This window comes from Cervus canadensis, chromosome 17, assembly GCF_019320065.1.
Source record: "Cervus canadensis isolate Bull #8, Minnesota chromosome 17, ASM1932006v1, whole genome shotgun sequence".
NCBI lineage: Eukaryota > Metazoa > Chordata > Mammalia > Artiodactyla > Cervidae > Cervus > Cervus canadensis.
Window position 1 is genome coordinate 61,658,314 of NC_057402.1, and position 123,670 is coordinate 61,781,983.

Consider the following 123,670-nt stretch of genomic DNA (forward strand, 5'->3'; position numbering starts at 1 on the left):
ATGGCTCTCAAAACTATTTGGGTATCAGAGTCATGAAGGGGAAGTGAGTGCTAGACCTACACTCCCCCAGAGCGTCTCACTCAATTTCAAAATATGAGGAAGGGGTAGGTTCTAGCTGACTGTTTAGTTCAATTCCTCTCATTTTTACAGTATCATCAGCTAGTTAGTCACAAATCCAAGACCAGGATATCACTTTGGCACATGCTGGTAAAGTGGAACCGTAAAATAAAATACCTGACATTATTCTCTTTTGAGTCCAAGATTACAGGCCTTCTGGTAACAGAAATAACTACGCACCATAAGAGGGCGCCATTGTCACAAAGTTCTAGCGCTGCTCTAGGCTTTCTTGTGTGTACTGCTGAGTTTTGAAAGATGGATTTTTTTTTTTAAGTAGGGGGGAAAAGATGTGGCAAGAGCTCCTAAAATTATGGGAGATCCAAAAACTAAGTCCAAGGATGAGCCAGTACAAAACAAATGGAGAAAGAGATTCTGAAATGAGTACAGGCATGTCCATTTTGATGGTTTGAGAAGGCTCTTAGTATTTCCACAGCTGGAAGAACACTTATAATGATATGCTAAGGAAACTGGAAAGTAAAAGTAATTAGACCTCATAAATTAGACTTCATTTTAACCAGTTCCTAAGGGGCAAGAGACAAAGCTTGAAAGAAGATATTTGGGGGATTCGGTCTGAGGCATTCCGGCCCAGAAGGCAGGCTGGTTTGGGGGCAGCTCTCACCGTGCGGCCAACTGGCTCCAGTTTTCCCGTCTATTAAACTAGAGCAGTTGAAGCAAACACGTCATCAGCGAGAATCTGTGGTCTTAATGGTCAATGCTCTGCGAATAGCATTTTAGGGCTTCACCTTGTAGGAAATGGGTACTCTTTTTGGAGAGGTGGATAGATAATACAGTCACACACTAAAAAATCAGAAGGGTATTTAAAAATATCCATTAGGAACTCCTGGCTTATATCTCTCCTTTCAACCAGCCCCACCACCCACCCCAGGTTTCATTTTTATTTCTTGTGTATTCTTCTCGTGTTTCGTTGTAAAGATACAAGCAAAATTCTTATTCTCTCTGCTTTTTGTCCTGATGGAATGGCAGTCTCTCACTCTAAGAAGGGTGAGGGTTTCATCGCCCTGTTTTACATCTGCAGAATATCTCATTCTCTGATGGGTACAGTGTGGTTTACTTCCTCAATCCCCTCTAAATGGACACAGGTCTAATCGTTTACTATCACACACAGATGACAGAGAATAATCCAGTACAAGTGTCATTCTGTACTGGTATGACTGGAGGAAAAATTCTCAGAAGTGAGGGTGCTGAGTCAAAAGTAAATTCATTAGTAATTTGCCACTGTGATGAAATTGCCGTCCAAACGGGTTGCAGGACTTGGCTCTCCCAGCTGGTTTCAGAGCCTCTTTCTCCAGATTCCCCAGCAGAATGTCTCATCCCACTGTGTTTATTTTAAACTCTGGTAGAGGCCTTACCACCATGATTGATAACAATCTTATCACCCATCACTGGGTGATAGAAGTCTTTATGACCCTAGCCTGAGCAGAGCATGATAGCATGACAACAACGTGTACAAATAAATGAGCAATGCAGTGAGGTCATTTATCGAGTTTTATGGTGTTACAGTTTTCTTATCCTTTCATTGCCCTTTATGTGTTTGTGGATCTGAATTTCTGCTGCCTCAGTTGAAGCTTAAACCTTCTTCTGCAGCCTGAATTCCACCACCCGCCGCCCCGACCCCCAGGCAATTTTATGCTTCATTAGGCCTCGAGTAAAGCGAAGAGAGTTTGAGTTGCACATCTGGAACATTTCCACGAGACTCCCAGGCCTGACCACCACTGTGTGCAGCCTCAGGTGGCAAGACGGCAGACCAGCTGACCAGTGTCTGGGGGTGGGGAGGCTCTCCTTCCCTCTTGAGAAATGGAAGCTTTGTCTGTGCAAACTCTCCAGCTGTGAAAACTCCAGCACGGCTTTAAAGATTAATGGCATTACTTGCAATGAATGGGAAAGGCAAACTGCTCTGCTCCACAAGGATTAAGTCTGAGACTAGGAGCAAACTGTCGCCAGCCTCTGCAGTGAAGTTATCTCCCGGAGAACACTCAGGCAGTTTCCTGGTGCTGGCGGCCGCCAACGTTTTCTAGTTAGTAAGATTACATCCCATCCGGACAGCACACAGAGGGGTGCTCAGTTCCTTGTCTCTCTCTCCTATATACACAAACACTTGCACTTGTGTGAGACACACACACTGACTCAGAGTCTGACAGAGGAACAGACAGAGCTGATAAGCAGAACAGGGAAGTGTAAAGTACATTCTAGCACAACCAGCATCACAACCACTAGTGTGTGGAAGCCAGAACATAAGGCATATCACTTGCCCTTTCCTGCATCTGGCTGGAAATGCTGCAAATACAAGGGAAACAGGGAGCAAAATTCATTAGCTAATGAGGACCTTAAATGTCAGTTTAATAGCAGCATTAATAATAAAGCAAAGTTTTATTGGGTTAATAGAGGTTAAGTGGTAATATTAGTAAAATGGTCATTATAGATTTTCTTCTTTGCAGGCCATGAACAGAGCTTTCTGAAAGCACAGATTATAACTCCCTTCTCTGCATTTGCTGTTTCTTAAAAGAGGCATTTCTAAAGGTTTTAAAAATTATGACCACTTTTTGCATTGCCCCCTGTTTGAGGCAGGAGTCTAGTAGCTGTGTCTTTAAAGAAGCCCTTACAGGGAACTCTGTCAGTTGTTCAAGGCTTGCTGCCAACAAACAATTGAGGTATTTACCAAGGGTTTCCAAGAAATTGCTGCAAATTATATGAAATATTATACCTGTAACAGGCATTCAATATATTAGGAACAGGAAAAAAATGTAACATGTGTGGGAACAGTGTTGCAATTTGTGAGAAAGTATTCAGTAATGTAGGTAGAGATGAATCACACTGATGAAAACAGAAAGGAAGTTGGATGATGTGGCACTTTTGAACAAATTTTTCATCATCTGTCTAGAATCACTGAGGAGAAACTTCTAACATGAACTAGTGGAAAGGCTCACAAGGAAACGAAGACCCTGAGGGGTCTGCAGATGCTGGTCCAGGGGGTACCCTCTGTGCAGAAGGAAACCGAGGCCCCACACTCGACCGGAGGCCCTGATTCAGCCCAGGCCACCTCATGGGTGGGGTGTGCCTTTAGGAGTCTTCATCATTGAATACCTCTATCTGATTATGGTTAACGCCATTTCTTTTTTAAATGAGAAGGACGGTTAGTGACTTCAACTTAACAGAGAGGGCTCCCAGTACAGCTCCTAGGAGGAACATTTTTTCCTCAGTTTCCTGAAGTGAAACGCCTAGGAAATCTGATGAACCGACTTCCTCAACTTTGCAAATAAATAAAGGAAAAGAAGACACGGGGAGTGAGGACCTGCCCTGGCCTTGAGGGAGTTCCGGGGCGAGGCCATGTGTGTGCAGGGCAGGGGTCTCAAGAGGCGTGCCCTGCCCCAGGTCCCTGCTGGCGTCAGCTGCGTCTGCGGTGGGGCCAGTCTCTGGATGGACCTCCGTGCTGGGCTTATTTGTCTGGCTCTTGGGGCCTCTGGCTGTTCCTGAAGTCCTTGGTTCTGGGCACTTGCCTCCAGCTGTGAAATCCTCCCACACAAGAGAGTTCTGCCTCTTGATGCAGACCTCTGCGGAGGCCCTTGCCTCCTCACTCCTGGGTCCCTCCCCAGAACTGCCTTAGCCAGACCAGCTGCACAGGCGCTTCCTCTTCACTTCCCCAGGAAGCTGCCCCAACCCCAACGTGCAGACTCTTGGAGACCCTGGCCGACACCTTCACGACCCCGCCCTCCCTAGTCTTCTCCTGCTTGCTTCTAGCCTAGCATCACCCCCAGCTTGTCCAGAGGACTTGACCTGTGTAGCATTTCCCTTGACCCAGGTGTGTAAACCTTCAGGCCCAATCTTTATGGAAAACAGGTTATTCTCTCTACTTTAAGAAATACGCACTCCCATTGAGTCTACAGGTGTGCAGCTAAGGCTGCTGACCTGGGAACTGATGGGGACCTAGGAGCCAGGAAATGGAGGAGGACAAAACATAATTTAAAAAACTAGGACCATGGCGTCCAGTCCCATCACTTCATGGCAAACAGACAAGGAAAAAATGGAAACATTGACAGACTATTTTCTTGGGCTCCAAAATCACTGTGGAGAGTGACTGGAGCCATGAAATTAAAAGATGCTTGCTCCTTGGAAGAAAAGCTATGATGAATTTTGATGGTGTATAAAAAAGCAGAGACATCACTTTGCCAACAAAGGTCAGTTCAGTCAAAGCTATGGTTTTTTCGATAGTCACGTATATGGATGTTAGAATTGAACCATAAAGAAAGCTGAGCACCGAAGAATTGATGCTTTTGAATTGTGGTGCTGGGGAAGAAGACTCTTGAGAAGTTGGGTCTCAAAACCTGTCTTAAGAAATCTGCAGCACTTTTATGGATGTGAAGAGCCAACTCATTGGAAAAGATCCTGATGCTGGGAAAATTTGAAGGTAGGAGGAGAAGGGGATGGTAGAGGATGAGGTGGTTGGATGGCATCATTAACTCAATGGATATGAGTCTGAGCAAGCTCCAGGAGCTAGTGAAGGACAGGGAAGCCTGGCGTGCTGCAGTCCACAGGGTCACAAAGAATTGAACGTCATGACTGAGTGACTGAACACACCACTTATGTGCTTTTAAATCAGATTTTAGTCTAGATGAGGAAACAGAGAAGTTTAAAGTAAGTCAGAAAATACTGAAATCACTCTGTCAAAAAATTGAACATCTGTACCTAGCTAGATTTGCACTTTATGGACATCATTGTGAATTATGAGGCTGTTGCTGAATTTGGGGGAACTTGGCATTTGCGGCTTATGGTCTTACTGGAAAGCCCTTTGACTGATTTTTGAGTCTGTGATTCATGATTATGAGTTTTGCATTTTTCTCAAAACCACTGTTGGAATCCTGTGTTCACTGTATAATGAGTATTTTATTTTTAGATGTGGATCACCTACCCAGGGAGCCTGTGGGAAGGTGGGTAATGAACTATATCTGGCACAAATCACAAGTGCCAAAGAAAGTACTGATATCCAAAGAATACCAAGAGTGACCACTATTTAACTGCAGAGATGATATCTCTCCTGTAAGATGGCACTTTAAATTGTGTAATATTTCATCATTTGGTCATCTTAGCAATGAAGAAAGATCCAAGGTTTACCCAAGCATGCTTATTTTCTATCCCTAATTCTTGGGTTCATTTGTTTAAATGAAGGCCTGAAGTTCCCTGTCAGGCCGAGGGAACTACTGTGCTGACTGGGAGTTTCATTAAAAAAAAAAACCCCAACACACTGGTGACTAAATAAAAATACCGTTTACACAAGTATTTGTTGTGTGGTCATTTCATCAGCTTTCTTTACCTTAGCTGTTTTAAGAAGAAGTGCATAAAATTCAAAATCCATCATAGAGAGACCGGTTCTCAAAAACTGTCTTTAGAAATCCACGGCACTTTTATGGATGGATTATGTTACAAAAAAAAAAAAACAACAGACTCAGATTAGAGACACTAACTGATGAGTTTCCACATAGAATGTAAATAAAAGCGTATTAACATCGTCTACCATTTCTTCAACATCCTTTAAATGCTGCCAGTGTTAGAAGGCTGGACACTTGAGTAAAGCTTTTTTTTCTTCTTTCTTTTTTTAGCTTAGAAACTAGCAGCAGAGAACAAGGTAGCTGAATTCACGGTTCATTCTGCAGTCATGCACGTTTCAAACGGCTCCTGAGCTGTTTACGCTATACATGCTCGCTCGTACCCACAGAGCTGCGGGAACAAAGATACAGTGTGAATCGGCAGAACGCAGGGAAGGTGGCCGGAGAGGTCCGCCCGGCTGGAGGGCTGGGCGTGGGGAGGCGGGTGTGTCTGAGGACAGTGTGTGCAGGAGGAACGTGCGGCTCGTCCTCCACGAGTGCAGTGTTCGAGGACCAAGAAGCCCCTTCTTAGAAATCCCTGCTAAGATCCACGCTGGCGCGGCATCTCGCGGCAGCCAGAGGCCGGGCGGGACGGCCTCGGGCCAGCGCCGCGCGCCGCGGCAGGGATGCCCAGAGCGGGCTGGCGGGGCGAGCCGCCGGGCGGGTAACGGGCGGCCGGGCGCCTAGCTCCGGGCCCCAGGCGGCGCCGAGCCCGGCCCGCGCCCCCTCCGCCCCGGGCCGCCGCAGACCGCGCGGGCGGGGCTCCGAGGTGGGCTTTCTTTTTCGGGCAAACTTTCGCCACGTGAACCGCCCCCCATTCACCGCTGCGCCAATCGCGCTGCGCGGACGGGTCCCGAGCGGGGCCACAGCGCGCCGCCCCCTGCGCGCCGTGCGTGACGTGCGGCGCCCCCGCGGCGATAGCGCGCGGAGCCGGACGATGAGCAGCGGCCGCGCCGGCGCCGGCCAGGGACAGCAGCGCGCCGCGCGCAGCGCCAGCGGAGCTGAGCGCCCGGGGGGCGCAGCGCGGGGAGCCGAGCCGGCCGGGGGGCGCGGGGCGCGGGGCGCGGGCGGGGGGCCGCGGCCGGCGCGCGCCGGGCATGCTGCGCCCCTGAAGGCGGGGGCGCGCGAGCGGGACCGAGCGCCGGCGCGGGGCCTGCGGGCGGCCCGCGCTCCACGATGGGCACGACGGGCCCGCCGCAGCCGCGGCGCTGCCCGGGCGGGGCCGTGTAGGGCGGGCTGGCCTCGGCGGGCGGGCTGAGGGCGCGCGGGGCGGCGGCGGCGGCGGCGGCCCGGCGGGCGGAGCGGCGCGGGCATGGCCGTGCGCGGCCGGCGCGCCTGGCTCAGCGTGCTGCTCGGGCTGGTGCTGGGTTTCGTGCTTGCCTCGCGGCTCGTGCTGCCCCGCGCCTCCGAGTTGAAGCGGGCGGGCCCGCGGCGCCGCGCCAGCCCCGAGGCTTGCCGGCCCGGGCAGGCGGCCGCGGTGCCCCTGGCCGGCGGGGCGCGCGGGGATGCGCGCGGGCAGCGGCTCTGGCCCCACGGCGAGGCCCAGGATGGCATCCCGCGCGACAGGAACTTTCTCTTCGTGGGAGTCATGACCGCTCAGAAGTACCTGCAGACCCGCGCGGTGGCGGCCTTCAGGTGAGCCCCCGCTCCCGGGCGGCGTCCTGCATCCGCGCGCGCTGCCCCGCGGCCCGCCGGCGGCGCGCGCCTTTGCCTGCTTCCCAGACCCGGTGCTCGCTGGGCTTCCGTGGGGCCGCTGTGCCCCGCGGGGCGTGCCCGGCGTTGGCAGCGGGCTCAGGGGCTGTATAGTGAGCGCAGCGCTCAAAAGCAGGGGCTTTGGGGTCCAGCGGACAAGCTTGGCCCCTCTGGATGTAGTCTTCTCGCGGACTTTCAGCTCCGCACTTCATCTTTTCTTCTCCAAGTCCTTTCCTTTGTTGAATGAGCACGACTGAACATTTCCAAACACTCCTAAGAGTGTTTGGAACACTCAGCACAATACTGGTGATAGTGGCGGCAGCGGGGGTTATTATTTGAGTCTCTGAAACCTGCACTTTTAGCCTTGCAGAACTAGAGCCTGTGTAAATTAATTTGGTTAGAGGCCTTCCACTTGCAGTTTTCACTGTTGGAACCATTCTGGTAAATGGAAGGGATACACGCTGCACACTCAACCCCACCAGACTGTTTTGTAATTGGAAAGAGAACCTTTGGGAAAAGCAATTCTTGGCTTATGTTAGATTTGTTGTTAACTAGCCCAATTTAGTGACGTGTGAGTTATCTGGTATCTGGGTCTTAGTTGGCCATATGAGTCAGAAAAGTGGCTGGAATCATGTTCAGGATTAACAAAGGGATTAGCCAAAGTAATCTTTAGAAGAGTGAAAGAGAGATGATATTGGAATGAATTTGAGGTAGAAGAAGGATGTATTAATAGATTCAGTAAAGAGATTTAATGGAAACCTTATATGTGTGAAGTACAGAAATGCTTACCCTACAGATAAGATTTGGTATTCATGCAACCACAGAGCAAACCAACCTGAGAGGTCTGCTGGGAATGGACTCTTAGAGCAGTCATTACTGAGCGAGGCCAAGCTGGTTGTTGTTCTTAGTTTATAACCATCACCTTTATAATTTCAGCTTTTAACTGTAGTCCTGGTCTAAATTTTCAGGCATTAGATGTTGTGAGGAGAAAAGCATCTTTGGATCTGTGTTCCTCTAAAGGAGGAAATAAAGGGTTGAAAAGGAAGGTGAAAGAGCAATAGAGAATGTCTGCCTTTTCAGTGCATTGATTCCCCATTCCTGTGTGTTTCCACTGGGATCTAGTTTAAGTCCATAACCTAGGTTCTGCCAGAAGGGGACTGAGTGCCTAAAAGGGTTAGAAAAGGTAGCATAAATTTGACTAAGATCATGACTTGGGAACAAACATGCAGATCATGGTTTTCTCTCAGATCTGTTGAATTAGGTGGAGTTATGCTTTTGTGGGTTGTTGTTTTTTTTTCCCCCCACTGAAGTATAGTTGATTTACCGTGTTTCAGGTGTATATCAAAAAAGCATTTGATTTTTGGAAAAAAAAGAATATATAATCAGAAATTGAGGATGAGCTGTATACATTGTTTACAGCATGGTTTTTAAAGTAAATCTATATGACTCCAATTTGGTGACAAGTTCTTTGAAATCACAAGTTTGGGACAGTTACCAAAGTGGTTTGTTCAAATAGTGGACATGTAACTACCTGCCCCGCAAGCAAATACTTTTTCGTAGATACAAAATCACAAACTAGAAGGGGTCTGGTAACACCAGCAATACTCAGAAAATGGTTTGCAAACTGGATACTATTTAACACTTGGAAATGATCTTTCCCTAAAACCCATGCTTGAGGCTCTATGCTTGGCCTCCTTTCCAAATCTCCTACCTCATCTTTTTTGGATGTAGGATTTTATCTCATTGTTTATTTTCTTTAAGGCAGCTAGGGAAAAGTAGAAACATAATTTGTCCTTTGGCCCTTCTTTGTGGAAGTTCTGCCTTTTTGATAAATCCCTTACTAGGAAATGGTATATTCTATTCAGTCCTTCTGTCAGCTTTCCTGCATACTTTTTCTTGTATCGCTCTGATCTTAAGTAGTCACATTAGTTGGAGCCTGGGGGTGGACCTGCCTTTCTGGTTAAGGTCCTCTGCTTCTCAGCCTGTCGACATTGTGATTAGCCTGGCTGCAGGAGATGACACAAGACGATTTTAGCCTTAAGGAACTTTTGGGGAAAGCCAAAATTGGGATGGAGGTTATAGGATGTAACTTATAATTATGGCTTTGCTGTGCTTTGCAGCCTGGGCCAAAAGTCCACACTCAGCTCTTAAACTGGAAATTTCACGCAGTATAAAAGTTGGCTTGAATCTTCTAGCACAGGGTAGAACTCTAGTTTGGCACTGAGTTCTACATTTCCGCTGAAAGGTGAATACATTCTTTACCTTAGGGAAAAAGTCAATGTTTTTGTTTATTAAAGTAAAATTTTTGTTCGGCTTCTAGGTCGAAGGAGATGGCAGTGTTTTTAAAAGATGGCACTGTGATGTACTTTTATGCTAGGACATTGACGATGTCGGAATTCAGATTTAGGGACTACTAGCTGTCTTAGATTCAGAAAGGAGCTAAAAAAGCCTTTGAAAAATTCAAGGAGATACACTTGTCTGCACTAAAGTTGGTGCACTTAAGTGATGGGAGAGCACCATCATTACAGACTTTTCAGTTCTGCTGTATGCTTCCAATGAGGAGAGGGAGCACCAATAGATGTTAGCAGTGCATCGATAGCTGAAAGCAGGCGAAGCAAAACTCAAAGTGTGACCTTCAGACAGGCCAGCAGTAGCGCTCCTTCACAGGCACCGAGCAGATACCATAGCTCTTATGTTCAGGGGAGTGATCTGGGTTCATCAGAATGATCCCATACACTTAGGTTTCATCCCTTCGTTCAACAAATACGTGCATGGTGCCTTGGGTCTGGACTCTGAATGTTTGGGAACCCCAAAGTGAAGATGCTTGTTCTCATGGAGCTTCTGTTCTAGTGAGAGGGACAGATACTTAAAAAGAGGGTTTCAGCTAGTGATGGGTACTGTGGAACAAATAGAGCAGGGTGAAGCCAGGGTGAGGTGATATCCTCTCTCCGTTAGATGTCTGGGGAACACCTCCGAGAATGTGGTGTTTGCTGAGATCTGGGAATGTCATTGATGAGCATGCTTGGCAGAGGGAAGAGCTGGTAAATTATAAGACAGGAATCAGTTTGGAACTTGAAGATGATCAATAAAAGAAAGAAGATGCGTGTCTGGTGTCATGGAATTTCCCTCTAAGTGAATTAGAAAGCCTTTGGAGGTTTTGGGCTTCCCTGGTAGCTCCGTTGGTAGGGATTCTGCCTGCAATGCAGGAGACCCTGGTTCGATTCCCAGGTCGGGAAGATCCTCTGGAGAAGGGATAGACTACCCACTCCAGTGTTCTTGGGCATCTCTTGCGGCTCAGCTGGTAAAGAAGCCGCCTGCAATGCAGGAGACCTGGGCTCAATCCCTGGGTTGCGAAGATCCCCTGGAGGAGGGAAAGGCTACCCACTCCAGTATTCTGGCCTGGAGAATTCCATGGACTGTATGGTCCATGGGATTCCAAAGAGTAGGACACAACTGAGCGACTTTCACTTGGACGGTTTAGATGGGAAAGGGATTATATGCATTATATTCTGAAAAGTTAATTCATGCTATTGTGTGAATAGGTTATGGCGGAGCAAGCAGCTGTAGGAGGTGGTCTAGGTGAAGATGGTTGGGATGGAGAGAGGAGCGTGGCCCCAAGATATATGCAGGAGCCAGAGTTGGAGACATGTTGACAAAATGCCTCAGAGGCCATGAAGCAGAGAGAAATTCAGGATAATTTCTAGGATTTTGCCTTGAAAGAAAGGGCGGGTGGCGGTGTCATTTATTGAGATGGGGAAAACTAGAGGAGGAATGAATTTAGGGGGAAGGAGGTAAGTCAGCAGAGATCTGGTTTTGTACAGGAGCGGGTAGATGTATCCTTAGTTTTATAAATGTAATGAATTTTAAAAGGAATTGAGAAAAGATTTATATCTGAAGTGATTACAGTGTTGGAACTCTGAAGCTGTCTTAAACTAAAATTCCTTTATGGTTCTGGATAGGGTGGTGTTCTACAAGTCAATATGTAAGATTTTTTTTTTTAACTCATCTGCAAAATATTTGTATTCTAGGTAATTTCACTTTAAAATGGGTCTGTGATTTTTCCAAAGTAATTTAGTGTGCTGGTTAGTGACAGTTCATTGGAGCCTCTGGCTGGGTTCATTATGTCTTACTGTTACTAACCGCAATTTTTTTTTTTTTCATATTTTTCTTAGTTACATCATTTGATATACAGAAGTTAGATGTCCATGTAGTTCAGTCTCTTCCTTTCAGGAAGTGCAGAAAGTTTATTGCCCTGGAGAGGTTTTTTTTTTTTTTGACTGTGCTTCTCAGCTTGTGGGATCTTAGTTCCCCAACCAGGGATTGCAGCTACTCCCTCTGCATTGGAAGTGTGCGGTCTTAACTGGTGGACAACCAGTAAAGTCCCAAGATTTTTTTAAAGAAACAATTTTCTCATTTTAGAAGGGGTACAAATCATCTCACCATCATTTTCACCCCCAATGATACATTGTCTCAGCACCACCTGTTAAATAAGCTTCCATTTCCCTACTAGTTTGAAATGCCATCTTCATCATACTCAAGATTCTTGGGTATGTGTTTGGACTTCCTGTTTTGTTTCATTGATCTTTCTGTCTGTTCTTGTTCCAGTACCACCCACTGAAATTATTGAAGATTGAATAATATTTTAATATCCGGTAGACAAGTCCCCTTTGTTACTCTTCTGTTTCAAGCATTACTTGGCTACACTTACCTGTTCTTGCTGAGAATTTTGGTGCTGTTTGGATTTTTTTTTTAATTAATGGTTTGATTTTTTTAAAAAATTGTATTTAGATTTCAGTCTGTTTTTATGCCCTGAACACTAAACTAATACAATACTATCTATTTATCTTGACTCTTGCTTCCCCTGGGCTGAAGATGGGGAACTGATTTGTTCTTTTTCTCAGAATAGAGAGGTGGATGGTTTCCCTTCTTTGGCCCAGGAGTGATAAAGGGTGCTCCTAAATATTAGCATTAGTTTATAGGGAATTATGGGAAGAAAGTTCGAGAAACAGTAGCTTTAGATACAAGAATCTTATTGCAAGATGTTTTATCAATTAGTAGCCTCTTCCTAATGTTTTAAGTGAAGGCAAACTGTTGTTTTTACCAGTCTCCATGAGCAGATCTCATGGACTTCCCTGGGGGCTCAGACGGTAAAAGCGTCTGCCTACAACGCGGGAGACCTGGTTTCAATCCCTGGGTTGGGAAGATCCCCTGGGGAAGGAAATGGCAACCCACTCCAGTATTCTTGCCTGGAAAATCCCATGGACAGAGGAGCCTGGTAGGGTACAGTCCTTGGGGTCACAAAGAGTCAGACACGACTGAGTGACTTCACTTTCACGTGAGCAGATCTCAGAGTTCCTTCTTTCTTGAATGCTGTAAACCATGTTTATTTTGAAACAGTTTAGAGTAGTGCTTGCTCTCTCAGAATTCAGTTTGGCAAAAAGTTACTGAAAGCCTTCTATAGTCAAAATAATTAACATGTAAATGAACTTTTCGGGGCACAACCCATTTCACATTATAAATTACCTATATAAGAAAACTGGTGAAAATTGCAGTCCTGAAAATGAGTTTAATGTTCTTTATCATGGTTCCAGATCTGGATGTCTTCAAATAGAATATTCCAAGGATAGTTGTGGTTGCCAATAGAAGATATACACGATTATGTTTTTGTTGCATTGGCAATTTCATTTTCCCCCATTCATTAGTTAAGCTGCAGTTTTTGAAAGTAGATTAATAATTCCATTCTTGTGGAATTAATTGTCTAGGGAAGGAAGCAAATGATATTGTTGAATGATAGGGCTCGAGAGGTACCTGGACTTTGTTACTGTGTGGGTGCAGAAGAGAGAGGTCTGCACTGACTTATGAAGGGGATTGAGGAAGGTCTCACTCACAATCTTACCCCTCTTCCCTTGCATAGTCTTGAAGGCTGAGCTGGAGTTTCTGGGGCAGACACAACAGCTTCCTGGAAATGTGAACTAGCAGGAGGTAGTGAAGGGATGATGAGAAAGAACAATTCATTGGGACTGGGAGCTGCGATCTAGCAATTCCACTAGAGATGTTTCCAAAAGAATTTGAACATGTGCTCAGGTATGTATTCTATGAAGTGGGAATTGCAAGAGCCTTTGGTGTCCTGCATTAGGAACTATGGACCATGATTGATTTCTCTAGTTTGTCCATTTTGTGATCTGCTTCTCTAATCGTAAAAAATGGTGTGGCTGAAATATGTTTATTGGAATGAAGAAAAGTTCATAATATATCTAAATGTGAGTAGACTTTAAGTAATTGTATGCCAAGTATGAGACCATTTTTAAAATCAAATGAAATGTTTCTTTTTGTGTGATATAGAAAAGAAAGTATAAAGAAAAAGAAAAGAAAGTATAAAAGATATACTTACCATGATGCTGAATGATTTTTCATATTCTTGGCACTTTTTGTATTTTTGAGTTTTTCTGCAGTGAGAACTTATTTTATAATAAAGCTACATAACTACAGTTTTTTAAAAAACAGAGAGATGACAGCTCTTGGGAGGAAATGTGAATGCAGTTTTTTGTGTGTTAATTGCAGATACTTGCAGGACTCCTGGGCACAGAGGGCGTGTTGGCCCTGGGTTCCCTGGGGTTTGAAGTCAAGGTCATTCTTGTTTCAGTAAATGACAATTATTCCTGCCCCCAAATGTAGGGATAACACATGTATGTGGTGTTACTGTAATTCTTTTCATCAGTTACTATATCTGTGCCCTTCCAGATGATACTGAGGAGAGGCGGGTGACAGCGTTTTTACCGTGAGGGCTTTTGTGTATTCATAGTAAGTATTCTCTGCCTCCATCTTCTGTCAGTGTCTTTCTGGCTTCTGGTTCTGGATGAAATTGGAGGAATGAGAAACAGTTACAGTGTAAAAGGAGCAAAGCTGGGGCTTGGCTGGTGGTTCAGTGGTAAAGACTCCACATTACAATGCAGGGGACGCCGGTTTGATCCCTTTTCTGGAAAGACCCTCCATACAGAGGAGTCTGGCACAACGGCTGAGCCTGTGAGCCTGGACTCCACGCCCCGCAGTAGAAGCCCGGGCAGTGAGAAGCCTGTGCCTCGCAACAGCGGCCCCTGCTCGCCATAGCTGGAGAAAGCCTCTGTGTAGCAACAAAGACCCACCACAGCCAAAAGATAAAATAAATAAATCTCTTTAGAACAAGGTAGTGAAACTGTTCATCTCACCTTAATCGTGTCATGAACTATATTTGTTCTGTAGTTAAGTACATTTTTCTATGGATGATTAAAAATGAGGTGGTCTGCTCTGATTTGATGTCAACTCTGGACTTGCAAAGCCTAAGGATGATTGAAAATTTAGCTATTAATGCCATTAAAATGATTGCTTTGTAAATTGAACCTAGATGTAACCTAATACCAGAAGATAATTGGGCAGGATTTGGAGTGACAGAGGGACCTAAAGACAGAATGAAAGTTTCAGGAAGTTAGTTTTGAATGAAGTCTTCTGGCCTTTGAAATCAGCCCAAACTATGAAGCTATCCTTCGATGGGCAGGTCTTAGCCAGGCAGACGGACAACGTGGGAGGCGGTGACTGAAACGGGTGTAAGGCTGCTCTCCGTGTCTGTGACGACTAAAGTTTTCTCAGCTGGGGCTTCCCTGGTGGCTCAGATGGTAAAGAACCCACCTGCAGTGCGGGAGACCTGGGTTCGATCCCTGGGTGGGGAAGATCCCCTGGAGGAGGGCATGGCAACCCACTCCAGGATTCTTGCCTGGAGAATCCCCATGGACAGAGGAGCCTGGCGGGTTGGAGTCCATGGGGTTGCAGAGAGTTGGGCACAACTGAGGGACTGAGTGCACACACACAACAGTGGAGGAGTGGGGCGTGTGGGTGATGGCCAGGGAGAGCGGTGTGAGACGGACAAGCCCATGGGCTGGCCAGTGCACGTGTTAGAGTCAGACCTCACTGGTGGCCTGGCTTCCACAGTTTTGGCTCTGTGATCTCAGGCAAGTTACTTACCTGGCTCTGAGCCTCAGTCTCCTCCTCTGTAAAAGGTGGGTCTCGGTACCTCCCACATCTCGTGGCGTTGTCCTAAGGTTGAGTGTCCGATGCGCCCAGCACGCACTGCCCTGCACGCCGTAACTGCTGTTGAGTTGGTGACTGTGAAGCAGGCTTGATGCCAGGGGGCACTCCAGCAGAGGGAGAAGACTGGCTTCGCAGGAGTTGGCTGTGGGTTCAGGGTGGTTTCAAACAACACTGATTTTTTTTTTTTTTTCTTAAAATTACATTTGTAAACTTAATTTTGTTCATGCATGGTTAAGAATTAGTTCTGTGTTCACACTTTTTAAGTGTAAGCAGCAAAATATAAACTTACAGCTTTCTAAAAGTAGCTAAGACTTGAAGCTTGGAAGTGGACCACAGGATCAGAATTTATCTTCTGCTGTTAACACTCCAAATTTTCATTCTCGTGTTTCATGGATGGCATATTTGTGGTCTCTGTTGATAAGTGTTTCTGCTGTTTGCTGTGAATCTAGGCTCAAAGGGCAGGTTGCTCTTAATACCTTGGTACTGCCTCCTGGGCTTGTGCCCAGGCCATTGTTGAGGTGGGAAGCTGTCATCTACCCTCCAACAGCTTTGTTGGGGTGGGGGGCGGCTCATTAATGTTTGCTTTTAGCTTGAGTGAAGTTTTCAGGATTAATGGTAAGTGGTCTAATTTGATTTTTCCTTTAAAAATTTTTCCCAACCTTTGTGATCCCTGTTATATACTTCCCCACCTGCTTCCAAAAAGATTTTGAGATTGCTCATGTTATACGGTCATAGCAGCGAGGCAGTTAAACATTTAAAAAGAGGAAGCCGTGTATCCGGAAACCACATGCGTAGAAGAGGGAACCTGCGGCTGAGTACTCTGACTGCAGTGCTCCTGGAGGTAGTAGGCTGAATAAGGCTTCTGGTGTCCTGCCAGGGACATGCCTTCTGTTCCAGGAGAGGCTGTGAGTGCTCACTGGGTAGCCTGCCTGGGAAGCCCTCCGAGTTTCCCAGGCCCGTGGCTGCTCTACCTGGCAGTCCAGGACTGTCCTTCATGCACTTTTTCGGGAGGTTGAGCTGAGACCGCTGCTCCATCGCGTTGAGCCTCCTGTGAGAGCGCTCCGTGCCTTGGCTCCATCTCTTTGCCGTAGACGCGGGGGAGAAACTTCCTTGAGGTCTTAGTATCTAGAATCACTATTTCACTTCACCCTGAGCAACGGTGCACAGTCTGTGACTCCTCTTGGTTGCCGGCTGGAAGGCTTACAACTAAATTTGGCGCCGTGTTAGCAGACATAGAGGACGTGTGACGACTGGGCTCTCACCCCGGGAGCTCACTGGGTAATCATGGTCGGGTACTGAGGTGGGCAGGCAGACCCTACCCTGATTTTGTCCTCTCTGCTACAGGTACCACCTTCATGCCTTGCTCTAACTTTCCTACTTTTGTTTTTTTTTGCCTAATTTTCTTGATTATTCTTTTCATCTTGTATGCATTTTGGTTGTCTTAAATCCTTTCTGTAATAGGGAAGAATATAAATGTGTACATTTAATAATACAAACATAATTACAGGAGTCAAACATCCTGGAATGTAAAGTCAAGTGGGCCTTAGGAAGCATTACTACGAACAAAAAACTAGTGGAGGTGATGAAATTTCAGCTGAGCTATTTCAAATCCTGAAGGATGATGCCGTTAAAGTGCTATACTCAGTATGCCAGCTAATTTGCAAAACTCAGCAGGGGCCACGGGACTGGAAAAGGCCAGTTTTCATCCTAGTTCCAAAGAAGGGCAATGCCAAAGAATGTTCAAACTACTGCACAGTTGCGCTTATTTCACGTGCTAGCAAGGTAATGCTCAAAAATCCTTTAAGCTAGGCTTCAGCAGTATATGAACTGAGAACTTCCAGATGTCCAAGCTAGATTTAGTAAAGGCAGAGGAACCAGAGATCAAATTTCCAACATATGTTGGATCATAGAAAAAGCAAGGGAATTCCAGAAAAACATCTGCTACTGCTTCCTCGATTAGAATACCTTACCTGCCTCCTGTGAAACCTGTATGCAGATCAAGAAGCAACAGTTAGAACCAGGCATGGAATAACAAGCTGCTTCAAAATCGAGAAAGGAGTATAGGCTGTATATTGTCAAGGCTGTATATTGTCCCCCTGCTTATTTAACTTCTATGCAGAGTACATCATGTGAAATGCCAAGCTAGATGAATCACAGGCTGGAATCAAGATTGCCGGGAGAAATATCAATAACCTCAGATATGCAGATGACATCACCCTTATGGTAGAAAGTGAAGAGGAACTGAAGAGCCTCTTGATGAAAGTGAAAGAGGAGAGTGAAAAAGCTGGCTTAAAACTCAACATTCAAAAAACTAAGATCATGGCATCTGGTCCCATCACTTCATGGCAGATAGATGAGAAAACGATAGAAGCAGTGACAGGCTTTATTTTTGGGTCTCGAAAATCACTGCAGATGGTGATTGCAGCCATGAAATTAAAAGACTATTGCTCCTTGGAAGACAAGCCATGACCAACTAGACAAACAGCATATTAAAAAGCAGAAGCATCACTTTGCCAACAAAGGTCCGTCTAGTCAAGGCTATGGTTTTTCCAGTAGTCATGTGTGAATATGAGAGTTGGACTGTAAAGAAGGCTGAGCGCTGAAGAACTGATGCTTTTGAACTGTGATGCTGGAGAAGACCTGAGAGTCCCTTGGATTGAAAGGAGCTCCAACCAGTCCATCCTAAAGGAAATCAACCCTGAATATTCATTGGAAGGACTGATGCTGAACTTCCAATACTTTGGCCACCTAATGCAAAAAGCCAGCTCATTGGAGAAGACTTTGATGCTAGGAAAGATTGAGGGCCGGAGGAGAAGGGGACTACAGAGGGTGATATGGTTGGATGGCATCACTGACTTAGTGAACATGAATTTGAAGAAACTCAAGGAGATAGTGAAGGGCAGGGAAGCCTGGCATGCTGCAGTCCATGGGGTCACAAAGAATCGGACGTGACTGAACAAACCAACCAACCTATCAGTTGGTAGGGGAAAACTATATTCTCCCTTCCTTCCTTGACTAGAAATTGCAAAGTGATTTGAATCATATGAGTCCTTTCAAACTTACACTGTAACCATCAGACCACATATGTAATAGTGATTCGGGGCAACTCACAGAAAATCTCCCCTTACTTATAAAACTGAAAAAGCTTAGAAAATGTGAAAGAAAAGCACTCAATCTTACTCCATTCTTCTCTTTGTTTTTTTCCTGGTGAATAGAGTAAAAAGTGTTACATGAGTAAAATTATCTCCTGTCAAGTTCTATTTCTTTGAATGCTTTCTAGTTTGAAGCTTTCCCTAAGACTTAAATTTTTTTTTTTCCCATAACTGTATTTGTTGTAGAAAACATGAAGAAAAGTAAATCCCTTTCTGATCCTCTATCCAAAAATAACTATAGTAAACACTTTGGGGTAGAGTTGTACATTATTTTACTTAGTGTGTGTACTTTTGTTGCCCTGTTAATCCGTATCATGAGTATTCTATTGCTTGCTTTTAAAATTTACCTACATGAATGTGTACCCAGGATGGTACGCATGCTGTAGATGTGTTTTTGTACAGAAATGTATTTCATATAGTTTTTCTTAAAGTGACATAAATAGAGATGGAGACTGTTATTAAATCCCAGTTCAGCAAAGGCGTTCCTCAGCGAAGCTAATATTGTCCAGCTGCGTGACTTCACTGTGACTTAACTCGGTATAGGGGCAGGGTTTGGAAGCCTGGAGGAAAGGAAGATTATTGGCTTGGCATTCGCAGATTTCAATTATCTTGTCTGCTTTAGCAAGAGTTGGTTATCAGCTCATTGAAAAGTGAGCTTTCTGGCAGGGACCCATTCAAATGTTGAGTGGTTTCAATTAAGTGAGAGCTCTTTCCCCCCAGTTACATGTGTGTTGATGGCAAAGTTGACGTTTGCTTATGAAAATTAAGGATGCTAGCCTGTTTCTGTCTCAGAAAGGGGAGGGCAGTGTGCTTCTTCAGTAGCATTTATTTCATTTCTTTGGAATTATCAATGCCCTCACCTTGGTTCCCCCAGGGTGGTGAATCGTGATTTGTGTTCCAGAACTCTTTAACTTTATGGAGCTAGTTAAGCTAAAGGTATCCTAAGTTTAAAGATTGTAATTTATCGAGATTAAAGGATTTACAACAACTCCATATTGAGAGATTTCCCTCAAATCACCAGCCATCTAAGCAAAAGGGCAGCATGAGATTTTTCCTTGGGTTACCTGAGGAAAAGATAATAATGGCTGGCGTTACCTTAAAACTGCAGAGAGGCTTTCAAGGATGGTTTGAAGTTAGATTGTCTGTTTTTAAAATTAGTTACTTGCTGTTCCTGGACAAATTAATGCCATTTCAGGTTACAGTTCAAGTATTAATCCCCTCACTGATGGGTGTACTGCTAGTGCTTCCATCTCTGCATTTTCTTTGGGGCAGCCTTGGGAAGCAGAGCCAGACCAAATGGGCTTTTATCCTCAGTTTAGTATGAAGGATTCCGGTGTTTTAAGTGAGAGCACTTTTAAAGTCTTTTTAGACTTGCACCCTGATGTTGTCTTGAGGTTCATAATATGATAGAACTTGTCATATGGCTTAAGCGTCAGGTTTTCAGCCAGAAATAAGAGAAGCAGCATTTATGTCCATGCTTTCACTTTGGTGTGTCATCTTGAGACTGACTATTCTTCAGCCCGCAGTTTCCTATCTCTCTCATTTTTATTTCAGTACCTTATTTTATTTGCAAACGCTTGTCTTCCCTAATGAGTCACACCTGTGTACTTGCTTATCTCGTGCCAGGCTGGTGTTTTTAGATATAAGAATCCACTTCCCCCTCACCCTAACCCTATAAAGCAGATATTTTTTATTATCCCCAGTTCACATAGGCACAGAATATTTTGCCCAAAGTGAAGGCAGGATTCTCACCCCAACAGCCTGATTCCTGAGTCCATTGCTTTTATTTATTTATTTATTTTTGAGTCCATTGCTTTTAGCCATCACACACTGTATTGTGTCTTGAGAGCAGGTTTTTCCTCTGAAGGTAGATGTTGTCTTAGAGCCCCTGTATTCCAGATAATCCCATGATGCTTTAGTATTTTAATGGCTTCTGGGATTGACTACTTTAGTACTGCTTTGAACTTGGTCTGTGTTGTTAATCACAGAGGCAGTTGGATGGAAGCTAAAACTAAATTGATTTTATTCATTACCCTTTGAAAATCAGTTGTGCGACACAGCAGACTATTCAGCTTTAAATTGCATTTCAAGTAGCATGAACGGTGGTACATTTCAGCCCACGTGTGCCTGTGGGCTTTACCTCTTAATAACTGTGTTCTGGTTGTGTTTTGGTAAAACTGGTTTCTTTGTGCTCATAGGAATATGAATGTGGCCCTCTTGGAAATTTTTCAAAGATAAGAAACAAGGGTTTCTTCCCTTTCGCATGCCCACGCATGTACAAAGGTATCTTTCAGTCACTTCACACGGGTGAGCAGTATTTACTGAACATTACTACATGCCAGGGACTGATATATAAATTATTATATTTTGTGTAGGTTGGGGCTCATTCCCATTTTAAAATGGACTTTCTCTTTACGGGAGGGGTTGATTTCTCTTTAATTGCCTCATTCCTGCTATGTTTGCATACTTCTTTTCAGGAGCATATCATTTGTAAAAATGTAGTAACCCGGTATGTTTTCTGTAGTCCAGTCAGGTTTCATTTATGCCGAATTCTTTGTTAAGGATTCTGTAAATGCATAAGACCTATAGGTCCATTTTAAATCCATAGGCATTAAGGGAAAAATATTATCAGGTGGCGCTAGTGGCAAAGAGCACACCAGTGCAGGAGACAGAAGAGGTGCAAGTTCGGTCCCTGGGTTGGAAAGATCATCCCTGGAGGAGGGCATGGCAGCCCACTCCAGCATTCTTTCCTGGAGAGTCCCATGGACAGGAGCCTGGTGGGTACAGTCCATAGGGTGGAAAAGAGCTGGACACAGCTGAAGCGACTTAGCACTCATTACAACTACTATACTATATACATTCTAAGATGTGCATTGTTTTCACATTTTAGCATCTCTGAAGTGAAGATCATTTTACAGTTGCTGGCATTATGTGATTACAACTGGCAATACAGGCATATCTCATAGTACACTGGAAATTCGTAGCTGCTGCAGGAAAACAAGTATCACAAGAATGCAACTCACACAGTTGTTCTGACTTCCCACTGCATATAAAATTTATATTTATCTAAACTGTGGTCTTTTAAGTGTGCAGTATCATTATGTTTAAAAACCAATGTACATATGCTAATTTTAAAATATTGCTAAAAATGCTAACCATCATCTGAGTCTACAGAGAACATACATGTTTTTCATTGATCTCTGAGTCGCTTTTCACCATAATAAATACAGTTGTAACAGTTACATACAATAAGACTATATTGGAAAGAACATCATTTGGAAACTATGCTTTTTGACTGTATTAAGGCTAAATGTATGGTTTCATTTATTCTCTATGATATGTTTTTTCTAAAAGTCGTTTGTATATAAATGTATTTTTGCAGCTAGACTACTTCAACTCTTAATACATAGCATAAAGAAAGCATAAGGAAAAATGTAATCTGATGGCCTTAAATCTGTTGTTTGGCAGCAGAATTCGTCACTGTTTTCTCTTAATTGACCCCTAATGTGTCCTCTGGCAGTGGGATGAGCAGTCTCCTACGAAATGCTTATGTTCCAGAACTCAGGGCCCTTCACCTTGATTCCCGTGTCTTCCTGATGTTTTAAAGCATAAAGGCCCCGTCACTGGGGGGCTGTGAGGCCCTGCAGTTTTCCCCTGCTCCCTCCGAGACTGCCCCTGGGCTCTGGGTCTGCTTCTCCCCCTTGAAGTCCCCCGCCTCAGGAAGCAGTCCCTCTTCCACTCTAGTTCGCATCCTTTCTCTTGGAGAGAGATGTATCTCTGCCCTCTTGTTGACTGCACTTCAGCTGGAGGGTCTGTGTTTTGCCCACCACTGCATCCCTGTGGCCTAGCGCATACTTGGCACTTGATGAGCGTTCCAAGAAAATGTGTTGAATGAACAATTTTATTTTTTAATCTTTTGTTTTATAGAGCAGATGGTTTTATAGGTAGGGAGTCGGTAGTATCAGAAAATTAACCTAAATATCTAGACTTGGTGCCCTGGTGATTTTTCAGCCTTAGCCAAAACATAGTTATCTGGGAAATATTTTAATATTCATCATTCTTTTTTATTGGGATTCCTTTGAAAACAAGTTAGAACTTTGCAATACCCGGTAGTGTGGGCTTCTGTTAAGGAGAAGCATATCAAGTAGCTTTTTATCATCCTTTTGAATGTACAGTGATTCAACATGAGTCAATATGGGAATTTATAGAAATGGGAAGCTTGGAATAAACTGTTCTCTCACTGATGTTTATTTTAATTCCAGGACGTGGTCCAAGACAATTCCTGGGAAAGTTGAATTCTTCTCTAGTGAGGGTTCAGACACATCGATCTCAATTCCAGTAGTGCCACTACGGGGCGTGGATGACTCCTACCCACCCCAGAAGAAGTCTTTTATGATGCTCAAGTACATGCATGACCACTACTTGGACAAATACGAATGGTTTATGAGAGCAGATGATGATGTTTACATCAAAGGAGACCGTCTGGAGAGTTTTCTGAGGAGTTTGAATAGTAGTGAACCCCTCTTTCTTGGGCAGACAGGACTGGGCACCACGGAAGAAATGGGAAAGCTTGCTCTGGAACCTGGCGAGAACTTCTGTATGGGGGGGCCTGGTGTGATCATGAGCCGGGAGGTTCTCCGGAGAATGGTCCCACACATCGGCAAGTGCCTCCGGGAAATGTACACGACCCATGAGGACGTCGAGGTGGGAAGATGTGTCCGAAGGTTTGCGGGCGTGCAGTGCGTCTGGTCTTACGAGGTAAGAGGAAGAAGAAAATCTGTTGATTTTGTCATTAGTTCTGGACCAGTCATAGGAAACTATGATAATGTCCTCCTTAACGCTTAACAATTGGTACTAAGTTATTATATATTTTTACATTAGTTCTTTTGAGTTCTCTTTTATTACCTTTTCTCTTAGCTTTTAAATTTACCCTCTGTACTTTGGTCCTAAAATTTTAGTTAATGATGGCTTTTGGGACCCAATGAAAAGGGTTAATACAGGTCACAGTGATACTTTCATGATTTTCCCGAAGATTCATTTAGTCTGACTTCTGATTCTGCAGATGTGATTTGCGAGAGTGTCCTTTTTCTTCCAAAGGCCTGACCCCTTTCATCTGGTCATGCTGACCTGCACAGTTTAGAGACTTACATGTTTTGAATTCATAAAATGAGTAATGTAAAACAACCAATAGTATTTGGGTTTGCATTTATTTTAAACCTTGACTTTTTTACAGTTACTAAGATCTGGAAGTTTGCAATATAGTTTTCCTTTCAGAATAGGCAGTTTATGAGTTATATTGATACATAAGTGCAATATTTTGAAGGAAACCTACTTGGAGATGTTTTCTTTTTAATAGTTCTGGAGAATATGAGTTAGCTTTTGATTTTTCTGTGTTTATTGGCAGATGTTCACCTCTTGCCTGCAGTTGCAGGATGTGATATTAGTCAGAATGGAAAAAATTATTTAGGTTGTGTTGTGTTTAGATGGATAAAATGCTGATAGTTGTGAGGCACAGAGGGAATCACTAGACCTCTGCCCAAGAAAAAGAAACGCAGCTTCAGATGTAAACTGTTAGCCTGTCTTCAGTTAATTTTCTAAAGTGCTTATGTGAAGAAATGGTGTTCTTGCCTGTACTTGTCTTTTCCCTGGCCTCCTTTTGAAATGTCTCCTAATCATACTGTTTCTTTTGTTTGAACTTTTAGGGAAGTGGACACTTGCAAGTATACAGGAAGTAGTCTTCCTACAGTTTCCAATTGTAAAAGATGCCTCTTAAATCAGAATGCCATCTGAGTGAGCCCTGTGGTCTCTGTCTCCTCCCCTGATCCCCGTCCACCAGCTGTTGCTCCTTGGATCTAGGGGGGATTCTGTTTTCATGGATTTTTGCTGCCAGGAAAGCTATTTGAGAATTTCGTGGAGTTTTAAACAAAATACAGCTGACGGTATTCTTGCATTTTCTTCATCCTTAATTAAGTAGTTATAACTTTAACATGTTTCATTATTCTCAAAATGTGTAATGCCCTCTGTATTTTGGAGTGCTTTATACTGCCCCTGAACTCTGAGGAGCTAGCTTTCTAGGTAGAAATGGAGAGGACAGGCCTCCCTTTGAGATGTGCCATGTGTGTGCTAAGTTGCTTCCACCGTGTATGATTCTTTGTGACCCTACGGAGTGTAGCACACCAGGCTTCTCTCTTCATGAGGTTCTCCAGGCAAGCGTACTGGAGTGGGTGGCCATGCCATCCTCCAGGGGACCTTCCCCACCCAGGGATGGAACCCGTGTCTCTTCTGTCTCCTGCCTCGGTGGGCGGGTTCTGGCCGCTCACACCACCTGTTATGCAAGTCTGTCTCAGCGTGGTCACACCGTTAGATCTTACACGCTGCTAGATAGACAGCAACACTCGGTGTCCTCACTTATCAAGAACTTAGACCTAACGTTAATGCCAAGATGGAGGGAGAAAGAAGTATCCTGAGGTTGTAGGGGTCGGGAGCCAGTTTGAGGGGCTATTTCTCTTTTTACCATGTGATCGCCAAAGTTTTGTAAGGCCTGAAGTGAGGATGCTGGAATCATCCCATCTGTGTACTTGGAACTGCTGGTTAGACTTGATGGGTCTGGTAAATGACCTTATTAAAAAAAGGGCCTGGTGGAGGAGGAAGCCCCCTTCACTGCTTGTGTGACGCAACACTGCTTGTCCCTGCCCAGGATCTCCTGAGTCACCTTGGATGCTGGCCCCACTTCTCTGCATTTCTCTAAAGCCTGATGACAGTTTTTTCTAGATCCTGCTGGCTTGGCCTCCACAGGGCTTATACCAGATGACTCTCCTTTTGTGGGAGAATATCTTTTACCTGGGCCTTCCCTGCTGGCTCAGAGGTAGGGAATCTACCTGCCATTGCAGGAGACTCGAGTTCGATCCCTGGGTTGGGAAGATCCCCTGGAGGAGGAAACGGCAGCCCGCTCCAGTATCCTTGCCTGGGAAATCCCACTGACAGAGGAGCCTGGGGGGTCCAAAGAGTCGGGCCTGACAGCAACTCAACAACAGCAGCAATCTTTCACTGGAGTGTAGCTTGTCTTTTCACTTTAAATATGGTATTTTTAATATATGCAAGTTATGAATTTAAGTGTAGTCTAACTCATCATTCTTTCCCTGTGTGGTTTGTGCTTTTCATGTCTTAAGAAATTCTTCCCTTCCTTGGGCCACAGGAACTTTATATATATTTTTCTGTAAATTTAATTTTGCCTTTCACATAGAGTTTATCACTCTCATTTTTAAGAATTCTACTGAGGCATTTACCACTTTGTTAGACTTTTGATTTCTTTTCTCTTTCCCCTTATGTAGGGCTTTAAGCAGTTCTAACCTGAGAAGTTATTAGAATTTATTGTTGTATTCACCATAATCCCTCACATGGATGAGGAACTTTTATTAAACTTCCTGTAAAATCTAGATTCTCTGTTAAGGCTCACATTATGAGAAATTATTGAGGTGGAGTCTTATATTAAAGACAGTTACGTTAAGCTTTGGATCTTGGAAGGTACTATTATAAACCTAGCCAGAAGGTATAGTTGTTTTTTTTTTTTCCTTTTTGCAAGTCCCAAATAATGCCTTGGGATTACACTTATATAATTAAAGTGGCTTCTCAGGAGCAACTGTCAATCAAAATTCAGATTCATTTCTACACTTGTTTTGACTTTTTTTTTAGTTCCCTGACTGTAGATTGAACTCATGACCCCCTGCATTTGCAGTGTGAAGTCTTAACCACTGTACCACCAGAGAAGTCCCTGTTTTGTCTATTATTAGTGGCTGATTCTTAATACATGACTTTAAAAACTTTATTTGGCAGTCATTTTAATTTTATAGGAACATTACAGGAATTAAAAAAAAAATGCAAGCCTACACTCAGAGTAACCTGTTAGTGTTTTATCCATTTGTGCTGTCATTTGCTTGTATTCCCACTTGCCCCCCATTCCTTCCGGTGCAGAGACACAGACACACTCAGCCACCGTTTAAGGGGAGCTTTCTTTGTGGCCCTTTAAACAGTGTTAGTGTATTTTGACTACAAATACAGAAATTCTCTTATACCACCACAGTACAGCTTAAGTAAATTAAACATGATGTCTGTAGACTCAGTAAAGTCGCAGCAACATCTCTTCCTTCTCCATTACAGCCTCCCTCCTGGGGTCAGGCATTACCTTTGGTTGTCATGTCTGTTTAATCTGGGATGTTTGCACAGCCTCTTTCTTTGTTTTTCATGACCTTGGCATTTTCAAAACATGATTTTCATAATGAAAAAATGTGACTTAAGTATAGTAAACCATTAAGTAGTTTTTAGTAATGCCCTTCAAGGTTCGTTAAAACCTCCCACTGAGAGGACCTCACAGCAGAGTGTGGGCCTTGAGACTGTTAACGCCAGGAGAAAAGTCAGGAGGAGCTTGCAAGCCTGGTTCTCCCTTGTCACACAGGGTCGGTATCACTAACCCACATTCTTTTCTTAAGAAACATTATTGAACAGTTTGAAGTGTTGAACAGTTTGAAACAATTATTTAGGCAAATATATGACATATTATACCACGCAGTACTTTCTTAATAGGAGGGACAAAAAGAAAGTTGAGCCAAGTAACTCATTCATCTTCATTTCTTTGATAAGAATATTTTTATTGTATTATTAAATACCATCTTTTTTCCACTGTTACAAATTTGTATTGAAGTATATGTTATGCCTCTGGAAAAGTACACAGATCATATCTAAGTGCAGAGCTCAGTGGGTTTTGGTGAACTGGGCACAGCTGGTTAACCAGCATCGAGATCTTTCGTGTATTATTTTAACTCAGTGTTTGACTAGTAATGAATGTGTTTGGGGTAGAAAATAATCATTACCAATGAAAGTAACAGGAACAGATAGATATAGCAACTTAAAGTGAAAGTCAAAGTCACTCAGTTGTGTCCGACTCTTTGCAACCCCATGGACTATAAAGTCCATGCAATTCTCCAGGCCAGAATACTGGAGTGGGTAGCCTTTCCCTTCTCCAGGGGATCTTCCCACCCCAGGGATTGAACCCAGGTCTCCCACATTGTAGGCGGATTCTTTACCAGCTGAGCCACAAGGGAAGCCCATTTTTAGCAAGTTAAAGATCTTTTTAATAGTTAATGCTGTCACGTGGTTCAAAATTCATACGTGCAAAGGGCTTACAAAGAGAAGTCCTCACACCTTTATCTCGAACCACCGGGTTCCCCCAAAAGCCAGTCACCGTAGCACACCTTTACGGTTATACCCCAGGCATTGTTTCTTGTTGTTGAGGCTCGGAGTCATTCCTGACTCCGCGACCCCATGGACTGCAGCACGCCAGGCTCCTCTGTCCTGTATATTAGCAGATGAGTTTGTCTCTCTTACCCCTTTTATACAATGGTAGCATGCTTTACTTACTATGCACATCTTGCTACTCTGCCCTTACATGTCTTGGAAGGTTTTCAATTTGGTACATAAAGAGTGTTACCTTTTTTATGGCATTCAGGCTATTTTTCGTTTTTTCCAGTAGTGTTTCTAACCAGTCATGTATCCTAATGTTTCCCAGTCTTTTTCACATCATGGCACATGTACTGAGGCAACTGCCTCTAGAAGGCTCCTGCTACCCCAGCCCCTAATGCTCTACCCGCCCGCTCCAGACCCAAAGGGGTTGTTGTTTAGCACATCCTGAACTGTTTGGGGATACATCAGTATACCAAGACTATCAGTTGTGATGTCTGAGTTAACTGGTAAGTGTTTGTTAAGGGAAACTGGAAGGAAATTGCCAAAGAAGGATGAAAGATGAATGGCCTTTTTCTCTCTCAGAGACTTTAGTTAAGGAGATAAAAATATATATGTTCATGAAATAGTTGAGAAAAACTTAGAAGTGTAAAACCTTGTGATGCTGATTTTAAAAATATAAAACAGGGAAAGGCAAGATCTGTGACGTTCTTATTTTAGAAAGGCGTATCACCAAGGGAGATTGGAGTTTAGAGTAAAATATGTCAAAAGAGTTCTTCTGTGTTAGTCTGACTGGTTTTTAAAGGAATATTGAACAGCCTTACATCAGAAGCTTGAGGTTTTTTCCTTTCATCACAGAAGAAATAATATTTCTTAATGTTGATTGTCATAGGGCTGGTTTGTGTTATATTGGGATGCCTTCCTCATTCCTTTAGGCTGCCCCTTAACCTTACCTGCTCAGGAACCAGGCAAGCTTCTACATGGCTAGAGGCTCAAATACTGAGCACTGCTGCTGCCTGCTTCTTCACGGCAGAACCCCTTGAGGTCTTATACTGAGTCTTCTTTTGTTCTGGCAGTTTGCTGGTTCATTTTCCAAGCCCTAATAGATTACCTTCTAATCTGTTAGCACCCCCAGAAGAGGGCTACTGTATAAGGACTGTGTCAGTTGTGAGTGGGAAGGGCATGAAAGGAAGTGAAAAAATAAGAGAAAATGCAGCTGTGACCTGCACAGTAGTCTGAGACCAAATATTATGTACTGGTTTCTTTCTAGTTTCATTCAATATGGTTGGAAAACATACTTTGTATTTCCAGTTTTAAAAAATTGCTGAATCCTTTTTATGGCGTCACATGTGATGTACCCTGGAGAATGTTCCACATGCACTGGAGAAAAGTGTGTACTCTGCTCTTCTTGTGTGGGCTGTTGTCTGTTAAATCTGGTTGGTTTTTATGTTGATCAAGTCTATTTCATTCTTTGGCTAGTTTTTCTATCCATAACTAAAAGTCAGATATTGAAATCTTCAATACTGTTGTTAAATTGTCTATATTTCTCCCTTTTATTATGTCAATTTTTGCCTAATACATTTTAGGCCTCTCTTGTAATGTGCATTTATGTTTATAACTGTTATATTTTCATGATGAATGACTCCTTTTATCATTATAAAATTTCTTCTTTTATCTCTAGTAACAATTTTTGTCTTAGTGCAGTCACTCAGTTGGGTCCAACTCTTTTCGAACCCATGGGCTGCAGCAGGTGAGGCTTCCCTGTCCATCACCAACTCCTGGAATTTGCTCAAACTCAAGTCCATCCAGTCAGTCATGTCATCCAGCCATCTCATCATTTGCTGTCCCCTTCTCCTCCTGCCTCCAATCTTTCCCAGCATCAGGGTCTTTTCAAATGAGTCCGGTCTTCATATCACGTGGCCAAAGTTTTGGACCTTCACCATCAGTCCTTCCAATGAATATTCAGGACTGATCTCCTTTAGGATGGACTGCTTGGATCTCCTTGCAGTCCAAGGGACTCTCAAGAGTCTTCTCCAATACCACAGTTCAAAAGCACCAATTCTTCAGTGCTCAGCTTTCTTTATAGTCCAACTCTCACATCCATACATGACTACTGGAAAAACCATAGCTTTGACTAGACGGACCTCTGTCGGCAAAGTATTGTCTCTGCTTTTTAATATGCTGTCTAGGTTGGTCATAGGTTTTCTTCCAAGGAGCAAGCATCTTTTAATTTCATGGCTGCAGTCACTGTCTGCACTGATTTTGGAGCCCCCCCAAAATAAAGTCTCTCGCTGTTTCCACTGTTTCCCCATCTATTTGCCATGAAGTGATGGGACCAGATGCCATAATCTTAGTTTTCTGAATGTTACCAACTTTTTCACTCTCCTCTTTTCACTTTCATCAAGAGGCTCCTTAGTTCTTCTTCGCTTCCTGCCATAAGGATGACATCATCTGTGTTTCAGAGGTTATTGATATTTCTTCCGGCAATCTTGATTCCAGCTTGTGCTTCATCCAGCCTGGCATTTTGCATGTTGTACTCTGCATAGAAGTCAAATAAGCAGGGTGACCATATACAGCCTTGATGTATTCCTTTCCCAATTTGGAACGAGTCATGTTCCATGTCCGGTTCTAACTGTTGTTTCTTGACCGGCATGCAGATTTCTCAGGAGGCAAGTAAGGTGGTCTAGTATTCCCATCTTTTGAAGAATAATCCACAGTTTGTTGTGATCCACAATGAAGAAGTAGATGTTTTTCTGGAACTCTTGTTTTTTCAGTGATCCAGTGGATGTTGGCAGTTTGATCTCTGGTTCCTCTGCCTTTTCTAAATCCAGTTTGAACATTTGGAAGTTCACGATTCACATACTGTTGAAGCCTGGTTTGGAGAATTTTGAGCATTATTTTGCTAGTGTGTAAAATGAGTGCAATTGTGCAGTAGTTGGAACATTCTTTGGCATTGCCTTTCTTTGGGATTGGAATGAAAACTGACCTTTGCCTGTCTACCAGGCTACTGCTGACTTTTCCAAATTTGCTGGCATATTGAGTGCAGCACTTTCACAGCATCATTTTTTATCATTGGAGATAGTTCAACTGGAATTCTATCACTGCCGCTAGCTTTGTTTGTAGTGATGCTTCCTAAGGCCCACTTGACTTCACATTCCAGGATGTCTGGCTCTAGGTGAGTGATCACACCATCATGATTATCTGGGTCATGAAGATCTTTCTTGTACAGTTCTTTGTGTATTCTTGCCACCTCTTAATATCTTCTGCTTCTGTTAGGTCCATACCATTTCTGTCCTTTATTGTGCCCATCTTTGAATAAAATGTTCCCTTGGTATTTCTAATTTTCTTGAAGAGATCTCTAGTGTTTCCCATTCTATTGTTTTTCTGTATTTCTTTGCTTTGATCACTGAGGAAGGCATCCTTATCTCTCCTTGCTGTTCTTTCAAAATCTGCATTCAAATGGGTATATCTTTCCTTTTCTCCTTTGCCTTTCACTTCTCTTCTTTTCTCAGCTATTTGTAAGGCCTCCTCAGACAACCATTTTGCCTTTTGGCACTTCTTTTTCTTGGGGATGGTCTTGATCACTGCCTCCTGTACAGTGTCACGAACCTCCGTCCATAGTTCTTCAGGCACTCTGTCTATCAGATCTAATCTCTTGAACCTATTTCTCACTTCTGCTATATAATCACAAGGGGTTTGATTTAGGTCATACCTGAATGGTCTAGTGGTTTTTCCTACTTTCTTCAATTTAAGTCTGAATTTGGCAATAAGGAGTTCATGATCTGAGCCACAGTCAGCTCCTGGTCTTGTTTTTGCTGACTGTATAGAGCTTCTTCATCTTTGGCTGCAAAAAACATATCAGTCTGATTTCGGTGTTGGTCACCTGGTGATGTCCATGTGTAGAGTCTTCTCTTGTGTTGTTGGAAGAGGGTGTTTGCTATGACCAGTGCGTTCTCTTGGCAAAACTATTAGTCTTTGCCCTGCTTCATTTTGTACTCCAAGGTCAAACTTGCCTGTTACTCCAGGTATCTCTTGATTTCCTACTTTCGGATTACAGTCCCCTGTGATGAAAAGGACATCTTTTTTGAGTGTTAGTTGTAGTTCTTCATAGAACCATTCAACTGCAGCTTCTTCAGCGTTGCTGGTTGGGGCATAGACTTGGATTACTGTGATATTGAATGGTTTGCCTTGGAAACGAACAGAGATCGTTCTGTTGTTTTTGAAGTTGCATCCAAGTAGTGCATTTTGGACTCTTTCGTTGACTTTGAGGGCTACTCCATTTATTCTAAGGGATTCCTGCCCACAATAGTAGATATAATGGTCATCTAAATTAAATTCACCCATTCCAGTGCATTTTAATTCACTGATTCCTAAAATGTCGATGTTCACTCTAGCCATCTCCTGTTTGACCATTTCCAATTTACCTCAATTCATGGACCTAACATTCCAGGTTCCTAAGCAATATTGCTCTTTACAGCATCGGACCTTGCTTCTGTCACCAATCACATCCACAGCTGGGCATTGTTTTTGCTTTGGCTCTGCCTCTTCATTTTTCCTAGAGTTATTTCTCTACTCTTCTCCAGTAGCATATTTGACACCTACCAACCTGGGAAGTTCATCTTTCAGAGTCATATATTTTTGCCTTTTCATACTGTTCATGGGGTTCTCAAAGCAAGAGTACTGAAGTGGTTTACCATTCCCTTCTCCTGTGGACCACATTTTGTCAGAATGCTCCACCATGACCCATGGTCTTGCGTGGCCCTACACAGCATGGCTCATAGTTTCATTGAGTTAGACAAGGCTGTGATCCATGTGATCAGTTTGATAAGTTTTCTGTGGTTGTGGTTTTCATTCTGTCTGCTCTCTGATGGAGAAGGATAAGAGGCTTATGGAAGCTTCCTGATGGGAGAGACTGACTGAGGGGGAAACAGTCTTGTTCTGATGGGTGGGGCCATGCTCAGTAAATCTGTAATCCAGTTTTCTGTTGATGGATGGGGCTGTGTTCCCTCCCTGTTGTTTGACCTGAGACCAAACTATGGTGGAGGTAATGAAGATAATGGCGACCTCCTTCAGAAGGTCCCATGCAGGCAGGCACTGCCCCAGTCAGTGCCCCTAACCCTGCAGCAGGCCACCGCTGACCCAGGCCTCTGCCGGAGACTCCTGGACACTCACAGGCAAGTCTGGGTCAGTCTCTTATGAGGTCACTGCTCCTTTCTCCTGGGTCCTGGTGTATACAAGGTTTGTGCCCTCCAAGAGTCTACTTCCCCAGTCCTATGGAAGTTCTGTAATCAAAACCCATTGGCCTCCAAAGTCAAATTCCCTGGGGGTTCTCGGTCCCTTTGCCAGAGCCCCAGGTTGGGCAATCTGTTGTGGGTCCTCGAATTTATTTGGTATAATTCTGCAGTTTGTGGGTCATCTGCTCGGCGGCTCTATGGTCGCGTTAATGGCAACCTCCTCCAAAAGGGCTTCTGCCACAGGCTTTGTGACCCAGGTCTGCTGCACCCAGAGCCCCTGCCCCTGCGGCAAGCCCCTGTTGACCTGTGCCTCCGCAGGAGACTCAAACACTTAAAGACAAGTCTGGCTCAGTCTCTGTGGAGTCTCTGGGTCCTGGTGTGCACAAGGTTTTGTTTGAGTCCTCCGAGCATCTCTGGTGGGTATGGGGTTTGATTCTAAATGAGATTTCGCCCTTCCTACCATCTTGCAGGGGCTTCTCCATTGCCCTTGGGTGTGGGGTATCTTTTTTTGGTGGGATCCAACATTCTCCTGTCAAAGGTTGTTCAGCAGCGACTTGTAATTTTGGAGCTCTTGCAGGAGATGAGCGGAGGTCGTTCTACTCCACCATCTTATCTAAAAGTCTGTCTTGTCTGATATGAGTATAACCACTCCGTCTCTTTTGCATGGTACCTTTTGTTCCATCCTTGCTCTTCCATCCTGTTTGCGTCTTTGAATCTAAAGTCCATCTCCTCTATGGTTGGCCAGCGGAAGGATGGGGGAGGGGTGGCCAGGGAGTTTGGGACTGGCGTGTGCACACGGCTCTATTTACAGTGGATGACGACAGGGCCTGCTGCGCAGCACTCAGAACTCTGCCCGGTGTCACGTGGCAGCCTGGGTGGGAGGGGAGTTTTCCGGGAGGGTGAATACTTACGTGTGTGTGTGGCTGAGTCCCTTTGCTGTACTCCTGAAGCTGTCAACAGTGTTAGATGGCTGTACCCCAGTACAAATAAAAGTTTTAAAAAATACAGTGTATCTAGTAGAAACCATATAGTTGGGTCATTTTTTAACCCATTTTGCCATTCTGCTTTCTGATTGGAGTGTTTAACCTATTTATATTTAATATTACTGATAAAGTGAACTACCACACAGTTGCACTCATCTCACACATTAGCAAAGTAATGCTCAAAATTCTCCAAGCCAGGCTTCAACAGTACATGAACTGTGAACTTCCAGATGTTCAAACTGGATTTAGAAAAGGCAGAGGAACCAGAAATCAGATTGCCAACATCCGTTGGATCATCGAAAAAGCAAGAGAGTTCAGAAAAACATCTACTTCTGTTATATTGACTATGCCAAAGCTTTTGACTGTGTGAATCACAAAAAACTGTGGGAAATTCTTAAAGAAATGGGAATACTAGACCATCTGACCTGCCTCCTGAGAAGTCTGTATGCAGGTCAAGAAGCAACAGTTAGAACCGGACATGGAACAACAAACTGGTTCCAAATCAGGAAAGGAGTACATGAAGGCTGTATATGGTCACCCTGCTTATTTAACTTCTATGCAGAGTACATCATGCAAAATGCCGGGCTGGATGAAGCACAAGCTGGAATCAAGATTGCCAAGAGAAATATCAGTAACCTTAGAGGTACAGATGACACCACCCTTATGGCAGAAAGTGAAAAAGAATAAAGAACCTTTTGATGAAAGTGAAAGAGGAGAGTGAAAAAGTTGGCTTAAAGCTCAACATTCAGAAAACTAAGATCATGGCATCTGGTCCCATCACTTCATGGCAAATAGATGGGGAAACAGTGGAAACAGTGGCTGGCTTTATTTTTTTGGGCTCCAAAATCACTGCAGATGGTGATTGCAGCCATGAAATTAAAAGATGCTTACTCCTTGGAAGGAAAGTTATGACCAACCTAGACAGCATATTAAAAAGCAGAGACATTACTTTGCCAACAAAGGTCCATCCAGTCAAGGCTATGGTTTTTCCAGTGGTCATGTATGGATGTGAGAGTTGGACTGTGAAGAAAGCTGAGCACTGAAAAATGATGCTTTTGAACTGTGGTATTGGAGAAGACTCTTGAGAGTCCCTTGGACTGCAAGGAGATCCAACTAGTCCATCCTAAAGGAAGTCAGTCCTGAATATTGATTGGAAGGACTGATGCTGAAGGTGAAACTCCAATACTTTGGCCACCTGATGCGAAGAGTTGACTCATTGGAAAAGACCCTGATGCTGGGAGGGATTGGGGGCAGGAGGAGAAGGGGATGACAGAGGATGAGATGGCTGGATGGCATCAGCGACTCAATGGACATGAGTCTGAGTGAACTCCGGGAGTTGGTGACGAACAGGGAGGCCTGGCGTGCTGTGGTCCATGGGGTCGCGCAAAGTCTGACACGACTGAGTGACTGAACTGAGGATTTATGTCTCTCATTTCGCTTTGTGTTTTCTATGTCATGTCTTTTTTTGTTCTCCATGCCACTTTCTTTTGTGTTAAATACACATTTTCTATACATTTTCACTCGTCATTTTTCTTATTTTTTGTTATTTTCTTGGAGGTCACTCTGTTACAATTAACATATTAACTGATAAAAACCTTGGTCAAATTAATTCCGGCTTAATAGCAGTAATACACAAAATCCTTGCTTCTGTATACCTAATTCTCCTCTCAGTCCTTCATGCTGTTATTATATGGAAATTATATATCTCTGTATAATTATGTATGCCCACTGAGGTAAATTTATAATTGTTGCTTTATGCAGCTGTCTTTTAAATCAGGATAGAGAAAAAAAGACTTAGAATTTTTAAAAATGCATTTATAGTATCTTTTGTATTTACCTATGTAGTTACCCTTAATGGACTTCTTATTCATGTGTATTTGTGTTACTGCCCAGTGTCTTTTCGTTTCCATTTGAAAGACTTCAGTATTTCCTGGGTTGGGCGGCACTGCATTGGGAGGCCCGTGCACCCCAACGAAGAGTAGCCCCGCACAGTGCAGCTGGAGAGAGCCCGCATGCAGGAGTGAAGACCCAGCACAAGCGAAAAAGAAAGACGTTCTTGCAAGTGCGGTCTCCTGGGCACCACTGGCCAGGTCGGGCGATGACGGCTCTCTGGGAACGGCGCTGTGAAGGATGCACAGCCCCTCCCTGCCTCCTGCCTGGGCTGCCAGGCTGCTGGTTTTCACTGTGGTGGGGAGCTAGTGCTTTTCAAATTTAATACATTGCTAGGAATCTGGGAAGGGAAATAGGGCAAGTTATAATGTCACAAACCCACTGTTCTTACCAAAATTTCAGTTATTCTTGTAGAAATGCTTCCTGAATTGCTGCAGACCTTTGACTAATATTCAGAGTGCTGAAAAGAGTGCCTGAAAGAATTTCTGGGCATATGTGTTTGTTTCTGTGAGGGCTTCCCAGGTATGGTGAAGAACCTGCCTGCCAGTGCAGGAGACAGGAGAGATGCAGGTTCCTCCCTGAGTCAGGAAGATCCCCTGGAGGAGGGAATAGCAACTCACTGCAGTATTCTTGCCGGGGAAATCCCATGGACAGAGGAGCCTGGCGGGCTGTGGTCCATGGTGTAACAGAATCGGACATGACTGAAGCGACTTAGCATGCATGCATCCAGGTGGCCCAGTGGTAAATAATCTGCCTGCAAATGCAGGAGATGCAGGTTCAGGAGATCCCCAGATCAGGAAGATGCTCTGGAGGAGATGGCAACCCTCTCCAGTATTCTTGCCAGGAAAACCCCATGGAGAGGAGTCTGGCGGGCTACAGTTGATGGGGTCACGGAGAGTCGGACACGACTGAACAACTTAACGCTTTCTCTTTATAGTAACAGTGTGTTCTTGGAATCTCTGTTTGCTTTTACAATTTTGAGAATACTGTTCTGATGGAACAAATCACAGTTTACCTGAAATGAAGACGTCAGTTGCTTTGGACCTGTAATTATCTTCGTGGCAAGGTGAAACCTCCTATAGGTACTTAAACACCTCTGAAATGGTTTCACTGTTTGATATAGCAGAGTCTTGTGGTTGTGAGCTGTGGGTCTAAGGCAGATAGATACCTCTTCATGATGTTCACGTTTGGTAGGAGTGTGTTAAAGGTATTCTAGGCTTTATATATTCACCACCTTTCTTACTGGAAACTCATAACAAGACATGTTTAACTTAATGTTCAGTTGACAGGAAAGGGCTCCTAGCAACATTATCAGGAGATGGGCTCCATGTACCCTTTTCTTTATCTTACAGTACAGCAGAAGAGCATTTCCTGTATAGTTGAGAAGATTGAGATCATAAAGGTCATCACTCCAATTCTTGCAATAAACTGACAGTCTTATCTTCTAAATTGTATCGCAGTATTCAAAGTGCTTTACAAGCCATTTTTAGATGAGTAAAATGAGCTCTAAAACTTACTATGTGAAAATGGACTAATCTATGCGAAAAATGCCTCATTACGTAATACTAATAATAATAAACCTACAGTAAACCAGGGCACATAGTGTAAACCACACAGGAAAGTGTGGAGGGCCTGTGGCACAGTTAGGATGAGGCAGGATGACTTGGGAGAACAGTGTGGAGGGGGCTTCCCCTGTCTGGGCCGCTGCCTTCTCTGAAGATGGCTGGGTTTCCGGACTGTTGGGAGCAGTTAGGAAGCTGTCTTGTCACGTCTGGGTGAGGTCTCAGGATGGCAGCAGCAAAGGTTTCCAAAGCTGTTAATTCCAGTCATCTCCCCGGTCACCCCTCTCCCATCACCCCCACCCTGCTGCGTGTTTCTGTCCTCTACAGTTGTGTTTCTGTTCCTGCCGTGCTGGTAGGTTCATCTGTACCACTCTGGGGGGCTTCCCTGGTGGCGCAGACAGAAAAGAATCTGCCTGCAATGCAGGAGACCTGGGTTCTTTCCTGGATCAGGAAGATCCCCTGGAGGAGGAAATGGCTACCCACTCCAGTACGCTTGCCTGGAGAATCCCACGGACAGAGGAGCCTGGCGGGCTGCTGTTCATGGGGTCACAAAAAGTCCCACATATATGTGTTAATATATGATATTGGGGGTTTTTTCCTGGCTTACTTCACTCTATGATAGACTCTAGGTCCATCTAAATCTCCACAGATGACCCAGTCAGACACAACTGAGCAACTTCACTTTCACGTTTCACTTTCATGCACTGGAGAAGGAAATGGCAACCCACTCCAGTGCTCTTGCCTGGAGGATCCCAGGGACGGGGGAGCCTGGTGGGCTGCCGTTTGTGGGGTCGCACAGAGTCAGACACGACTGAAGCCACTTAGCAGCAGCTGCAGCCACAGTCCAAGAGGGTTCCTTTCTCTCCACACCCTCTCCAGTGTTTGTTGTTGTGGATTTTTTTGATGATGGCCATTCTGGTTGGTGTGAGGTGTTAATTTCATGGTAGTTTTGATTTGCATTTCTCTAATAATGACCGATGTTGAGCATCTTTTCTCATGCGCCTCTTGTATATCTATATGTCTTCTTCAGGGAAACGTATATTTAGGTCTTCTGCTCACTTTTTGATTGGGCTGTTTTTTTGTTTTTTTTTTAAATTAAGCTGCATGAGCTGTTTGTATATTTTGAAAATTAATCCTTTGTCCACTGCTTTGTTTGAAAATATTTCCTCCCATTCTGTGGGTTATTATTTTCTCATATGGTTATGGTTTCCTCTACTATGCAAAAATTTTTGAGTTTAATTAGATTCCATTGCTTATTTTTGTTTTTATTTTCATTACTCTAAAAGATGGGTCTTAAAAGACCTTGCTGTGATTTATGTCAAAGAGTGTTTTTCCTATGTGTTTCTCTAAAAGTTTCATAGTGTCCAGTCTTCCCTTTAGGACTTTAATCTGTTTTGAGCTTATCGTTGTGTGTGGAGTTGGGTGGTGCTCTAGTTTCATTCTTCTACATGTAGTTGTCCAGTTTCCCCATCTCCCTGTACTCATTTTATATTCTTGCCTCCTTTGTCATAGATTAAGTGCCCTCAGGTGTGTGGGTTCGTCTCTGGGCTTTCTAACCTGTCCTGTCACTGGTACTTCTGTTTTTGTGCCTGTACCGTACATACATACACTGTAGCTCTGTGTATGATCTGAAGCCGGGGAGCCTCGTCCTCCAGCTTTGTTTCTCTTTCTCAGGATTGCTTTGGTTATTCAGTGTCTTTTGTGTTTCCTTACAAATTTTAAGATTTTTTTGTTCTAATTCTGTGAAAACTGGTATTGTTGATTTAATAGGAATTGCATTGAACCTGTAGATTGCTTTGGATAATATGGTCATTTTCAAAATGTTGACTCTTCCAATCCAGCAGCATGGCATATCCCTCCATCTGTTTGTGGACTCTTTGATTTCTTTCAGTGTTTTATAGTTTTATGAGTACAGGTCTTTTGCCTTGTTAGGTAGATTTAGTCCTAGGTATTTTACTCATTTTGTTGCAGTGGTAAATGGTAATTACATTGGTTGTCTGTAATCCTTGTGAGTTCTCTTTCAGATCTTAGTAGGATCAACGAATCTTGGTTGTAGGTTTCTCCCTTTCATCACTTTAAAGGTATCCTGCCACTCCTTTCTGTCCTGCCGAGTTTCTACTGAAAAATCAGCTGATAACCTTACTGGAATTCCTTTGTATATTATTTGTTGCTTTCCTCTTGCTGCTTATAGTATTTTTCTTTGAATTTAATTTTTGTTAGTTTGATTAAAGTGTGTCTTGATGTGTTTCTCCTAGAGTTTATCCTGTATGGGACTCTGCACTTCCTGAAAGTGAGTAGCTATTTCGTTTCTGGTGTTAGGGAGATTTTCAACTATAATCTCTTAAAATATTTCCTTAAAGCCTTTTTTTTATTATTCTTGTAGAACCCCTATAATTTGAATATTGATACATTTAATATTGTCGCAGAGATCTCTGAGAGCATCCTCGGTTCTTTCTGTATCTTTCTCCTGCTCCTTGGTAGTTATTTCCACCTTTCTGTCTTCCAGCTCACTTACTTGCTCTTCTGCATCAGTTATTCTACTGTTGATTCCTTCTAGTGTATTTTTCATTTCAGGTATTATGTTGTTCATCTCTCTTTGTTCTTTAGTTCTTTGAGGTCTTTGTTATACATTTCTTGTATTTTCTCAATTCTTGCCTCCATTCTGTTTCCAAGATTTTGTATCATTTTTACTATCATTACTCTGACCTCTATTTGAGGTGGTTTGCCTGTTTCCTCTTCATTTATTTGGTCTTGTTGGTTTTTACCTTGCTCCTTCGTCTGTAACATACTTTTTAGCTGTCTCTCTTCTTTGATGGGTAGGGTTGTTTGCCATGAGGCTTCTAATGCTGAAGTTTGTTTGCAGCCAGTTTGGTACAGCCAGATCTCAGTACCTAGATGGGACCTCACTCTGATTTAATATTCCAGGAGGTTTCAGATTCTCTGTTAGTTCAGTGGTTTGGACTTGATACCCCTCACCACAGGAGCTCAGGCCTGACCCCCAGCCTGGGGACCAAGATCCTACAAGTTGCATGATGTGGCAAAAGAAAAGAAAGGACAGTACAATAACAAAAAAATAGAAAACAAAATAAAGTTGTAAAAATTAAAAATATATTAGGAAAAGTAAAAATGTAAGTGAAGCAACTATAGCAAGGTAAAACAAGGAACAGCAGAAAAAAGAAGAAGGGAGCAGGGGAAAACAAGCCAAAAGTAACATAGCAATAACAAAGTGTAAGAAGTAAAAGTAAGAAACGTTATTAGAAATAAAAATATAAATGAAACAAGGTAAAACAGAATCACAACCTAAAAAGAGAAAGGCCAGAAAAGACCTTTGCTGTAGGATGTCTTACAAATAGCTGAGCAAAGATGACAAATGAAAGGCAAAGGAGAAAAGGAAATGTATACTCATCTGAATGCAGAGTTCCAAAGAGTAGTAAGGAGAAATAAGAAAGCCTTCTTAAGTGAACAATGCAAAGAAATAGAGGAAAGCAATAGAATGGGAAAGACTAGAGATCTCTTCAAGAAAATTAGAGATACCAAGGGAACATTTCTTGCAAAGATGAGCACAATAAAGGACAGAAATGGTAGGGACCTAACAGAAGCAGAAGATACTAAGATGAGATGGCAAGAATACACAGAAGAACTGTACAAAAAAGGTCTTAATGACCCAGATAACCATGATGGTGTGGTCATTCACCTAGAGCCAGACATCCTGGAATGTGAACTCAAGTGGGCCTTAGGAATCATTACTAAGAACAAAGCTAGTGGAGGTGATGAAATTCCAGTTGAGCTATTTCAGATCCTTAAAAAATGATGCTGTTAAAGTGTTGGATTCAGTATGCCAGCAAATTTAGAAAATTCAGCAGTGGCCACAGGACTGGAAAAACTCAGTTTTCATTCCAATCCCAAAGAAGGACAATTGCAAACAGTATTCAAACTACCACACAACTGTGTTCATTTCACATGCTAGCAAGGTAATGTTCAAAATCCTTCAAGCTAGGCTTCAATAATATGTGAATCATGAACTTCCAGATGTTCAAGCTGGATTTAGAAAAGGCAGAGGAACCAGAGATCAAATTGCCAGCACCCATTGGTTCAGAAAAAGCAAGAGAATTCCAGAAAAACAATCTACTTCTCCTTCATTGACTATGCTAAATCCTTTGACTGTGTGGATCACTACAAACTGGAAAATTCATAAAGCGATGGGTATACCAGACTGCTTTACCTGCCTCCTGAGAAACCTGTATGCAGGTCAAGAAGCAACAGTTAGAATGGGACATGGAACAGTTCACTGGACTGATTCAAAATTGGGAAAGGAGTACATCAAGGGTGTATATTGTCACCCCGCTTATTTAACTTATTTGAAGAGTACATCATGTGAAATGCCAGGCTGGATGAAGCACAGGCTGGATGAAGCACAAGCTGGAATCAAGATTGCCAGGAGAAATATCAATAACCTCAGATATGTAGATGACACCACCCTAATGGCAGAAAGCAAAGAGGAAGTAAAGAGCCTTTTGATGAAAGTGAAAGAGGAGAGTGAAAAAGCCAGCTTAAGACTCAACATTCAAAAAATGAAGATCATGGTATCCAGTCCCATCACTTCATGGCAAATAGATGGGGAAACAGTGGCTGACTTTATTTTCTTGGGCTCCAAAATCATTGCAGATGGTGACTGCAGCCATGAAATTAAAAGACACTTACTCCTTGGAAGAAAGCTATGAAGAACCTATACAGCATATTTAAAAGCAGAGACATCACTTTGCCAACAAAGGTCCATATAGTCAAAGCTATGGTTTTTCCATTAGTCATGTATGGATGTGAAAGTTGGGCCGTAAAGAAGGCTGAGTGCCCAAAAAATTGATGCTTTCAAACTGTGGTGCTAAAGAAGACTCTTCTTCTTGGACAGCAAGGAGATCAAACCAGTCAATCCTCAGTGAAATCAACCCTGAATATTCATTGGAAGGACTGATGCTGAAGCTGAAGCTCCAGTACTTTGGCCACCTGATGCAAAGAGCTGACTCATTGGAAAAAACCCTGATGCTGGGAAAGATTGAGGGCAGGAGGAGAAGGGGACAACAGAGGATGAAATGGTGGGATGGCATCACCGACTCAATAGACATGAGTTTGAGTAAGCTCTGGGAGTTGGTAATTGACAGGGAGGCCTCACGTGCTGCAGTCCCTGGGGTGGCAAAGAGTCAGACACGACTGAGAGACTGAACTGACTGTAGAGGGTGGAGGTTGGGCAGCTTGGGACTTTGGTGTAGGCAGCGTTTAGGATGTGTTTGGGGCCTAGACTCAGGACCCACAGGGCCAGAAAGGGCCTCAGAGGGTGAAGATTAGGTCCGGGACCTCAGCAGGCTCCCTGGGACCCAAGTGGGAATAGGAGACACTGACCATTTTCCTCTGCTATCTTCTGCCCTCCCAAGGGTCTCCCCCTCTCCACTGATTACGCTCAGTGCTGGCGGGCCCCTCTTGGGATGGAAACCCCTCCCCAGCTGCCCCTCAGGGGCACAGGTCCCCTCCCTGGCCTCTACTTTTCCTCCCCTCTTCCTCCCCACCCACGTCCTACCTGGTGGCTCTGCCCCATCCCCTTAGGTGTCTGTGGTTCACAGCCAGTGCCTGGGAGGCGCCCGAGTTGTGCAGAGATGGGAAGTCTTCATCCTCCTAGTCTCCCATCATCTTCTGTTAATTGTTCTCCTTGTTCATGTTTAAGAACTATCGATGCCATTTATTTACCCTTAAAACATTCCCCCTGATCCAGTATGTTTTGAAACTGAGTAGAGACCATAGTTGTTTGGTTAATTGGCATCATTTCCTTTAACCCCTATGGAGAGCTCTGCCCTGGGTAGAGGAGAGCACGGAAAAGGAGTTTAGACTTTTGCCTTCCCAGCGAGGAACTTACCGTCCAGTTGGTAGGGAAGCCACACTTGGCACACAGTATTGCTCATCATTTATGTTTGGTAGGCTAATGCTTTATATATTTATATATATATATATATATTTTTTTTCCTTTCTTCCCTCTTCTAAGCCATGTTAATTGCAATCTGGCAGATAAAAAAGTCAGTGATGATGAGTGCTGGTCAGCAGTAAATCCTGAGTAAATGCATCTCTGTTAGATGAAATGATGAAAATAAAAAACTTTTGGGCAGAAATTAAATGGACAAACACTTTAAAGCTAAAAGTCAGTGATAAGTACCGTTACTTGTCTCTGCAATTTTTGATTTCACAAATATCTATGTGTTCTGGTTATAAATCTTCTCAAGGCTCAAGCTTTCTTCTTCTTTTTTTTTTTTTTCCTATTTTAAACCTCAACCTTTGTTAGTTGCTATGAACCATAACTTGAGATTTGTTTATCAAACAAACTTCAGTTTAAAAAAGTAGTTACAAAGTATTTATTCGTCACTATGGTGGTTTTGGGCTTCCCAGGTGGTGCTCGTGGTAAAGAACCCTCCTGCCCATACAAGAGATCTGCGTTTGAAAGATCCCCTGGAGGAGGGCATGGCAACCCACTCCAGTATTCTTGCCTGGAGAATCCCATGGACAGAAGAGTCTGACGGGCTATAACCTGTAGGGTTGCCAAGAGTCGGACACAACTGAAGCGACTTAGCACACAGACATGGTGGTTTTAATAGTCACAAATTGTTTGATAACCTTCCCTCCTGGAGGTGGAGCTTCATTACCCTGCCCTTGCATGTGGACTGAACTTGGTGACTCAGTTTAAATGAATGGAGTAGGGAATAAAAAAGCTAGTAACTTTATATAGAAACCCCTGGCATGCCAGGGGATGGGACGTGATGAGAAAGCTCTTCACGTCTGCCTTCGTCCTCCATCAGAGTTGTGAGAGAACATCAGACGGACCGAGCTGAGGCGCATATTGTAAAATACTTGGTCATGGTCATGGAAAGTGAGGAAAGACTGAGGACCTCTCCCAGAATGGAACGGACAAAGGAGATGTGGCAGCTGAATGCAGTGTGGGTTCCTTGGTTGGGAGAGAAAAGGGACATTGGTGGGAAAACTGGTGAAGTCTGAATCAGGCCTATAGTTTGGTTAATAGTGAGTTAATGTTACTTTCTTAGTTCTGATGTGCTGAATAGTTACATAAGGTGCTAACACTAGAGGAAGCAGGGTGAAGAGATGGGAGCTCTCTCCACTGCCTTTACCACTGTGCTGTAATTCTGAAGTTATTTCAGAATAAAAAGCAGTAAGAACCCATTGCTGATTTATTTGGCCATAGGAGTGAGGTTGCCATCTCTGCCACCATGTCACATTGCCCGCACAGTGCCTTGGGGAACCGGGTAAAGTCATAGAAGACCTTCTGTGAGTCTTAAGTATCAGGCAGGATGTGATTTTTAGCTTATTGACTTCTAGGAAATCCAAGACAGAAAGACCTTTGTTTGAGAGGACTGCAGACTTTTAACCCTCATAAAGAGCTTATCATTGGAGCAAGCTTATAATGCACTGTGTTATTACTGTAAGAAATTTGTAATGGTACCGTTACGGCAGAACTTTTCCCTGGCTTAAAGGAATCTTTCAGCTTTCACTCAACAATTTAATGCTAGCACCCTTGCTGATGTCATCATGTTTAACCCTATAATGTTCTGCTTCTGTTTCTGTTTGTGGACCTTTGCAGGGATTAAATCAGTGTAAAATTATTTTCTTTGATGTCTGTCATCATTATTTTCAAAGGTTTTTTTTTCAATTCTTTCAAAACAATTTTTTCTTTTGATAAATACAGTAGGTACTACTTTTCCTTTCATATATGTTAACATCTGTGTATTTCTCTTCAACAGGAACATTCATTTAAAGACGTGAGGCTTATTTTTATTTACAACAATGTGGTTTATTTAAGGCAGAAAGATGAGTCCATTCTGAATTCTTTCTTACCACCCAAAGAACACTTCTGTTTGCTTTTTAGGTTTTTGTAAGTTGTTTCTGTAATCATTTAGAATTCTGGTTGTTTTATTAGGATCAGGTGGGTATGAGATCCCAGATGATGCAAGCACACTTAAATTTTTCTTAGTGGTTACTTCATTAGAAAACTACCTGCGTGCCCGCTGTGCGGCAGCCCTGTTAGATGCTGGGGTTGCAGCAGTGAGCCCAGCCCAGCACTCGTGACACATTCACTCCTCCAGGGGAACATCAGAGAATAAGGAGACAAATACCTAGTGTCAGCTGGTGCTAAGCCCTCTGAAAAAATACAGGCATGAGAAGAGGGTAGAGTGATGGAGGGGTGGGGGAATGCTGGTCCTGCTGGAAGAGTGAGAAGCCCGCCTTGCTGTGTACGGGTGGGTCATCTCCAGCAGAGGGAATGGGGTGTGCAGAGCCCTGGGGCAACGGATGGTGCATGGTTAGGTCTAGACGCTGGAGCACGTGCGTGAGAGGCCAGGGCCTGTAAGGCCTGCCCACGGTTAGGGCTCTGGGTTCCGTGTGAGTGATCTGGGAAGGCCGTCTGGGTTGGGGGGAGAGGAGTGCAGCTTGCTGGTATTTCAAAAGGATTCCTCTGGTTTGTGGATGAAGAAGAAACTGCAGGGGAGCAAGTGTGGGAGCAGGGAGATTGGTGAGCCAACCCCGAGAGGAGGGAAGGGTAGCGTGGCCCAGGGACAGAGCAGTAAGAGTGGGGGGAAATGGTTAGACTGTCGGTGCATTTCAGAGGTGTCGCTGGTAGGGTCTGTTGAGGGGTGAGATGTGGGGAGAGAGGAAAGTTGCTTGAGCAGGTAGAGGGTTAAGGTGGTGGGAGAGACTGGAGAAATTCAGGCTAGAAATAATGTGGGTCATCTGCATCTAGACATTTTCTACATCCAGAGGTCAAATAACATCTTCCAGGGAGTTAGTGGAGATAGCAAAAGGGCTGTAAGGCTGAGCCCTGGGGTTGCCAGGGGTTAGAAGTTAGAGACAGAAAGGATCCAGCAAGGGAGACTGGGTGGGGGAGACCGGTGAAATAAGAGGAAGATCTTGCCTTGGATTGATGTCCGCTTAGTTTGAACTTGCAGTGTTTGAACACCCGCCATTGAGGTACTTGTTATAATTGATTTAAAAGATAATAATATGGGAGGTTTTTTTTTTTATCAAAAGTGAACATTTTCTTCTTTAAAATGATACGGGTAGGCATGGTGGGAGGTTTGCTGGCATAACGTTGAGGAGCTTTTTTTTAATCAGCTGATGACTAGTGTATGGGAACACTTCTGTTGTTTGGTTGCTGAGTTGTGTTCTACTCTTTTGCGCCCCTGTGGACTATGGCCCGCCAGGCTGCTCTGTCCATGGGATTTTCCAGGCAAGAATACTGACGTAGGTTGCCATTTCCTTCTCCAGGGGATCTTTCCGACCCAAGGATTGAACCCACGTCTCCTGCATTGACAGGCGGATGCTTTGCTGCTGAGCTCCTAGGGAAGCCTGTGAGAGCTACCTGAAACTAAGTCAGCACCCAAACAGAAGCCAGAACGTTGTTTGCTTAGAGTAGTAAGCCCTGAGGCTTGTGTACCTGTGTTGTAGAGGTTTTATTTATCATGAAATTTAACACTTACTTATATTGATTTTTGAATGACGTGATTTTGCTTATTTTTAAAAAGATAAGCCACTCGTAGTATTGCATGCATTGATCATGGAATCGCTGCACAACCTTTACTAATTGATAGAGAGATGTAGCAGGGGCTCAGCCTTTCTGTTACAATTTTTGGCTTATAAAACTGTTATTAATCAATGGAAAGCCTGTTTATCACCAAGTGATCTAAGCTGTTTTGTAATAGTTATGGTAGATCCGTAATGTTTCCCAGTGGGCATTTAACTTAGAAGGCAGAAATCACTATTAATTTCAGGAGAGAGCTTTAATTGAGCATTATTCAGTTAAGCCATTGTAACAGACAATTTGTTTTTGGAGAGGGGGTGAGGTTTAAAGTATATTTTATGCTTTAACCTCTGGTCTCCAAGTCTGTTTCCTCTTCTCTGAAACAGGGTTACTTAACTCATCCAGGGTTGTACAAAAGGTTAAGTGCTTGATTCCAAATTTTAATCCAGGCAGGCTAACTGTAGATCCTGCAGTTCTAACTCTGATGAAATGACATTTTCTTTTTCTTTATAATGCACTACACTCTGCCTTTTTACTGTAAATATTGCCAGTATTCATTTGAAAAGAACCAGTAAGGTTCAGTGGTCAGGAATCTGAAAAGAGGGGAAGATTTTTGTGGTTCTTACATTTCTTTATTTGGTAGAATATTTTTAGTACGCTCATGTAATACTAAGATAATGTTTAATGGACAGCAGTTAGACATAATGGCACTCTGTCGGTTTTCTTTGAGACTCCTGCCAAGCCAGTGTAAATGACTTGTTTAAAGCAGTGATGTCATGGGTTTAAAGTGGTGGACCTCAACCTAAGAACAAACAAAGGCAAGTTTGATTTTCAATCCCTAGATTTATTCTTAGGAAATTTTCATTGTAAGAGCAGCAGAGCAAACGTTCCTAGATCAGTTTCTTGATAAATTTTTAAGCTAGTCCTAAAAATTTTCCAAAGGTCTTTAAAGATCAGGATCTTCTTAAACAAGTTCTTTGGATTCTCCAGCCTTGAAGGAGGTGTTTATTAACTGTAGGGGGAATCTTAGACAGTTTAAAAGACGGCACTATTTCACATTTGTAGTTGATTTTGTATGGTATTGTGTGGTCATGCCTACAGAAAGAAAAAAGCTGACAGATCCTTGATTAGAAATCTTCATTCTCTGCACAGTTTTGTAGGAGAAATCCATGTGATTAGCGTTCTGACTTAATACCTGTAGCAGGTTGAGTAATTGTCACCCAAACGCATCAAGTGCGCATCCCTCAAATTAGTAAGTGTTACCTTATTTGGAAAATGGGTCTTTGCACACGTATTTAAGTAAGGACTTTGAGATAAGGAGATTCCAGTTGGGCCCTAAATGCCATCCTAAGTGTTTCTGTAGGAGAGAAACAGAGGGAAGGAAGACAGACACACAGAGAAGACAGGCAGAGATGGGAACCATGTGGCCAGGAGCCCGGAATGCTCGCAGCCCGGAGAAGCCGGGAGAAGGCAGGGCGGAGCCTTCTCCATGGGGTGCTAGATCTCCCCAGCTAGATTTCAGACTTCTAGCTGCCAGAACTGTGCCTGTTGTGTTAAGCCACCCAGTCTGTGGTCATTTGTTATAGCTGGCCAGGAGATGAATACAGTGTGTTGCCCAGAAATGCTGCCCCAGGAGAGGGCAGGACCAAGGTTTCACAGGCCCGTCGTGTGATTATTGGGCCAAGGAGAAGCACTGTCTTGCTCTGCGGCGGGTGTGGCGAAACCTTTCTCACAGGTGTGTTGCAGTAATACCTGCAAGCTCCCAGTGATGGCCGCTCTTATTGCTTGGTTTTTGTAAATCAGAGATTTTCGGAAGTGTGCTCCCAGACCCGCAGCCTGAGCACCATCTGGTTCTCAGGTCCTGCTCACTTTGGTATCAGAAATCAGAGCCCCCAGGCAGACTTAAGCATGTATCGTAGTCACCTCAGGGGCTTCTTTGGAAACACGGTTGCTGAGCCCCATCCCCTGACTGGAATCAGCAGACCTAGGGTGGGGCCTGAAAATTCACTTTTCTCACAAGTTTCCGGGGGATTCTGATGCTGGTCCGGGGACCACACTTTGACAACCATTGGTGTAACATTTGATTGTGAGTAGGAGATTTTGGTTTGTTTCATTGTGTTTTAAAATAAATGTTTGACTTTAGAACAGTTTTGGATTTACAGAAAAATTACAAAGAAAGTGCCACAGCTTATTCAGACGTCCATAGTTTTTACTAGTGTCTTGTCTCTGTCGTCCCCTCTCCTCACACTCCTCTGCCCTGTAACAGCTTCTAAAACTGTCTTTGTTTTTGATGACCTTGACAGTTTCGAGCTAGGCATTTTGAAATGTCCATCTTCTAAGACTTATCTATTGTTTATCTCATGATTTGGCTGGAGTTGGGGTTTTTTAAAGGAGGACCACAGAGGTGAAGTGTCATTCTTATCAGATATCATCACATGACTTATCACCATTGAGGTTGATCTTGATTACCTGGCTGAGGGAGTGTTAGGTTTCTCCTCTGTAAAAATTCTTCTCTCTCATTTCCACACTGTGCTATTTGGAAGGAAGTCACTGTGCGCAGCCCCACCTTTAAGGGGTTATGCTTCCCTGGTCTTAAGCTTGGAGTACCTGCGTATATCCAAAGGAGTTGGACGTGGCTTAGCGCCGAAGCAACAGTGACAGCAGTCTGCATATATTACTTAGAATTCTGCATGGATTTGTCTCTTCTCTCCCGTTTATTTGCTCACTTTTTTTTTTTAAATCACCTATGGACTCATGGATATTTTGTATTTCGGATTATATACTACTTGATTTGGTTGCTAAAATTGTTCCAGGTTTGGCCACTGGGGCTTCTTTCAATTGGATTCCCTGCGCACCTCCCAGGTACTCCCTGGCACTAGAAGATGCTGCAGGATTGTCTTATAAATTTTCTGCCCCAGTTTTAGAATCAGGCGTTTCTTCAGGAAGGCCAGCCAGGCTCCTTCCCTTGGAGAAGAGTGTTAGAAACCAAGGCCTGGGTGCTGGGTGTGCTCGCTGCTGTTGGGGTGTCATTCACTCCCAGGTGCCGCCTTCATGCTGACATCTGTGTGTGTATACTGACCTGTGTACATAAACATGTCCGTAAATATTGCTGTGTGTAATCAACTGTGTGTCCAGCTGTGTCTGAGTGAAACCAAATGCGAGCTAGTACTGACGTCTCCAACTGGAATCAGTACCACACGAACCACTCCAGCCGTCTCCTTTCCACTGCAGCAGTGAAAAGCCTGCCTGTCACCATCTACCGTCCCTTGGCTTAACTGCTCAGGTCCTTTGCCTTTCCTCTCAAATGGCTTAATTTTTATTTTTAATTTTTTGGGTGGGCTGCACTGCATGGCATGTGGGAATCTGCATTCCCTGACTGGGGATCAAACCTGCACCCCCTGCAGTGGAAGTGCAGAGTCTTAACCACTGAACCACCAGGGAAGTAAGCCCCTTCAGTGATTTTAAATGACTTTAAATGCTGTAAAGGTCCATGGTTTTTGACAAATACAAATACGTGCATAGTGTTATACGGCCATATTGCAGTTTCATATTACATAGAATAGTTTCACTCTGCTCAAAAATCCGACTGGATGGACATGAGTTTGAGCAGACTCCGGGAGCTGATGATGGGTAGGGTGCCTGGCTGCAGTCCTTGGGGTCACAGAGAGGCGGGCAAGGCTGAGCAGCTGGACTCACGGACCTGCAGAGATTCCTGAGCTTCACCCGCCTTCCCTTTACCTCCGAGCCCTTGGCAATCACTCGTCTTTTTACCAGCTGTATAGTTTTACTTTTTCCAGAATGTCATAGAGTTGGAATCATACACTGTGAAGCTTTTTCTGACTGGCTGCTTCACTTAGGAAGAAATGATTGATTTAAGATTCATCCATGTCATTTGTGGCTTGGTAACTTATTTCTCTTTATTGCTTCTAGATATTTCACTGTCTATTTTTACCATAGTTAATCTGTTCATCTATTGAACGACAATTTGATTGTTTTTAGTTTGGGTGATTATGAACAAAGTGGCTGTCACATTTTTGTGTGTGTGACTTTGTATAGATATAAGTTCTTAAATCAGTTGGGTAAATTCTGGAAGTGTGATTGCTGGATGATATGGTAAGACTATGTTTAGCTCTGTAAGAAGCTGCCAAGCTGTCTTCCACAGTGGCTGGCCCAGTTTGCATCCCCAACGGCAACGAGAGCAGTTTTTTGTTGCTCTCATCTCTCCAGCAGTTGGTGTTGTCAGTGATTTGGATTTTAGCCATTCGAATGTTGTTTTCCAGATTTTTAGTACCCTGTTTATGGTCAGTCCCGGCTGGTGTGCCTTTTTTTGGTTCTGTATTTCTGTTTGTGATTTGGGCTAGGTTCAGGTGGGGAGGGACAAGCAAGGTGACCAGGTTAAGAGTCTGGAAATGTACAGTCATCAACTCTCTTTTGTTTTCCTCCAGCAGAGACGGATTTTATGCTTCATATCCCATCCTTTTCCCCTCAAAGTGAGTGAAATCGCTTAGTCATGTCTGACTCTTTGCGACCCTGTGGACTGTAGCCTACCAGGCTCCTCTGTCCATGGGATTTTCCAGGCAAGAGTACTGGAGTGGGCTGCCATTTCCTTTTCCAGGGGATGTTCCCGACTCAGGGATGGAACCCAGGTCTCCAGCATTGTAGGCAGACGCTTTCCCCTCAAAGGCAAATAAAATGACAGTGATATAACTGAAGGCACATCTTGCAGAGACTGGACTTTTTTTAAGATGACATTTTTACCATCTGATAGAAGCAGTACAGACTGATAGAAGGATTGTCCCGCTTTTAAGCAGGCGGAGGATCAAAGATGAGTAAGACTGGACCCAACTGTCAAGGAGCCTGTGGTCCCGCAGGGGAGAGCATGTAAACTCACATCTCAGTGGGAAGTGCTGCCAGAGTTAGGAACAGGGTGTTTTAGGAAACCAGAGAGACTGGGGTGGAGGAGTGGGGTGGGAGGGAGAAGCCCATGTTGGAGGACAGTTACCCAGAGCCTTATTGGATGGTCCCAACCTCACAAGGGTGAGGTAACAGTAAGTCCCATAAATATGGGATAGTCTGATCTGCTGTGAAAGAAAGCTGAGCGCCAAAGAATTGATGCTTTTGAACTGTGGTGTTGGAGAAGACTCTTGAGAGTCTCTTGGACTGCAAGGAGATCCAACCAGTCCATCCTAAAGGAAATCAGTCTGGGTGTTCATTGGTAGGACTGATGCTGAAGCTGAAACTCCAATACTTTGGCCACCTGATGGGAAGAGCTGACTCATTGGAAAAGACCCTGATGCTGGGAAAGATTGAAGGCAGGAGGAGAAGGGGACAACAGAGGATGAGGTGGCTGGATGGCGTCACCGACTGGATGGACGTGAGTTTGAGCAAGCTCCAGGAGTTGGTGATGGACAGGGAAGCCTGGCGTGCTGCAGTCCATGGGGTTGCAAAGAGTCGGACACGACTGAGTGACTGAACTGAACTGAACTGAACTGAACTACTGTGAAAAGTACATGTGTGTTAGTATAATGGGATGGTAGGAAATGAGACTGGATAGATGGATGAACCAGAGTGGTTAGATTTTATTTTAGGGAATAAGGGTGTCCAACATACACTCTATTCTTTGCATACTGCCTTGATGTTTCAACAAGTCTTTTTTGTGATTAGGTAACAAGTAAACGACCTTTGTATGGAAAAGCTGAACTTTGTGTTACTGATAAGGTAATTCCAAGGAAGAGATTAAAGACTCGCACAGTTCGTTCAGAGGGAGTTGAATATACTCAGCTTACTTTGCCTGATTCCTCCAAGGGAACTTGTGTGAATCAGAATCATCCCATGTTGTGACAGAGAAAGGACTCTAAAATTTCCCCAGATCCTGACAGTTACCAAACTGCGTGGGACAAATCAAGGCGGAGTTAAATGTGCTTCAGTGTAGCTGTGTTGTAGTCGTACTGAAGGTGTTTACTGAGCTGCTTCTGCTCTGAGACAGGAAGACCATAGACTCTACCTCTTAACCTTACCTTCCTCTGGCCAAGTGTGTGAAAACTCTGACTGATTTTAAGGTACTGTATAATCTCAAACTATGTAATGGGTAATTACTATCAAATCTTGTACCAAGGTTAATAAGAGATCTTTTCAGCTTAATTTTTTCCTTTTCATACATTTTTACTTAAAGCATTTGGGAAGTTTTACCAGGGTGAGTGAGTAGGAGGTAAGACAGATACTGGACTGAAAGTCCAAGACAGGGACTTCGAGAAACTTGATCAGTATCTTAACAGTACTGACTCCAGAGTGATCTTAAAAGGGCTAAATTACAAAGTTGGAGGCACTTTTTACACATTCTATGTTGAACTTGTTATTTAAATTACCTTTTAGTGTAGGTCAGTCCCATACCGGTAGACTTTAACATATGGCTATGGCCATTCCCTTCCAGTAAACTGACATATGTGTAAGTAGATACCTCTGTGGGTGCAGTTTCTGCCTTGACTGTTTGTGCATCCTGTCCTGCAAGTTGAACATAGAAAATACAGAAAGGTTCATTTTTACTGCCTTTTCCCCTCTTTTGTTGACTTCATGCAAACATATCTCATTATTGCTGCATAGCAACTGACTTTGTAATTTTTATTTAGCAGCTTTTTTTTTTAACATGGAACTTTGAATTTGTATAACAATTTCCAGTCTCTCAAGTATCAGGGATCAAAGTTTTTACTTAGCCTCTTTCTCTTAAAACAGAAAAAGCTTCATGGCATACAGGTGTGCTGCTCCTTGTCATTTTTCTATAAATCTGTGTAAACTGAAATTTTATTAGAATAGGTAGCATTTTAAATGCTCTGAGTGTTGTGTCCCTTTGATCTGAAATAGGGTCTCAGTCTTTCTTGAGTTTTAGACCTTGATGCTTTCGAAGAGCATAGGCTGGTGAAATGTTTTATCAGTTTGGATTTGCTTATTGTTTCCTCCCAATTAGATTAAAGTTATGCCTTTGGGGCAGGAATATGATAGAAATGATGCTATGTTCTTCTATTTTAAAGTGCATGGTTTTGATTTGTTCTGTTACTGGTGGTATTAACATTGATCACCTTATTCTCTACTGTGAAGGTACTTGCTCTTTTTTTTTTTTTTTTTTTGATTAAAAAAATGTTATTGAAACATAGTTGCTTTACAGTGTTGTGTTAGTTTCAGGAGCACAGCAAAATGACTCAGTTATATAGAGATTTTTTCCATATTCTTTTCCATTATAGGTTATTACAAGACATTGAATTACAAGACATTGAACTTGTGCTATACAGTAAATCCTTGTTTATCTATTTTATATATAGTAGCATGTATCTATGAATTCCAAACTCATATCTATCCTTGCCTCACCTTAGTAACCATAAGTTTTTTTCTATGTCTATGAATCTGTTTCTGTTTTGTAAATAAGTTCGCTTGTATTTTTTAGATTTCACATATAAGTGATATCGTATGGTATTTATCTTTTCATGTCTGACTTGCTTCATTCGGTATCATACTCTCTGGCTCCGTCAATGTTTCTGCAAGTGGCATTGTGTAATTTATTATAGCTGGGTAATATTCCGTGTGTGTGTATATATTTGTGTGTTTATCTTTATATATATATATATATATATTTATCCATTTATCTGTCAATGGACACATAGGTTACTTCCATGTCTTGGTTACTGTAAATAGTGCCACTATGAAAGTTGGGGTGCATGACTCTTTTTTTTTGTAATTAGTGTCATTATGGAGAGGTATGTTCAGGCTGTGTCAATATCCTATTTTTCACCAAACTCATACCCACTAGTTTTAATAGCCATCAATGATTTTTAGCTGAACAAATGATTACAAATGATTGCCAAATGATGCTTTTCTAGTTGCAGTCATTTTTTCTACCTTTATTAGTTGAAACTAGATAATTCTTTCCGTCTATTTATTCTTTCCGTCTATTCTGAAACTAGATGTTCTTTCCGTCTGTTTATTTATGTATGTGTCTATATGAGGATGGATCTTCTAGTGGGTGATAATCTTTTACTATTATATTTTGCTGTGTCTGAATAACCCCCGATTTGTCCAGTGGCCATCTTTTATTGTTGGCTTCTGGGTCTTTTTGACTTGTATCTGTCTTTATTTTGAGTAGTTTCTTGCTTTCTTCCAGGCTCCTATTTTTTTCCCTGTTATTTCTCTGCAGTCTGCCATATCTCAGGCCCTGGATCATTTTAATGGGAAATATCTAGAAGCCAAGAAAGTGGAAAAGTGAAAGTGTTAGTCGCTCAGTCGTGTCTGAGTCTTTGCAACCCCATGGACAGTAGCCTGCCAGGCTTCTCTATCCATGGAATTCTCCAGGCAAGAATATTGGAGTGGATAGCCATTCCCTTGTCTAGGGGATCTTGCTGACCCAGAGGTCAAACCTGGGTCTCCTGCATTGGAGGCAGATTCTTTATCAGCTGAGTCACCAGGAAAAAGACCTAAGGCTCTAAATTGCACATTACTATTGGGGTATTGCCACTCTCAGGCCTGTTTGGTGAATTGAACCACAAATGTGTGTGTGTGCGCGTGTATCTGTATCCATGAGTTTACATTGGTACCCAGAATCCCAGTTCAACACTAAAGGATCACTGTAATTTTCTCCCTTTCCACATTTGTCTTTCTTTGGCAGTTGAGGGGTCTGGCTCCCACTGCCCTCAGGCACACGTGCTCACTGGGTGCATCCCGCTGCGTGTAGCTGGCGGGCCGCCCCTCTTGCCGTGTGCAGGCTCTTCCCCCGCCCCTGGTGCTTCCTGCCTCCCATGGGGGCCTTGCCTCGCCTGCTGTCGCTGGCTTTACTTCAGGAAAAGGGTGCAGATGAGCAGGAAGCCTAAACCCATCTTGTTTTCCTTTTCATAACATATATATTTTGTGGAAGTACAGTTGGCTTATAATATTTCAGCTGCACACCAAGGTGATTCATTTATATATATACACATATATTATTTTTGAGATTTTTTTCCATTATAGGTTATTACAAGATATCGACTATAGTTCCCTGTGCTATATACAATAAATCTGTGTTGCTTGTTGCATATTTTATTTTTTTTAGTTAGAAATATAGCATTCTAGTTATACTAAGTCAAACAAGTGGAGTTTAGTTAGGCAAAAATAAGTTTTCTAAGATACATATTGTACATACTATTTATATATATGTATACAAAAGCTTTTCTACTATGCTTGATAAAGGCTTGAGAAAGAACATCAAAAAAAAGAGATGGAGAAATTGGAAAACATAAACTAATGAAATGGGAGCATTGAATATGAAATAGAAAAAAAAATAAACTGGATGAAAGAAAAAAATCTTCATATAGTCCAGTTGTTTTTAAATATGGCTGCTTGTTAGAACCATATCTGGAGCTTTGGAGGACAAAAGCAATAACTGGGCATTTGTATTTTTCAAAAAATTCCAAGATAATTCGATATGCATCTGGATTTTTAAAAAGTGACTTCAGGTTTTTCTATTAAATGGTAGTTTTGGTGATACAGAATTCTATTATTTTTCTTTTGACCAATCATGATACAATGATAATTAAGTAAGTAATAGTTACATAATCACAATAGAAAAGATGTTTATCAGTTTTCACAATCAGTAGCCAGACAAAAAAAAGAAAATTACAATTATAAGCCTTAATGGAAACATGATTAATCTAATAATATAAAATGGTACAGTTTGGGAGCGTCAAGCAGAGTGATGTAGTAAGTGGAAGCGCATATATGCTGCACACGTTTTCGTCTGCCCAGCTAGTCTGTGTTTTTTGTTTGGTGCATTTAAGCCATTTACGTTTAAGGTAATGATGATTACGTGTGATCCTGTTGCCTGTTTCTCAGTTGTTTTGGGTTTATTTTCTGTAGGTCTTTTCCTTCTCTTGTGCTTCCTGCCAGGAGAAGTTCCTTTAGTGTTTGTTGTGAAGCTGGTTTGGTGGTGCTGAGTTCTCTTAACTTTCGCTTGTCTGGAAAGCTTTTGATTTCTCCATCAAATCTGAAGGAGAGGTTTGCTGGGTAGAGTATTCTTGGTTGTAAGTTCTTCTCTTTCATCATTTTAAATATGTCATACCATTCCCTTCTGGCTTGTAGAGTTTTCTGTTGAGAAATGTTCCCTTGTCGTTTTTCCCTTGTTGCTTTTAGTAGTTTATCTTTGTCTTTAATTTTTGTCAGTTTGATTACTATGTGACTCCGTGCGTTTCTCCTTGGATTCATCCTGCCTGGGGCTCTCTGTGCTCCCTGGACTTGGTTGACTGTTTCCTTTCGCATGTTTGTGAAGTTTTTAGCCCTTATGTCTTCAAATATTTTCTCAGGTCCTTTCTCTCTTTTATCCTTCTGGGACCCCTATAATGTGAATATTGGTGTGTTTAGGCCTCTTAGGCTGTCTTCATTCTCTTTCATTCTTTTTCCAATATTCTGTTCTGCGGCAGTGATTTCCACCATTCTGTCCTCCGGGTCACTTATCTGTTCTTCTGCCTCAGTTATTCTGCTATTGATTCCATCTCTGTTTGTCCTTTAGTTCCTATAGGTCTTTGGTAAACGTTTTTTGCATTTTTCCCATTGTTTTCCCGAGATCCTGGATTATCTTCACTATCATTATTCTAAATTCATTTTCTGGAAGGTTGACTGTCTCTTATTTCATTTAGTAGTTTTTCTGGTGTTTTATCTTGTCCCTTCATGTGGGACATAACATCTGCTTTTTCATCCTGATTAACTTTCTCTAATGTGATTTTTATTCTAGCTGTGGGATTGTGGTTCTTCTTGCTTCTGTCTGTCCTCTGATGGAGGAGGCTAAGAGGCTTGTGTAATCTTTCTGAGAGGAGGGACTGGCGGTGGAAAAACTGGATCTTGCTCTGGTGGGCATGGCCTTGCTCAGTAAAGCTTTAATCCAATTATCTGCTGATGGTTGGGGTTGGCTTGAGGCAGCCCAGCCCTGGGATCTGTGGGGTTGATGGTCGGTTAATGGTGACCTCAGAGAGGGCTTACACTGTGGGGGGCCTTCCTGGTTGCTGCCCCCAGTGCCCCCGCCCTGTGGGGAGCCCTGCTGACCCACGCCCCCACAGGAGACCCTCCAACACCAGCAAGTGGGTCTGGTTCGGCCTCCGGTGGGATCACTGCTCCTTTGCTCTGGGTCTTGGTGTGTGTAGTGTTTTGTTTGTGCTCTCCAAGACTGGAGTCTGTTTCCCCAGTCCTGTGGGAGTCCTGCAGTCACATCCCGCTGGCCTTCAAGGTCAGATTCCCCGGGGATTCCCAGTGCCTTCATCGGATCCTCAGGCTGGGAAGCCTCACGTGGGGCTCAGAACCTTCATAAGAGTGGAAGCGCTTCTTTGGTGTTACCATTCTCCAGTCTGTGGGTCACCCTCCGACAGGTATCAGATGTGATTTTATCATGGTTGTGCCTCTCCTACTGTCTCATTGTGGCTTCTTCTTCGTCTTTGGACGTGGGGGGTCTCTTTTTTTGGTGGATTCTCACGTCCTCATGTCAGTGGTTGTTCAACAGCTAGTTGTGATTTTGGTGCTCTCACAGGAGATGAGCACATGTCCTTCTACTCCATCATCTTGAACCAAAACCCTTAAATCCATCTTATTACAGGCTTTTGTAATTTTAGTTACCTGAGTCTAGGTAATACCTGACTGTGTCACATAGCAATGTGGTCCTCCTCTTATGATCCTATTGATAAATTTACCAAAACAGTATTTGTTTTGATAGTATGTTCTCTTGAAGATCTGTTTTCTCTCAGTGTGACTTTGAATCAAATTTTCGATTTTTTTTTTTCCCTGGTAAATCAGGTCTTAACCATTTATGTATTCCTTTTAGAGGCCTAACATATGTTAGGCACTTTATATGTTTGATAAATTAACATTTATTGGTAATATGATAAAGTTACCTTGAGATTTTAAAGAAATGATCTGTTAAAACTGAAGTAAAATATAAAGTATTAGACTATATAGCTATTAGCCAGCCAGCAAAGTGAATTGTGTTGTAAAAACCAGAATGAATAATTTCTAAAATACCATTATTACTTGGCAAAGTCAAGACGTACTTGGTGATACTAATTCTTCCCATTCTGAAGTTTTGTATGGGTATAACTCTTTCCTCTTCTTTTAGCCAAAGTTTTTTGTTTGTTTGTTTCAAGAAGTGAGGTGTAGAAGAAAACCTTTCTCATTTTAGGTAGTGAATTTTCTGTTTTTAGCTGACTATGCTACTTTAATATAGAAAATATTTATTGTGAGTGGGCTTTTTTTCTGACTAGACAAGATGTGTTTCAGGCATCCCACTAAAATTTCCCCCCTTTAAGTTTTATTTCTTTGCTGTTGGTTTAGTTTTCTTTCGTCTGGTCTTATTTCTCTTAAATAAAATTCTAATTTTAGAACCAGGCTTCTCCAAAAGGGTCCCAAGTGTGTGCTGCTAGGTTAGGGAAAATGAGTAACTGGAGGATAACCATGGATGGCTCGGGCTTCCCTGGCGGCTCAGTGCTGAAGAGCCTGCCTTCCAATGCCAGAGACGCAGGTTTGCCCCTGGGTCAGGAAGGGGTTTAAGATTGAAAGTGAGAAAAGAAATTTAATATTTATTGGCGGACTGCTTTAGACTATGCCCTCCAAACTACAGGAATACTCATCCATTCTTCTCTGCCATTAAGGTACTTGTGTGTACAAAAAATGAAAAAATAAATACAATTATGTCAGTACAGCAACTAAGACCCAGAACAGCCAAAAATAAATAAAACTATTTTTTTTAATACATTTGTTTTATCACAGGCTAGATTGTCTCTTTTACTCTGTTCTTCTTTTCTGTAACAAGTTTATTGATGTTGTGTAATGCTCCTCTCTTTTCTGACTTCCCTAGTTTACTTATATAATACCATATTCTTTCAGTGAATAATAATTTGTTATCTGTTCGTTTATTTTCTAAAGTGTTACTTGTATGACATGAGCGTACAAAAATCTGCTCTGAGCCACTTCCACAGGAAACAGATCTCAGTTGTGACCGTAGCACTTAGCACTCTGCGGTCTTCAGAGCCCCATGAACCCGTAAGCCAGCTACTTCTCCCTGCCCCCAGCCTGTCTCAGAGGCTTAGTTGCTTCTCTAATGGACTGGTGTTCAGTCACTAAGTTGTGTCCAGCTCTTTGTGACCCCATGGACTGCAGGCTCCCTTGCCCTTCACTGTCTGACAGAGTTTCTCAGTGGGTCATTATGACTCTTTAAAAACAAGCACTTGGGAATTGGTTCTTCTGCTGCTTTGTCTAACCTCACACCTGGCACAAGGCCTGATCTGCCCATATGGCCTCAGGTCTATTTCCTAGACCCTACCTGTTTGCTCACATTGCCCCAGCTGGGAGAGAAAGGAGTGTAGGCGTGTGTTTGGGCATGAAATTAAACTTCTCATTTAGTCATACACTATGTAATATTCATCAAAAATCAAAGACCCTTAGTTTAAGGATGGAACATTTCCCTACCTATATGCACGTGAAATATTAGGTTGGTTCAAACATAATTGAATTTGGGACTGTGAATTTTCAGTCATTAAAACTAGACTCAAACACATCTTTATAATCTACATAGATACCATTGCAATCAACACACTTTAGCCAACAAGAAGTAAGTTTATTCTGTAGCGTAAAAATCAGTGCATTGGGATTCTGTGAACTCTTGGAAAGCACTTACTGCTTCCTGCTGGTCGTGGAAGTGTTTTCCCTGCAAAAAGTTGTCGAGGTGCTTGAAGGAAGTGGTAGTCAGTTGGTGAGAGGTCAGGTGAATATGGTGTATGAGGCAAAACTTTGTAACCCAGTTCGTTCAACTTTTGAAGCATTGATTGTGCGACATACATTTGGACGTTGTTGTGGAGAAGGATTTAACCCATTCTGTTGACCGGTACCTGCTGCAGGCCTTGCAGTTTTCAATGCATCTCATCAGTTTGCTGAGTGTACTTCTCAGATGTGATGGCTTCACCAGGATTCAGAAAGCTGTAGTGGATCCCACTGCAGCAAATCACCAAACAGTGACCATGACCTTTCTTTGGTGCTAACTTGGCTTTGAAAAGTGCTTTGAGCTTCTTCTCACTCCAGACATTGAACTGGTCATCACTGGTTGTCATATAAAATCTACTTTTCATTGCATGTCACAATCCAATTGAGAAATGGTTCATTGTTGTTTCATAGAATAAGAGAAGACAACACTTCAAAATGACCAGTTTTAAAATAGTCAGTTCACAAGGCACCCACTTACCGAGCTTTTTACACCTTTCCTATTTGCTGCTAATGCTGAATGACTGTAGAATTGTCAACGTTGAGTTCTTCAGCAGCTTCTTATGTAGTTATAAGAGGAACAGTGTCAGTGATTGCTCTCAGTTGTCTGCTTCTGATGGCTGGCCACTGCGTTCCTCATCTTCAAGGCTCTTGTCTCCTTTGCAAGACTTCTTGAACCTCCACTGCTTTACAACACATTTTGTTTTTTTTTTGTTTTGTTTTTTCATTGATTTTTATTAGTTGGAGGCTAATTACTTTACAGTATTGTAGTGGTTTTTGCCATACATTGACATGAATCAGCCATGGATTTACATGTGTTCCCCATCCTGATCCCCCCTCCCACCTCCCTCCCCATTACAAATACCATTTTGAACTCGAATAAGAAAATTGATTGAATTTGGGTTTTGTCTGATATCATTTCCCTAGTCTAAAATAAATAGAAAATAAGCAATAAGTCATTAGCAAAAAAAAAAAAACAAAAACACAAAGAAATGTGTGTTAAAATGATGTATAACATAACCACATTTATTTAAGAATGTATTACAGTATCAAATGGCAAATTTCAAAAATCCAAAACCGCAATTACTTTTGCACCAACCTGATAGAAATCAGTACCATACCAAGAGCATGGGAGACAGAGCAAATTGTTAAACCAACTTCAAAATTAATGTTTTCCACTTTGAGCAGTTTAAGTGTGTATGGGTTTGTGTGTCCCAAGGTCAGAATGGCTAGTACATATAGTCATCAATTGAAATGTCAAATCCATAAGAGTTTTATAATACCATCTAGGTTTGAGTATGTGTCTTTCAGCAAGTGGCTATAAAGATCTGGTAGAGCTGTATATTTTCTTTGATCGTCAGAAAGTTTTATAGAACATATACAGATTAATGACTACTTTTTTTATGTTAAGGGGACTACAAAGACTTAAGGTTTTTCCTAACTGATGAGTATTCTGGTTCTAGTAGTACATACTAAGTTTTTTCCCTCCCCTATGAATCATCAGTGTGTTTGGTGGTAATTTAGTAACTAGGAGGCACTGTAAATTATTGGGTATAATAAATTGATGTCATGCCCACAGCACAGTGGGCAAAAAGGATGAATTAGAGACAGAAATAGTAACAAATTTTTGTCCAGGAAACCTCAAAGAATATAATGAGGCATTGCTATGTTGATTACTTAAAAAAAAAAAAGTGGAAAATAGATCCAAAAGATGAAATACTGAAACTTTAGGTTTAATAAAAGCAGTTACAGATCAAAAGCATCTTGCTTTATACTTCCAAAAACATCTTTGAACAGCTGAAGAACCTTTTAGAAAAAGTTACTGCCATTCATGATTTCTTTGTTGGTCAATGGACTATTATAGAAAAACACCATGGTCATTTTTAACCTTTGTGATTTTTTTTTTTTTTCATTTTGAAATAACTTTAGACAGGATAATTTCGAGAATAGTGCAAAGAACTCCTATACCCCTTCATCCAGATTTCCTGGTTGTTAATGTTTACCACATTTGTCTTATCATTTTTCTATGTATCTATATTTTTTCTGACCCATTTGAGAATAAATTGAAAACATTATACACTTTTTTCTCCCTACATGTATTTTCAAAGAAAAAGGACATAATAGGAACACGTGATATCAGTGTGACCCCCCCCAATGGGCAGGACTAACTATGATTGCTTGCTAAGTCTCCACCATGAAATTACTATTTTCCCCTTTGTAATTAATAGATGCCTATTTTACAGGGAGATATTTTGAGACCGTGAACTACCCTATTCCTCCTCTATTGCCATCTACTAATTTTAGCATCCATTCATGATTCTTACCTGAATCAATTACTCTGATGTTTGTCAAATGGAGATATTCTTTACCAGATGCTAGTTTATATGTCTGGCAACTTTATAATGGAGCTATTTGGTAATTGTTTACTTTCCTGGAAATAGTTTGAGTGGCTGAATATGCTAAGTGTTTGTGTTGAAATCCAACAGTGTCTCCCTTGTCCTCCCTCACCTTTACTCTTGGGTGTTAGCCTTGACCTGTGCAGTGAGTGGCCCAGCGGGAGAAGGTGTGTGGCCTGTGGGAATTTTGGACAGGACCTCCTGAGTGCTCTCTGGGGGCCTGGGCTGTCTTATAGTCTTCATTCCCCTTTCAGAGACTGTGGCTTCTGGAACTCAGCATATTCCACTTTAAAGCTTGGTTTTAGGTCTAAACACTTCTTAATAAAAGTTGATATGTGGTGGTCTTGTTTCATTTTGGAGGAGGAAATGGCAACCCACTCCAATATTCTTGCCTGGAGAATCCCATGGACAGAGGAGCCTGGTGGACTTCAGTCCGTGGGGTTGCAGAGTTGGACACGACTGAGTGACTAACAGTTTCATTTACTTGGAGATAGCTGTTACTGAATCTTATTATCACAGTTTTAAAAAATTGTATGTTAACTGATGGTATTAAAGTTTTCTTCTGTAAACAAGTGACCTTTTTATAGCAGGTCAAAATGGATTCGGGAAGAAAAAAGAAATCTGGGTCTATGTATAAGCCCAAAGATACTGCCGTTTCCACCCAAATTATAGCTGGTTCAGGCTGGTAGGGAAAAGCCTTCTAAAACACACAATTTATCTCACCAATATTTTGGGGTTTTTTTTTTCCTTTGTGTGTTTTCCATTAAATAGATCTCTTTTAATTATTGGTTCTCATTTTATGATTTTTATCCTTCAGTCTTAACTACCTTTCCAAAATTTCTAAACATGCAAACTACTATTTATAAGTCAGCCTTTTTAAAGTTAAAGGAAGGAAAAGCCCAGCAGCCTAAGCCGGGGTTACCTCATCCTACAGTGAGTGCTGCGAGCAGTCCCACACGCCTTGGGCCCCCACTGCCCTTCTTTCCGGAGCCCCGGTCCTCTTCCAGGCCTGCCCCTCCCCGCCCTCCCCGGCAGGCTGGCAGGGTGAGAGCTTGTCTCAGCAGCCTCTGAAGCTGCTAACCAGAGCTCAGGGCATGCAGTCCGACCCATCTCGTTAGCTCAGATTGAAAGCTCTGGTGCAGTCAGAGAGTTGAGGGTTGTCTCTCACTCTGGCGATGCCCTTGGCTCAGGTGCTACTGACCTGAGATCACTTCTCACCCCTCCGGTCACTTCTCGCCACGAAGGCAGCATCCAGAGCGCTCTCGATCTCAGTTCAGGAATGGTGGAAGGTGACAGTCTTGCTTTTCTTCCATCCCATCTGGCTAGCCTGGTCTCCCTGAGCATAGGGAGACCTCAGAAAGCCGTGAGCAGCCCTCCCTGTGCCAGGGAGCTGCCAGGGAGCGCCTGTCTGCGTTTCTTCCCTGCCACCGGCTCTTCTGCCCCTTGTCCCCTGTCCACCCGTGGCTCACAGCTGCACCTCTCAGCACAGACTTATCTCCTGTGACTCGGTGCCTTCTGTCTGCTTGCCCAGCGTCCTGCTGGGAGAAGAGCCCACTACTCCCCGTTAAATGCAGCAAATCGGCCCCATGAAGACTCGAAGGAGTGAGATGGGGGTTGCTAGCCAACCGCCTACCTGCTTTTTGGCATCTTTCTTACGAAATCTTTTCTGGCTTATCCATTTGTCCCGCACCTTTGTGCCACAGGATTTGAGAGATGATCCTTCCTGCCAGAGTGCCTTCATGTTGATACTCATGGGCAGGGCACATGTGGGGTAGTAGGCACCGGTTCTTGAGGTCCCCTTTCTCTGACACCAGCCTCATTATGTTCCTTATAGAGTAAGTTTTGCCAGGGGCATGCATCAGAATCTCAGTTGATTCTGCCATGTTCTCCTCGTGGAGAATCACTGCTCTATAAGAAGAGTTTATCTTCTGTCTGTCCTCAAGCTACCCAAACCACCTCCCCGCCCCTGGTTACCCACACACCTGTGAGCACACCACACCCTGGGAGATCCTGGGAGGGAGGGCTTAGAATCAGGCAGCAGGAGATCATGTGGCAGAAAGTTCCCAGGTTCCTGGACCCACAGATTTTGGCTCAGGAAAAGACTGAGTCCCAGGGGGACAGGGCGATTGGTACGTAAGGTATGGGGTGGCTGCCAGCCCCAGAGGGGCCTCGGAACTGGGCCTGGTGGAGATGGCTGGAATGCAAGGAGACCTCGGGATTACATAGAGCAGCTCTTTGGGGTGGATTTGATTATTCCCAGCAAGCAAGAAGTATGACCAGTTACGTATTTGAAAGGTCACCCCGACAGGTTTAGAGGAAGGTGAGGCTTGGGGGCAGGGAAGACAGAAGAGATTTCTGCAGCAGCCAGGTGAGACATGATGAGGGTCAGCGATAACCAGGGCTGTGGAGGAGGGACGTGTCAGCAGCACCTGGGCTGCCCTGCCAGTTCGGTGACTGACCAATTTCGGGGGTGCAGGTCGGAGGCAGCGGATAACCAGGCATCCTTGTCAGCGCCTGTTTGTGTTGTCTTGGAGAGCAGTCTTTGAATGGGCCCCCGTATCTTGTTCATACTATTAATTTACCCTGAATTATAACCCTGGAAGGGACTTTCATTATTTCAGAATTGCTTTATTTCAATTAAGCTGAGACTTGTTTGAGAACACATAGCCTGTGAGGAGCTAAACAGGCTCTGGGGTCTCAGCCTCCTCTTCACAGCATATGTGCCAGTCACATAGATCAGACCTTCATAATTTTCTTCACAGCTGGCAGTTTGTGGCAGGGGGAGTCAAAACTTCCCTGTTTTTTTTTTAACCTTGAAACACATAAGAATGAAAAATTTAAAATCTAGAAGTAAATCGGCTCATTAAATGACTACAGATGGTGATCGTGTTTTGTCTTCATCTGTATTGTCACCTAGATGATGAGTACTTGAAAAATATTTACTTCATGCTTTAGAGTACTGGGTGACTGTACACCTATGCCTGATATATAGTAGGTATTCAAAAAATATTTGTTGTGAAAAACAAGTTGTTTTCATTTGTCGTGAAATGAATTGTGTAGATGAAGTCACTTTTTCTCATACCTTATTCAGACTGATGCTTCTGGGAGCTTTTGTGACTCATTCATATCCAGTTGCTCATGCAACTCCAGTGCTGGTTAGAAACAGGGATAAAATGAACAGAATCTGCAGTTCGTGGTCTTTGAGGGTTCTATTTCAGGGAGTGTATGTCATGTTTTTGTCTTAAAACTGCCTTTATGTACAAAACCAAAGCAAAATGAATATATACCACAAAGTATAAAGTATACAGAATTTGATGCATTGTGTTTTCTGCTTCTGGTGTTACTGTTTTCATATTTTTACTTTCCCTTGAATCAAGTGTTTATTTTAAGCAACTTACATAAAATTTTTAATTTTGAAATTGCTTTTTTTAAAGAGCTGTATAGATAGCATCGAGAAGGTAGGAAGCCAGAGATGTGACTTCCATGGGTGTAATGGAGTGCCTTGTGTGAGGGAGACGAGACCTCGCCCTGGTCAAGAGTGGTGGGTTTGGGGGCAGGAGCAGAGGGCAGGCAGCTGAGGGCTGCAGAGGGGGAGGGAGCTGTGGGGAGGGCACCGCCCTGGGCACAGTCTCTGCATGCCTGGCTTGGCCCTGGTGAGCAGAGGCTCTGGGACAGCGGCGGCTCTGCCATTGCTCGCTGGTCTCCTTGTCAGCTCAGCTGGTTTCCTGATGCTCTTTGTCTTCTTCTGTTACATGGGAATGATCCCCAGGACTGGCATGAGATCACATGAACTATGTAAAATCCTGCTCAGAAAATAGTTGCCACATAATTTTTGAGAGATGTCATCCTGCGAAGTTACATATGACTTAGGAGAGGGCTGAACACCGTCACAGCCACCTGAGAAATACAGTGGAGATGGACGTTAGTTTCTTTCTGTAGGCGTGTATTCCAGGGTGGAAGGGACTCTGTTCCTCGCAGTCATTTAGGGACCTAAATGGGTCTGTATGTAGTTCCGTTTCTCTGCGTTGTCTGGTGGCCTCGCCCTCAGCCGCATGGTTATGGTGCTCTGGGTACATCTACAGGACGAGACCAGGGCCTGGGGAGACAGAGTCAGGCTGGAGAAGATACCAGCCTGCAGGGGAGCATTTGGAAATCATGGCAGTGTACCAGGATCAGATGTTTAAGAATTACAATTGCATAATGCCATTTAATTGACTTTTAGGTTAAAAAGCTAATATGAGATCTCAATGGGAAATAGGTTTCTATAAGCATTTCCATTGGCAAGAATCATTGACTGTTAGGAATACATTGTAGTTCTGTTACAAGATCAAACCAGTCCATCCTAAAGGAAATCAATTCTGAATATTCATTGGAAGGACTGATGCTGAAGCTGAAACTCCCAATACTTTGGCCACCTGATGCAAAGAACTGACTCATTGGAAGAGACTCTGATGCTGGGAAAGATTGAGGGCAGGAGGAGGAGAAGAGGACGATAGAGGACGAGATGGTTGGATGGCATCACCAACTCATGGACATGAGTTTGAGAAAGGTCTGGGAGTTGGTGATGGACAGAGAAGCCTGGCGTGCTGCAGTCCATGGGGTCGCAAAGAGTCGGACATGACTGAGCGACTGAACTGAACTACAAAACCAAACTTGGGTCCATGAGCAGCAAAACCAGTCAGTCTACTGACACCAGATTGTGGTGAAGAAAAGTGCAGCATTTATTTGCAGGGTGTCATTTGCAGGGCTTCCCTGGTGGCTCAGGCAGTAAAGAATCCACCTGCAACACGGGAGACCTGCGTTCAATTCCTGGGTTGGGAAGCTCCCCTGGAGGAGGGCATGGCACCCCACTCCCATGTTCTTGACTGGAGAATCCTCCATGGACAGAGGAGTAGGCTATGGTCCATGGGGTCGCAAAGAGTCGGACACAACTGAGCGACTAAAGACAAACAAGCAGAGAGCCTGGAGAACAGGTAGCTCATACTCAATAGATCTGAACTTCCTGATGGCTTTCAGGGAAGAGCTTTTAAAGGCAACATTAGGTTGCCTTTAAAGGGGTGAGGGGTGCAGAGCAAGGATTTCTTCTGACAGGCTGGCGGTGAGGTAGCAGGGTGGTGTTTTGGGGATCTTAATCATGAACCTTCTGGTTCCAGGCAGTCTGGGGCCTGCGTTTGTCCTCACCATCCTCCACCTGGGATGTTTCTGTAGAACAACTGGAAGATTTGCATGAGATTGTTGACCTATCATGACTTTTCTTGCTTGACTGCTGTTCCTTTGTTTCTATAATCTCTCACTTTGCTAATTAGTTACTAATTGAGTCTCCTTTTTGTTAACTCAGGGAAGGCCTTGGGAGACTAAAGACTTTTTTCTACAGACAAGAAACAGGGAACTTGGAGGGGGCTTTTGTACCAGGGTGGGCTTGGCAGGGTCCTGCTGGGTTTCAGTATTATCCTGTTTACTTTGATAGCCTTAGTCCTGAGGGGAACAGAAAAGCGACTTGAAAGTTTCTGATAGAAACTTTACTGTTTCAGATAGAAAGGTTAATGATAAGCGTGCAGGGAAACTCAGTTCTATGAGGGGCTCCCTTTCATTCGTAATTTCGGTTTTATTATATGTAGTATGGTTTTTTGGTCTTAATTAATTAACTTTATATAAGTGCCATAATTTAGGGTGCCCTTAGATACTTCCCCTGAGTTTTTCTCTCATGGAAAAACATAGTGGCTGTAATAGTAGGATATAATGTAAGGACTTAGGAATATTCTTGAGTTATAGTATGAAACTAGAAAATCAGTCCAGCTGGGAGTTTCCTTTGGGGTATCTCCTTTTAAATTTATTTTATGTGCCTTTTAACTTTACCCCTACTGTAACACTGAGACTGGGAATGCATTTGTGATTAAACTTCCGTTTGGGGAGCATGGAAATGCTTTATTACTATTATAAAGCTTAAAGAAAATATAATTAATGGGTTTGTCAACTGAAAAAAGATGTACAATGTGAGGGTTGTGAGTTAAGTTTTATTTGGGGCAAAATGAGGACTGCAGCTCAGGAGTCAGCACCTCAGATAGCTCTGAGAAACTGCTCTGAAGAGGCAGGGGGGAACGGTCAGTATATATGTGATTTTGGTGATGGGGGAATGCATGCAGTCAAGCACGTATCTTTCTAGAAGGTTTCTACTAGTCTCGTGGAGCTTTGCTAGTCACGAGGAACAGTTGTCACTATAAAGGATTTTAGTGCTTTTCTAGTTATGGGGAGATACAAGAACTGGGCTCATAAAATCAGCTCCTGAAACTCTGACTATCTGAGGATCTGCTTTCCAGCCCCCGCCCCCACCCTCAGCACAGAGCACCTTGTGTCTGCCCTCCACCCTGAACTCCTCTCAGCAAGGACTGAGGATCAGCAGTTGCAGCAGCATGATCTAATTGTTGTAGATGGCAGGTGCCAATTTGAGATTGTCAACTTTGCAGTCAAATTTACCAATAATTTGAGGGAAAATAGATTAATACCACCTTTTTGGGGGGGGAGGAAATGGCAACCCACTCCAGTCTTCTTGCCTGGAGTATCCCATGGACAGAGGAGCCTGGTGGGCTGCAGTCCATGGGGTCTCAAAGAGTTGGACACGACTGAGCACACACAGCACCACCTTCTTTGGGAAGAAATAAAGCAAAATCTGTGATACTTGAGTATTTGCATTGTACTTGCTTGCATGCATGCTAAGTTGCTTTAGTCCTGTTTGACTCTTCGTGCCCCTATGGACTGTAGCCCACCAGGCCCCTCTGTCCATGGGATTCTCCAGGCAAGATACTGGAGTGGATTGCCGTGCCCTCCTCCAGGGGATCTTCCTGAACCAGGCATCGAACCTGCATCTCTTAAATCTCCTGCATTGGCAGGCAGACTCTTTATCACTGGTGCCATGGGAAAGCCGTTACATTGATTGTACTTGAAAGTAAGGTACAACAAAAACTAAAATAATTAAAACTAAATATATATTGCTCCTTTGTATTCTAGGAATGTGTCTGTAGTTCATGGTGAATTACTTCACAACTTTAAACCCCCTGAGGGAAAACCTGTTTTTATTCATAAGCCATTGCCCCATCAGTACTTGCTGAATTAATGAACATCATTTCTCACATTTCACACAAATGAGGACAGAAAGTGGCTCCAGACAATATTTAAACGTAACAAGGAAAAAGCAGCAGCAGCTTAGAAATCATTGGAAGGACTGAAGCTGAAGCTCCAATACTCTGGCCACCTGATACGAAGAACTGACTCATTAGAAAACACCTTGATTTTGGGGAAGATTGAAGGCGGGAGGAGAAGGGGACGACAGAGGATGAGATGGTTGGATGGCATCACCGACTCAATGGACATGAGTTTGAGCAAGCTCCGGGAGTTGTTGATGGACAGGGAGGCCTGGCGTGCTGCAGTCCATGGGATCGCAAAGAGTCGGACACAATTGAGCGACTGAACTGAACTTGGGTCAACGTAATATGTAACTTGAATTCGATTCTAAATCTTTATGAAATTCTCTTCACTTGATACTCTTTCCCCCACCAAAGATTTTTTTAATGAAAGAAATTTGTACTTCTAGCCTTTGGTTGACATATGACTTATTCCTTTACTTTTAACCTTTCAGCTTTCTTGCTTCTATGAAATTTTTGCTTTCCTTATGACTTATAATTTTAGTGACTCTTTTTCTTTGCGTAAAGTCCTGATAGCTTGATTTTATTTAGCAGTCAGTGTTGTTTCAAGAAAATAAAATGGTCAAAAGTAGAATTATTACTCAAGTGTGGTGTGTTTATAAAATAAGTATATACACACTACCTAATTTACCAAGTATAATTTGGCTTTGTTACTGAAGCCGAATCTGGCCTCTGTGCCCAACTCCAAATTAAATCTCGGAGAAAGAATTTTGAGTGAAGTAGAAAAGAAGAGCGTTATTGCTTTGCTAGGCCAGGCCACAGCAGGTTTGTGCCCCCAAAACTGTGTGTCCCCCATTGGAGAGAGTAATGAGAAGTTTTATAGTAATGGGTTAAAGAGGGCATAATCAGGTCATAGACCTTCTGATTGGTTGGTGGTGAGGTAAAGTGGAAATCAGCAGCATCAACCTTCTGGTTCCCATCAGTCTGGGGTCTTCATGCTGTGGGTAGGATGAAAGTAAGAGTGAAGGTCACTCAGTCATGTTAGATTCTTTGTGACCCCAACAGACTATACAGTCCATGGAATTCTCCAGGCCAGAATATTGGAGTGGGTAACCTTTCCCTTCTCCAGAGGCTCTTCCCCACCCAGGGATTGAACCCAGGTCTCCCGCCTTGCAGGCAGATTCTTTACCAGCTGAGCCACAAGGGAAGCCCCAGAATGCTGGAGTGGGTGGCCTTTTCCTTCTCCAGCAGATGTTCCCGACCCAGGAATTGAACCGGGGTCTGCTGCATTGTAGGCAGATTCTTTACCAGCTGAGCTACCAGAGAGCCCATGGCATACATCGTTAACTGTGAACTTCTCCCACTTGGTGGGAGCTTCGGTATCTGCAAAACAGCTCAAAGATACTGTGTGTATACCTTGATGGGGAATCAGGACCTTACCCCACAGCTGTGCTGTGGTTTCCCTTGGCTCTTTCTACCTTGTCTTGGATCACCTCCCTTCCCTAATTAGCAGCTGCTTGAATTTACCAGTTGGAACTCAGAGAAGGTCTTAGAGGCTGAATGAAGCCTAATTCCTGTAATCAGATTAATGGGGGACATAGGAAAGCTTTTATACCTAGGAGCCCCACAGGGCTCTGCTCAGAATCTTTGTCTTATACGTGAATAAAGATGTGTGTGCATTAGAACGAGTATCTTCCAAGTGTCAGCAGAGTAGTTGCTGTTGTTCAGTCACTAAAGTCATGTCTGACTCTCTGTGACCCCATACACTGCAGCACACCCGGCTTCCCTGTCCTTCACCATCTCCCAGAGTTTGCTCAGATTCATGTCCATTGAATCGGTGATGCTATCTAACCATCTCATCCTCTGCAACCCTCTTTAGGGTAAGTGATTCTCTTTTTTGCATTTTATAATGGCTGTGTATTACTTTATAATAATTTTTAAAGGTTTGAAAATAGTCATCATGAGCAAGTTAAGTGTTTCTGCAGGATGGCATTCAAAGAATCACCTGGCTTACAGTGGAGGTTTTTGAAATGAACACTACACTTCATTCATGAAATCCCCCCTTATTTCATTTAATAAGTCTTTAATAAGGAACACGTTGTGGATCTATTCAGAACTTACGGCAGACAGGTAGATGGCATATTTTCTTGGCCTCCTTTTCAGAAATACACTCTTGAAGTAGATTTCTGACTTTAAAGACCCCAATGGTTATTCCCCTCAGCCCCGCTCACGGCTCTCACTGTCTCCCCTTCGCCTCAGCCAGACACACACACGCACTGTGGGAGGCTGTGACTTCATTTGGAAAGAGTGACAAGGTTAGACAGTGGGGTGTGCAGGAGCTCAGAGACCGTTCATGTGTAGTGGTTCTTTTCCCAGTAGGAGTAGCAAGTTCTTGGTGTGATTAAATTCCACTGCATTTGGTGTTTAGGAGCAGTTATCCCATTTTCTTTCTGTGCTGTGCTTAGTCACTCAGTCCCGTCTGACTCTTGGCGACCCCGTGGACTGTAGCCCACCAGGCTCTGTCCACGAGGATTCTCCAGGCAGGAGTACTGGGGTGGGTAGCCTGCATCTGGATCTCTTTGAGCTGGCCCAGGGAAGCCTTCTCTTTCCAGTATTGTTATTAGATATTAGCTTGCTAGGGTTTTTCAGAATATTAGGTAGGAAACAAGGGCCCTAAGGGCAAGATTGATGGCTCAGGAGTTGTACTGGCCACAGAATTCAGAGGAAAATTAATTTAGAAGTTATCATTTTAAATGCATTCATTAAAATATATTATTTCAAAACATTATCTAGCCTGCTTAAATGTATCTCAGCAGAGGTCCACCATGTGAAATGTGTTGATAAGTGAACAGGCTAAAAAACAAGAGGATAAACTCTTAATTAGTGGAGATAACTTTACCAGGAATGAACTTTCTCATCATTCTGTTTTCTTTCAATATAGAGTACCCCAGGCCCATGTGTAAATAAACGTTAGTGATAAAATAAAAGTTACCCTTTCTTGTTTTTGCAGCCAGTTTTCTTTTCAGTTTTCTGACTTAGAGATTCCTTAACTCCTGTTTCTAATAATGGTTTTGCTGTCCAACACTCAGTCACTCCATCCAGAGGGCATGGGGGAAATTACTCAATGCTTTTAAGCTACTTCTGCTTTAAAGACAACTGGGCTGGCACTTGGATCCCACTTGGTTCTGGTGCTGGGCCAGGGCTGGCGGCTATGGGCTGCCTTTAAGCAGCTTTGAGGAGGAAGGAAGTGGGTGGAGAGGGCGGTATGGGATCTGCTCCAAGTGCAAGTGGCACTGTCCCTGAAGAGGCCCCCCTCTCCCGGCACGCCCCTGGTGCTGAGACTCAGTGCCTGTGGCTGCTCCCTGCTGAGACTCAGTGCCCCCCGGTGCTGAGACTCGGTGCCCCCGGCTGCTCCCTGCTGAGACTCAGTGCCCCCCGGTGCTGAGACTCAGTGCCCCCCGGTGCTGAGACTCAGTGCCCCCCGGTGCTGAGACTCGGTGCCCCCGGCTGCTCCCTGCTGAGACTCAGTGCCCCTCAGTGCTAAGACTCAGTGACCCCCGGTGCTGACACTCAGTGCCCCCAGCTGCTCCCTGCTGAGACTCAGTGCCCCCCAGTGCTCAGCCTCAGTGCCCCGGCTGCTCCCTGCTGAGAGGCAGTCCGCGCGTGGCCGAGGCAGCAGCAGTCACCGCTCCGGCAGGGTGGGACATCGCTGCTGGCCCTGTCCCCTCTTCCTTGGTGCCAGGATATTTTGTGTTGTGTGCACATCAAATCGGGGCTTCTTCATTCTTCTCTTTGCTCTTATACTGCCTGGCAAATTTTGGTCCCACTGTGCGTGTGTGTGTATGTGTGTGTGTATGTATATATTAACTCACTTCAGTCCGACTCTTTGTGACCCCACGGACTGTAGCCTGCCGGGCTCCTCTGTGCATGGGATTCTCCAGGCAAAAATACTGGAGTAGGTTGCCATGCCCTCCTCCAGGGGATCTTCATGACCCTGGGATCGAACCCAGGTCTCCTGTATTGCAGGTGGACTCTTGACCACGAGCACCCCCTGGCAAGCCCCTTTGGTGTACACACACACAGACACACACTTAATTCAGAAAGTTTGCGGTAGTCACTTCCTGCTTTTAAACCTTTGATAAGATCATGCTGTTAAAATTCTGTCCATCTCTCTCCCCTCCCCTCTTCTCTTCACAGAAGCGCACACACACACACACACACACACACACACACACTCTCTCTCTCTCTCTCTCTCTCTCTCTCTCTCTCTCTCTCTTATGTAACTAACTTACATTGGCCCCACAGCCACATGAACGAGCCTCGCTGTGAGCCGGCCTGGAGGCACTGTAGTAGGACCTGTGGGCTGGAGGAAACACGGCCCCTGGGGCCCCGGAGCTCAGGGAGCCGGCCACGGTCTGCTCTGGCAGGGTGGGTGAGTGTGGAGTGGACGGGCGCCAGCTCCCGGGAGCGCGTCCTCTCCTGTCTGACCTGCTGCGCCCTCTGCAGCACCTCCCTGCCCAGCTGCTTCTGACCAGGCTTGGCTCTGATAGCCCCTGGCTGAGCGCCTTCCCTTCCTGAGTCTGCAGAGCCCCCTCTGCCCAGTCTCCCACCTTCTGGCCCTCAGCCTCCTGTGTCACCTGCTCTTTGCACACTGCCTGTTCTGGCCCTGCAGGGTGAATCCCTGGGGGCCTGCACCACCAACCCCACCCCACACCATGTGTGGGATGCGCGGGGCAGCAGGACCCCAACAGCCTTACACGTGAGCCCGACCCTCCCAGAGGCGCCGCTTACTAATGCCTGCCTGCCTTTATGGGTTGGAGGTGAGAGGCCTCTGTTACAAAGTCCAGTGCCCCTGAAGAACCCTTTGGAGGAAAAGCCCTGCATTCTCACGTGTAACTTCTAATAACAGAGTTCCGTTGAATGGTTGTATGAGGGAGGTAGGTTGTCTTAGAATTTGTTTTATTAAAATATAGTTGATTTCACAGTGTAGTCTTAGTTTTTGGTATAGAGTGGAGTGATTCAGTTATGTGTGTGTGTGTACACATAGTATGTGCATGTATCTTTGTGTCTATATATATTTTCTTTTTCATCTTTTACATTATAGGTTATTACATGCACTATACAGTAGGTCCTTTGTTGTTTATTTTATATATAATGCTTTGTATCTACCAATCTCAAACTCCTAATTTAGACCCACCCCCCCTGCACTTCCCCCTTTATAACCATAAGTTTGTTTTCTGTGAGGCTGTTTCTGTTTTGTAAATGAGTTCATTTGTATCATACTTTAGACTTTACATATAAGTGATATCATATGATACTTGTCTTTCTCTGATTTCACTTGGTATGATAATTTCTAGTTTTGGCAACTGAATCATATTCCATTGTGTATATGTGTCTGCGTATGACATCTTCTTTATCCACTCATCTGTTGATAGACATTTAGGTTGCTTACATGTCTTGGCTATTGTAAATAATGCTGCCATGAACTTGAGGCACATATATCATTTTCAGTTAGAGTTTTCTTTGGATATATGGCAAGGAGTGGGATTGCTGGATCATGTGGTGATTCTACATTTAGTTTTTGAGGAACCCCCATGTTATTCTCCATAGTGGCTGCACCAGTTTACATTCCCACCAATAGTTATAGGAGGATTCCCTTTTCTCTGCATCATCTCCAGCATTTATCTAACTGGTATGAGATGATCAGTTCAGTTCAGTTGCTCAGTCGTGTCCGACTCTTTGCAATCCCATGGACTGCAGCATGCCAGGCCTCCCTGTCCATCAGCAACTCCCGGAGGTTGCTCAAACTCATGTCCATTGAGTCGGTGATGCCATCCAACCATCTCATCCTCAGTCGTCCCCTTCTCCTCCTGCCTTCAATCTTTCCCAGCATCAGGGTCTTTTCCAGTGAGTCAGTTCTTCGTATCAGGTGGCCAGAGTATTGGAGCTTCAGCTTCAGTCCTTCCAATGATTTCTAAGCTGGTGCTGCTTTTTACTTGTTATGTTTAAATATTGTCTGGAGCACTTACTGTTAAGTAATTAATCTTTCTGTCCTCATTTGTGTGGTGTGAGAAATGATGTTCATTAATTCAGCAAGTACTGATGGGGCAAAGGCTTATGAATAAAACTAGGTTTTCCCTCAAGGGGTTTAAAGTTGTGAAGAATGTGTGCATTTGTGGAGAGAATCAAACGAAAAGGAGCATGGTGTCTCGTAATAGATGGCCAGAAGCTCAAAGAATACATGTTCTCTTTCTGTAAGGCTTTTTAGTTTAGATTACTGTCTTAAAGGACAAAAGATTGTACCCATTGTGATAGTTAATCATGTGCATTTTTATTTTCACTTACCTCTTTCCACAAAGGATCTGAAATGTAAAGTATTTTATATGCTTATCTAAATGGTTTGTTTTGTCTAGAGCAGTGAGTGGATGGATGAACCAAGGAAAGAATGAAAGAATTGATCATAAATAACAATCCAGAGAAAAAAGATTTACTGTTTCCGCCAGAATTTGTTTTAATTAACATAAATATTTTGAGGACTTTTTTCCCTAGTGGGTGGCCTGTGTTTTGTTGGTTTGTTTAAGTAATAAGCTCCATTTTTTGTAGTTTTAGTTTCGAAGCAAAATGTACTGAGTTCCCACATACCCCAGCTCTCCCAGCCCACTGCACAAAACCACCCCAATTATCAACATCCCTCCAAAGTGGTACATTTATTACAATCTATGAAACTGCATTGATACATCGTAATTAACCAGAGTCCATAGTTCACCTCAGGTTCCCTCTTGGTGTTGAACACTCCCTGGGTTCTGAGGTGTGCGTAATGCCACGTGGCCCCCACTATGGCATCATGTGGAGTCGTTTCCCCGCCCCCACCTGTTCACGCCTCTCTCTCACCCGCTGGCAGCATCGGTCTTTCTATTGCTCCTCAGTTTTGTCTTTTCCAGAATGTGGTGCAGTTGGTATTACATGGTATGCAGCTTCTTTAGGTGGGCTTCTTTCACTTAGTAACATACACTTACAGTTCTTCCATATTTTCTCACGGCTTTATAACTATTCTTTTTAGTTCTGAATAGTATTCCATTTTCTGGATGCATCACCGTTTATCCATCCACCTACTGAAGGACATAGGAGAAGAGAATAGCCACCCACTGCAGTGTTCTTGGGCTTCCCTGTGGCTCAGCTGGTAAAGAATCCACCTGCCTTGGAGACCTGGGTGCGATCCCTGTGTTGGGAACATCCTCTGGAGAAGGGAAAGGCTACCCACTCCAGTGTTCTGGCCTGGAGAATTCCATGGACTGTATAGTCCATGGGGTCGCTAAGAGTTGGACACAACTGAGTGACTTTCCCTTTGACTTCCCAGTAATCTTGCCTGGAGACTTCTATGGACAGAGGAGCCTGGAGGGCTACAGTCCATGGGGTCGCAGAGTCAGACACGACTGAGCAGCTAACACAGTCTGAAGGACATCTTGGCTGATTGCAAGATTTGGCAATTATGATCATCCATGTGCAGGTTTTTTTGTGGACACAAGTTTTCAGTTCAGTTTGGTAAATACCAAGAAGTGCAACTGTTAGATCATACAGTAAGAATACATTTAGTTTTATAAGAAATTGCCAAAATGCCTTCCAACAAAGTTTTTCTTATAATCTTTTGTAAAAGAAAACTTCAAGAATTGAAGGGTTTGTGTGGTGGTTGTGTATTGAGAATCCCTTCTCAGACTTAACACAGGTTGTTTTAACCCCACAGAGTTCATTAAACTTGAGCATCCCAAGCCCACTCTTGATCCACTAATTCAACTGCATATTCCTCAGTGCTGTGTTCAGTTCAGTTCAGTCGCTCAGTCGTGTCCGACTCTTTGTGACCCCATGAACTGCAGTTAACCAGGCCTCCCTGTCCATCACCAACTCCCGGAGTTTACTCAAACTCATGTCCATCGAGTCGGTGATGCCATCCAGCCATCTCATCCTCTGTCGTCCCCTTCTTCTCCTGCCCTCAATCTTCCCCAGCATCAGGATCTTTTCCAATGAGTCAACTCTTTGCATGAGGTGGCCAAAGTATTGGAGTTTCAGCTTCTTCAACATCAGTCCTTCCAATGAACACCCAGGACTGATCTCCTTTAGGATGGACTGGTTGGATCTCCTTGCAGTCCAAGGGACTGTCAAGAGTCTTCTCCAACACCACAGTTCAAAAGCATCAATTCTTCAGCGCTCAGCTTTCTTCCCAGTCCAACTCTCACATCCATACATAACCACTGGAAAAACCATAGCCTTGACTAGACGGACCTGGCTGAAATACTGACTTGAATGTGTGAAACGAATCTGTAATACACACCATTGGTTCTAAAGTGGTGGCTCTGCTTTGTGAGACGTGCAGAGTAACAGCTGTGCTTCCCCCACCGCCCCCTCCCCCAGTCTGCTTGCTGCCTTCACCCGGTGGCCTTATCTCGCAACTGCAGCCCTCGTCATTCATTAGTCCCTGATAATTTAAAAGTCGCTTGAATCTTTAGCGGGGGCTTTGGTGAGATATTACTTGATAAACGTGGAAAGTTAAATGCTACAGGGACTTACCTGGCAGTCCAGTGGTTGATAAGACTTTGCCTTCCAACACAGCAGGTGCAGGTTTGATCCGTCTTCAGAGAGCTAAGACTCCAAGTGTCTGTGTCCAAAAAGCCAAAACATAAAGCAGAAGTGACACTGTAACAAATTCAGCTTTAAAATAAATAAAATATTTTAAAATAAAATATTAATGGTACAAAATCTCTTTAGACAGAATGAGATTCCATAACAGATCAGGAATAGACTTTTGAAAAATCCTAGAAGGAGATGAGGGAGAAGGCAATGGCACCCCACTCCAGTACTCTTGCCTGGAAAATCCCATAAACAGAGGAGCCTGGTGGGCTGCAGTCCATGGGGTCGCGAAGAGTGGACACGACTGAGCGACTTCACCTTCACTTTTCACTTTCATGCATTGGAGAAGGCAATGGCAACCCACTCCAGTGTTCTTGCCTGGAGAATCCCAGGGATGGGGGAGCCTGGTGGGCTGCCGTCTATGGGGTCGCACAGAGTCAGACACGACTGAAGTGACTTAGCAGCAGCAGCAGGAGATGAACTTATAGGCCATATTTGACCCACAGACTTATTTTGGCCTGTGTGTTTCTTTTTCTAGTTTGAATTGGTTGCTGAGATTTAAAAGGTAGAAGATTCTACACAAAACAGCCCGATTTTTAGCATCTCTTTAAAAATCTGGCCTCACAGGGCTATATTCCTGTATGTCCTGCTCTCCTGACTCCCTCTTGTTTAATTTTATTTTTGTTCTGCTTTGTTTTTTGGTGATCTGGACCACAGCTTAACTCAGTTTGTCACAGAGGCTTTTGGTCAAGTGTGAGAGCTAGTGTGTCGCTTGTTGACTAGAGCTAGTTGCTGGTTCTGTGAGTGATGGATCAGCAGAGGCCAGTGGGGGCTAGACCCGAGTACCTGCTGAGTTGAGTTTCAGAGGGAGCCCCCCACTGGTGTCCTGTGTCAGCCTATTCAGTGCTGGGCTCTGTTGCATATGAGAGAGACAGAGTGTGTGTGTGTGTGTGTGTACACGTGCTCACGTATCCTCTGTTTGTGGCCGTTAGTGTATGTGTGTGTATCCTTTCTTCATATGTGGCCTTGTGAATTTTCCCTGCATGGTACAGTGCCTTTAATGCGAATGTTTAGTCAGGTATTTGGTGCTATATTTGCATAAGACTTTGGTCATTTAAAGATAGTTCTGCATATACTTTTATTGTCTGATGTAGAAGTCCTAAATTACTACCAACAGTTTTCATTTACTTTGCCAAGATTAATTCTCAATTATTTTGAAATGTGTCAGGCTTTTTTAAAAGGTTGTTTTTTTTTTTCTTTTTTTTTTTTTTTTTTTCTTAATTCCAAAAATCCATTTAATATATTGTCCTCGGATAGAGGACGTATCAGACATTAAACTGAGAAGAACAGATACTACACTTGATCTTAGCCAAAAGGCCGAGAAGCGATTAAAAGGTTGTTTTTAAATTTCAAAATTTAACCATTCAAGACACGCATATAGTTCTTTTTTTTTTTTTTTTTTTTTTTACCATTAAAGACCCAGCTTAATTCCCATGGAAAACTTACTTTCTTGAATAGAGTCTTTAAAACACTAAGCACCTAATCCTTGAACTTAATTGGATGAAAATTGGCAAAGCCTACACAAAACTAATTAGAAGAGACCTAATAGGGACATGTAGAGTAACCATATGTGTTGAGAGCTGGGAATAGGCCCAGTTTATACTAGTGATCTTGACCTAATTATCAACAGATTTCCTCTTCCATCTCAGAAGATCCTGCTTCAGGCAGTAAAGTTTCTGGACACCCTACCTGCAGGTTTATGACATTATTAATTTAAGTATTTAAAACTTGTGAATATAGTTATTTTGAAACTACCACTAGTTATGGTCTCCTGACATTTACACAATCCATATTTTCTTTAAATCAGTTCTCAGGACAGAAGGGTAAGAAAAATTCTGTGCAGTGAATTAAAACACTGCATAAGTCACAGTTAGAAATAGCTGTCCATCTGGAGCAGTGATAGTCTATTGATGTGGCTGAAATATGTACTTAATGATGACATTAATGTAAACAGTTAATGGGAAGAGTCTTGACTTAATGAGAATGTTGATGTTCATTGCAGAGGACAAGAAGGACATTTGCTAATGAAGACCATTGAGGTGTTTGTTAACTAAAGATTAGACGTGGGTAGTTGATAGTTATTCCCAGCTGGCTAGAAGTTCCTGGGAATAGAGTGACCTTGCTATTTATTAACCCCTTTCAGATTTACAATAGAATGACTCAGAGTCTTGAAACATCTCCCGGAAAAGAGAGAGATTTTCTGGAATCCAAGATTATGGGGCTGCTTTTTAGATCAAAGATTAAGGGCTGTTTTATGGACACTGGAAATTAACTTCAAACGTTCAGTGGTACTCCATCTTGAAAAGCCTTTAGAGTGTTTTCAAAAAGGTATTCCTTGTGATTATTAAATAACCTATATGCATTGATTTGTGTTTTCTTCTGCAGTGCTTTTAAACTTTGCATTTTATAATATTTTTCCAAAGAATGTGCCAAGTAATAGATCACTGAAATAACTTGTTAATAATAAATCCTTGCTCTAAATTTGGTACTGTGCAAAATACATATTCTTTATTACCAAAAACTTACATATTTGTTACCTCTAGTGTTACTAAAGTGAACTGTTATGAATTTCATATTCTTAACTCTTTTTATTTATAGCATAATTGGAGGTTTGTTTTTATGAGATGGAAACAGTTCACTGGGATGTGTTGTTACCCTTTAATACAGTTTGATATGGTAAAGGTAGAATCCTGTAACATCCTGATGTTACACCTTCAACCATATCAGGATGGATGGGTTGAAGAACATCAGGGCATGACTATTTGACTGGTTCTACAGTTAGCACATAAGAGCTTAGAATTCTTCACTTTGAAGGAACCTCTGTACAATCATTTTATAATGAGAAAACTTGAGGCCCAAAAATTCAAATAACTTGTCTGAGGTCTTATAACTTATTGGTTATAAGCAGTAAGTGTCAGTATGTAGTCTTATTTTTTATCCGTTATTCTTTAAGTTGTTATATTCTAAACTTTCTTTAAGAGAAATGATAGTTTTATTTCTATTATCAGAAAATTGCCAAGTTTTCTTAATGATATGGTTAATTCCTCTTAGAGACTGAAAAGTTCGTTCCTGTTGAATCCAGAAGATTCCCTGGAGTTCAGAAATTAAATCTTACCTGCATTTTACCTGCTTAATGGGGAACATTGTAGTAAGCAGTGGAATTAGCTACCATATGAGGAAAAGAGGGACAACGGATAGGTGGTATAGATGGTCAGCTTAATGATCCAGTTATTTCTCATTCAAGTGCCTAAGAGCAAAATGGTTCAATTTCATCCTACCCACAACATGCCTTCTTAAATGCAAGTGGACACCTTCAAAGAAAAGCAAAAGGTAGGAAAAACCTGAATAACAGCGGAGAAACTAGTCAAGGTAAAAACAAAGATAACTTGAGGAGAGCTTTGCCAGAGATTCCAAAATCAAATGCAGATACCTGAACTACTACAAAGGCAGAAAGGAGACCTGTGAGTGCTGAGGTGGGTTCGGCTGAGCCGTGGACGGGGCGACGTGGGGTGCAGCGCTGAGGGGTAAATGCCGGGGGCCCTGACCCCCGGCCAGGGCCGCCCCGCAGGCCTGCGCAGGTGGGTAGGAGGGCAGCGTCTAAGCACGGGCTGCTTCTCAGGACCTCCCTCCAGCCCCCGACTCCTTTTCAGGTTCAGGTCACAGAGCATTCTCCAGCCTTCTTCCCTAACCTGGCCTTCATATCTCACTGACATTTTTACTTTGAATTATGCTTTATTTTTCTGTTCTTAATTTGAAAGTTCATTTGTTGTATATATTTCTCTCTTCAAAAGTTTCCCTGAAATCTGAATTTTTCCTCCTCCTCTCCTATTGTGCCACATTGAGGGTGAGAAGAAAGTGATTTCTTACCTCTGCATGGTATAAGGCTTTGTATAGAAGTTGAAGGAGATTCCTAAATGTGCTAAATGACCACGAGGTGCCAAGGGAAGCCAATTCAGGCAGGGTCTGACTATTGCCATTAATACACTTATGTGGAGGTGCATGTCATCACCTGTTATATTTTGTCTACTTCTCTGTAAGGTACTTGCACCTTCATTTGCCCTTTTAGAAAGGGAGCTATTTCACTGGCATTTATTTAGATTTTTCTTAAGATCCTAGCAAGTACATCACTCCATCCTGTGTGCCAAGTGACTGGCTTCTTTGTCTAAAACATTTATCTTGTAGCAGCATTAGTGGACCAAGTCAATTGCTTGGAGTGAATTGAGAAGGGGAAGCACTAACTAGTCTGGGTATAGACTTGGCCTTCTTTGGAATAAAATAAGTGCTTCCTCCCCTAAACACAAACACACACACACACACACACACACACACACACATACACGCACGCACAAATGTGCATACGCGCTCTGTCTTGCAACAGATTTCTTCTCAGTAAAAGAAAAACAGAATATAATACAACATTTCTTTCAGCCAAACCTTAGCCAGAAGGTGCTTACAGCAACTTTACTATAGCTTAAAATTCTCAGTCTGCAGTGGTTCCAGGGGATCAGAAGCCTGCTAGTCAGTAATTTTCTCTTCTCTGTATTTATGCCTTCAGCACACTGAAACTCTGTTGCAGGTAGAGCTGGTCTACAGTTCAGTCACTATGAAAGTAATGGCCATGAACTGCTTCTAAAACATTCTGAGAAATGTTTCCCTGAAAGTGTTTGGAAACATGGTGTCGTATTGAGTCTGTAAGAATTACCAGTCATGCCTGGAAGACCTGCTTTCACAGAGGACTCCTGATGGACCTCGCGCTCCTCATGCAGGGTTTTGATAGCCAAGAATAAAACGTGCAGTTGTATACTGGTGTCTGGGGAGTGAAAAACAAATGACAGCTATATCCTTCGGTGGTCTGCATTCTCTTTCAGAACATGCTGCTGCTTTTCAGGTTTTAGTATCCTGACCAGTAGAACACAGCGGTATTGTATGGTGTCTGTCCGCATCAGCTGTGTTCCTCGATACTTGCTATGCTTCAAGACCACTGTGAGTCCTTAATTCAGGTTGAGTATCTTGCAGTGTGTCAAGCGCTGTGCTGGGCTCTGGAGATGCAGGCAGTGAGCCGTCTGTGCACTGGGACCCTCAGCCTGCTGCCCAGCTCTTTGTCCAGTCTTCCAGCTGCTAGAACGGAAAGACTGTAGACTGAGTGGCTTAAACAGCAGCAGTTCCTCACAGTTCTGGAGGCTGGAAGTCCAGGATCAGAGTGTCAGCGTTGTGGGTTTGGTAGGACTCTCTAGGTGGTTTGCATATAGCCACTTTCCTGCTGTGTCCTCTCCTCCCTTCCACCCCCTTGTGAGTGAGGTCCCCTGTCTCACTGTGGGCCATCTAAGCTCAGGCACCTTCCAAAGGCCCTCCCTCCTGACACACGAGTCTGGGGGGACACAAACCTGCAGTCCACAGTACCGTTCTGGGAGGACTTCCCAGCATTGTCCTTCTGGGCTCTCTTTTCTTCCTTCTGCGTTTTCCCCTTGTTTCCTGGATCCTGGGTCATCTTTCCAGATTTATCCCCTTGTTCTGGGTGGGCACATCCACTAACAGTTTCCAGGGAAAGAATGGATGCAAGGTGAAATGTGAGTCCTTGAATTCCTGAAAGTGTTTCTTCCCTCTTACTTGATGGATAGTTTGGTTGGGAAGAGAATTCTGTATGAAGAAATAATTTTCACTTCCCACTTTTGAAGGTGGGAACAAAATTGTTCTTTAGTTTTGTGTATGTTTAGTGCCATTCCAGTTTCTGAATTATTTATATGCAGCCTTTTTTTTCTCCTCTAATAGTTTTACCTGTAGCGTTCCCAATCTGTACTCTGTTCTGGGCACTTAGGATTCAATCCAGGCATCTGAGCACTTTCATTTTAGACCCTGTTTTTGTATTTTCTTCCCCATGTGCTTTCTCTTTCTAGAATGAATACATTTCTCTCCTGTGTTCCATTTTTGTTTTGGTTTTTCTATTTTCTGGTGTATTCTTCAATTTTATCTTTAAACTCTTTTGTTTTGCTATTTTATTTTAATTTCAAGTGCTTATTTGTTTTCTGATTGTTCTTTTCTATAGTACTCTATTTTTGTTGTACAGATACAGTAGCTTCTCTTTGAATACCTCGTAGTTTTTGTTTTGGTTGCAGTTTCTTCTCATCCCATTGGAACCCTCTTTCAGTTGCCTGATGGTCTTGGCTGTTGATTGTCACTTGAGACTGAAGCATTGAAAAACTAAGTGGAAGCTCTGTAGGCAAGATTTTTTTTAAACTAGTAGCTTTGCTGTCTCCCTGGTGATTCAGATGGTAAAGAATCTGCCTCCAGTGCAAGAGACCTGGGTTCAGTCCCTGGGTTGGAAAGATCCCCTGGAGAAGGAAACGGATACCCACTCCAGTATTCTTGCCTGGAGAATTCCATGGACAGAAGAGCCTGGCAGGCTACAGTCTATGGGGTCTCAAAGAGTCGGACAGGACTGAGCAACTTTCACTTCACATCCCCCTCTTGTCAGCTTTGAACTTATCTCTACCCAGGTGTTCACATTTCATTTTTGGAGAGATTGAACTTAAGGCTTATGTACTTATCAGTGAAGTAACCCCAGAGGAATAAAGAAAGCTAACCTATAGACAGGGAAATTCAGGGATAACTACTGTAAATGATTTATGCATTAAGAAACCGCCAGTATTTGCTACTCACCAGTGCTAGTTTACTTGGAACAATCGACAGGCAACCCTACATGAATTCTGGCCAAAGACCCATCATCTAAATGTCAGAGTGACTGGGAGCGAGTTTCTAAAGATGTTGGGCATCTGCAACCAACGGCCTCCCTCCGCTCCTGAGATGTTCTGTGGGAGGAGCTGTGGGGCTATACCTGCTCCGTGCTCCCCGCCCCTCCTCTCCCTGCTCGGTGCTCCCAGCCCCTCCTCCGTGTTCCCAGCCCCTCCCCACTCTCCCTGCTCCGTGTTCCCAGCCCCTCCCCACTCTCCCTGCTCCGTCTCCCAGCCACTCCTCTCCCTGCTCCGTTCTCCCAGCTCCCACACTCTCCCTGCTCCGTGATCCCAGCCCGTCCCCACTCTCCCTGCTTCGTGTTCCGCGATCCTCCTCTCCCTGCTCCGTGTTCCCCGCCGCTCCTCTTCTTACTCCGTGTTCCCAGCCCCTCCTCCTCTCCCTGCTCCGTGTTCCGCGATCCTCCTCTCCCTGCTCCGTGTTCCCCGCCCCTCCCCACTCTCCCTGCTTCGTGCTCCCCGCCCCTCCTCTCCCTGCTCTGTGCTCCCCGCCCCTCCTCTCCGTGTTCCCAGCCCCTCCTCCTCTCCCTGCTCCGTGCTCCCCGCCCCTCCGCTCCCTGCTCCGTGTTCCCAGCCCCTCCTCCTCTCCCTGCTCCGTGTTCCCAGCTCCCCCACTCTCCTTGTGCTCAGCCCTGGAGCTCCCCCACCCCTACTTTTTGCAGCACCAGTATCTTTTCCCAGGGTTCTCAGGATTAAATAAATTGGCTTACTCTTCAGAGCAGTCTGTTAGGTTTCAACTTCCTTCATGCTCCATTTTCTCAGAATTTGGGGACATTTCCTGTCTTCTGCATTTGTGACCCCATTTTCTTGGTCCTTACGAGTTTATTCCTTTTGCATTTCTTTATTCTCTTTTAAGAGCATTTGGGAAGGAGACTCATGTGGCTTCTACCACTCATATTTTAGCCTTAAGCCTCTGATTTATATTTTAAGAGGACTGGTTTTGGTACTGTGCAGAATTGAGGAAAGAACAGAATTCTGTGAGGAGGCCCATTGGGAGACCGAGACATCAGCCAGCAGGGCGGGATCAGAGCAGAGTTGAGACGCCGGTGCAGATAGGGTTGGCAGTGCAGGGCGAGGAAGGAGCCCACCTGCTTCAGGGCATCCTCAGTGTTGGAAAGCAGCTTTTACGGCCAGGCTGATGGCCCGCTGTGTCTGAATTCTTGAAAATGTAAAAGGGACCTTTCCAAAACAGTCATGGTTCTTCGCGCTCATTTTCAAAACTTTGGAAGTTATAAGCAGGCAAAATGGAAATAATTTGTAATTATAACAAATATTTAAAGTCTCTGCCAAAATCGTTAGGAAACTTTCCATCATATAGCTTACAGTGGTGACTGTACTTTTCCCTGACCTCAGAGCATTGAGTTTTGCCGAGTTCTTTGCGGTGATGAGGATGTTGCTTGACCTTTGAGTGACTCTTCTCATGAGGTGGAGTCCTCAGGAGGAGGAAGTGGGGTCAGGTGTCTCGCCTAGCTAATTTGATGTTGTAAAGGCTGACTTTGTTAAACTGTTAAGAATAACCTCAAGTTATTGGGACATATAGGGGTTAGGGTCAGAGGAAGGAAATAATTGAAGGTATTTGTTTCTTATCTTTAGCATCTGCAAAGGGTTTTCCCCAGTGTTTCTTCGTGGTTTTGAATCCTCAGAGGACACTCACTTGTCACCTTGGAGCCATGTACTTCTTCCCCAGAAATTAGCCCAACTAGAAAATGAATGGTGAAAATACTTTCAATAGGAATTTCATTAAAGTTCTTTTGTTGTGACCTGTCTAAAGAGTGAAATTAAAAGAAAGTTAAATTCTTATGGTCCTTATGATCATCATCCAAACCTTGTCACTTTTCTTGTTTATCATTCTGTGGCCTGTCTATCCGGGGCTGGAGGAGTTCAAGCATCAGTTACTGCAAGACGTCTCAGCAAATCAGGTCATTTACTAAGTTGGGTGTTTTAAGTAATTAAGTGCTGTTTGTGCTAAGAGAAACAGCGAGTGGGCACTTGCACACATGTGGGTGAGCACCCCGCGTGCCTGCTGCTCAAGTGAGAAGGGTGGTGCTCTCTCCAACATTAGAGACACGCTCTCTGCTTCCTTTTCTTTCCTTCTTTTTTTGCTTGACTACCTGTTCCACTGAACTGTAACATTTGGAAATTATTTCATTGGATAATTCCATGTGCAGGTGACATGGAGATGACATGGAGAGCACAGTCGGAAATGATGAGTTCCAGGCTGGCTTGCTCTTCCAAGGACAGGACGTAGGTGGTCCGCGTCCAGCAGACTCACGGCTCCAGGGAATTGAGCCGGTGGGTGTGCGCAGAGCCCCTGCTCAACACCAGGAGCGTTACATGTGTGCCTTTTTTTCCCCTGCTTACCCCATTCTTTGAAAGCATTTCTCTCTTTTTAACTCTTATTGGCTTCATTTATTGGTAGCCTGTGGTAATTGTATAGAAAAAGAAAATGCGGTGTAAAAATATTAATCTGTATTTTTCTATTATAACTTCAGTGGCTCAAGAAAAAAAAAAAGTCAAAAATACAACTGTCCAGAGGCAAATAAACTCTTGATCCAAATCCATGTACCCTTGTCAAGAGTTAGTTTTTAGTAACATGTTCAGAAAAACAAAGTTGAGCCACAAATGAAACAAAGGCTAGGTTATCAGATACCAGCTGCAAACGTTATTTTTACTAAAACATTTTTTGCAAATTTTTAAATTATTGGTTCTAGAAGGCTTTGTAAAGATCATCATTCTGTTGCTTGAATGTACTGGGTAATTAAGTATATTCCCTATCTAGCTTGAGGCAACAGACCTTGTTTTGGCTGAAGGACCTCACACTTTTGTTTCCCCAGCCAGTGTCCTAAGACAGAGGGAGAGCGGATGGGGTAACGATCCCCCTTGCCTTGCCTGCCCTTCAGCTCTGCACTGGCGCTTAAGACCTGGTGGCCAGCAAGCCGGCCCTCTCAGGCCTGCCTAGGAACACACAGGGACTCTCAGAGTGTGGTCCTGGCAACCTCGCTGACCCTTGGTTTTACCACAGCATGCCCTGCCAAGTGGCAGGCCTCTTTCTGCGTGTGGCTGGGTGGTTTTCTTTCTGCTCAGCTCCCTGGAAGCAGCATTTGTCTGTGTTCGGCTCATTCTCCTGGAGTTCTCCTTTTCACCCCGCTGATAGCGGTGTATTCCTGTTTCGATGGCAGCTCCTGTGGGTGCCAGTCTTCAGGGAGGGGACCTTGGCTCTCCGGTCCCCTTCCCAGGTTTGGTGGGGGCTAAAGGTGGCGTTCTCTTCCAAGTAGGCTGAGTTGGTGCACTGTGAGCTCAAGATTGTACTTTTACTTTATGGAAAAACTTTTTTTCATAGTTCCATTTGCCTACAGAATTGTATTGACCAGCTTGGTTATTGATGAAGTCTTGTTTCTATAAGCAGTGTACTATTCTTCTACTCTCACTGCTGTATTTCGAGCTTTACCTAGAATCTTAGGTATGCTCTGACTCATTTAGAAAGATTTATAATACAGAGTATGCAGATATATAAGGACGTACAAGAAGGGGGGGGGACACTCAGCCACATATTACTAATAGAAATCTTGTTTATTTCCTCACAGATGCAGCAGCTTTTTTATGAGAACTATGAACAGAACAAGAAGGGGTACATTAGGGATCTCCATAACAGTAAAATTCACCGCGCCATCACACTGCACCCGAACAAAAACCCACCCTACCAGTACAGGCTTCACAGCTACATGCTCAGCCGCAAGATCGCTGAGCTTCGCCACCGCACCATCCAGCTGCACCGCGAGATTGTCCTGATGAGCAAATACAGCAACACCGAGGTCCATAAAGAAGACCTCCAGCTGGGAATCCCCCCTTCCTTCATGAGGTTCCAGCCCCGCCAACGAGAGGAGATCCTGGAGTGGGAATTTCTGACTGGGAAATACTTGTATTCAGCTGCTGACAGCCAGCCCCCGCGAAGAGGGATGGACTCTGCACAGCGCGAGGCCTTGGATGACATCGTCATGCAGGTCATGGAGATGATCAACGCCAACGCCAAGACCAGAGGGCGCATTATTGATTTTAAGGAGATACAGTACGGCTATCGCCGAGTGAACCCCATGTATGGGGCCGAGTACATTCTGGACTTGCTGCTTCTGTACAAAAAGCACAAAGGGAAGAAGATGACGGTCCCTGTGCGGAGGCACGCGTATTTACAGCAGACCTTCAGCAAGATCCAGTTTGTGGAGCACGAGGAGCTGGACGCAAAGGAATTGGCCAACAAAATCAATCAAGAATCCGGATCCTTGTCCTTTCTCTCCAATTCCCTGAAGAAGCTTGTTCCCTTTCAGCTTCCTGGGTCCAAGAATGAGCACAAAGAACCCAAAGAGAAAAAATCAATATACTGATTCCTTTGTCTGGACGGTTTGACATGTTTGTGAGATTTATGGGGAACTTTGAGAAGACGTGCCTCATTCCGAATCAGAACGTCAAGCTCGTTGTTCTGCTCTTCAATTCTGACTCCAACCCCGACAAGGCCAAGCAAGTTGAACTCATGAGAGACTACCGCATTAAGTACCCTAAAGCTGACATGCAGATTTTGCCCGTGTCTGGAGAATTTTCAAGAGCTCTGGCCCTAGAAGTGGGATCATCCCAGTTCAATAATGAATCTTTGCTCTTCTTTTGTGATGTTGACCTTGTATTTACTGCAGAATTTCTTCAGCGATGTCGAGCAAATACAGTTCTGGGCCAACAAATATATTTTCCAATCATCTTTAGCCAGTACGATCCAAAGATTGTTTATAGTGGGAAGGTTCCCAGTGACAACCATTTTGCCTTTACTCAAAAAACTGGATTCTGGAGAAACTATGGGTTTGGCATCACTTGTATTTATAAGGGCGATCTCGTCCGAGTAGGTGGCTTTGATGTTTCTATCCAAGGCTGGGGGCTTGAGGATGTTGACCTTTTCAACAAGGTTGTCCAGGCAGGTTTGAAGACATTTAGGAGCCAAGAAGTAGGAGTAGTCCATGTCCACCATCCTGTCTTTTGTGATCCCAACCTTGATCCAAAACAGTACAAAATGTGCTTGGGGTCCAAAGCGTCAACATATGGGTCCACACAGCAGTTGGCTGAAATGTGGCTAGAGAAAAATGACCCAAATTATAGTAAAAGCAGCAATAATAACGGCTCAGTGAGGACAGCCTAATGTCCAGCTTTGCTGGAAAGGACATTTTTAATTAATCTAATTTATTTTTCAAAAATTTTTTTGTACGATCAGTTTTTGAAGTCCATACAAGGGGATATATTTTACACATGGTTTTCTTACAAAGGACTCCTTGAAGATTGAGCTTTTTGAACAAAAATGTGATCATGTTTGCCTTTTGAACACATTTTCTTGCTAAACATTATGTAGCAGACGTGCTTAATTATGACTTGAAATGTACCTGAGGAGCAAAACTTTTTTTTAATATTTCTTTTTCAGACCTCTTTGCTATAGTCCTATGGCAGAAAACATGAACGTTACTGCAAAGTATTATTGTAACAAAACACTGTAACTCTGATAAATGTTTTGTTTTGACTGTTAACTTTGCACAGATTCTACCTTTTGTCTTTTTTACAACAGTTTTTTTAAGCCATTTCATGTTCCGGTTGTCAAATAAGGAAATGTGATAGTAACTGTGTCATCATCCTCAAGAGCTTTCCAAACGTGGTTGTTTCCCCAAAACTTGTCTCATTTTTCAAAACAAGGGAAGCAGGAAAACATAATAAGATAGATGGCTGTTCTTATTGCAATTAGTGTGGCCTGATGGACCTGGCATTAGATTTCAAGAAGGATCTGGCACTTTTTCTTCTCCAGACCCTTCTTTTTAAAAGATAAAATATAAATATTTAGAATGGCAAAGAATTATTACCATAAATCTAATGTATGCAAGGTTAAACAAAATAAACAAAACTTAACCCTAATGAAAGCATTGGGGGGAAATGTATCTGATTTTGTTCACTTCATCCTATCTGTGTTATGTTGACGGAGATGGGTGTCTCATTTTTAATTACTGTTTTGTTCTATCCTTTGTATCTGAAATACCTTTAATTTATTTAATATCCATTGTTTAGAGCTCTACCATTTCCCAAGTACCCGTTAGTTATTAGTATTTATGTGTATAAGGAGTGTTTAGTATATTTTATTTGCAGTAAACTGATCTCCAAAGATTTCTTTTTAAAAACTCTTCCCTGTCCTCAATTTTTACATTCCTTACTGTTTTACTAAATATTGAGTGTTCTTTGATAATCCTGGTGCTCATGTGTTTTGGGGACAAAAGTGAAATGAATCTGTCATTACACCAGAAAGTTTGTTTTAGACTCACGGAACAAATGTGCCTTAATAAATTTTTTTTTCATTTAGATTTCAAACAGTAATAGTTTTGTCATTTTAATATACATCATTGGAGATCTGCTTATTTGTAAATAGCCTATTGCTCATTTGGAAAAATAAACCAGTGGACAATATTTTTCTATTGTACTTTTCAAAACCATTTTGTCTCATTACTCCTGTTTTAGCTGAAGAATTTTATTACATTTGGATAGTAAAAATCTTAAACACTGACTCATAAGGTTTTTCAAGTTATTTGAGGGAAATATTTATGTGCACTGCAGTTGGGAATGAAATGAAACTTTCAAGTGCCTCTTTCCTCTCTTTTTTTGCTGGAATGAATGCGTCATCTTATGTTGTTCTTAAAGAACTTGCTGAATCTGTGTTTTATAGAACAAAGGTCTTCAAACCAGATCCAAGCCCCCTCTGGCTTCTTGACATAAGTGTATCTTTCAGGGCCCCTTAGTGAACCTGCTAGGCCCCTTAGAATCTGCATTTTAACAAGTGCCCACTTGCTGGTACTGTGTGCATAAATGTGCTCAGGATTTTAGGGTGGATCTAGCTACAGAATAAATTGCCCACATTTCCCATATAATCTAAGAATCAAACAAAGTAAGATCTTTGACGCCAAAGCAGCAAGCTTTGTGGATGTGAATTACACTCCCAGGACAGGTATTTACCGTGTAATGACAGTGAAGATCCATGATAATGACATCGTGCTTACAGTAGGCATTGCTGTCCTTCAGCCTAATTGCCGTTTACTTTGTGGGAGTAGTTAGTTTTTCCTTGGAAAAAAGCACAGACATTTTTATTCTTCAGTAAGGAAGAGCATAGTATACATCCTGATGACAAAGTCAGTTAAATTCTCTCCTGTTTATCATAATAGGGAACTGTAGGACAGAGTGTGAGCAATTGCTGTGTTGAGCCTCAGTGGCTATCAGGTGTCCCAGTGATCCTTTAACACCGGCCACTTCCTTCCCTAATCTCATTCTTGCCCACATCTGCTCCTCTTCCTGACATCAGTGTTGATGATGGAGGTGCTACCCTCCCTTCATCAAGACTCTGTCTCTAGAGATGCCGTTGGAGCCCTTCACTCCCCTGGCATTGCCATGCCTGAACTCGGTACCCCCTGGCCTGTGGGCTCATGCTCCAGTTGGACACGCCCTCTTCCTAAAGCACCCCTCCAAATCAGCAGCTCTGGTTCCCCCTGCTGCCCAGAACAAAGACTCTGTAGGCCCCTCAGGGTGCCACCTCCAGCCCAACAGTCTCTTTGTTCATGAGGACTTCAGTCTCTGTCCGCCTGTGCTTTCCCCCTGCCTGGAGCGCTCTCCCTGCCTCACCACTGACTCATCTTCCAGGAGACCCTGAAACTCCCCGTGTCCACCCTGGTGTCATTTCAGGCCCTCCCAGGGTGGATGTGACACAGGTGGACAGTCTCCCTGGACCACAGTCCTGGGTCTCTTCTAGGCGATTACCGCGCACGCCAGGCCCGCGTCTGCAGAAGCCTGCGGAGCCCCACGCTGCCCAGCCCTCCGTCTGTGCTCCGGTCCCCACCACGCGCGCCTCCTGGCAGACAATGCCCAGTCCTGCCTGCCCACTGCACAACCTGCCCCACACTCATGACCTACAGATGAGTCCTTCTTCCCTGAAACTTCGAATGCTTTCTGGTTAGAACTCTGTTTCACTTGTTACTTTAGACTTTATCTTAGCTTGTGTAACTACTTTAAACACAAGAGAAGAATTCAACTGAAATGGCCCATGAACCCCAAACCAGATAACTCCTGTTAAAAATTAAGGATAATATGTGAAAGTCGTAAGGGGGGGTGGATCACAATGCACAAAGATGTGCGCAACCTCCCTCCTTCCTCCAGCCATCCTTTAGGCCCTTCCCGCCAAGAACCACCAGGTTTGTGGGGTTCTGGTACGGAAGGCAGGATGAATTGTGTAATAGGCTGACATTGGTAGCATTTAAAAAATTCACTTAAACGGATAAGGGAGGGCACATGCTTGCTTGGATCTGTGCCAGCCTCTGTTGCCACGAGCAGACTTACGGACTTGTGTTTGGAGGAAAGCAGGCTGGGTGGGCTGCCCAGGTGTGGCTGCCGTGTGGGAGGTCTGCCCGAGTGGAGGCTGGAGAGCCTGCCTCAGGTCAGACGGTGCAGCCGTTAACGTTTGGAGGGCCGCATCGCTTTCCCAGCACTGTTCCTCTGAGCCAGTGAGAGAACGTGCACGACAGATCTTAGCATGCAGAACTTCGGCTGGAGACAGGCTGCATGTCGCACGGTGAGGCCATGCGGCAGCCCTCTTGGCACGAGGGAGGCGCCATCTCTCTCAGAGCCCGAAAGCAGAAGGCCTGGGTGGCAGTCCCCTCCAGGGCCCTTTCTGAGCCCAGACACAGGAGCCACGACCCTCGGGAGCTGGTCTGTGTCCCACTGCCCCAGACACCATCATCCCAGCGGTCAAGCTCCTGATAACCGCGGGCAAGTCTGCCCTCATCTCCTTTCTGCCCAGTGCTCTGACCATATCCATTTCACAAGGCCAACCTGATGCAACTGGGGCAGAGCAAAACATGCAGCGCAGACAGTAGACTGGGGACCTTGGCTAATACTTCCTAACACAACCTTTGTCACGATGTGTGACCGAGCTAAGTGACAAGTCACGTTTCACCTCAGTTCTCAGCACTTGAAAGGTCACCTAGAGGCTCTGGTGTTGTCTGCAGCCACCTTCATGCAATGTGTCCATGGGGTACCAGTGAGATGTGGTCTCCACACCATCCCCCAAGGTTAAGAGAACGGTGGGTTTACAGAAGCTTTTCTCGCCTTGCAAGTCTTATCCTCCAGGAAGACACTTTGGGGGACTGCCTACCCACTGGACAGCTTGCTAGTGGCTGAGGGCCTCCACTCAGTCCCAGACTTCCAAGATCTCCTTATGCTTCCTTGTCATGGGAGGAAGCAGGTGCCAGCCCTCCCTGGGGGGTTTCAACTGCATTGCTGCATGTGAACTCCTGTAATCTCAGCTGCAAAGGAGCTTATTGCCACAGTGCCTGGGGGCCAGCAAGGGGTCTGTCTTGTGAAGTGGCTCCACACAGCTGCCTCGAGGGGTCCCACTGTTCTTTCCCAGTCCTCAAAGAATGTCCCTGATCCACCTGAAGGAAAAGGCCAGCTCATACCAAATATGCTTAGTCTCGTTATAAATATAATGAAACTGTAAATGTTACAATGCAGATCAAATTAGAGCAACTCATTTTGTGTGACTTTCTGTAGAAGTGTTGCTATGTTTCAGGGTTTTGTTTTTTTACAGAGGTGTATGTGGAAGAGGTTGTTGTTTAGTTGGTAAGTCGTACCCAACTCTTTTGTGATCCAATAGACTCTAGCCCACCAGGCTCCTCTGTCCATGGAATTTCCCAGGCAAGAATACTGGAGTGCGTTGCCATTTCCTTCTCCTTGGGATCTTTCCGACGCAAGGATTGAACCTGTGTTTCCTGCATTGGCAGGCAGATGCTTATTTAACTTACATGCAGAGTACATCATGTGAAATGCTGGACTGGATGAAGCTCAAGCTAGAATCAAGATTGCTAGGAGAAATATCAATAACCTGAGAAATGCAGATGACACCACCCTAATTGCAGAAAGTGAAGAGGGACTGAAAAGCCTCTTGATAAAGGTGAAAGAGGAGAGTGAAAAAGCCAGTTTAAAACTCAACATTCAAAAAACTAAGATCATGGCATCCAGTCCTGGGCCTCCCTTTTGGCTCAGCTGGTCAAGAATCCTCCTGCAATGTGGGAGACTTGGGTTTGATCCCTGGGTTGGGAAGATCCCCTGGAGAAGGGAAAGGCTACCCACTCCAATATTCTAGCCTAGAGAATTCCATGGACTGTATAGTCCATGGGGTCGCAAAGAGTTGAACACAACTGAGCAACTTTCCCTTTCACTTTCATTAAATCCCATCACTTCATGGCAAATAGATGGGGAAACAGTGACAGACTTTATTTTCTTGGGCTCCAAAATCACTGTGAATGGTGACTGCAACCATGAAATTAAAAGATGCTTGCTCCTTGGAAGAAAAACTATAACCAACCTAGACAGCATATTAAAAAACAGAGACATCACTTTGCTGACAAAGGTACATATAGTCAAAGCTATGGTTTTTCCAGTAGTCATGTATGGATGTGAGAGTTGGACTATTAAGAAAGTTGAGCAGTGAAGAATTGATGCTTTTGAACTGTGGTGCTGGAGAAGACTCTTAAGAGTCCCTTGGAAAGTAAGGAGATCAAACCAGTCAATCCTCAAGGAAATCAACCCTGAATATTCACTGGAAGGACTGATGCTGAAACTGAAGCTCCAATATTTTGACCACCTGATGCAAAGAGTTGACTCACTGGAAAAGACCTTGATGCTGGGAAAGACTGAAGGCAGGATCAAGGAGGAGGAGAAGGGGGCAACAGAGTATGAAATAATTGGATGGCATCACTGACTCGATGGACATGAGTTTGAGCAAGCTCTGGGAGATAGTGAAGGACAGGGGAGCCTGGTGTGCTGCAGTCCATGGGGTTGCAAAGAGTCTAACACAACTGAGCAACTGAACAATGACAACCATGTGGAGGAGGAGATAGGAGTAAAACGTTCACTGAAAACCATAGGACCAACCAGATTTGAGGTTGGCTTATCATCAGTGCAGTTAAGCCACTTAAGTGCCTGTTGTCAGATTTTTTTTTTTTGATACATTCAATTTACCATCCATTATATTCCAGTTATGAGGGTCTTCTTTACTTACTACTGTAAACCAAAACAAAGGTTTTTTTTCCTTTAAGAATATCCTAGCTACATTTCCTTTAAAATGGTAACAGCTATCCATTGATTTCTAATGAAAAAATTTAATAAATTGATTAAATCATTTAATGGTGCAAATTAGGCCAGATCTGGAATCTGCTTAGACAAAGCTGATGCATCCGTAATGAATTTCTCCCTGTTAAGTAGCCCATCACAGTTCAGTCGGTGACACCTCTGGGCTGCCACTTCCTCTTTGGTTTTGCTGATTTGCCCCAACCCATTGCCCCATGTCAAGCTCCAGCCCCACACATGCCTAGCTCAGTGCTATAGACATATTCCCATTGCAGAAAAGAGAGCATTGCTAGCCAAACCTCATGACTTTCAAATTTATTAATTCCAAATTAAGTTCAGGTCTTTCTTTAGGAAAACACTTCCTGTTACATAACTAAAGGGGAAATCTCATTTGTGTGCCCAGAATGCCCTCTGCAAACTAGAAATGTAAAACTAAAACTGCACATTCAAAGGATCATGTTGTGAAGCAAACATTTTGGAGTTTTCGATGAAGACTGTCTCCTCCACTGTAAATGACAGTGCCTTCACAATGCAAATATAGATTTACTGGGAAGTAGAGAAGGAAAAGGAATGGCCTTTAGTACTTTCCTTTTGCACCATCCTATTCCATTTTGGTAAATTTCTCTAGGGTTTTTCTTTATAGTTTAATGTATGCATACATACTGTTTGGCATCTTGCTCTCCCTCTCCCACTTAAAACACACTGTCTCTACAATTGTCTCTAAAGGCCCTCATATCTCTTATTAGAGTTGAGAATTTCCCTGCTGTTGGCCACCTCGAGTGTCCTGTTCCATCTTGGATAACCTTGAAGCCTTATGCACAAAGCCCTTTTCATACTTTGGATCATCAGATCAGTTTCCAGTAGTAGGTCATCCACTTCTAGGGACCTTAGTATTTGGCCACTTCTGACATTAAGTCATTTGGTATTTCACTTGGTCAACATTGACATTTTGTACCTACTAGTCATTTAATAAAACCTTTTAAAAATAAACCTGAACAACTAAGTGGCCTTCAAGAAATACTGTGGGAATATTGCACCCTGTGTCTTGGTTACATCATCCTGTGAAAACAGAAATTCAACAAACCTAATTTTGTTTCTGCAAAACTTGAGTCATTGCAAAGTGAGAAAAAAGGCAGGAAGATTTACTGATGACTCAGGTGAGGGGAGGCAAGGTGCAGGTAGATGGGCTGTATGGGAACGAGGTACATATCTACACTCCCAGGTCACAGATATTTGTCCCATGAGATCAAAGCACAAAGCAAGGTACAAAAGTGGCAGCTCAAGGTAATGGGCTCCTCCCAGACTTTGAGGGGGGTGGGCGTAGACATGCCCAGAGACACTAGGATCCATGTGACCAGAAGCAAGGGCATTTTTCCAGAGAGAAAAGTGTACATTTGAACACAAATGGGAATTAATTTCGGTCTTACCACTGACCCCTTACCTATGTTGTACAGAGGTTTTGAGGGTCTATATAAATAGAATTACATATTTTAGATAATATACAAAATGTGGGCTTCCCAGGTGGTTCAGTGGTAAAGAATCTGCCTGCCAATGCAGGAGACACAGGATATGTGGGTTCAATCCCTGGTTGGGAAGATCCCCTGGAGAAGGAAATGGCAACCCTCTCCAGTATTCTTGCCTGGAGAATCTAATGGTCAGAGGAGCCCAGTCTATAGTCCATGGGGTCGCAAAAGAGTTGGACACAACTGAGTGACTAAACAACATATAAAATATATGTTGACTTAAAAACAATATTCACAACCTAAAAGCTGAGGGTTATGTTTTTTTCTCTGGGAATTATTAGGACTTCAAGCCTAGGAGACAGGATCTCAAGTGACCCTGAGAAAATGGCTCTGAGGAGGTGAGGTGAGGGGCCAGTTTATACAGAAGTTCTGCAACAAAGGGCAGGTAGTCTGAACAGCAAGAGATTATTGTTAATTTTAAAAAACCAGATATCCCAAGTTAAGGAGTTTTGTGCTTTTCTATGTATTGTAAGCTGTGAGAATCTGCGTTCCCTGAAATCGTTCCTTTAATAAGCATCTCAGCTCTCCTGGGCCAGTATCCGGTGTTTCTTCACGTCCGGAGCTCCCCTGGGGCTCACCATTGGGAGTGGCTGCACTCTGAATACCAGTTTTCTTCTCCTTCCTGCGTGCCCTTAGGGCCCTTCAGCTCACACTGGAGGGCTGGAATCACCAGTGACTGTGATATCTTTGTTTACTGATATGGCAGGAAATATTTCATTTCATTTCTCAATAAAACAATGCAATTTATTGTTACTTGGCTTTTGTGCTCCCTGGAAGTTAAAGCCCATGACTGAATTTCAAGGCCCAGGCCGGGGGCTTCCATGAATGATTGTTTGTTAGTAGGAGCAGGAAAATAAGGGCACCTCATGACAGACAAAGGCACCTTGAGACCCCTGTTGGGCCTGGATGAGCTGGAGGTCTCTGAGAGGCTCTTGGGATCAGGGGAAACCACAGTTAACACGTGCCTTCCCGGCTTCTCCTTGGCTGGAGCTGAAGGTCCGAGTCAGTCACCAGGCAATCCCTGGGTAATGAGCAGTTTGGGTTATGATTCACAGGCCTTCTTTAAAATTAGATTTTGGGGCAAGCCTACTCCCAAAAGGGTGTGCCTGCCAGCAAAAGCTCACCAGGGCCAGTTTCTCTGAGGCAGATTGTGAGCACAGCCCACCACGAGCCATGTCCCCGGGAGGATGTGATACATATGCTGTGCAGCTCAGCAAGACAGGAAGCCCTATTCCAGCCCAAGCCAGGGGCCTGAGGTTCAGGGAGTCATGGGGCAGCCTGGCCTCTGTGCCTGCCCACGGCCCAGGGCTTGGCTGCTGGGTGTGCCCCCAGCTGGGAGAATGCATGACTTCTTTTTCACTCTCTGGTGACTTCCTGTTAGATCGGTCCCTGCAGTGCGAGCCACCATCATGCCCCCCAGCTGAGGGCCTAACGCCACCCTTCCCTCAGAGTGGCTACTGCAGCAGTGTCCTGCCGCAAGCTGCTTTGGAGATGAGTTCGTCACAGAGTCGTTTGGTTTCACCTCAATCCTCATCCCCTCATCACCCACAGAAGGGCACAGTCCACAGGGTTCCTCTTGCCCTAATTCCTTGCTTGATGTGTTTGCCTTTCTTCAGCTTCTACAGCAGTCAGTTTCAAGTTAGAAGGAAAATACAAGATGGGGGAGGACCTGTGACACGTGGATCTTTGTAGGGTTGATGCTTAAATACTGCAGATTGTCTGAATGTGAATTGTCGGTAAGGTGTAGCTTGGACAACTCTGAAGACAGTTGCTGTGCATATTGAATTCACTTCCAGATTGTGGCACCAGAAACATCATCCCTACTTGGGACAGGAAGCCGCTGTGTTGGGTTCTGAATGATGAGCAGATAACCACTCCTTCTGATACAGGAGTGCTGCCAAGTGTGGTTCCTCTGAGTCCTCCAGACACACGATGCGTGCTGGCTGGAGTGCTTCCTCTGCAGACTCAGCAGAAAGGCCCTGCAAGAGATTTGCCCTGAAATACAACTCCAGGGAATTCACTGCCCTGAAATCTCAGGGAATGGGCCCTGGGCACAGAATGGGGAAGTGTGACTTTGCTCACTAATTTGTATTTCCCTATAACCCACTCACTATACCAATCTGTGGAGAGATAAACCCTGGAGAGGTTGGGGTGAAGGCCAGTGACTGAAAATACAAGAAACTGGGGTCGTTGTGAGGTGTGAAGGGAGAAGGGGCCCCGGTACCAGGCAAACCTGGATCAGTGTCAGGGATGAGCTGGCGAGTACCCACTCACCCACTCGTGACAATGACTTGCACACAGCCCTTCCCGACTCCATGTTCAGTGACATCACGCTGGTGGTCTGAAATTGGCCGAGGTGGGAGGAATATTTACAACTCAGGAAATGGCAAATGCCTCAAGTCAGGCTTTTTTATTTGAATTGGAATTACCAGAATAAGCTCTGGTTTGCACTGGCTTGGATCAACTCCACAGACAATGGACCAGGCCCTGAACCAGGCCACCTGCTGCTGTGTGATCTCAGGTGAGTTGCCCGTGGCAGAGATTGGCTTCCTCCTCTGAAGTGGGCCCAGTTATGATTACCTACAAGACTGAGGAGAGAATTCACAGGACCTGGGGCACCTCCTATCACTGCTTCAATTAATGTATCACCCCCATATCACAGCCCCACCTAGAAATCTCAGTTGCTCAAGACTCCTTCCAGACACACTTCCGGTGAGTCATCAACTTCCAGATGCACTTCCGGTGAGCCATCTACTTCCAGACACACTTCCGGTAAGTCATCAAAGCCCTCCAGCCTCTCCAGGATGCAGTCACCGTACGGCCCCTCCTCCCCACCCCAGTGCCTCCTCAAGAGCTGGTGTACAGAGCACCTCCTGACCATTTCCTGCTCCTCCAGGCCAGCCTCCTCTGGGTCTACTCACCCTTCCTCCTAAAGAAGCAAACTTTATCTGGACTCTTCTGCTTAGACAGGACACCGGTTCAAGCCTGGAAGTCATGGCCTGACCGCCCTAAGGCCCTGACTGACCCTGCCTCCTCCCACCTTTCCAAAGACTCTTGAGTTCTAACCCCTGCCCCCATTACCACACCTCCCCACAAAGGGACAAGATCCCTCTCTTACAGCTCTGAGCTTTGGCCCACATAGCGTCCTGGGCCTGGAATCCCTACCTCCTCTCTTTTTGAGGAAATACGAAGATTCTGTGGCAAGATCTTTTCAGCCTTCCTGGGCACTTTGACAGAGTTCTGTCAAGCCTCCTTACCCCATCCACGCCCCTTTCCACTAATTCCGGTAGATTTTAACTCCTTATTGGGGGTTTCTTGCCTTCACCTGTGGGTCCCTGGCTGCTACATCAGACTGGCCTTAACTGAGGCTCACTCACCTTCATCACCCACCACAGGCCTGCAGGTCACGGTGTGCAGCCAATATTAGTTTCTCTTTACTTCTATTCTAGGCTCTTGGTGGGGTTATTTGCCACCAAATAACATTTGCCATCAAATGACTATATCTCAGATTTATCCTAAAATCAATGGCAAAATCCTAACAGACTTCCCTTAAAAAGTACAAAAGACAAATCTCCACAAAATTGAGATGTTCAGCCAGGAATTTAACAGGAATTTCACAAAAATCAACACTCTTCAGAAGAAGATAACAGAATCCAGGGGTTATTTGCCAAGGGGAAATAACAACTAAGATAAAATATTTTTGAACAAACAGCTTGGTATATCCAATTTTTAGGTTAAAGCAATTAAAGAGTTTTCAGTGCAATAATGAGTGTTATTTTGGAGAAATGGAATGTTTCCCTTGTGAATCATGACACTAACAGTTATAGAAGAGTTACTAAGTGCGGGGCAGTTTATATAAGTTACTCCATTTAATTAACCTCTATGAGATCAGTATTCTTGACTTCAGTTTACAGAGGAGGAATGGAAGTTCAGAGAGCTTACATGACAAGGTCACAGTTAATAAATGGCAGATTCAAAATTCACACTAGGTCGGCCTTTTCCCAAAATTCATGTTGGGGCTGGGGTGGGGGTGTGGCGGGGACATGAAGCAGTGTGTCTACTTGTCAGGGAGATTTCAGCACTCAGTTTAAAGTGCTCACAAATTATCAGGAAATGGGAACCCATTGAATGGGATGTTTTCAGAACCATAGGAGAATGACAGAACTCATATATACTTTATCATTTAAAGTATCATTATCATTTTTCTAAGTACTTTATCATTTTTCTGCCTTTTTAAAAGGCTGAATACTTTTTAAGACTCCAAAACATGCAATTCAATACAGATGCAATAAAACATTTTAAAAAATACACAGTACTGAGAAGAGTTTTTGTTTTAGTAACAGGGGAGTAGGGAATAGCAACCCACTCCAGTATTCTTGCCTGGGAAATCCCATGCACAGAGGAGGTTGGTGGGCTACAGTCCAGAGGGGTCACAAAAGAGTCAGACAGAACTGAGTGACTAAACAATAGGAATAACTGTGGAGTATTGTGTATCAGATTAACCCTCCCATAGATAGCAACAATAAACTATGGACAAAGTAGCAAAAAAATAAAAACACAAAAAAAGAAAGTAGAAAAATTATTTGAAGCACTGGAGAGTGACCAAAATCAGGCAAATGCTGAAGGAGATTTGACTCTTGAAAGAGCAGAACTGCATATTGTTATAATCATGCATATTATTTATCCAGGACACTCTCCAGGCCACAGAGCACTGGGGGATTAGAACTAAGAAAGCTCCATTATTATTGGCTTGAGGCATCAGAGGGTGGGGTTTGAACTGACAGTTCATCTGGAAGGGAAAAAGAGAAAGCAAAGGAAGCAGGGAGACATGGAGAGGGGAACTTTGAAATCTGCCTATCAGCTCCCTTACTATGTCAGTTTCTCCTGGAATTATTGTTGCATGGGGGCAACTGGACAGAACACAGTGGAAAGAATTAACTGAAAAATTTAGTAAAAAAAATTCAGTTGCTTCCCATTGCAGGAAAGTCAGAGTTCAGAATTCCACTAGGTTAGAGGAGCTTCCCAAACACCTTGAAACATCCACTGAAACTCCATTGGGCTGTATATCAGGAGACAAGACTATATCTCAGATTTATCCTAAAACCAATGGCAAAATCCAAACAGACTTTCCCTAACAAGTGTGAGAAACAAATCTCCACAAAATTGAGATGTTCAGCAAGAAATTTAACAGACAGGAACTTCACAAAAATTAACATTCTTCAAAGGAAGTGAAGTGAAGTGAAAGTCGCTCAGTCATATCCAACTCTTTGGGACCCCATGGACTGTAGCCCACCAGGCTCCTCTGTCCATGGGATTCTCTAGGCCAGAACACTGGAGTGGTTAGCCATTTCCTTCTCCCGGGGATCTTTCCAACCCAGGGATTGAACCCAGGTCTCCAGCATTGCAGGCGGATTCTTTACCAGCTGAGCCACAAGGGAGGCCCTGTAGTTGTGGCAGGCAGGCCCTCGAGCATGCAGGCTTTAGTAGTTGTGCCCACGGACTTAGTTTCTCCCCAACTTAGCTGCTCTTCAAAGGAATCCAGAATTTCCTCCTCAGTCAAGCGTTTCTTAGTACCTTGGGCAGAGATTTACTCAGGGCTCCCCACTCTGATTCTGGACTCTTTTTGCACTATGTCCTGTTAAATTCTGCTTACACAGGGTCTTCTTGTCAAGATCTGTGGTTGTGTGGCTGCCATAGTGATTAATAACTTTTGATTAGGGGACAGGTATTCAGGGAAATGGGACCTATAATCAAGAGAAGATCCAAGCAAGAGAAACATAATTTTCAGACAAGGTCTCTGAAATAGTTATTATAAAATAGCCAAGGACTTCGTTAGTGACACAGTGGATAGGAGTCTGCTTGCCAATGCAGGGCACACAGGTTTGATCCCTGGCCGGGAGGATTCCACATGCTGCAAAGTCACTAGGCCTGTGCACCACAGCTGTTGAGCTGGTGCTCTCCATAGTGAAGCCTGTGCTCCGGAACAGTAGAATCCACAGCAATGAGAGGCCCAACCCGCGCACCGCAAGGAAGAGTGCCCCCGCTCACCACACCCGCATGCAGCAACGAAGACCCAACACAGTGAAATACGTAAATAATTTAAAAAGTTTTTTTAACTAAAAAAATAACATAGGACTTCTTTGGTGGTACAGAGGATAAGAATCCACTTGCCAATGCAGAGGACACGAGTTCAAGCCCTGGCCTGGGAAGTTTCCACGTGCTACGGAGCAACTAAGCCCGTGCACGCAACTACTAAAGCCTGCACACTCTAGGGCCTGCGTGCCACAGGGGTTGAAGCCCAGGCACCTAGAGCCCATGCTCTGCGACCAGAGAAACCACCGCATGCAAGGGCATGTGCACCCCAGCCAGAGGGCAGCCCCTGCTCGCCGCCACCGGAGAGAGTCTGCATGTAGGGATGAAGACCCAATGGAACCAAATAAATTAATTAATTAACAAAAAATAGTCAAGAAGTGACTATCTGGGGAAACTTAATGAGAAATAAAAACTAGAAAAATGGACTTCATTGGATATTCGGAAAAATGCAATATCTGAAATGAAGAATGTACTAGATAAACTTGATGGTGTACTGAAAATTTTTTTAAATTAGCAAAGCTCTACAAAGACTGATCAAGGGGAAAAAAAAGACTAAACACAAATTACAAATATGCCATTGAAAACAAGGTTATCACTACAGATCTTGAAGCTATTTAAAGAGTAATAAGAGATAACTTAGTGTCAATTAATTCAATAACAAAGATGAAAGGACACATTTGAAAATATGACTTAATAAAATTGACACAAGGTGAAATATATAATCTGAATAACTTTATATAAAATAAAAAATTAAATTTGTAAAGAAAAATCTGGCCAGAGGAAAAAATCTCCAAGACCAAATGGCTTCACTGGTTAATTGTATCAATATTTAATTAAGAAATGATACCAATTTCATAGAAATCCTGTTATGAAATAGAGGAGGGGGGAACACCTCTCAATTTCATTTTTAAGACCAACATAAAACCCCAATACAAAATCTGACAAAGATATCACAGGAAAAGACCGATATATCTTATCAACATAGACACAGAGATCCTTTAGAAAATGTTTATTAGCAAACCAAGTCTAGAAACATGTGATGGTTGTGCAGGGACTGTATGACCATTACAGAATTCAAAGGTCACTGACTAGAATTATAGAACAGAGTAGAAAATCATATAATCAGCTCATATATGCAGAAAAAGTACTTGATAAAATTCAACACTCATCCATGGTATCAAGTCAGCAAACTAGGAATAGAGGGAGCTTCTTCAATCCGATAAAGGCTATTTACAAAATAACCAGAGTGTTGACATTATGCTTAATGATGAAGTACTGAACACTTTACCCCACCCCTAAAAACAGGCTTCACTGCTTTTCTCAGCCTTGGGCTGGAGCTTAGCGTGCAGAGGAGAGGGTCAGCCCGAGTGCGCTAGCTCTCAGACTCTGTCCACAGGCCATGCAGGCCACGCTCACGCCCTCCCGCTCCACTGCAGAGCCTCTCTACAGGGGCACTGTCTCAGCCTCAGTTGTGTCCCCAGGTATTCAGGGAACATTTGTCACCTTCTGGGCGTCTTCTGCTTCCTGTCTCCAACATGGCCAGGCACAGGGTAAATCTGAGGTTTTGCTAATATCTCCAATCCTACTCAGGTTGGGGGCACCTGTTCCTTCTGCTCTTATATTTCCAATAACCTGAGGCATCAAGGAAGGGAACAGCAACCCACTCCAGTGTTCTTGCCGGAGAATCCCATGGACAGAGGAGTCTGGCAGGCTACAGTCCATGGGGTCACCAAAGTCGGACACGACTTGGCGACTGAAGAGAGAGAGAGAGAGGCATCAAGAAAGATTGTCCAGAGACAGGAAGCCTGATTCAAGCTCTTTCTGTCCCTTGCTTCTCCTTCTCCTCATATAAGGGATCTTTATCTAATATTATGGGTGTGAAATACTAGCTCTGACTTATCTGTATCTTTCTGAAATTCAAGAGTCAAGAACTTGGCTATTTATCATCTATGTTCTGCTACAACAGTCATTCCTGAAGAAACGGAAATAGGAAATAGGCCAGGTGGGTGAATGAGGTGATAACATGGAAGTTGTAGGGTGGTGGAAATATGTATTTTCAGAAGGTAATTCAGCCACACAGTTCTTTTAAGGGACTCAGATAAACCCTGGGGCGGGCAGAGAAACAGACCCATGGGACAGAGTAGAGAGCTCAAAAACAGATCTGTGCATATGTGGATACCAAATATTATAGATCTGTGGAAGAGGATGGGTTGGTTTTTCAGTGATGGTGCTGGCAGGGAGCTCAGGTGGGTGCTCTGTGATAACCTAGAGGGATGGGTTAGGGGTGCTGGGAAGGAGGCTCAAAAAGAAGGGCATATATGCGCACATAGCGATTCACATTATTGTACACCAGAAACCAGGACAATGTTGTGAAGCAGTTATACTCCAATTAAAAAATGAATAAACAGTGGCGCTGGGACAATTGTGGAGAATTAGACCACTCAGTCATGTCCGACTCTCTGCAACCCCATCAATCGCAGCACGCCAGGCCTCCCTGTCCATCCTAGATAGCATATTAAAAAGCAGAGACATTACTTTGCCAACAAAGTTCCGTCTGGTCAAGGCTATGGTTTTTCCAGTGGTCATGTATGGATGTGAGAGTTGGACTGTGAAGAAAGCTGGGCACCGAAGAATTGATGCTTTTGAACTGTGGTGTTGGAGAAGACTCTTGAGAGTCCCCTGGACTGCAAGGAGATCCAACCAGTCCATCCTAAAGGAGATCAGTCCTGGGTGTTCATTGGAGGGACTGATGCTGAAGCTGAAACTCCAGTACTTTGGCCACCTCATGCAAAGAGTTGACTCATTGGAAAAGACCCTGATGCTGGGAGGGATTGGGGACAGGAGGAGAAGGGGATGACAGAGGATGAGATGGCTGGATGGCATCACCGGCTCGATGGATGTGAGTTTGAGTAAACTCCGGGAGTTTGTGATGAACAGGGAGGCCTGGCATGTTACCTTTTACCAATAAATATATAAATCAAAAAATAAATAAATAATAGATGGCTTAAAGAGCTGAATGTGAAAGACAAGGCAATACAACTTTTAGAAAGGAACATGGTAGAATATCTTCTTGATCTTGGGATTAAGAAGAGTTTCTTAAAGAAGAACCCAAAAAGTACTAACTTAAAAGGCAAAGAGTAATAAATACATGCACATCAAAATATATAAAGGAAACCAAAAGACAAGCCATAGATCAGGAGAAAATATTTGCAACAGATACAGCTGACAAAGGACTTGTATTTAAAATACATAAAGCATTCCTATAAGCTAATAAGAACAAGACAGACATCCCATAGGAAAGGCTCATCTGTCTTGGCAAAAGGCAAAAGATTTCAATGAGAATTCCACAATGAAGGAAATCCAAATGGCCAATCAATGTGAAAGGATACTCAATTTTATTAGTCATCAGGAGCATGAAAATTACAACCACAATGAAATACTCTCACATGATCACTTTTGCTTGCATGTGTAAGTCTATTAAGGGTCAATAGGAAGGCTGGGACCAAACCTGTGTGTTTATGGAGTTGATATACTCATCTAGGCATTTTCAGTGCCTTGACTAGTAAAAATGTTAAAATCTGATGGTCCTTAGTGTTGGTGATGTGTGGGTACTCAGTTGTGTCTGACCCTTTGTGACCCCATGGACTAGCCCGCTAGGCTCCTCTGTCTGTGGAATTTTCCAGGTAAGAATACTTGAGTGGGTTGCCATTTCCTCCTCCAGGGGATGTTCCCAATCCAGAGATCACACCCGCATCTCTTGCCTCCCACATTGGCGGTGGATTCTTTACCACTACTCTACCTGGGAAGCCCAGTGCTGGTGAGGATGTGGAGAAATGAGAACTCATCCACTGTTGACAGGAGTGTGCACTGACATAGACACAGTGAAGCAAGTTTGTGATTATCTAATCAAGTTGATGATGTACACTTTGTCTTAGAAGCAATTCCACTCATAAGTGTTTACCTAGCAGAAATGCATCATGTGTGCACTAAGAGTCATCTAAAAATGTGTTCATAATAGCTTTGTTCATGGTGAAACATTGGAGACAGCCCAAAGGTCTGCAAGCAATATAAATGGATATATAAATAGAGTAAGCATATATTCATATAAGGAATACTATATAGCAATGAAAAATAACAAATTATTGTTAAATGCAACAATAGATGAATCTACAAACTAAAAAGAGAAGCCAGCAGAAAGACATTGTAAGTTTTCATTAACACAAAATTTAAAAACCAGTCAAACTAAACAATGTTGTCTAGTTTTTTGTGCTGCATGCTCAGTCATGTCTGACTCTTGGCAATCCCATGGACTGTAGCCTGTCAGGCTTCTCTGTCCATGGAATTTTCCAGGCCCATTAGAGTGGGCTGCCATTTCCTTCTCCAGAGGATCTTCCTGATCCAGAGATTGAACTACATCTCCTGCATTAGCAGGAGAATTCTTTACCACTGTACCGCCTGGGAAGCCCGCTTGAAAAATAGTAAAACTACCATTAAGAAAGCAGAGAAAGTATTATCATAAAGTCGGGATAGTGGTAGGGGTTTCAAGGGTAGAGTAAATGTTCTGTTTCCCTATCTGTGTGGTCATTTTATAATTATTATTTAAACTGTAAATGTTAATGATCTCTTTTATATTTAGTAGTTATCTCACAAGAGAAGTGAGTTAAAACAAAAAAAAGTCCCTATAAGTGAGTTAAAACATAAAAATGTCATCTATATCTAAAGATGATTAAAACTCATCTTTCTGATGACAACTGTAAAACATGGGGAATTATTTACATATTAATAAGAATAGAAGAGCTGGTTACAAACCCATATACACATTATGAACCCAGCTTAGAGGGGAACATATTCACAGAGAAAAGAGTGGAAAAACTTCAGAAGTGTTAAAAGGGATTCTTTTCTCTTGTATGCTTATAAGTAATTCCAAAGTTTTAATGAAGAGATGTTAATTTTCCAGCTTTAATTAGGAAATCAATAATGTTATAAAATTCTTTGCAGAAAAGTCTGAAGTAAGGTCTATGCAATTATTTGTCAGGATCCACTGTGGGAAATGGGAGACTCTGGAGGCATTTCCAGGAAAGGCGTTTAACGGAGGGACTAGGTTTCTGTGGTGCTGTTGGAAGGCTGGGGGAGCCAGAGGCGGTCTGTGGGAGGGCCCCCCACGGGGCCGTACCTCAGAGGTCATTGCTGCCCCCACGGCCGTTCACACCTCCTACACCCATGAAACACCTCGAGACGCTGCCAGCGCGGGGGGCAGCCAGAGGCTGGCCTCTCCCTCAGTCCCACCTTCCAAATCACACAAGAATGCCCCTCGGTGGCGAAACTAACTCACGCGCAGAAGTCACGTGTGCACGAGTCTGGTGAATGGAATTAGGAGTGCTGTGGCCTCAGCATGCCACCCTGGAGGAGGATCAGAAGGAAGTACCTGAGGGAGTCAGCTTTCCCTTCAAAGTTTATACCCTTCTGTATTTAATGCTAGGGTTGCCGTACCAAAATGCTATAAGCTGGGTGGTTTAAACGATGGAAATACATAGTCTCACAACTCTGGAGGCAAGATCAAGGCTTGGGAAGGGCTGGTTCCTTCTGCGGGCTGGGCAGGAAGGATCGGTTCCAGGCCTCTCTCCTTGGTATGGAGGTGGCTTTCCCCTGGTGCCTTCATGCGGTCTTCCTTCTGTGTGTGTGTCTGTGTCCACATTCCCCCTTTGATAAGGACATTACTCCTACTGGATTAGCGGCCTCTCCACTCCACTGTGAGCTCATCCTAACTTATACTGGCAATGGCTCATTTCCAAATACGGTCACTGTCTGAAGTACTGGGGGTTAGGACTCCATCAAATGAATTTGGAGGGGAGATACTATTCAACCCTGGAGGAGGAAATGGCAGCCCACTCCAGTACTCTTGCCTGGAGAATTCTATGGACAGAGGAGCCTGACGGGCTCCAGTCCACTTGGTCATAAAGAGTTGGACACGACTGAGCGACTTATCGCTATTCATATAGCATCGTTCAAGTTTTCACACACCAAAAAACATGTGGAATTGGGGAGGGGGGCGTGAGGTGGAAGGAAGTCCGAGCTTCTCTGCAGATAAATTGTAGAACCTTGGACGATGTGCCATGCTAGGAAAGGCCTTGTGGAGGCTGTGACTCAGGGGAGCACGTCTGAGGTCAAAGGTCAGAACCAAGGCCAGGGACGGCGGCCTTCTGAAAATATTCTTCCAAGTGATCACTTTGTTAGCAGCAGGATCCAAGAACTAACGGAACACCCGTTTGTCCCTTGCACCACCAAAAGCTCTTCTTTTGTGGAGCAGAAGAGACCCCTATCTTGTCTCCCTCCCATTTAACTGTTCAATGGTGAAATTCCACCGCCACCTGGCTGGACTCTCCCCTTGGAGGCGAAGGAAGGAGCAAATGCTGAGGGCTCCAGCCTCACACACCTCTGTACTATTCTGAGTAGAGATGAGTTTGAACTTTGGAAGCTGCTGGGAGGACAGAGAGAGGCCCCATGAGAAGTGATCTCACCTGGCTGAGACCCTGTCACAGAGCAGAACACAGCCCCCCTCCCCAGGATCTCCAAACCAGAGGGCCTCTCGGCTCCAGTGGCAGCGGAAACGGCCATTGTGAGCCTGGCCTCAGGATCGCCTCCCTGCTGGGATCATCCCCTCAAATGATGAATGCACATGGCGGCCTGAGCTTCGAGTTGGAGCTGAGCCTTAGGACTCCCAGTGAGGGTTTCTCATTTCTGTCCGGTGGGTGTTGGCAGGGACAGCACAGAGGCCTGTGTCCCTGCTGGTCGCTCCCAAGCTTGGAATCTGTTCCTGAAGAAGCCCCAGAGAGGCCAGATGCTGGCCGGTTTCCTCCAGTGGAAGAAGATGCTCGTTTTGGGTCTGCAGATGGTCCCCTTACAAGCCACCTCAGTCAGGAGCTCTGGGAGAGGGAGCTGCAGGGAGTGGAAGTTCCCCTTTGAGAGGGGCTGCTAGACAGGCTGGAAATGGCCCTGTGGTCGGTGGTTTCTGTTCAGTACTTTGGGGGTAATTCGCCATGTTCTGGGGATTATTCTTCTTGTCTCCTCTTGGCTTTGCTCCTCTCCCTCCTCTCCTCTTCCCCTCTTAGCCGCAAGGACAGGTTGGCTTTGTAACTTCTCCCTGCACCACCTAACCTTCCACTTGCATCCTGCACAGCCCTGGTCTGAAAACTTTCATGGCTCCCTAGTGCCTGGAGTGGTGCTTCTCAAACTGTGATGTGGGCCTCATATATGCCCGTAGCCCTTGAAAGGTCAGTGCCTCCTGAGTCCCACCAGAGCCCCAGCAATCAGATCACCCATGGTGGTGCCCAAGGACCAGAGTCTTTAACTCACCACACAGGTGATTTTTTTTACTTGTATAATTAAAGAAAAATTATTGTTATAAAATACATATATCATAAAATTTATGATTTTAACCATTTTTAAGTATACAGTTCAATGGCACTATGTGCTATTATGGACTTAATGTGCCCCCCACGCAAGCCCACGTGTTGAAGCCACAGTCTCTATTTTGATGGTATTCAGTGGCGGGGTCTTTGGGAGGTGATCAAGTTGAGGTGAGATCATGAGGGCGGGGATCTAGTGACGGAATCTGTGCCCTTTAACGAGAGGAAGAGAGATCCCTCTGTCTCTCCATGCACTTGCTCGGAGAAAAGGACATATAAGTGCACAGCAAGGAGCAGGGTCCTCGTTAGGATCTTCCCAGTCTGACACCATGAGCTTGAGCTTCTAGCCTCCAGAACTGTGAGGAAATAAATGCCTGTTGCTCAAGCCACCAAGTGTGTGGCATCTTGTTACAGGAGTCTGAGCCAGCACAGAGAGGCACACTCACACTGTCGTGCAGTCATCACCACCATTCATCCAGAGCTCTTCGTCTTCTCGAACGCAAACTCTGCACCCATCAAACACTAATTCCCCATCCCCCTTTCCCTGGAAAACAACATTATACTTCCTGTCTCTATGAATTTGACGGCTCTAGGTATGTCATATGGGCTTCCCAGGTAGTTAAGTTAAGTCACGACTGCAGGTGACGTGAAGACACAAGTTTGATCCCTGAATTGGGAAGATCCCCTGGAGAAGGGAATACCATACCACTCTGCCAGGAGCCAACACACGAGACCCTACCCCTAACAAGGCCATGAGGGAGAAAACCTGGCGGGCAAGGCGGATCAGGTTTTCAGGGGTTTCGAAAAGGTCAGCTCACGAGATCCCACCCATGACAAGGTCACGAGGAGAAAGCCTGACAGGCAAGGCAGATCAGGTTTTCAGGGATTTCGAAAAGCTGCCCCCCAGGCGCTCACCTTAAAGATGATATCTGTCTTTCTGATGCCTGCCTCAATGGACTACTCCCTAATTTCTCTGACACAGGCAGGAAGGCCTTCCCTGATCTCTTCCCAGAAAAGAATCAATTTAGAACTTTAATCAATAAGTTTCCCAGGTGGTGGTATTTTATGAGATTATTCAGGGTGAAAGGAGTGTTTTAATTTAAACTCCTTTGCTGGTAGTTTGTTAGCCAAATGCATTTATGCCCTTGGAACTAATATGCATGATTGCTTATAATATCCTAATCATAAAATAGCATAAAGAACCTGATTATATAAAAGCCTTAATAGACATAGAGCCTTTTTAAGGGGTAAAAGAGTCCTATTAGAAAACATAAGAAAAATTATTCTGAAGGTGGTTATTGGGTTGACGTTTGCTTGCTGTGTTTTGCTTGCTGTGTTTTTGCTTTTAATGTGCTAAGGTTGTGTTATAGAAACCATTGTTAATATAGTTAAAGATCTAGAGAAATAAGAACTTAACCCTAGTGTGGTAACAATGAGATGGTTGTTAATTGTCAGCCAGGAGTGCTAGGCAGAAGCTGCCTCACCAAAGTCGCAGAGTCAGTGTGGGGTAAACTTCTTAGATAAACACAACTGACAACTTCTGCAAAAGGATTAATTTTTGTGTTAACAAGGTTATACTTCTACTCTGTACTGTTGCCCTATGAGACCTTTCAGTTAAGGTCACCAGAGAAACAGAAAATAGGTTTACATTCACCTGACTTGCATAAAATATTAATAGGCCCCAAGGCCAGAAGATAATGTACAAGACCCTCATAAACAAATAAGTATGCAGAAAACACCCTGGTTTCGTGAAGGACAAGCTGACATAATGTTAAACTATCTTCCCCTTAGAAATGTACTAATTTAGGGTATAAAAGCCATGGTAAAAAATAAAGCATTGCCAGACTCTGCCAGACTCTGCACCCCCGTCTGGTCATTCTCTCTCTCTCTCTCTGTTTCTCTGTCTCTCCCTCGCAGACTTGGCCTTATCAAGGCTGGTCTCACGTGTCTTCTCTATCTCTCGCCAATGCCGTTCATCCTGAGGGTATCCCCTGGATCCTGTTGAGGCTGGACCCCAGCACCACTCCAGTATTCTTGCCTGGAGAATTCCACGGACAGAGGAGCCTGGCAGGCTGCAGTCTAGGGGGTCACAGAGAGTCAGACATGACTAAGCACACACACAGGTGTGTCATATAAGGGCAATCATATCTGTCCTTTTGTTTCTGGCTTATTTCAGTCAACAATGTCCTTGAGTTTCATCCATACTGTAACATGTGTCAGAATGTTTTTCTTTTTAAAGGCTGGGTAATATTCCACTGTATATGTTTAGGCCATATTTTGTTTATCCATTCATCTTTCAAAGGACATTTGGATTGCTTGTATATTTTGGTTATTGTGAATCATGCTACTATGAACTTGGATGTACAGATATCTCTTCTAGCCCTTGCCTGTAGTTCATTTGGGTTTATACTCAAAAAGGGAATTGCTGGATCATTTGGTAATTCTATTTTTAATTTTTTAGGAACTGCCATATTATTTTCCACAGTGGCTGTGCCATTATACATTCCTACCAACAGAGCACAAGAGTTCCAGGTCCTCCATATCCTCACCAACAATTGTTACTTTCTTTTTAAAAAAAATAGTAGCCACAGGGTGACTGTAGCCATGAAATTTAAAGATGCTTTCCTCTTGGAAGGAAAGCAATGACAAACCTACACAGTGTACTTAAAAGCAGAGATATCCCTTTGCCAACAAAAGACCATCTAGTCAAAGCTATGGCTTTTCCAGGAGTCATGTACAGATGTGAGAGTTGGACCATAAAGAAGGCTGAGGGCTGAAGAGTTGATGCTTTCAAATTGTGGTGCTGGAGAAGACTCTTGCGAGTCCCCTGGACTGCAAGGAAATCAAACCACTCCATCCTAAAGGAAATCAACCCTGAATATTCATTGGAAGGACTGATGCTGAAGTTCCAGCACTTTGATCACCTAATGTGAAAAGCTGACTCATTGGAAAAGACCCTGATATTGGGAAAGGTTGAAGGCAAAAGGGAAAGGAGGCGGCAGAGAATGAGATAGATAGCATCACCGATTCAACGAACATAAATTTGGACAAATTCCGGGAGATAGTGGACAACAGAGGAGCCTGGCATGCTGCAGTCTGTGCATTGCAAAGATTTGGACACAGCTTAGCAATTGAAAAACAACAATCCTAATGGGTGTGAGGGAATTAAAGCATTGTGGTTTTGATTTATATTTCTCTAATGAATGATGTTGAGCATCTTTTTATGTATTAATTGGCCATTCATATATGTTCTGTGAATGTCTATTCAGGTTCTTTGCTTGTTTTTAAATTGTGTGTGTTTTTTTTTTTTTTGTATCTGCAGGTGGTTTTGATAGAAGGTGGATTGAAAGTGGATTGAGAAGATGAGTCCTGCATGGGGTGTCAAGGACCCTCTGTGAGGGGACCGTGATCCGCCTTTCATCTCATTTTCTGTTTTTCCCAGAAAGAGTATTTTGTTCTAGCTGTATGTTCCCATCTTCTAGCCTTTGTTTATACCCTTCCAAAAACTTGGACAACTGTAGCAGACTTTTCCTTGTCTGCACAAGAACCACTCTCTACCATCTCCTATCAAAATAGTTCTGGTAGGACTGTGGGTCATAGTGTTCCTCCCCATCCTGACATTGATAGCATGTGACCTGGGCTTGGCCCATCCTAATGCTCCCATCACCGTGGTACCAGGGACTGGCTCAGGGCTGGACATGGGATCCAAGCCAATCCATGTGGCTGTTAGAGAAATGTCACTTATTGGCTGGGTTGCCCAGCTAAGATGATATAAGCTTGGGCTACTGGCTTCTTCCTTGATAGCATGGTCCATGTGTGGGCAGAAAGAAGAGGTCAACACACAAATGTAAGATGAGTCAAGGTGAGGAAAGTGAAGAGAGAATAACATTGGAAGAGTCCCTGCATCCACGCCTGATGATAGTGCCCCCTCATTGGATACTTCAGGTATATAAGCCAATAGATTCCTTTTTGCCTAAGCTGGCCTGCATTCAGTTTCTCTCCCCAGTAACAGAAAGTTCTGGCAGTGCCCGAGGCTTCCTTCCCAGCTCCTCTGTCTGTCCTCCATGCATTCACCCACCCACTCTTCCGCCTTTTATGCCTGTGGCCTGAAGGGCTGTTCCCTCTAGGGATCTCCAGCAATCAGGGAGTGGGGACACAGCTCTCCCAGTGTTTTGATTTCCAACCCCCCTGCCTGCCCTCTCCCTTAAGACCTTCTGGGTATACATTCACTGTCTGTGTCTTGTGTAACAGAGTAAGACTTTACTGGAAAAGTAATTCTTGTGGTGGCTGGTGTGGGCTTGTGAGAGAAACACCCAGCAAGGCCACCTCGCCCTCCCATACCACAGGGCAGCCTGGGGTGGAGGCTCAGCCCAGAGGAACACAGGGTCTGCAGGAACTTAGAGAGGGAGGGTGTGAAAGGTGAGTAATCGCTGAAAACACGACCTTGTGTCTCCTCATTGTGGGTATTGAGTACGTGGCTTTTTCTTTTTGCAGCTCCTTTGAGGGTTTCCCGCCCCCGGCCCAGGAAGGGGAAGCTGCCCCCGGGTGTTGCAGAGGGCTGTGCCTCCCCCGGGAGCCTCTGGTCTTTGTGGTTCAGTCCTGGGAGCCGGGTGGGTGGTGGGGGTGCGGCAGAGCTGGACCTTGAAGACTCTGGCATGGAGGCTGTGACTGGTGCTGGGCTTACACTGTGGGGATGAGTTCTGGGATGACTTGCTCAAAGACAGCATTTTTGTTTGTTTAGAGATTTTTGTTTGAAAAATAAAGAAGTGTTTCTTGAACTCAGTTATTGTGGAACAAGTTCTGTGCTATGCACTACTATGTCCATGGATCACATGTGCCTTGCACTGTTTTTGCTAGTGCTGTTTGGAAGGCTTGTTTTATGCTCACACCACGTGCATTTCCCCCAGCTGTACTTTTAGAGTCCAGCTGCTGCTCACAGCCAGTGAGAAATGCTCGAAAGGTGTGAAGCTGATGATAATGATAATAATAGCTAACAGTTACTGAGGGCTTAGCATATCAGACAGTTGTTGTTGCTCAGTCACTAGGTCGTGTCCGACTCTTTGTGACCCCATGGACTGCAGCACACCAGGCTTTCCTGTCCACCATCTCCCAGAGTTTGCTCAAACTCGTGTCCACTGTGTTGGTGATGCAATCCAACCATCTCATCCTCGGTTGCCCTCTTCTCCTCCTGCCTTCAGTCTTTCCCAGCATCAGGGTCTTTTCCTATGAGTCAGCTCTTTGCATCAGGTGGCCAAAGTATTGGAGCTTCAGCTTCAGCATCAGTCCTTCCAATGAATATTCAGGGTTGATTTCCTTAGGGATTGACTGGTTTGATTTCCTTGATTTCCTTTCAGTCCAAGGGACTCTAAAGAGTCTTCCCCAGCACCACAATTTGATAGCATCAATTTTTTGGTGCTTAGCCTTGTTTATGGTCCAACTCTCACATCCATATGTGACTACTGGAAAAACCATAGCTTTGACTATAGGGACCTTTGTGGGTAAAATGACATCTCTGCTTTTTATATGGAATGTCTAGGTTTGTCATAACTTTCTTCCAAGGAACAAGCATCTTTTAGTTTCCTGGCTGCAGTCACCATTCGCAGTGATTTTGGAGCCAAAGAAAATAAAGGCTGTCAGTGTTTCCACTTTTTCCCCATCATTTCCCATGAAGTGATGGGACCAGATGCCATGATCTTAGCTTTTTGAATGCAGAGTTTTAAGGCAGTTTTTTCACTTTCTTTTTCCACCATCATCAAGCAGTTCTTTAGTTCCTCTTTGCTTTCTGCCATTAAAGTGGTATAATCTGCATATCTGAGGTTATTGATATTTCTCCTGGCAATCTTGATTCCAGCTTGTGACTCATACAGCCTGGCATTCCAGGCTGTACTCTGCATATACGTTAAATGAGCAGGGTGACAATATACAACCTTGACATACTCTTTCTCAGTTTTGAACCAGTCGGCTGTTTCCTGTCTGGTTCTAACTGTTGCTTTTGACCTGCATACAGGTTTCTCGAGAGACAGGTAAGGTGGTCTGGTATTCTCATCTGTTTCAGAATTTTCCACAGTCTGTTGTGATCCACACACTCAAAGGCTTTAGTGTAGTCAATGAAGCAGAAGTAGATTGTTTTTCTGGAATTCTTTTGCTTTGTCTATGATCCAATGGATGTTGGCAATTTGATCTCTAGTTCCTCTGCCTTTTCTAAATCCAGCTTGAACATCTTTGACTATGCTAAAGCCTTTGACCATGAATGTACTCATTCCATTGAATTGTGTCCTTGAAAATGGTTGTGTGTGTGTGTGCTAAGTTGCTTCAGTTGTGTCCGACTCTGTGTGACCGCATAGACTGTAGCCCTCCAGGCTCCTCTGTCCATAGAATTCTCCAGGCAAGAATACTGGAGTGGATTGCCATTCCCTTCTCCAGGGGATCTTCCCAACCCAGAGACTAAACTGGCGTCTCTTACATCTAACCTGTATTGGCAGGTGGGTTCTTTACCACTAGGGCCACCTGGGAAGGTTAGTTGGTAAATTTTGTGTATGTATAGCTTCACACACACACACACACACACACACACACACCTTGAGCTGGGCCTTGCCCTTCAGTGCTTCACTTCACCAGGAAGCCCTGAGGCTATTTCTGGTGAGTCTGACTGTGGGCATAATGTTCTTCCTTCAGCCTTAATATGTTTTCCCAATGCCTTATAAAGAACACTTGCTACTTTAAGGATTGGAGGGAGAGAGAAGGACACTTTAAGAATTTAAAAGAAGATAAAAATTGAGGGCGTAGGGAGTTAATTGGGTTTCCCTGGTGATCAGGAAGATCCCTTGGAGAAGGAAGTGGCAACCCCCTCCAGTATTCTTGCCTAGGAAACCCCATGGACAGAGGAGCCTAGTTGGCTACAGTCCATGGGGCCACAAACAAGTTGGACACGACTGAGTGACTAAACAGCAACCCGCAGTTCATTGCCCAGAGTCCTCCCCCAGGGCTTGGGTGCCGTCCAGGTGAACGGAGGTGAGGAGCAGCTGTGCTCCAAGGGACCGGGAAGGCCCTCACTGACCCTTCCTCCTGTCCCTGAGAGGTTCACCAAGATTTTCTGTAGAGCTAAGTAAGCCTGGGTTCCGGTTGGAGGTGCCACCAGGAGAGTGGGGCCTTTTCGTTCAGAAAATGGTGAGGCAATACCTGTGGTGATGACAGTCAGTTCAACCCTAACAATGGTCTCAATTTAACAATTAGTAAATAGATAAATTTACTTCCAGATCCCCTGGAGAAGGGCATGGCAATCCACTCCAGTATTCTTGCCTGGAGAATCTGATGGACAGAGGAGCCCGGCAGGCTACAGTCCATAGGGTCGCACAGTCAGACAAAACTGAAGCAACTTAGCACACACATGCAAATAGATAAATAATAGATGCTACATATTTTTGGAGAAGGCAATGGCACCCCACTCCAGTACTCTTGCCTGAAAAATCCCATGGACGGAGGGGCCTGGTAGGCTGCAGTCCATGGGGTCGTAAGAGTTGGACACAACTGAGTGACTTCACTTTCACTTTTCACTTTCATGCACTGGAGAAGGAAATGGCAACCCACTCCAGTGTTCTTGCCTGGAGAATCCCAGGGACGGGGAAGCCTGGTGGGCTGCCGTCTATGGGGTCGCACAGAGTCGGACACGACTGAAGCGACTTAGCAGCAGCAGCAGAAGCAGCTACACATTTTAGAGCACCAACTCTGTTTCAGTCACTGAGGAAGCCTTTATATACCTTATTTTTTGAATCTTCATGGTAACCATGTGGGTTGATGATCTCTATTTTAAATACTTTTCCCTGTAAAATATATCCTGCAAATAAAGAAGCTTGTAATGTGTATTTGTACACTTATTTTTAATAAGAAATTAATTGCCTTAGGGTGACTGCTGTAATAAATAGACCCTTAAATGCCTCATGACTGAAATACAAGGACGCTTTTTATTCACCAGAGCTGGGCAGGGAGGCAGGGAGAGGAGGGTGGACAGCTGCTCTCCACACGGTCACTCAGGGATCCAGGTTGCCAGGGGCTGCTCTAGCTTTAGTCCGGGGTATCTGAGGTTGCCTATCACATTGACACCAGCTAGCTGGAAAGGAAAGGACCTCACATATCAGTTTTACAGGCCAAGCCTGAAAGTCATGACTTAACTTCCATTTAAATCCCGCTGCCTAGAACTCACCCTCCAGGCCAAACCTAAGCTCAGGAGAGACAGAGAAATGCAGTCTAGATTTGTTCTCAGGACAAAGAAGAAGTGAATTAGGGTTAGGGTGACTCAGGTAACTTCTTGTTCAAACCAGAGCCTTATCAACAGGGAAAGGAGTGATTAAATCATCCCAGGACAGCAGGTATAAATTTGGATGCGAACAGACAGTCACCTGGTTTTTGTGAGCAAGAGTAGGCAAAGACAAGCAAACAGCAATGTTTTCTTTGTTTAAAATAAAAGCAAGGCATGCCCACAGCCTCTTCTACACCTTGGCTTTATTTCTCCCACTTAGCAGTAAATCTCAGTGATCAGGTCGTAAGAGATCCTGCTTTAGGTGTTTTTTCACACAGTGACACTTTGTGAAACAATCTGTTGAACCAGTCCCTACTGATGGATGTGAGCTGTTTCAATTTTTTGCATTACAAACAACAGTACAATGAGTCCACCATTTTAGGTATGTCTTAAATAGATAGCAGTAGTAAAATGAAGTCTTAGGCTGTTAGGGTAACTAAACAGGACCCTAAGGGGCCTTCCCAGAACAGAATACCCCATCACAATGTCCCCCACCTGACTTTCATCTGTGGAAAAACTTTATTCAAAGCATAAATTTAGCCCGAGAAGTGAGAAAATGAGGAAGAAATGAAAACAGTCAAGCAAGACAAAACAATAAGTTTAGCCATTAAGCCAAATCTTTAGTTTGGAACAACCTTTAGTTCCTCCTCAAGGGCTACAGAGAATATTCTGAGCCATGTCCTTTGAGCTGTTTTGTAGATTCTGAACCTCTTCCAGGTGGAAGAATTTAACTGTGTGCTGCCCACAAGCATCTAGGCCCCCGAAGGCTTGGAACTAGAAGGTTAATGGTGTTGACTCCCGATTACCTCAACACCAACCAGTCCGAAGAACTTCCATGAGCTGGTCATACTCCCCACAACCCTCCTCCCTCACCCTGTCTTTAGAAACCTTTCCCTGAAAGCCTCTGGGGAGTTTAGGCCTTTTGAGCACTAGCTGCCTAGACAGCTTGCTTGGCGCCTGCAATAAACTCTGCACTTTCCTTCACCACAGCCCAGTGTCAGTAAATTGTCTTTATTGCATGCAGGCAAAAAGCATCCTGGTATGAGAACATCTCAAGTTAATGTATTCGATAGCTTTCTTTATTTTTGTACTTTATAGAAATAGGGTCAAACATATTCTTTCAAAATTCTGTGATTCTTTCCCAATTTTTGCTCAAAATGGTGTTTTTAAGATTTATGTGATTAATAAGTGAGTAGCCCATATTTTAAAAGTAAGTAGTCTACTTTTGGGAGAAGGCAATGGCAACCCACTCCAGTACTCTTGCCTGGAAAATCCCATGGATGGAGGGGCCTGGTAGGCTGCAGTCCATGGGGTCGCTAAGAGTTGGACATGACTGAGCGACTTCCCTTTCACTTTTCACTTTCATGCATTGGAGAAGGAAACGGCAACCCACTCCAGTGTTCTTGCCTGGAGAATCCCAGGGACGGGGGAGCCTGGTGGGCTGCCGTCTATGGGGTCGCACAGAGTTGGACACGACTGAAGTGACTTAGCAGCAGCAGCAGCAGTCTACTTTTGAGGGTTATTTGCACTGTCGCCAGTGTTCTGTGACTACTCCCTGGCTCCTAGATGCCTATGTACAAGTTTCCTTTACGATTTACCCCTAACAGTAGATCTGCCCTGTCATAGGGCAGGTACACATCCCTTCATTAGATGCTGTCAGATCCCTTGCTGGACTCTCCCAGAGTGATTGTGCCAAATCAGACTCCCACACGTGGAAGATTCCCATGGCTCCACATTCTTATCTTGGCTTTCTTGCGTATTTAAGACTAAGCAACATTTTCTTTCTTTGTAACTTCAGATTCCTTGTTTACAAACACCTCCCTGTGTCTTTTGCTCATTTTTCCATTGGACTGCTTATATTTTCCATGTCAGGTTGGAGTTCTTTCATACTTTGAATACTAACTCTTTGTTGGTTACAGTAGCTACGAATACTGTGTGTGACTTGTCTTTACTCTCATGATGTCTTCTGATAATGGTTCTTAATGCAGCATGGTCAAATGGATCAGTTTTTCCCATATGGTGGATTTTTTTGTTTGTTTGTTTCCTGCTTGAGAAGTCTTCCTAGCCTAGGTCTCAATCACTACTTTATACGGGAGCAGACAGTGGTTCAGATGTTGGGTAATCTCATGCCCAGGTTCTAACCCAGTTTGCTCCTCCTGGGGATTTGCCCACACAGGTCGTCTCCCAAGGCCACAGTGAATCCAAAGATACCTGGGCTCTGATGCTGCCTGGGACCCCCAGGTCCAGTCTACTAACTACCCTCAGGCACTGTCACCAGCTCCTTCTTCAGGTCAAGAATTTTATTTTTCCCCCTAGTGTTCTTCCCCACTACAGCTGGAATGCTTGTGTGTGATGTGTCCTTAGGGCATTAGGGCTCCAGGACGCGGCTATGAAGGGAAGGCCTCCTGGCGCCTCCCAAGGAAGATCTTTATGGAGCTGGAGTCTCAGAGAAGGGCCTTCAGGGAAAACTGGGATTTGTTAGGGAGGCTGTTTAATGTTACTGTCCTTTTGATGACAATGACAATGGTGATAATGATGCTATCTTGTTGCTATTTGTGTTCCACAGAGGCTGAGAGGAAGAACAAAGATTTGGATTCAAAAGGAAAGCTGGGAAGCAGTGTGAGGGCACGTCCTCCTCTCTCCTGAGGGCTCTTGTCCCTGGGTCTTGAAGAGTAAACCCCATGACCTCAGTTAAAGGAAGCAAGAGAGGGTGAAAGGAAAGAAGAAAGGAAGGAAGAGGAAAGGAGGTTTCCCCCACAGCCCCGTCATCCCCACATGCACCTCCTTCTGGGTCACGTGCAGGCCCGGGTTGGTTGGTGCACTTACTATTTCGTGTTCCTTTGTCACTTCTATGTTTGTCCTTGTGAAACATACTTAATTTTTAACAGCCATACAAGGCACCATTGAGTTGACAGACGTGCTCGAATATGGCCTTCCTTCCGGTATTGGACAGACACGAGGCTATTTTCAGAGTGAGCCTAGATGATTTAGTCAAACCAGTAGTGGTTAATTTTAATCATTATTTCTTTTTTCTACCTTTTAACTATTTCCTTAAGCTACATTCTCAGAAATGGGATTTCTGGGTAAAAAGGGGTGGATATTTTCATTGCCTTTAAAAGACAGTAGTAGATCTCTTTTCAAAGATGCTGTGCTAATTTGTAAAACTCAAAATACACTTCTTGCAATTTTTCAAAGATAAGAGGGGGGCAAGAAAAGTTCACCAGAATATCCCTCTAGTGCTTTGGAGGACTGTTTCCTTATAGAGTTTCAGGAAGGTTCTAATCAGCACCTCTGTTTTTGTGAGATCAGGTTTTGGTAGACAGGAGGCTGTGTGGCTATCAGGACTGATAAGGGTATTTGGGGACTGTTTGTGGCCAGTTTAAATGCCTACTGTGTCGGGCTCTAGGCTGGGGACCTGGTGAGGGTGACAGGCTGTTTGTAGAGACTCCTTTTCCACCCTTGCCAGCCTTACACTTCAGTTGCAGAGTGAAGCATCTGAGGGCACTGCCAACCAGAGCAGGCAGCCTTGCTTACATGGTGGTCTCGTGTTGTTCTCTCAAGGAAGTAAAGGCTTGGGTGATCGTGGCCAGGCCC

At 43.9% G+C, this 123,670-nt stretch overlaps 1 protein-coding gene and 1 pseudogene across 1 annotated transcript; one reads left to right on the forward strand and one right to left on the reverse strand.

Moving 5' to 3' along the window:
• The first annotated feature begins 6,719 nt into the window (after positions 1-6,719).
• CHSY1 (chondroitin sulfate synthase 1) lies at positions 6,720-92,151 on the forward strand. The gene is given in 4 exon segments (XM_043489428.1): positions 6,720-7,130; positions 22,663-23,158; positions 89,162-89,942; positions 89,945-92,151. Coding segments are annotated over 4 exon segments (2,409 nt in total). The 5' UTR covers positions 6,720-6,807; the 3' UTR covers positions 90,754-92,151.
• Positions 80,041-80,160, reverse strand: LOC122419931 (annotated as a pseudogene).
• Positions 92,152-123,670: the final 31,519 nt, after the last annotated feature.